At 44.6% G+C, this 140,696-nt stretch overlaps 8 protein-coding genes across 10 annotated transcripts; 4 read left to right on the top strand and 4 right to left on the bottom strand.

Moving 5' to 3' along the window:
* Nucleotides 1–34,935: 34,935 nt before the first annotated feature.
* COX6A1 (cytochrome c oxidase subunit 6A1) lies at nucleotides 34,936–38,721 on the top strand. The gene is made up of 3 exons (XM_026688128.2): nucleotides 34,936–35,082; nucleotides 36,454–36,593; nucleotides 38,479–38,721. Exons 1-3 carry the CDS (start codon nucleotides 34,983–34,985, stop codon nucleotides 38,557–38,559), a joined length of 321 nt encoding a protein of 106 aa, XP_026543913.1. The 5' UTR covers nucleotides 34,936–34,982; the 3' UTR covers nucleotides 38,560–38,721.
* Nucleotides 38,722–39,429: 708 nt separating this feature from the next.
* TRIAP1 (TP53 regulated inhibitor of apoptosis 1) lies at nucleotides 39,430–43,527 on the bottom strand. Of its 2 annotated transcripts, XR_015745292.1 has the most exons (3): nucleotides 43,306–43,527; nucleotides 40,709–42,366; nucleotides 39,430–40,470 (listed from the first exon to the last, which is right to left on the bottom strand). XR_015745292.1 is itself a non-coding variant. In XM_087943085.1 (2 exons), the coding sequence occupies exons 1-2, from the start codon at nucleotides 43,456–43,458 to the stop codon at nucleotides 42,283–42,285; spliced, it is 237 nt and encodes a 78-aa protein (XP_087799211.1). In that variant the 5' UTR covers nucleotides 43,459–43,500; the 3' UTR covers nucleotides 39,430–42,282. The 2 variants fall into 2 exon arrangements, 1 of the variants encoding a protein (XP_087799211.1); XM_087943085.1 differs by having other exon boundaries at nucleotides 39,430–42,366; nucleotides 43,306–43,500.
* GATC (glutamyl-tRNA amidotransferase subunit C) lies at nucleotides 43,528–46,637 on the top strand. Of its 2 annotated transcripts, none has more exons than XM_026688127.2 (4): nucleotides 43,528–43,643; nucleotides 44,078–44,244; nucleotides 45,041–45,144; nucleotides 45,646–46,637. In XM_026688127.2, the coding sequence occupies exons 1-4, from the start codon at nucleotides 43,542–43,544 to the stop codon at nucleotides 45,705–45,707; spliced, it is 435 nt and encodes a 144-aa protein (XP_026543912.1). In that variant the 5' UTR covers nucleotides 43,528–43,541; the 3' UTR covers nucleotides 45,708–46,637. The 2 variants fall into 2 exon arrangements, with proteins under 2 accessions (XP_026543912.1, XP_026543911.1); XM_026688126.2 differs by having other exon boundaries at nucleotides 44,075–44,244.
* Nucleotides 46,638–47,618: 981 nt separating this feature from the next.
* On the bottom strand, nucleotides 47,619–55,555 carry SRSF9 (serine and arginine rich splicing factor 9). The gene is made up of 4 exons (XM_026688125.2): nucleotides 55,087–55,555; nucleotides 51,240–51,409; nucleotides 49,617–49,789; nucleotides 47,619–48,581 (listed from the first exon to the last, which is right to left on the bottom strand). The coding sequence occupies exons 1-4, from the start codon at nucleotides 55,317–55,319 to the stop codon at nucleotides 48,438–48,440; spliced, it is 720 nt and encodes a 239-aa protein (XP_026543910.2). The 5' UTR covers nucleotides 55,320–55,555; the 3' UTR covers nucleotides 47,619–48,437.
* Nucleotides 55,556–64,569: 9,014 nt separating this feature from the next.
* Nucleotides 64,570–68,959, top strand: DYNLL1 (dynein light chain LC8-type 1). Its single transcript, XM_026688136.2, has 3 exons — nucleotides 64,570–64,815; nucleotides 67,022–67,159; nucleotides 68,557–68,959. Exons 2-3 carry the CDS (start codon nucleotides 67,028–67,030, stop codon nucleotides 68,692–68,694), a joined length of 270 nt encoding a protein of 89 aa, XP_026543921.1. The 5' UTR covers nucleotides 64,570–64,815; nucleotides 67,022–67,027; the 3' UTR covers nucleotides 68,695–68,959.
* Nucleotides 68,960–71,567: 2,608 nt separating this feature from the next.
* COQ5 (coenzyme Q5, methyltransferase) lies at nucleotides 71,568–83,227 on the bottom strand. Its single transcript, XM_026688135.2, has 7 exons — nucleotides 82,905–83,227; nucleotides 78,591–78,740; nucleotides 78,005–78,229; nucleotides 74,772–74,878; nucleotides 74,205–74,293; nucleotides 72,119–72,230; nucleotides 71,568–72,032 (listed from the first exon to the last, which is right to left on the bottom strand). Exons 1-7 carry the CDS (start codon nucleotides 83,053–83,055, stop codon nucleotides 71,931–71,933), a joined length of 936 nt encoding a protein of 311 aa, XP_026543920.1. The 5' UTR covers nucleotides 83,056–83,227; the 3' UTR covers nucleotides 71,568–71,930.
* Nucleotides 83,228–92,375: 9,148 nt separating this feature from the next.
* On the top strand, nucleotides 92,376–117,553 carry RNF10 (ring finger protein 10). Its single transcript, XM_087943084.1, is given in 18 exon segments — nucleotides 92,376–92,630; nucleotides 92,632–92,648; nucleotides 98,290–98,495; nucleotides 99,531–99,730; nucleotides 100,362–100,452; nucleotides 104,346–104,530; nucleotides 104,626–104,762; nucleotides 106,114–106,274; nucleotides 108,538–108,657; nucleotides 109,511–109,763; nucleotides 109,916–110,049; nucleotides 110,264–110,381; nucleotides 111,427–111,528; nucleotides 112,129–112,266; nucleotides 113,629–113,726; nucleotides 113,939–113,999; nucleotides 114,438–114,599; nucleotides 116,567–117,553. Coding segments are annotated over 18 exon segments (2,361 nt in total). The 5' UTR covers nucleotides 92,376–92,526; the 3' UTR covers nucleotides 116,641–117,553.
* A 4,007-nt stretch (nucleotides 117,554–121,560) lies between these two features.
* On the bottom strand, nucleotides 121,561–127,390 carry POP5 (POP5 ribonuclease P/MRP subunit). The gene is given in 7 exon segments (XM_087943083.1): nucleotides 121,561–122,279; nucleotides 122,281–122,317; nucleotides 124,378–124,424; nucleotides 124,426–124,453; nucleotides 125,608–125,757; nucleotides 126,656–126,798; nucleotides 127,337–127,390. Coding segments are annotated over 7 exon segments (1,083 nt in total). The 5' UTR covers nucleotides 127,357–127,390; the 3' UTR covers nucleotides 121,561–121,621.
* Nucleotides 127,391–140,696: the final 13,306 nt, after the last annotated feature.

Here is a 140,696-nt window from a genome sequence, read left to right as displayed (position 1 = left end):
GAAAATTGGTTCAATAAAAATTACTCAACCTTCCTCCTCCTCCTCCTCCTCTCCCTCATCTTACACCTGTCTTGATAAATCAGGCTCACCATGAACCAAGTGATGGCTAATAGTTAATTCTTGGGGAGTTACTCCCTCTACTCCACCGTGAATCTTACCAACTAAGATTCTCTTTCTAAAAGTATACAGCTTCTATTTAAACTTATATATATATGAAAAAGGGATTGTTTAGCACTCATCAGACTTGCAAAACATTTGGACATCTAGAATGGGAAAAATATCTTTCACAAATAAGTAGAGTGCATTTTTCTGGACAGAGTTCTACCTGGCCCTCCCTCCCTCCCAGCTGGCTGTGTTGGGCCGCAGAGCCAAACTCTACCTGCCACCAGGTGAGAGGGGTTGGTCTGCTGCCCCGACTGGTGTCTTCTCTGATCCCGCCTCCCCCCAAACTGCCCCTTCATTACTCTAATCCTGAGTGGGGGGCTGAAAGCAGGATACAGTTAGCTCTGACTTCAGTTAGGGCTGGAATCTTTCAGCAGTTTTCAGCAATATTCTGAATTGATTTTAATGGCATTTTCTTATCAATCTATTCATGCACTTTTAAAAGGTTAATTGTTTTTGGTTAGGGAAAATTGCAGGGCCAAAAGCCCCTTTAAAAGAAACATGTGCACACATTCGTACTTGCATGCAAATGGAGAAAATCCTTTCTAAGTCACCCACCATCATCCAATGCTCCCTGGGACTTTCACCCCAGCCCCAGGGTGTCAATCTAAAGAGGGGATCAGCTTGTTTTCCAAAGCACCTGAAGGCAGGACAAGAATCCATGAATGAAAACTAACCAAGGAGAGAAATTTCCTGAGAGGCAGAACAATTAGTGGAACTGCTTGCCTCCAGAAGTTGTGGATGCTCTGAAGAAGAGGCTGGACAACCATTTGTCTGAAATGGTTATAGAGCAGAGCGTTGGACTAGAAGACCTCCAGGGTCCCTTCCAACTGCATTATTCAAACCACTGGGTGATACCTTAAAAGTCAGGAAAGAATCCTTGAAATCTGGAGGAAAAAGTGAAAGAAGAGAAGCTCTTGGAAGCAATTGATGCCAGTGATTACGATTGCTTCAGCAAGACAATTCTTTCCATTAATTGTACATGCATGTGTGTGCTTTCCAAAAGTGTGTGTGTGTGTGTGTGTATGCACACGCACAGTGCAACCAATGCTCCCTGCCTCCCCCTTTGTATCCCAAGAGTCCCACCACAACCACCAATTCTTCTGGGAGCATTTCAAGCAGCCAAACGAAGGGCCCATAAAGCTTTCAGAAGCTGAATCAGAACCAGCAATGAAGCAAGAGGGGCCAAGGGTTCTCCCCCCCTCCCCCTTCTCTTGCCTACCTGGCTCGGACTGGGGCTGTGGGGGGTGGTCTCACCCATGGCTGGAATTGGGGGACAGCTGATCCAGCTGTGTCCCCATCTCAGGAGCAACCGCCCCCCTTTCTGCAGTTCGGACTAGTGCAGTCTAGCATCTGATACACTAAGGGCTGAATAACTTGAGTCCAGGACCCCAAATTCACACCTTTTGGGAAAATAGTAGAGGGGCACCTGCCTGGGAAGAGGAAGGAGAGAGAGAACAGAGGGCTGGGACTGGCTTGGGGATACCTGGGCATCGGGGGATCCACCAGGTCCCCTGCCCAGGTGCTTCAAAAGGTTCCCCCAATGAGCAGGCATGAAGATTTCTACTGCTCAGGCTAGGTGTTCTGACCAAGGCCTCCGAGACCGTATTTTATTTTATTTTATTATTTTATTTTATTTTATTATTTTATTATTTTATTTTATTTGTCAATTGCTTACAAGATAATAGGTATAAGTAAAAACATACTTATGAATACATGGCTACATATAAGAAAAATAAAAGAAACAATAGGACAGGGACGGTAGGCACGCTGGTGCACTTATGCACGTCCCCTACAAACCTCTTAGGAAAGGGGTGAGGTCAATAGTAGACAGTCTAAGGTTAAAGGTTTTGGCACACACTTAGTTAAAACAACTCTTGTTTTATTTCAACGCTGGGAATTATGTTCATTCCCAGCCAGTAATGAGTCCCAAATAGTCCCTCGGGATAAGCACCCACCTTTCTCTCCTTTGAATGGCTGCCAACAAGTAGAGTGCCAAATGAATTATAAAAACCAACCAAAATATAATGTCCAACAGAGCTTCAAGGATTAATCCAAACAGAGCGAACAACTTTGCTTCCTGCAAAGGTTTCACCACCTTTGCCTGTCCTTTATCCCTTATGGAAAGGGCAATCACCTCCCAGCCTTACTCCCAATTTGCCCCTTTGGTTTCGCCTTCTAGCAGCTCTGCGTACATGCGCACTGGGAACAGGCTCCCCTGGGTCCTCTGCCTTGTTGCTGCCAGACTCCGGAGGCTCTGAAGGCAGCACCCCACTCCCAGATGGTCCTGGCCCCATCTCTGCATCGGACGCAGCACCCTTGTCTGAGTCCTCCCCAGACTCCCGGACTGGTCCCTGTTCTTCCCCATTGTCCGATTCTGCTGCCGGCGAACCACAACACTAGGAGCCCCTCCAGGGACCCCAAGCAGAGCCTGGATCCTCAGCCACCCTGCACAAGCATCTCCAGTATTGGGAGGTGGTGACCCTTTGAGAGCTGTACGCAAGGAAAGTTCATTTTAACGTGTGCCAATCTGTCTACATTCCAAGTGACAAGAAAGTTATCCTAAGTCCAAGAACATGGTGTCGTGTGGTCACCATTTATCAACTTCCCAGCTAGCTTCCGACAAGCAGGGGGGAACCAGACTCACTTAGCAACGGCAGTGATTCTTGGGCCAAAAAAAAAAAAAAGATCCTGAAATTGGCCACAGCTGACTTAACGACCAACTTGCTTAAGGAGGGAAATTCCAGTTCCAGTTGTGGTGGTTGAGGACTGTGTGTGTGTGTGTGTGTGAGAGAGAGAGAGAGAGAGAGAGAAGGGCCTTGGGAGCCAGGAAGAAGAACTGCAGTCCAGCAAGGGCCAAACAAACAAGAGGTCTTGCAGCCCACAGAAGGAGCGGAAGGGAGCAAAGGTGGGGGGGACGGGACAGGAGGGGAACGGCCAGACTGGCAGGGTTCCATTACTGCAACCTCACACCCTGGATCTTGGCTAAAAGGCTGAGAAGCAATTCACACGTGTATCTTCTTGGTTAAGCCGTTTTATCTGGTGCCAGGTTAGAACGTTTTCGTCACTTGTTTTGGCCCTTTTGCCCACCAATAAAACTGACGGGGACTGCAACTTTACAATAAAGGTAGAATTAGTAGTCCCGACTGGGCTTCTGGACTGGGCTACCTGGCAAGCGAGGGCTGCCACCTGGGGGGCTGGTTCCTGGAGGCCAGAAACGGCGGGCTCCCCCTTGCTTCTCCCCAATGCCCAGGTGGAGCCCTGCACGCATATGCACTTACATTTTCGGCAAACTGGTTGTTAAAAGTATGTGCAACCCACAGGCAAGTAGAAGAGAGTGGCTAGTAGCCATGGCTGGGATGCACGTGGTCCATCCATACTTTCTGGAGGAGGGGGGGAAGGAGGGAGGGAGGGAGAGAGAAAGGGGAGGAAAAGGGAGGGAGGGAGGGAAGGGGAGGGAGGGAGAGAGAGAGAGTGTGGGTGTTTTTGAAAGAAGCACTGACTAAACCGAAGAATAAGCCAAATCCCTCGGTCGGTCGGGGCAACCTGCTCCGTGTTCACTTCTGCTACTCTGATCTTATTCTGATTTTCACCCAGGTGGGTCTAAGGAGGCGCCTCCTTCCAACAACCCTTCAAGGGAGACCCAGCCAGGTGACTTACCCAATTCTCAAGGGAGCATCACTAGAGGGGACACCCCCCCTCCCACAAATACACACAGCCTCCTTGGCCTCCCCCACGCCTCCCGCCCTCGTTCCCTGGGTCTCTTCCTCTCCCGCTTGGGCAGCTCCGGTTCGAGTCCCAGGCCCGCAGCCCAGGGCAGCGGCGGCGGATGAGTTTCCCTTAGCCAAGCGGGCGACCCCCCCAATCCTCTTCTGCTGAAACGAGGCGGCCCCTCCCTTCCCCTTCAGGTGAGTCTAAATCGCCCCCTTTCTCTGCCTCCGGCGGGCCGGGCGGCTTCGGGGCAGCTGCGCGGGGAAAGAGCCGCCGGGGCTGGACTGGAGCCCTTGGCCCCGTGAAAGGCTGCCGGGCGAAGAAAGGCGGGGGAGGGGCGCGCTCCTCGGACCCCGCAATTGGCGCTCTTGGCGGGTGGGGAGGGGGACCTGGAAGTCCCGGACTCCGCGGGCAGAGCCCCGCCGGCAGCAGCGGATCATGGGAGCCCCGTCCCCAAGCTGTTGCAGAGGGGGCAGCCGGGCCGTTGCCCGGTAGAAATACAGGCAGGAGAGGAACGCCGCCGCCCCCCGCCCGGGCAGTCGGCTTCTCCCGCGCCTTCAGCGGCCCCGCTTTGCAAACGGAGCGCGCAGCTGGGAGGAACCGCCCCGCCTCCCGCCGCCCAGCCCGGGGCTCTCTCCGGGTCTGCGTTGCTCCGGGTGGCCGGAGCAACGCTTGGGTGCAAGGGAGAGGATGGAGAGGCCCCTTTCTCTTCCTCCCTTTCTCTTTTGTTTTCCTTTGGGGAAGAGAATTGTTCAGTTAACGCTTTGATTGAGTTATAAAGTCTTATAAAATACAAAAATGCAAAGTAAATAGAAAAGGGGGAGGGGGAGGGGAAAGAGAAGTGAGGAAAGATAAGAAAACGGGGGGGGGGGGAGGGAGGAAGCGTTGACTTCTGACTCTCTCTGTTCCACTAAAACAAGGCATGAACATCAAATCGCACCTTTTTTGCTTTTCCATAATAATATCAACCAACCGTTTCTATAAAGATCTATCAGGCTAATTGGTAAAACCCAAAGTCAGAGTTTCCTTCTTTTCCACATCAAGCAGGAAGTTCCAGGTGGAAACAAAAGTACCTTGTGGGGCCACACCACTTTCCCCCTCCCCCCTTTTTGGGGAAGAGAGTTGTCAGCCTTTGGCATTGAAGAAAGAAACCTGTTTTTGGCTGACCCAACAGTTTCCAGGAGTTTTCTGCCTGAAAATGACAGGCAGTGTCACTAATGGTTTTCAGTAAGTCTGTCCAGGGAAATTGGTTCTGGGGAGCTTTGATCACAGGGTCTTCACTTTAACAGATTAACAGAGTTGGAAGGGACCATGTAGGTCATCTAGTCCAACCCATCCACCCTACACCATTTCTGACAGATGGCAGTCCGGTCTCTTCTCAAAAGCCTCCACTGATGAAGCTCCCACAACTCCTGAAGACAAGCTCTTCCACTGGTTGATTGTTTTCACTATCAGGAAATTGGAAGGGACCTTGTAGGTCATCTAGTCCAACCCCCTGCCAACCCACTACATCATTTCTGACCGATGGCAGTCCAGTCTCTTCTCGAAAGCCTCCAGGGATGAAGCTCCCACAACTTCTGAAGGCAACTTCTGTTCCATCGGTTGAGTGTCAGAAAATGCCCCCTTATTTCCAGGTTGAATCTCTCCCTGATCAGTTTCCATCCATTATTCCCTGATCATTTCTTTCCTGCGGATGCCTTTTTGGATGACTTTCTTCTCTACTCATTTTTCCGCTTGGTGCAGAAATAGACCTGACTTGGTCTATTTTCTGAGGGGCCTGCTCGATTGGGGGTTAGCATTTTGTTACCTTCTCAAGCCCTACAACATCCCTCCAGAGAGGAGGAGTAACCGCGAGAAGGATCTTGGAACTGCAGACATGGGTAGGGCCGCCACCTTGCCTTTGGGGCCCCTTTCCTGCAGGCAACTTGTCCCCAGAACTAAGCTCACAAAGGCAGTGGTGGGATTCAATTTTTTTTTACAACCAGTTCAATGGGCGTGGCTTGGCGGGTGTGGCAGGGGAAGGAGACTGCAAAATCCCCCTTCCCTCCCCACCCCACTGACCTGCTTTCCAGCTCCGTTCTCCTGGGCAGGGCAACCAAGGAACACCCAGCCAATCAGCTGGGACTCAATGGGAGGCAGAGAAGAGATGGGGTTGGCGGGGCCAGTCAGAGGTGGGATTTGCTGGTTCTCCGAACTAGTCAAAATTTCCGCTACCGGTTCTCCAGAACTGGTCAGAACCGGCTGAATCCCACCTCTGGTCTATACCATTTATGAAGATGTTGAAGAGGATTGAGCCTAATAGAGAGCCTTGAGGTATGCATGCTTCCCTCCATGTAGATGTAGTTCCATTAAGGACTACACCCCGAATGTGGTTCATCAACCAATTGCAAATCCACCTGATAGTGGTGCTGTCTATCCCATGTTATTCTACCTTACCAAGAAATTCTCCAGAACCGGCTGGATACCACCTCTGTCACAAAATAAGCTAAGCCCTAAAACCCAGCAAAGAAATACAATTGTTTCATCTAATCTCATGCCTAGAGAGACAGGCCCTGAGATGGTTTTAGCCCGTTGGATTCACAGGACTCCAGAAATTTAACTACTATGCAACCCATGTGGCTGTGCGTTGTGCAAGCCCAGCTAAAACATCAATGGAGTTGAGTTGAAATGGGGCAGGAACAGTCATGTGAGCGGAACCCCAAACAGCCAACCCTAGTTTATCCTGAGTGCTGTATGAAAAACTCAGGCTTAGTTTCTAGTTCAACATGTCTTGTAACTTGAACATTGGATTAATTCGGCCAACCACGGCTGACTTAACCAGCAGCAAACCTAACAGACAACAGCCTTGCAACACCTGGGTGATGAGAGTTCACCTTCCATTCCGATGTCAATGCTGTCACAGTGAATTTCCTCATTAGGTTACTTCATCGGAATTAATTGTCAGGATATTGTCAGGAGATATTTACTGCAAGCTTCATGCCGTCAGAGTGTTCCCCATTAATCAATTTTAAAATACACCGCCTGAGTAAATTAGGACCTAAACTAATAGAAAATATCCAACAATAGAAAAATGTGCAAAGGAGGAAGAGTGAAGTTGCTAGAAAGGAGGCTGAGAGAGTCACGCAGGCAAGGGGGCCTTTGGGGAGGTGGATGGACTGGGAGCAAACACACACACACACACACCACACGCACATTCTCCTGGTGATCTTGGAGTCCTAGTGGACCATCATTTAAATATGAGCCCTGCCATGTGCTGCAACTGTCAAAAAAGCCAATGCGGTTCTAGGCTGCATAAACAGAGGGATAGAATCAAGATCACTTGAAGTGCTAGTACCATTTTATGATGCCTTGATAAGGCCACACTTGGAACATTACATCCAGTTATGGTCACTGCAATATAAAAAAGATGTTAAGACACTAGAACTAAGTGTCAAATGCAAGGCCCGTGGACCGAGTCTGGCCTGTGGGGTGCGCAAATCCAGCCCGGGGGCCACTCTGGAAATATCAAAGGACCTGCCTGCGGTAACTCTGCCGACCAAAATGGGCCACGTGTGGCCCCTGCGCAGCCCGTTTTTGGCCAGCCCAAGTGGTGCTGGAAGCTGGGGAGGCCGAAAGTTGGCCAGGCAAAGGCCCCGTAGGGTCTCCACACGGCCCATTTTTGGCTGGCAGAGTGCTGCAGGAGGAGGCCATGGAGGGCAAAAACGAGGCCCAGGGGAGGGCATGGATGCTGTCCGCTGGCCCGTTTTGGCCAGTAAAGTGCTGTAGGAGGTGTTGGTCCCGTCTCCCCTGCTCCCCACTAGCCTGTGGAGGAGAACTACAATGCTGATCTGGCCAGAGGTGGGATTCAGCCGGTTCTGGCCAGTTCTGGAGATCCGGTAGCAGAAATTTTGAGTAGTTCGGAGAATCGGCCAATCCCACCTCTGACTGGCCCCGCTAAACCCATTTCTTCTCTGCCTCCCCTTGAGTCCCAGCTGATCGGTTGGGTCTCCTTTGGTTGCCCTGCCCAGGAGAACAGAGCTGGAAAGCAGGTCAGTGGGGTGGGGAGGGAAGGGGGATTTTGCAGTCTCCTTCCCCTGCCGCACCCACCAAGCCACGCCCACCAAGCCACACCCACAGAACCAGTAGTAAAAAAATGTGAATCCCACCACTGGATCCGGCCCTGCTCTAGAACGAATCCAGGGGAGAGCAACAGAGATGATGAGTAGGCTGGAGGCTAAACGAGAGGAAGAACCGCTGCAGGAACTGGGCCTGGCTAGTCTTGTGAACAGAAGGGCTGAGGGGGTGGGTGGGGGGGGTAGGATAGCAGGGTTCCAATAATTGAGGGGCTGCCCCAAAGAAGAGGGGGTCAACTCCAAAGGTCCTGAAGGCAGGACAAGAAGCAACGGATGGAAAGTAATCAAGGAGAGAAGCAACCGGGAACTAAGAAGCACCCACAACTTCTAAAGGCCGCAGGTCCCAACATTGATGGGTTGTGGCTGCTCCATCCCTGGAGGTGTTTAAGCAGAGATTGGACAGCCATTTGCCTGGTTGGGTCCAGAAGACCTCTAAGTCCCTTCCAGCCAGAGGTGGGATTCAGCAGGTCCTGACCAGGACATTTTGAGTAGTTCAGAGAACTGGCCAATCCCACCCAGAGGTGGGAGATTTTACAGTCTCCTTCCCCTGCCACGCCTACCAAGTCACACCCACAGAACCGGTAGCAAAAATATTTGAATCCCTTCCATCTCTGTTATTCTGTTATTCTCCTCAAATGCAGGGAAGCTCGTCTGTAACGATGCTTGGAGCCACTCACTGTGTGTGTGTTTGGGGGGTCCTCCTATAAAATAAAATATCTCCAGCATAGGCCATCCACCAAATGATCAATGCCTTCCACGGTGCTTTCCCAGGCAAGCCCCATCATAAAATGCTCCTCACGCAAAGCCCTCCTTGCAGGTTGCAGATTTTTAAGGTACCAGTTTCAGCCATTAAACCTCCAGAATCTCCCTCTTAAAAACCACACACAGAGAGACCATTGTGGAAGTGGCCCTTGGTGAGCTCCAAAAGCTCACTCTGGGCCTTGGGTTCCTGGGAATGGTCTACTAACTTAAAGAAGTAATGGGCACCTCAAAAGAGAGAGAGAAAGGCAGAGAGACAAACAGAAAGGAAAGAAAGAAAAGGAAGGAAGAAAAAGAAAGAGACAGAAAGGAAAAAAGAGGAAGAAAGGAGAAGAAAGAAGAAAGAAAGAAGAAAGAGAAAGAAAAAGAGAAACAAGAAAGAATGAAAGAAAGGAAGACAAAGAAAGGAAGAAAGGGATGATCTGCAGCTCTCCATCTGAACCTTGAACTGCAGTCCCACAGACTCTTTTCCCCAGTCTGGGTGTGGGAGAGAGCAGCAGGATGCACTGGGTGTGGGGGGGGGAAGGGAAGCAGGTCCTGTTTGGGGCCAGGTCACTTTGGGGGTTCATGGGGTCCCCCCCAGGATAGTGTCTCTTCCCTGTCCGGCTTGCCAAAACAGCGGAGTCCTCCTTTACTCTACTTGGTTTCTGTATTAGATGCCTAGCCCTCTTTTCTCCAGTGGTTGCAGATCACGCCTGAGACTCTCTGCTTTACCTTTCCCGCAGGGGACCACCTGAGAGAGGGAGGCTGGGCCACGCGAGGGCTTCCCTGCCTAGCCCTTTCTCCAGCTCCACCTGGCTGAGCTCTTCATTCCTAGCCCCGAGAGCTCTTTGCTGGCAGGTCTGTCGCAGCCTCTCTTCCCAGCTTGGGCTAATATTAGAGTTACAAGCTTCCTGCTGGCCATAATTTAATTTTTTATATCCCATTTTATTCCCTTCGACTAGAAAAGAGCTCTTATACGGCAGTTAATGCAGCAAGCCAGGGTTCTAGCCAATGAAGTCTGCTTCAAAGCCCATAGGAATGTATTATTTTTATAATCAAGCGCTTCCACTTCAACAGTGGCAGACATTTCTCGCTGCTGAGAAAACTGGCTTGAAGCTGTTCATAATCCCTTCGCTGGACAAATAATGGGTTTTAGCCCCTTGAACAATTTATTCCCATCTGTAAAGGAACAAGGGTAGAGGGCTAAGCTAAATAGCTAAACTAAAAAGCTAAATTAAAGGCAATCCAATCTTAGTAAGCTGAATGGGTTCCTGTTGTCTCTCTTGCGATTGACCTGTCTACAATTGCTTTCTTCCAGGCTGCTCCAATCTGTATTTCTGGTTTGCCATCCTGGCCTGTTTGCTTTCATTCTTCTTGCTTTAGGGCGATTTCCTCCAGGCCAGCTGAATGGCCAGTCTTTCTGCAGCCTCTTCTCTAGGGAACCAGAAGGCCTGCCTGGAGCACTGGTTCTTCACCTGGAAGTGCCCCCTTTTCTTCTAAAAATAGACCATTTCAGAAGCAAGTTGGAGGGAGGAGAGAAGACGAGTTACAATCCTGAGACACTCTGGGGCTGCTTTCCAGCTTCTCCAGCTGGGTCTGCTGTGATTTCATTGGGAGGCGCTTTCAAAAAGGCCCCGTTGTGGTCCAGACACGAGAACCCAGGAGGCAGCTACAGACTTGAACCCTGGGCCCCATCTAACAAAATGACATTCAATGTAGAGAAAAGTAAAATCTTACACTTAGGCAACAAAAACCAAAAGGACACATATAGACTGGGGGAAACCAGCTTAATAGCAGTAACTGTGAGAGGGATCTTGGAGTCTTAGTGGACAACCAGCTAAATAGGAGCCAGCAGTGTGCAGTGGCAGCCAAAAAAGCCAATGCAATCCTAAATTGCATTAACAGAGGGATACAATCAAGATCAAGGGAAGTACTAATATCACTCTATAAAGCCTTAGTAAGACCACATCTAGAGTACTGCATCCAGTTTTGGTCTCCACACTATAAAAAAGATGTTGAGACTCTAGAAAAAGTGCAGAGAAGAGCAACCAGGATAATGAGGGGATTGGAGGCTAAAACATTTGATGAACAGTTGCAGGAACTGGGCATGGCTTGTCTAGGGAAGAGACCAGGAGAGACAGGAGAGCATCTTCCAATGTTTGAGGGGCTGCCACAAAGAGGAAAGGGGTCAAGCTATTTTCCATGGTACCTGAATAATGCCAGACAAGGAACAATGGATGGAAACTGAACAAGGAGAGATTCAACTTGGAAATAAGGAGAAATTTCCTGACAGTGAGAACCATCAACCCATGGAACAGAAGTTGCCTTCAAACGTTGTGGGAGCTTCATCACTTGAGACTTTCAAAAAGAGACTGGACTGCCATCTATCAGAAATGGTGTAGGGTCTCCTGGTGGGGTGGGGTAGGGTTGATTGTACTAGAAGACCTACAAGGTCCCTTCCAACTCAGTTAATCTCTAAATCTGTTAGATATTCCCCAAACTGCAGCTTCAATTTCTACTTGAATCTTCTCAAAAGCAACCTAAGAAATCCAAAACCTTATTTGGGATTATGTGCATGAAATGCGTGTGTGTTTGTGCTATGTTATTTGTATGTGTGTTGCAAGTATAGTGTGGATATGAGGAATTCGATTTATCTGTAAATACGTATTATCATAGCTATAGTCATAAGTCTATTGCACACCACACATTTAGGTGCCTTTATGTCTCTCTGTTAACAGAGTTTGTTAAGGCATCTAGACTGGGAGGCCAGTTGCCAAGTTTGGGGACCCCTGATGTAGCCTAACAATAAAGTAGAATTAGCACTTCTGGTTGTCTCTCTGGTTTACTTGGTTTATCTATCTTGCTAGTCTAATAGTGGGAATTTCCCACGGCCACTTTTAACTGACAAAGTTTCTTCCTCTGATCCTTAAACCATGGGGGGCCCAGCCTTTCTTCTCTGATGGTTCCCTAGGCAGCACCTTCCCCCCTTGTCGGCCAAAGTCATCCACAGAGTCCATGACACCAACACAACTCCTCCTTTGAGGCTGCTGCTAGCACCAAGCCAGAGGAGGGAGGAGGGAGGCAGGAGGGCAGGGATGGATTCAAAACTCCCACAGTCCAAAACCTCTGACAGGCTAGGATTGTGCCAAGTGTTTACCCAGGGTAAATTCAACCATGGCTCAGTTAGTGGAGCCAACATACTGAACCGTAGACCAACCCAATGGGGCCCGAAATGTTATTGTGTGATTCAGTGGGTCATCTGAATGCAGCTGCTGAACGGCAGTTTGGCCAATTGCTGTTTCTCTCTCAACTCAAGAAGTTAAAGATGTGATTGAATGTCAACCCAACAATGTTGTTTGAGAATAAAAGAGAAAACTTGCAAAAGTACAAAATCAGCCACACATTTTCATCTTTTCCAGAAACGTGAAACTCACAATGTGGTGCATTGCTGAAGCCCAAAGCTTTAGTGGATCATTGCCATTTGATCAATCAGATGTACATTGCAACCTGAAGGCATTTTCCTTGCCCCAGGAGTGAGCAAGCAGACATAAGTGAACAAGCAATACTGCAAGGAGGAGGAAGAGGAAGAGGAAAGGAGACGGGAGAAGGAGAGGAAGGAGGAGAAGGAAGAGGAGAGGGGAAAGAAAAGAAGAGGAGGAGGAAGAGAAGAGAGAGGAGAAGGAGGGGAAGAAAGAGAGGAGGGGAAGGAAAAGAGGAGGAGGAGGAGGAGGAGGAAGAGAAGAGAGAGGAAGAAAGAGAAAAGGAGGAGGAAGAGGAAGAGGAGGATGCTTCTGGATAGGAGAACCGGTAGCATTGAAAATACTCGCTCACCTCACCTCCCAGAGCAACTTACAAATGGATAGCAACTAAATCTTCTTGATACTCGGATGTTCAGTTTTGGAAGACACCACTCAAAAGGAGCAGGGGAAAGGAGGGGAAAGGAGAACTTATATGACACCTGTTTTTGGGTTCTCCTAAGGGCAAGCGATGGCCGAAAGAATGAGCTGTTTGCTCTCACCGGGTTGCTGATTCAGAGGGCATGGAGGAGAGACAGCAAGCAAGATGGCAAACCTTTAGCCAGCTGGTGCCAAGTAATTCAAGACCTCTTGAATAATCTCGTCAATGAAAGGTGCCATTCAGGTGTGCAAAGTTGAACCACCTCTTTGGCTGCCCAGAACAATTTTTTCCTTGTTGCTCACTGTCAGGGGTAGCACTTTTCAGAGACAGACGAGGAAGATGAGATATAAAAGTCCCTCCACCTGCTTCCGCTGTCTGGGATTGCATCTCTTCATTGTTTCCAGAGATGTCTGAGGGACTTGGAGAAAAGAAAAAAGAAAATCAACCTGGCACAGCAATTCTCCCTCTTTAGCTTTGAATTACCATAAAGCTGATAGATCAGTTCATCCGGAGTTGCTATTCAGGTAGTCCTCCATTTTCAACCTTTCATTGTAAGGTTGACCGTTTGCAGTTACAACAGAGCTGAAAAAATGATATAGAATAGGAAAGAGAATGGAAAGGAATGGAATAGAATAGGAATAGAGTAGAGTAGAGTAGAGTAGAGTAGAGTAGAGTAGAGTAGAGTAGAGTAGAGTAGAGTAGAGTAGAATAGGAAAGAGAATGGAATGGAATGGAATGGAATGGAATGGAATAGAATAGAATAGAATAGAATAGAATAGAATAGAATAGAATAGAACAGAACAGAACAGAACAGAACAGAACAGAACAGAATAGAATAGAAGCAGAATGGAATAGAATAGAATAGAATGGAATGGAATGGAATGGAATGGAATGGAATGGAATAGAAGGAGAATAGAATGGAATGGAATAGAAGCAGAATGGAATAGAATAGAAGCAGAATAGAAAATAGAATAGAATAGAATAGAATAGAATGGAATGGAATGGAATGGAATGGAATAGAATAGAAGCAGAATGGAATAGAATAGAATGGAATGGAATGGAATGGAATAGAAGGAGAATGGAATGGAATGGAATGGAATGGAATGGAATGGAATGGAATGGAATAGAATAGAATAGAATAGAATAGAATAGAATAGAATAGAATAGAATAGAATAGAATAGAATACTTTATTGGCCAAGTGTGATTGGACACACAAGGAATTTGTCATGGTGCAAATGCTCTCAGTGTACATAAAAGAAAAGATACATTTGTCAAGAATAATCAGGTACAACACTTAATAAAAGTAACAGGATACAAATAAGCAATCAAATCATACTAGGAAACAGTCAATAAAAATCGTAAGGATACAAGCGACAAAGTTACAGTCCTACAGTCCTACAGTCATAGGTGGGAGTGGATGGGTGATAAGGGGTCATGAGAAGTTTAATAGTGATAGTAGTGTAGACTTTGTAAATAGTTGGACAGTGTTGAGGGAATTATTTGTTTAGCAGAGTGATGGCGTTTGGGAAAACACTGTCCTTGTGTCTAGTTGTTCTGGTGTGCAGGGCTCTATAGCCTCATTTTGAGGGAAGGAGTTGAAACAGTTTCTGTCCGGGATGTGAGGGGTCTGTAGATATTTTCACAGCCCTCTTTTTGACTCGTGCAGCATACAGGTCCTCCATGGAAGGCAGGTTGGTAGTAATCGTTTTTTCTGCAGTCCTAATTATCCTCTGAAGTCTGTGTCTGTCTGGATGGGTTTCAGGACCAAACCAGATGGTTATAGAGGTGCAGATGACTGACTGAATCCTTCCTCTGTAGAACTGGATCAGCAGCTCCTTGGGCAGTTTATGATCATTTATCACACAACCGTTGCAGCATCCCTATTATCATGCGATTAAAATTTGGACGGTTGGCAACTGACTCATATTTATGATGGTTGCAATGTCCCAGGATCATATGATCCCCTTTTGCAACTTTCTGACAAGCAAAATCAACAGGGAAGCCAGATTCACTTAACAACGGTGTTACCATATATCACATATTAGCAGGGTACCCGTGCTTCTCTACGAAACTATGAGATCGGGCAAGTTTTTAGGGAGTGAAATAAGGAAAAACAAATTCTGCCTCTGCCTACCAGCATCCATCGATATTCATCTGGCTAGCGTCCTGTCAGTGTGTGAGAGAGTTGAGGGCTGTTTGGAAAACCGAAACAGTATTTGCTGTGTGAGCAAGAAGGAGACAGCAAGGAGCCTGGGCATGGCTTAGCTCAACTGTTCTGGACTAAACCTGCGTGGTGCTTAGAAATTGAAACTCCTCTCCTCTGCTTGTGTTTTGCATTTGGAAGAGGTTTCTTTCCAGGTGGGGAGGGGGAGTAGAACTCCTTAGTATCAGAGCGTGTTGATAATAATAATATAGGAAATACTAATGCTCTGATGGTCATTTCGAAAAATCCTTTCTTAGTGAGCATCTAGAAGCCAAGAGGAACATGGGGGGGGAGAGGTGGAGGTGGAGGAGGAGGAGGAAGGAGGAGGAGGAGGAGAGGAAGAAGAGGGGGAAGGGAGGAGGAGGAGGAGGAGGAGAAGAAAAGAGGAGGAGGAAGAGGGAGGGGGAGGGGGAGGAGAAGAAGGACGAAGAAGGAGAAGAAGAAGTTAAATTTATAAGCTGTTGAACTCCAAGTGACTGGCTGGTTTACAAATGGTTAAAAATATTTCCGAAACAAAATTAAAACCAACCCTCCTCCTCCTCCTCCCCACAATACAAAACCAAACAAAATGGCAGAGATAAGAAACTCCAGATGAGAGTTGAGAAGAAAAAAAATGGCAGCTTCAATCACGCTCACCTAAGACCATGAAGAAGAGTTGCACCACATTCTGGGTTCAGACTAAAGGGCGGCTTCTAAACCATCTTCTGTCCTTCAACCTTGGCAGGTTTAAGACACGTGGACTTCAACTCCCAGAATTCTATGCTGGCTGGGGAATGCTGGGAGTTGGAGTCCAGGTGTCTTGAAGTGGCCAACGTTGAGAGACACTTTGCTAAATATTAGTGGTAAAATCCAGTATGAACAGGGGAATCTGAGGGACAAATGCTAAAAAATGAAGAGGAAGGTTCCTGAATCTTGGCAAGCTCTAAATTCTTCTCGCCCTTTACCGACCTTTGAGCCGGCAAAGTTGACCAATCAACAAATCCTTCCTCTTTTCCCTTCCTTCTTGTCCTTCCACCTTCACCTTTTGAACAGGACACGTTTCTAGGCCGCTGAACCGATTTCCTCGAAGGAATTTGGCAGGCTGGCAGAGGGAAACCGAGCAGGGCACCATGGCAGGCTTGCAGGGAGCAGTTTCATAGACACCCCACCCCCAGATTCATTGGGGGGGGGCTGTTTCCTGGAGGCGGCAGGAGATGCCTGGGGCCAAAAAGCAACAGTGCCACAACTGTTTTCCTACTTTACAGATCTGGGGGTTGTTTTTTTAGGAAAAAGCAAACAAACACAACAATTTCCTAGGTTGTTGTTGTTACTTCTTCTGGATAGTTTAGTCTAGACTCTAGACTCTAGAGGGTTTTTTTCCCCTGCCAAAAAAGGGCTTAAAAAAAAACACGTAAGGAGGTAGGTTAAAAAAAAAACAATTGGAAAATATTGTCGTTGTGCAGAAAAACTCTGCATATTTGTTCCCTACAAAAATGTGATGGGTTCTTTCATCTCTCTCTCTCTCTTTTCTCTCTCTCTCTCTCTCTCTCACACACACACACACACTCTCCCTCTCTCTCTCTCCCTCACCCCCTTCTCCCACCTTCCCTCCCTCTCCCTCCCTCTCTCTCTCACACACACAGACACACACTCACACACGGAGGGGAGAGAGCAACCTCTTATCCTGAGGGTATGAATTAAAGTTACCCTGATGCAGACTTCATGGGAAATCCAAACCAGCTTCAGAGGAAGAAAAAAAAAAAAGGAAATTTATCTTTCCTTCTACATGATGTGGTTCCATCCTGTGATCTTCATCATCTTCAGCAATCTTTACGGGCTACAAAATATCACATTTGGCTACAAACGTGGCCCTTTGGTGCTCCAGCAGACCACTTGTTCTCTTCCCTCTCCCACCACAGTCCTTCCCTTCCCTTCCCCACCTATTTACTTCCCTTCCCACAAACCACAGCATTTTGGGAAAAGGTTTCAAAGAATCCAACTTTCCCCCAAAACTAGTCCCGCATTTCTCCTACTGGGTCTCTTGAGAGGAGGGAAGTGGAGCTGTTCCATCACTGCCCTATCCACAATGTCAGTTTTCTTTTACTCTGGACAGGAAAAAGGGGGATTTCGAAGTAACCAGGATAGAGTTAACATCAACATTTTCTACTTTTGTCCTTCTTCACTTAGAGCAGGGGTTTCCAACCTTGGCAACTTTAAGACTTGTGGACTTTAACTCCCAGAATTCCTCAGCCAGCAAAGCTGCTGAGGAATTCTGGGAGTTGAAGTTCACAAGTCTTCAAGTTGTTAAGGTTGGAGACTCCTGGCTTAGAGGTCAGTGTGAAAGCTAACTTTTCACAATGGCCACAACAATGCTCAATGCAGGGCCACTCTTCCACATACAACGGAGGAGAAGGCCATTTGCTTTTTTCAGATCTCTGCCACCTACAAGAGAACCTCTCCTGAAGAGGCAGGTCTCTATTCCCGGAAGACGTTTACAAAATTTTCTATAATTTTTGGATAGTTTGAGGCCATCCTTGATGGCAGCAGCCATGTTCCACCATCGTTTGTGTTCTTCAAAGCATCGGCCAAAGACCTCCAGACCAGATCTGCCAAAGGACAGCCTGGCACAAGAGGGGCCTCTTGTGTGTCTGTGCCATGTGTCACAGGCTGCCTTCTCAACTCACAGCCCGACCAAGAGGTTGGGCCACACCCTGCACAACTTTTCCATGAGCTTGGAAGCTGGTGGTGGGATGTGTCTCTAGGCCTTTCCACCTCCTTCCATTTTCTCCTCCAGAAAATCCTCCTGAGGTCCAGGGGGTCTCGTTCATTGCCCTGCAATGTCCTTCCCCAGCATATCCCCCTACCCTTTATCCTAATATTCTTCTGCCATCTTTGTTCTCAACAGCTCAGCCAACCTTTGGCAAGGGCCTTCCCTGACATTAGAGCATCTCAGCCAATGGCCTTGAATCTTTGGTTATTCGGGTTTTCTCCCGCGTAAGATTGGAAGAAAACCCGAATAACCAAAGATCCACATACAAATACCCGCGAGAACCTCAGAAAACATATATATATATATATATGCCACCAAAAAAGGTACCAGGTCTTATTTTGGGGGGATGTCATCCACTAACTAACCTCACTTGCACCCGTCACCCCCTTTTTGCTGTCAGAGGCCTTCAAGTACTTCTTCTGTGGCTGGCAAGGCTTTCCTGAAGGCCTCTGGAGCCGATAACAGAGTTCTGGATCAATCTGGAGCTTTCTTATCAGCTCCAGAGGCCTTCAGGAAAGCCTTGCCAGCCTTGCCAGCTGCAGAAGAAATGGGCCAGCAAGGCAGGTGTCAGGGTGTGTCAGGCCTGGCTATAACTGTCCAAAGATAAGTAGTAGGGCAGCTCCACCCCCCCATCCGTACCCTAGCTTAATTTTACCAGTGCAGTCTGGAGTGGGTGGGATCTGAATTAAGGCTTATTTTGGGGGTAGGGCTTATATTGGGCACACATGTAAAAATCAAGCTAGGACTTACTTTCAGGGTAGGCCGTATTTTTGGGAAAACAGGGAATCAAATCACTGCAATGCAGTTAGAGCCAAAATGTGAAGCCATCCTTCACTTCCATCTCCGACTGATCCTTGCAAAGAAGGGTTGTCCTCAGCCTCAAGAGCATCGCTCACCTCTGTCTAGCTGCTTTAAGGACAGAAATAGGAAGAGATGAGAAGGACTGGCTTTCTTTCAGTGCACAAGGCTGGCTGGCATGATTTTCTTGCAAAATGTGGTCAGGAAAATTACAGCTTATCCTTCTCCTTTTTGCGGCTGGTTGTCAAAGAAGAAAAAGAGAGGGAGGTGAAAGAAATGGGGAAGGTGGGTGGCGCGTTGGCCTGCCCTGAAAGTTATTTGTGGCCTGTGGTTGAATGATCATTGCAGATGCCATGGAATTCCTTTAGATCAGTGTTTCTCAACCTTCATGACTTTAAAAAGGATGGATTTCAACTCCCAGCGTTCCCCAGCCAGCTATGCTGTTTTGGCCACTAGTTTTGATCAGCATATTATTTAAAAAATGTTGATACTCCAGAAAGAGTGCAAAGAAGAGTAACCAGGAGGATTAGGGGACTGGAGACTAAAACATACAAAGAACGGTTGCAGGAACTGGGCCTGGCTAGTCTAGGGAAGAGAAGGACCAGGGGAGACAGGAGAGCAGCCTTCCAACATTTGAGGGGCTGCCCCAGAGAGGAGGAAGGGGGTCAAGCTATTTTCCAGACAAGGAATAATGGAAGAAAACTGAACAAGGAGAGATTCAACCTGGAAATAAGGAGGAATTTTCTGACAGTGAGAACAATCAACCCATGGAACAGAAGTTGCCCTCGGAAGTTGTGGGAGCTTAATCACTGGAGGCTTCCAAGAAGAGACTGGACTGCCCTCGGTCAGAAATGGTCCCTTCCAACTCTGTTAATCTGGTTGTGGAATGTTGAGGGTTGAAATCCATACATCTTAAAGTTGCCAAGGTTGCAAAATGCTGCTCTAGAGCTTATCAGCCATTCATCAAGGAGAAAACCAGCACAATCATCTGGGAGTCAGTGCCTCCAAAACCTTTGCTTCCTCTCTCTCTCATCCAGATCTCCATCCTCTGCTTCTCTGGGAGTGAGAAGCAGGCACCATCTTCCATTCAGGTTTCTTGAGGTGGCTCTGTTGTGTTTCAAGGCCAATTGACAAACTTGTCTAATAAAGCGCAACAGGAATATTAATTTCTCCAGCTAAATGGGGCCACTGAAGGGAAGGAAGCAACTGAGAAGTGGGAAGACAAATATTCTTCAATTGTTAGGTCAAGGTTTGGTGTCTGCTCTCCTTCTGGGAACAAATTCCTGGACTTCACTAAGCATTCTAACCTTTAAGGCAAATATCCAAGCAGGCTGTGACTAAGATTGTCCTAAACAGGAGTCTCCAACCTTGGCCACTTTAAGCCTGGTGAACTTCAACCCCCAGGCTTAAATTGGCCAAGGTTGGAAACCCCTGTCCTAAACTGAATGAATGATAAAGGTGTATTATCTACAGAGGGAACTCTTATAAGAATCTGAAATTCAACTCTAACAGAATAACAGAATTGGAAGGGACCTTGGAGGTCTTCTAGTCCAGTGGTCACCAACCAGTGGGCCGGGGATCACTGGTGGTCCATAAGAAAATTTTGGTGGTCCACAGAGAAATGTCACCCCCAAAGCAATTAATCAGGCTGCACGGGAACACAAGACTTGCAACGCTTGCATTGCGAACAACACAAGGTAATGAGCGGAGGGGAGAAAGGGCGGAGGGGGGAAACTTGCCCCACGTGCCCCATGCACCTGGCCTGGCCACCGGGCTGCTTCTTTCCACTTCTTTCTTCTTCTGCTTTTGGCTGCATGCCAGGAAAGCAGCAAAAGTTTCTTTCTCTCCCCCAAACTCCATCAGAAATGAGTCTTTGGGACCCCGCAAGGCCTCCTGCTCCAAGAGGATGTGCCGGCACAACAAGTCTCACAAAGACTAATTTCTGGCAGAGTTTGAGGGAGAGAAAGAAAGACTTCTGCTGCTTCTGCTGCTTTCCTTGCATGAAGCCAAAAGTCTCTCCCCTCCCCTGCCCAGAACTGAGCTAGAGATGGTATCCTGTGGTCCCGAATAAAGGAGGATCAATCAGTAGGAAAACGGGGTAGATGATTTTCCTGCAGACTTTTGGGGGGATTTTCCCAGGGTCATTTCACCAGGAAAATCCCCAAAAAAGTCTGCAAAAAAATCCCCCACCCCGTTTTCCTACCGATCAATCATTCTTTATTTGGGATTGTAGAATACCCTCTCTCTCCCCCACTCCCTCTTTCTCTCTCTCTCTCTCTCTCCCATCAATGTCAGCAAGTCACTGTCAGTCAAAATCCATATTAGTGGTCCCCGGGATTTAAATTTATGAGTTTGGTGGTCCCTGAGATCCAAAAGGTTGGCAATCCCTGCTCAAGGTAGAAACCTTACCACCCCAGGCACATTGTCCAGTATATTTTAGTATTTTTAGTATTTATTTGATTTGTCAATCACTTACAAGATACAGGTATAAGAATAAATATACTGTAGTTATGAATACATGAAATAGATACTTATAAGAAAAAAAAACAATAGGACAGGGACGGTAGGCACGATTGGTGCGCTTATGCCCGCCCCCTACAGGCCTCTTAGGAAAGGGGTGAGGTCAATAGTAGACAGTTTAAGGTTAAAGTTTTTGGGGTTTGGGGAAGAAACCATAGTCAGGTAGAGGATTCCAGACATTGACCACTGTTGCTGAAGTCGTATTTCCTGCAATCAAGTTTGGTGCGGTTAACTTTGAGTTTGTATCTATTGTGTGCTCTTGTGTTGTTATGGTTGAAGCTGAAGTATTCACTGACAAGGTAAGACATTGCAATGTATAATTTTATATACTATATTTAGATCAGACCGGAGGCGGCGTAGTTCTAGGTTTTCTAGGTCTAGAATTTTGAGTCTGGTGGCATAAGGTATTCTGCAACGAGCAGAGGAGTGGTATTCAAGTATAGGTCTAGCAAATGTTTTGTATGCTCATTAGTAGTGTGATATTACCAGAGAAGAAGCTACGTAAAATTAGATTAACAACTCTTTTTTTGGCTATGTAGTTACAGTGGGCTCTAGCACTTAGATCACTCGAGATGAGTACTCCAAGGTCCTTGACAAAGCTTGGGTCCTCAACAAGGTCTTGACCATTTAGCTTGTATTTTATTTTCTGATTTTTCTGCCAATATGTAAGACGGAGCATTTATTTGTTGAGATTTGAAGTTGCCATTTGTTTGACCATTCTGATACATAGTCGAGGTCTTTTTGAAGGGTACCAGTATTGTCTGTGGTGTTGAATAGCTTTACATCATCAGCGAAGAGAACACAGTTGCTCTTAATATGATCACAGAGGTCATTTATGTAGCGTATGAAGAGGGTTGGTCCTAGAACACTGCCTTGGGGGACACCACTGTTGACAGGTACAGAATTTGATAGGACGCTCCCAATTTTGACCATTTGTTGTCTGTTTGACAGGAATGCCTCTATCCAGTTATGCAGGTGTCCAGAGATACCGTAAGATTTTAGTTTTAGGAGTAGTTTGTCGTGTACCACTGAATCAAAGGCTTTACAGAAGTCTATGTAGATTGCGTCTATTGCTTTGCCCCGATCGAGTTGTGTAGTCCATATGTTTTGCAGTGTAAGAGTTGCAGATTTCAGGATAGTTTTTTTCTGAAACCAAATTGTTTATTAGAGAGGAGGTTGTTTGTCTCTAAGTGGAGGATAATGGATTGGTTAATAATTGATTCCATGACTTTACAGGTGACGTAGCATAAGGAGATTGTAATTTTCAACTAGGCTGGGATCTCCCTTTTTGAAGATGGCGATGACCATGGCTTGTGACCATAGTTTTGGCAAAGAGCTGGTCCTGAAAGATTTTTCAAAGATTATGCTTAGAGGTTCTGCAATGGCAGTGGATAGCTTTTTTAAGAAGTGGGCACATATTCCATCCGGTCCAATAAATAGAGATGGTTTTAGATTGCGTAGTGCTTTTTCAACAGTAAAATCGATATGTATTAGATCATTGTAGTTGTCTGTGGTTTGACTAGGAAATACCGGGCATGATCCATTCCTGTTTATAAATACTGAGCCAAAGAATGTGTTAAAGAGGTTGGCTTTAATGGTGTCATCATTGCAGTCTTTACCATTAGCTCCTTTCAGGAGTGGGATGGACCTTGAGTCTTTTAGTTTGTTGTTTACAAAATTGTAGAAAGCGCTGGTGGAATTGGTGTGTAGAAGGTTTTCCTCTTGTTTAATGTGATATATAAACCAAAAAAAAAAAAAAAAAAAAAAAAAAAAAAAAAAAAAAAAAAAAAAAAAAAAAAAAAAAAAAAAAAAAAAAAAAAAAAAAAAAAAAAAAAAAACCCCCCCATTGGTGCATTCAGTCTTTATCTGGTGGCATAAATTTTTGTATCAGCTTTTGAAGTTGGCAACGTGGCCAGATTTGTTTTTTCGTGAACATCTCCAGTGATGGGAGCACCCACAACTTCTGAAAGCAAGACCTTCCACTGCTTAATTGTTCTCACTGCCAGGAAGTTCCAACATGATCTAACTTACTACACCCCGCAGCCTGCACCCATTCTGGGTAGCTGATTTCAATTGTTTGTCGTAAAAAGAAAAGCAGCAAACCGAATAGGTTACAGCCAGCGTCTCTTGATTATTCTAGAAATACCAGGAAGATTGGAGATCAAGAGAGTGTTGGGTCAATTCTAGGCTTAGTAAGGCCAGGCCGGTGGGCTTCCCAAGAGTAAAGGGGGGCTTTGGAATGTCACTTTGATCCTCTTTTGTTTCACTCCCTGCTGAAAAGCCCCCCCCCCTAACCAGAAAGAGCGTCCACGCCCACAAACCCACCATGGGTGGTGTGTGCTCTTTGAATAGGGAGCAGCTCAAAGCAAAAGAGCTCAGCCTGAATTGCTCCTGAAGTGGCCTGCCAGAGATCTCCCCCCTCCTGCTCCCCCCACCTTCAGGCCTCTCCCCCTCCTCTTCGGAGACCCAGTTCCCAGGGTCTTCCAATAAAGATTTGCATAAGACGCCTGTTCTTTCCAGAGGGACAATGGCATTCCACCCTCCCTCCCCCTCGCTGGCAAAGGCACGGGAGTAGCTTGTCAAAAGAAGGGGACGGGCGGGCAGGGGAGAGGACACAATGAGATGGAAGACATGTAAGAGTTTCCAAGCGGGGAGAGGGGGGGGGAGATGCGGCCCATCGGCCATGGCTGCTGTTCTCCTTTACTCTCTGCCTGGTTTGGCAGCAATGCAGATTAATGGCTGCAAACGGACTGTTGAGTTGTTTCTTCTTCTTCTTTCTTCTTTCTTCTTCTTTCTTCTTTCTTCTTTCTTCTTTCTTCTTTCTTCTTTCTTCTTTCTTCTTCTTCTTCTTCTTCTTCTTCTTCTTCTTCTTCTTCTTCTTCTTCTTCTTCTTCTTCTTCTTCTTCTTCTTCCTTCCTCCTCCTCCTCCTCCTCCTCCTCCTCCTCCTCCTCCTCCTCCTTCTTCTTCTTCTTCTTCTTCTTCTTCTTCTTCTTCTTCTTCTTCTCCTTCCTCCTTCCTCCTTCCTCCTTCCTCCTTCCTCCTCCTTCTCCTCCTCCTCCTCCTCCTTCTTCTTCTTCTTCCTCCTCCTCTTCCTCTTCTTCCTCTTCCTCTGTCAGCATTGAAAGCAGCGATGTGGGAGGTAGGCATCCCCCACGGGGAGGGGGGGGGGCTTCTCACACCGCCCTCACCTCTAGTCAAAAGATTTTGCCCGATTTGGTCCTGGCTTTGTAAATCTGCCCAAGTAGAGACAAAAGCAAAGGCAAAGAGGCAGGGTGATTTCATCGCAAATTAGAGCGTCCTGTTGTGCGCGTTGCAAAGGAGGGAGCCGGTGCACATCCCACATCTATTTCAGCACCAGATACACCCAAAGCAGAGCGTAGGATTATAGGGCTGGAAAAGACTCAAAGGAGAAACCTTATACCATCCCGGGCAAATGGTGTCCAGGATATTCTTGAAAATCTCCAGGGATGGAGCACCTGCCAGTCAGGGAAATGCCCTCTTCTATTGATGAGCTGTTCTCACTCCTCTCTCTCTCTCTCTCTCTCCGGTATCTCTTCCAAAGTCCACAAAGATTCAATCAATCAGAATCGAGCTGGATGGGGTCTTGGAGGTCCAGCCCGCTGCTTAAGCAGGAGACCCTAGACCAGGGGTCTCCAACCTTGGCAACTTTAAGACTTGGGGACTTCAACTCCCAGAATCCCTCAGTCAGCTGGCTGAGGGATTCTGGGAATTGAAGTCCCCAAGTCTTAAAGTTGCCAAGGTTGGAGACCTCTGCCCTAGACCAGTGATCCCCAACCTTTTTACGCCGCGGCCTGGTATCCCTAACATTTTTATGGCGCGGCCTGGTACCGACATCAGCTGGGCACCGCCATCTTGTTTTGATGAAAAAGTGCTTCCGGTGAGCTTTCTACCGGAAAAGCTCACCGGAAGCGTGGGCCCATCTTGTTTTGATGAAAAGTGCTTCCGGTGAGCTTTCACCGGAAAAGCTCACCGAAGCACTCATCAAACAAGATGGCGGCGCCAGCAAGCCAGCGGCCCGGTAGGACTTGTTCCACGGACCGGTACCAGTCCACGGACCGGTGGTTGGGGACCCCTGCCCTAGACTATTTCAGAGAGGTGGCTGTCCAGTCTCTTAAAGACCACCAAGGATGAAGCTCCTACAACCTCTGGAGGCCACTTCTGTCCCACTGGTTAATTGTCCTCACTCTAGGAAGTTTCTCCTTAGTGGTAGGTTGCATCTCTTCTTCATTATTTTCCACCCCTTCCTTCTTGTCTTGCCTTTGGGAGCTTTGAAAATAAGTTGATCCCCACTTCTTTGGGGCAGCCTCTCAAATACTGGAATACAGCTATCACGTCCCCCATAGCCCTTCTTTGTTGTTGTAGGAAGTTAACACCCACCCCTCTCCTAGGAAAATGAAATACTTTAGGATATATTTAGAAAGGCAGAATATTTCCCCTAAAAAGAGAAGTAGAAACTCAAAAGCAGAAGCTCACTCCCCACCTTTGTTAATGGGCAGTCCATTAAGGCCTGGGCCAGATTATTCTACATAACAAAGCCCTCTACCCATGTCACCACGTGGCCTGGGGAGATTGCATCAGCCAGCACTCAGGTGAAGCCATGTGGTCCAGACAAAGCCTACAAAGTTAGCTAAGACCCCCCGCCCCTGGGAGTCTGACAGCCAATGGGATACATTTCTTGCACAGGAACAGGAAACACTAAGGTGGCGCCCAACAGAGGTTATATAACCAAGGGATTCTCAGCATCTTTCCCCTTCTTTTTCTTCACCCAACATATTGTGATCATCCTTTTTCACTTTGGAGCTCCAAGCCATGTCCTGTCCACCATTAAACCATCTTTCCAAACAGGCCCGATGTTCCCCAGTTGGAACTGAACCCAGAAGGATAATTCTTCCAACCTTCCACTGTAGACTAGTAGCCATACTCAATTCCTGCATCTGTCCTCCATGTGTTTTAGTCTCCAGGCCTTTAATCATTTTAGCTGCTCTTCTCCGCACTCTTTCCAAAGTCTCAAATGGGGCCGTTCCTGGGATGCTTGAAGTGTATCTGATGCTGGTGTGTATCTGATATTTACCCTGTTAGTCTTTAAGAGGGGTGTCCAAGGCATGCAATGAAAAAGGTCCCAGCTGCAATGGGGCAATCAAATCCCTGCTCTTTTTTATGTGCAACCACTGTCTGGAGCTGCCAGAAAGCTCTCGGGCGGCTTTGTTCTTCCTCGAAAAACTCCTGCCTTTTTTCTCACATTTCAGGCCAATTCTTGCCTCCAGAAGGGGTTTGAGGAATGGCTGCCGAGGCTGCTGTCATATCAGGGCTGACCACGGGATCGGAGTTGACTCCAAGACAGCATTTCTCAATCCTGCCCACTCGAAGTTGTGCGGACTTCAACTCCCAGAATCCCCCAGTTCAGCAAAGCTGGGAGTCGGAGTCCACCCAGTTCGAGTTGCCAAGGTTGATCAACGCAGCTCTAGGGTTTTGTGCCCATGTCTGCAGAGAAGAACATCAAACACAGCCAGATCTTGGAAGCGTCTGGGCCTTGCAGGGGCCTTGCAGGGTTTCACCAATCCCCCACGTGGTGCAGCTTTGCTTATCCAAAAAGCAGCTGCACAGGAGAGCAGAGAGGAAGCCGAACTTCTTAGCTATTTGCCTTGATGATAAGCAACTGGGCTGTAGTTCAAGAGAAAGTCCGATCTGTACTACAAGAAACTTTTCTCTAATCAAGGAAAGAGGTTTTTGTCCAGAAAGAGAAAGATGTTCTCACGCCTAAAGCTACATGTTCCAACAATAAATGTGATAGCAAGTAAAGTAGGTTCCGGAAAGAGGGGGGAGAGGTGAACCACCGATGACTGTTCATTTTCTCTTTGATGTAACCTACAATGCAAAAGAAAGAAAGAAAGAAAGAAAGAAAGAAAGAAAGAAAGAAAGAAAGAAAGAAAGAAAGAAAGAAAGAAAGAAAGAAAGAAAGAAAGAAAGAAAGAAAGAAAAAAAACCCATGCAAAGCAAATTAAGATAGTGAACTTCTGGTAAGTCAAAATAAACCCAAATTCTTCCTTCATCCAATTGTTACCCTCACCTGACTGCACTTGTGGACTGCTTAGCTCAAAGGTCTGGTGAGGGGAAGCAAAAGATGGACTTCACTGGAGGGTTTTAGGCAGAACTGGATGATCCCTGCTGGGGAACGTATAGTGAATTCTACAATGTGTAGGGAGTTAGGCTTGATGATCTCTAAGGTCCCTTCCAACTCTACAGTTCTGTGACCCAAACTTCTCTCCTCCTTCTCTCTCTTCTCTCCTTCTCTCTTCTCCTTTTCTCCTCTCCTCCTTCGCTGTTCTCTTCTCCTCTCCTCTCCTCCTCACAACTTTTGCAACATTGCTTTATTGTCCTCCAGAATGGAGGAGCAGCGTCGTTGCTCTCTAAGTGCAGGATCTTCTGTTGATCGAGTCCCTCCTTGATGTAGGAGCTGGTTCTGCTCTGTTCTTGGATCGGGCGCCTTTCCTGGTTCCAGGAATCAACCCAGTTCTGGAAAACAGTCAACCCAGAACTGGGTGTTTGTGTCCGAAGGTCTTGCATGACGCTTCTCCCATTGTGGTGTCTGTGGTTTGGTCTCCTAGCACAGCAGCCTCTTGGCCCAAGTATGCACTGCCATTATGGGCCCTCCTTTCTAGAGTTCCCCAACACTCAGACAGGTTTTTCTGAAGATGCTGATAAATTCTTGCTGGGGTTTGCAAACATGAGACTAGGAACTTGGGGTTCAGTTGGTTGTGGGAAAGCAGTCTGAGCAGTTTGTCGTTTCTGGACCCCTGTTTTGAACTGAAACACTGTGCATTTTTAAAAACAGATTAACAGAATTGGAAAGGACCTTGTAGAGCATCCAGTCCAACTCCCCACCCAAGCAGGAGACCCTACACCATTTCTGACAGATGGTAGTCCAGACTCTTCTTGAAAGCCTCCAGTGATGAAGCTCCCACAACTTCTGAAGGTAACTTCTGTTCCATCGGTTGATTATTCCCAGTGTCAGAAAATTCCTCCTTATTTCCAGGTTGAATCTCTCCTTGTTCAGTTTCCATCCATTATTCCTTGCCTGGCCTTCAGGTGCCTTGGAAAATAGCTTGACCCCTTTCTCCTCTCTATGGCAGCCCTTCAAATACTGGAAGGCTGCTCGCCTGTCTCCCCTGGTCCTTCTCTTCACTAGACTAGCCATGCCAGTTCCTACAACCGTTAATTGTATGTTTTAGCCTCCAGTCCCCTAATCATCTTAGTTGCTCTTCTATGCACTCTGTGATGACCCAGGGTGGGATACAAACCAAACACAGCCACAGAAAACAGGTGAAGCCCCTTTTATTCCTTCACTTTGCTTCCAAGTTCTGAATATCTTTGACGGAAGATAAAAAAAACTCCCACACAGTTACACGAAGAAGGAAAAAAGCAACACAAACCAGCCAAGATAAGGGCTGGAAGATGTCCACAGATAACACACACTGGGAAGGATGCCAAACTCAGAGAGGAACTATAAACTAGAGATATTTACACGCTTTGTTTCCAGCATTCGCCAGTACGCAGGTCCACACTCTTATTCAGTTGTCACAGCTGCAGCCCATGAAGAGGATCAAGGCCCTCTCCTCCTCAGTAGACCACATCTCTCCCTTATCCTCTCCTCCCTGCGTGCCCTAGGATGGATAGGTAATGGGCCTGGGTCCTCCTCTGACTGCCCAGCCGGCCTCTGCCCTTCCCCAGCCTCCTCCACAACCTCCACTCCCTATTCACTGTTCCTCCTCTCCCTCAGAGTCAGTCTCCCCCAGGGGCATGGCACACTCTTTCTAGAGTCTCAACATCTCTTTATAGTGTTGTGACCAAAACTGGATGCAGTATTCTAGGTGTGGCCTTACTAAGGCTTTATAGAGTGGGATTAGTACTTCCCTTGATCTTGATTGTATCCCTCTGTTAATGCAACTTAGGATTGGATTGGCTTTTTTGGCTGCCGCCGCACACTGCTGGCTCCTATTTAATTGGTTGTCTACTAAGACTCCAAGATCCCTCTCCCACTTACTGCTATTAAGCCTGGCTTCACCCAGTCTATATGGTTTTTCTTGCCTAAGTGTAAGAAAAGTGCATCTTTCTCTACATTGCATTTCGTTAGATTTCTTTGGGTGTTGCAGATTATGTGGAGAAGAGTGTGATGTTTTCTTCACCGAGCTTTGATGGCCCTTTTCTTGGCTCAGTAGCAAGAAATTAAAAGGTCAATGCCTTATTCCACCTCTTAGATAATGAAATCTAATCCAGAAGTTTCCTTTAATAGCAACATCCTACTGTAAACATTATGTAGATAACAAAATTTATAAGATGTAACTTGATACCACAGTTCAGCTGTTCACTTCATCAGCTCCTCCTTCTACCCCTTAAATCTTACAGAGAGGGAGAAACTGGTTCCCAGCAATTTGCCATTCAAACCAACAGTGCAGTTTGCTGAAAACCACCCCAACAAATTCCAGCTGCAAATGAGAAAGGGGCTCAGGAAGCCATGGCAACCTCTCAAGGAAGCCAGCCAGCTGCCTGTCCCATCTTGAAGGGCGAGTTTGGGAAACATTTATTTAGATTCTTGAAAACAAACAAACAAAATTAAGCAGCCTTTGGTGCCAAGATTAGGGAGAAGAAGAAGACAACAGCTGGAATATCTCCTTCGGCAGTCTGGGGCTTTGGGATTTCAAAGCAAAAGGGGGCTTTTCAGCCTGAGGGCCCCCCTCCCCCATCTCAAGCAGGTCCTTTACCTGGATCATAGTCCAGCTGCGGAGGGAAACTGCAGGACACCAAGGATTACAGATCTACAGAGTTGGAAGGGACCTTGTAGGTCATCTAGTCTAACCCCCGGCCCAAGCAGGAGATCCTACACCATTTCTGACAAATGGGGAGTCCAGTCCCTTCTTGAAAGCCTCCAGTGATGGCGCTCCCACTTCTTCTGAAGGCAACTTCTGTTCCCTGGGTGGACTGTTCTCACTGTCAGAAAATTTCTCTTTATTTACAGGTTGCTTCTCTCCACTTTTTTCCTCTTTTTAAAAGATTGGAACGATATTGGTTCTTCTCCGTTTTTTTGCCTCTCCCCATTCCGGGAGTTCTCACAGATCACCGTCTGTATCCCCTGACATCTACCGGCTCTTTTGGTGACATCCTGGGATGCAGTCCAGTGACTTGAATTCATTCCAAGCTTCTGGGTGTTTTCTCACCACTTCCTTGCCTATTTTGACTTGCCTTTTTCTTCTGTCCCCATAGTCCAGCTTCTGATAGGTTCCAGGAGATTTGCGAAAAGACAGGTGCAAAGTTAGAATTAAACAGTTTGGTCTTCTCTCCCAATTCTTTTGCCATCTCTCCCTCTTCCCCTCCCAGAGACTGTCTTCTTGTTCAGCATTTCCTTAGAGAACCCTCTGAACATGTTTTGGCATTCGTTGTGAGCCTCAGCTCATTCTGGACTTTGATCTTTATCCTTGATTTTGTAGAGAAAAGTCAAGTCTTACATTTAGGCAACAAAAACCAAAAGGACACATATAGACTGGGGGAAACCAATAGCAGTAACTGTGAGAGGGATCTTGGAGTCTTAGTGGACAACCAGCTAAATAGGAGCCAACAGTGTGCAGCAGCAGCCAAAAAAGCCAACGCAATCCTAAATTGCATTAACAGAGGGATACAATCAAGATCAAGGGAGGTACTAATACCACTCTATAAAGCCTTAGTAAGGCCACACCTAGAGCACTGAATCCAGTTTTGGTCACCACATTATAAAAAAGGTGTTGAGACTCTAGAAAAAGTGCAGAGAAGAGCAACCAGGATGATTAAGGGGACTGGAGGCTAAAACACATGATGAACTGTTGCAGGAACCGGGCCTGGCTAGTCTAGGGAAGAGAAGGACCAGGGGAGGCAGGATAGCAGTGCTTCAATATTTGAGGGACTGCCACAGACAGGAAGGGGTCAAGCTATTTTCTAAAGCACTTGAAGGCCAGACAAGGAATAGGATGGAAACTGACCAAGGAGAGATTCAACCTGGAAATAAGGAGGAATTTGCTGACAGTGAGAGCAATCAACCCATGGAACAGAAGTTGCCTTCAGAAGTTGTGGGAGCTTCATCACTGGAAGCTTTCAAGAAGAGACTGGACTGCCATCTTTCAGAAACGGTGTAGGGCAGGGGTCTCCAACCTCGGCAACTTTAAGACTCGTGGACTTCAACTCCCAGAATTCCTCAGTCAGCTTTGTGGAGTTGAAGTCTACAAGTCTTAAAGTTGACGAGGTTGGAGAGCCCTGGTGTAGGGCCTCCTGTGGGCGGGGAGTTGGACTAGATGACCTACAAGGTCCCTTCCACCTCTGTTAATCTGTATCTTCCTGGCACCATGCCCCACCCAAATATCTGACCATTATCTGACCTTCTGCTTTCCATTTTTCTATATTTGTTCTTTGGGTTTCTCAGTTTATCAGAGGAATCAAACAGATTTGACATGTCTCTCTAAGCCAGTCACATTCAGCCTAACTTAACCTCGCAAGATGCTTATGGAGAGGATAAACAAGGCATCACCTGCTTGAGTTTCCAGAGAAAAAGCCGTTTAAAAAAATACCCTCAGGTCAAGTTTGGCTCCTACTTACCAACCTCTGTGTCTCCTGCCTGGATTTATTTCCCACTTCTAGCCCTCTAAACCTTTCCTAGAAGACTCCCATTGAAAAAGGTTCTAGATTGGCAGAGATGGCAAAATTAACTGCTCTAATTAAAGAAGAACTTATTCAGTTTTTTTTTTACTGCTTGGAATCCACTTTTCAATCATTGTTTTGCTTGAAACAGAAGAAACTTTGATCTTAGGTTTTGATGATTAATTTGCTATAGAAATGGTTACTACTTAATAAATATATGAAGCAAAAAGATGAGGTTGTAACTGAATTATAGATTATAAATTGGAAATCACTTTTTTTCCTTTCGCTTTTTCCTTGCATTCCTTCCCTTTCTTTTCCTTCCCCACCCCTTAATATCTTTATTTCTATCAGTATATTATATTATAATAAGGTTTAATAAAAAGGACCCAACCCTATTTAGGATCCAAGCCAAAACAAGGTTGACCAGTTATTAATAAATAAAGAATGTGCAAGGAATTATGGATATCCGTAAAAAGGGAGGGCAGAAAAACCAAAATGATTGCCATAACTGCGTGATGAAAACTTTTCCCCTTTTACTTGCCACACATAATGATGTATAAAACAAAAAAAATGTGTCTTCTATATGCAGTTTCAGTCATCATCTTGACCTTTTTTCACCTTCCCCCACCCACCTTGGAAATAAGAGACAAAACCAGAAGGTTTTTTTTTTTCAAACCAGAATTGCATAAAAAATAGAATACTAAGATTAACGAGCCATAAAAAGTCCAGGTGAATCTATCTGGCCCCAAAAGTGAAAAGACTGCAAAGAAGATTTACATGCAGACTTTTCCCCAACTTTAGCCTGAATGTTGATGCAACTAAAAGTCAAACTTCTTTTTTGACATTCTGAGGCTCCTTGGATTTATTGTTCTGCAACTCAACAAGACAGACACAGACTCCACAGAGTAATTAAGGACTGCAGAAAAAACGATTACTACCAACCTGCCTTCCATGGAGGACCTGTATGTTGCACAAGTCAAAAGAGGACTATGAAAATATCTACAGACCCCTCACATCCCGGACAGAAACTGTTTCAACTCCTACCCTCAAAACGAGGCTATAGAGCCCTGCACACCAGAACAATTAGACATAAGGACAGTTTTTTCCCAAATGCCATCACTCTGCTAAACCAATAATTCCCTCAACACTGTCCAACTATTGACAAAGTCTACACTACTATCACTATTAATTTTCTCATCACTCCTTATCACCCACCCCCTCCTACTTCTGACTGTATGACTGTAACTTTGTGGCTTGTATCCTTACGATTTATATTGACTGTTTCCTAGTATGATTTGATTGCTTATTGTACCCTATGACTGTTAGTAAGTGTTGTACCTTATGATTCTTGACTCTTGACGAATATTTCTTTTCTTTTATGTACACTGAGAGCATTTGCACCAAAACAAATTCCTTGTGTGTAAAAATCACACTTGGTCAATAAAGAATTCCATTCCATTCCATTCTTTCCTAACCTGCAGCCTGTAGCTTTTCTTTCTCAACTTTTAGCAACTTGAAGGGAGGTGGGATTTCAGCTCCCAGAATGCTCCAGCCAGCACATGTGGACGTCAACTCCCAGAAATCTTTGCCAGCTGGGGATTCCTGGGAGTTGAAGTCCTCACATCTTCAAGTCGCCAAAGTGGAGAAACGGCTGGTGCAGAATCTGGCGCTCCGCCGGCGTTCCTCGCAGTCCAGCCGCAGGAGGAAAAAGGCAGACACGCACCAGCGAAGGCCCAACCCGGCCCAGCCATTCAGGAATCTGCCCCGAGCCTTCCGGCTGCCGGCAGCGCTGCGCGTCCGAGGGTCGGAGAAGGGCTGGCCGAGCGGGCCATCGCGCGGAGCCCGCGGGGACTGCAGCTAGCCCGGCCGGTCAGGGCTCCGTGCTCAGCCACGGCCAGAGGGCGGGGAGGGGGGCCTCATGCCCAGGACATGCTGCTCCTGGCCCGACCGGGGCCTGGCCTTCCCCTCCCCCGCGACCCCCAACCCGGAGCAGCGGCAGGGGTCCGGGGCACCTCGCTGCGGGGATGCCCGAAGCTCCGCGCGCCCTCCAGGTGCGGGAAGGCTCTCGCAAGCAGAATAAGAGAAAGGTTGGGAGGCACCTGGAGGTCCTCTAGTCTAACCCCCTGGCTCAAGCAGGCGAGCCTTCCTTCGGCTCCTCTTCCCCCACCCGCCCCGGGGGTTGCACCAAGAGCCCTGGTGCCCCGGGACTTGCAGGGGCGGTGGGGGGAGGGCGTCTCTTGCCCCCATTCTTCGGAAAGTAACCTTTCCACCTGGAAACCGGCTGGGTTGGGGCTCCTGCGCTCGGCGATTAGAGCAGGGAAGCGCGTCGCCCGAGGAGCCTCTCGGCTGAGCCGAGCAGTTCCCGGCTGTTGTCTTGCAGACGTCTCGGGACCCAGTCTGGGAACTTCATCAGCGCCATCGCCTTCCTGGGTCGGTCGTGAGACGCCTGCGAGGCAACTGCCGCTCTGCGAGGGGGATGGACAGATAAGGAAGGAACGTGGCGGAGATAAGGGGTGGATGGACTATCACTATTAATCTTGGCATCATTCCTTATCGCCCATCCCCTCCCACTTGTGACTGTATGACTGTAACTTTGTCGCTTGTATCCTTACGATCCATATGGACTGTTCGATGGCTTCTTGTACCCTATGACTATATCATTAAGTGTTGGACCTTGTGATGCTTGACTCTTGATGAATGTCTCTTTTCTTTTATGTTTACAGAGAGCATTTGCACCAAGACCAATTCCTTGTGTGTCCAATCACACGTGCCCAATAACGAATTCTAATCTAATCTGGATAGGTGAATGGATGGATGGTCCAACTCAGGGAGCTCCAACGGCTGCACAGAGTAGACTCGGCTCCGGTCTCCAGCCCGGTTCTTCTTGCAAAGCTGCCCCACCTCCCCTGAAACGAGTCTCGCAAGTGAGATGGGTGGCTATATACGTTGAATAAAATACAATCAATCCGCACAAATCCCACGCTCCGGCCAATTTCCAGCGCCCCAAAGCCTCCCCGGTTGGCTTCGCCCAGCGGAGAAGGAACCGGCGACTTTGCGGGAACGCAGCTTTTTTTTTTTCTCCCTCAGCTTGCATTGCATTGAATTCAGTTTGCAGGAACTGACCCGCTCCGGCCATCCTAGCTTTGGTGCGCATGCGTGGTCTTATTCCGCGGGGCTCGCCTGAATTGGGCGGTTCTTGCAATTCAAGAGCGGCAGCCGAAGCCCCGCCCAGCCGGCCTCGAAGGGAAGCCGGAAGCGGTCCGCTTTGCGCACGGCTCTGCTTCCAAAGTTTACGCAGGCGCGGCACCTCGCCTTTCGGCGCTGCCGTGACGTCACCCTCCGCGCCGACGCCCACCCGCCATTCTATTTCCGGTTCCGAGCGAGCGACCCTCCTGAGGACGGTGGCGATGGCGTTGCTCGGCGGGGCCTCGCGGCGGCTGGGGGCCGGAGCGGGCTGGAAGCGGGCTCTGACGACGGAGGCGGCGCCGGAGAAGCACCACGGGAGCGGTGCGTGGAGACGGCCTTGTTGACCGGGTGACCTTGTGCTCGTTCCTCCTCCTCGTATCGGGGCCGCCGCGGCCTCTGCAAGGCGGTGGGCTTGGCGCCCCCCAGAGAAGCTTAAGATGACCGAGTGTCCCCCGCCTTGAAGGGCGGCTGACGCTGCCTGGCGCTGGAGGAACCGGCAAGGGGTGGGAGGCAGCTGCCCCGACCTCGCCTTTCGGGAGCCGTAGGGCGCTTCCTTACAGTGAAGTCAAGTTAAAATTAAAAATTGAATTGGAAAGCTGGACCATGTGTTGAATTTGCTTGGCTTTTCACAGCTTCTTGTGCGAACTGAGCCCATTGAGCTGCTAAGCCCGTGGTTGAGTGGATTGAATGTGGGAGATGGGTTAATGCAGTAAACCAGCCCAGTGGGGCGTATGAATGTAGCCGTTGCACCAAAAAATGAACCTCCCAAGTACTGCTCACTGTATTACATTTATTTACAGAGCAATTTTAAGGGCTCCCAAAAACTTCATTAAAATGGGAAGCGTTTTACAGTAGGCGCTGCAGACTATTTGAGAGTGGGCTGGCTCTAGGAAATCTAAATGATATAAGAATCTAATATAAAACAGGATGCTAAATTATGTAAGATGCTAAATTACAGTTAAAAGATGTAGTGATTCCAGTTTTGGAAGTATCTTTGATTCCAGAAATTATCTTGAGACAGATCTTTAGTATACTTACTTTATAAAATACTGACACTAACCCTAACTCTTTACCTGGATTTCTTCTCGTGGTGTTGGCCTTGCCCTTTTACTTTTGCTGATAATATTCTGGAACTGGTAATGGAAAGGAGGGGCTGGGGTTGAGGGGGAAAAATACCATGACATTAAGCAGGAAATTATTGCAGCAGAGAGGCTTCAGCTTAGGAAAGGGGTGTCATGGCATTGTCACATGATGTATTGGGACTTTATCCCCCTTCGCTAAATTGGGTGTGGCCAATGCATGATGCAGTTTGAGTTTGACAGCCCTTGTTTAGGACATTCGGGTCCAGATATGTTTTTGTTGAATTGCTGTGTAGGAACTAAAAATAGGTCCTGGCCAAGTCACAAAAAACGCTGAAGGACAAAGCAGCTCAATTTTAGCTTAGATCTTTTGTGAATTGAGCCGCTGTATAATCAAAAAGTAATTCCAAAACTAATTAGCATCTCCCACTTTTTCCTCCTGCTGGTCCATTTTCAGTTCAATTATAAGCTGTGCTGCAACAATTTTTCATTGCACTGTCTGCACATTGAATTAAAAGGCTCAGATAGTAATTCTGTTGGTCCTGTATTTTAATGTATTGCACAGAAATAACACTCCTTGACTTTCTGCTTGTGTTTGAATCCAATCAATTAGATCGTTTATGGAAAATCTTGTCTTTTGTGGTTGCTCTTCCTTCCGTTGCTATCTGCCAGCTAAATTGCTACCTGAAGAAAGATGATCATCATGAAAGGCCAGAATTTATTCCTTACAAGCATCTTTACATCCGGACCAAGGTACTGAATTTCCATTGACTTGTTCCATGCAGACTTGTTGGGAGACATTTGCAGAGAGTTGCAAAAATTGAACTTTAGATGGGTTGGGTCAGATCCCAAAAACATGGCCTAGACACCAGTTGTTTCTGATCAAATACAGGTAGTTCTCGACTTATGATCACAATTGAGCCCAAAACTACCGTTGATAAGTGAGACATTTCAGTGGGTTTTGTTCCATTTTAAGATCTTTTGTGATGACCCTGGGTGTGGCACAAAAGCAACACAGTCATATAAGTAAGAAAAGTCCCTTTAATACCTCCAACTTTGCCCCCAATGTCCAGTTACCATCTGCTGGAGAAAAAACTCTCCCAAGAACAGTCTTTAAGTGAAGAAAATTCAGTCCAAAAAAAAAAGTACATATTAAACTAAATAAAAATCCACACAAACCACCCTGCAGTAAGTAACTTGACAGGACAGGAGAAGGAATTGCAGACTTCAAAGGCCAACAAAACACACACAGTTGGGAAGATGCCAGGAACCCAGATAAGCCTCAACAATAAAATATAATTCACAATTTGCATCCAACAAGTTGCTGTGCCTAGCTTCCCTTTTTAAACAGTGTTCCCAGCTGCAGCTAATGAAGGGAATCAGGGCCCTTTCCTCCCAGTAAGCCACCAACCCACGTTGCTCCCTTCTCAGTTTTTCCCTGCGTGCCCTAGGATGAAGAGGGGGTGGGCCTGGGTCTTCCTCCAAATTCCTTCTCTCTTGCTCTACCTCTCCCCTGCTCTGCCCAGCCGGACTGTGCCCTTCCCCAGTTTCCTCCACAGCCAACAGAGCCACACTCCCACTCCCTGTTAGCTGCTGAGCCTCCCCCTCAACAGGGGCATAACACCTTTCTTGCTGCAGTTGTAAAGTGAATCACTGCAGTAGTTAAATTAGTAACACATTTGTCAAGTGAATCAAGAATGTCAGGAAGTTATAAACAGTGATCACATGACCCCCAGGACACCTCAACCATCATAAATATGAGTCAGATGCCAAGCATCCGAATTTTGATCCTCACATGTCTATGGGGATCCTGAAAATCAGTGTGGAAAATAGTCATGTCACTGGTTTTTTGTGTGCTGTTGTAACTTTGAATGGTCACTAAATAAACTCTTTTACACTTGAGAACTACTTGTATTTCCCTTCTTATAACAGTCTCTTCTACACTTGGATTTTGAAGTAGGGTGAGAATTACATTGCCTACCTATTGGGAAACTGGTTGCATATTAGACCCTGCTTTGAATATCACCTGGATAACTTCCTTTTCAATAAAGAATTCCTTTTGGAATACCCAGTTTTCAAAAGTTCATTCTTATCGTCTGAAGGGGAGAGTCTGGGCCTTACACTGTGCGTGATCTTCATTGGACCAATTGCTGTCTCTGAGCCACGTTGACAAAAATATAAAAAGTCCTACTTATTTCTGATACCCCAGTGGATGCCAACATAAAAAAAAATCATTGCATTATTGCCTAACAAAGCCACTGTTCTGCACATTCAGCTGCAAGGATTGATTTTTGAAAATTATTTTTAAAAATTGCCTATTATACTTCAGGCTCCTTTGAATCAAATTTGACCCCTGGAAACCTCTTGAAAATAGCCATGCAGTTTTCTTGGCTGCATCCTGGAAGTAGTTGGCCTTTCCTTCTGAGACACCCCCCCTCCGAATCCCTCTCCTTTTTGACGTCTCAATTGTCTACAGCCTGGGGATTTTGTAGTGGTCCCCCGTACTAATTACATCTGACCAGGTTTAGCTTTTTGAGAGAACATTGGCTGGCAACTGCCACCTTGCTGGTCAAAAAGCCGTAATAAAGAATTTATATACTTTAGGAAACTAAAACTACCATCTCTCTTCTCTTTGCAGCCCTTCCCTTGGGGTGATGGGAATCATTCTCTTTTCCATAATCCACATGTCAATGCACTTCCAACTGGCTATGAAGAGTGACCATTAGGCAAGTGAATCACAGCCACAACATGGACCATTAAAGGTAGCTGGACCAGAATCGAGGCTGGGACCAGAATCTGCATTTCCTGTGTTGATTCTGACTTCTCACAGTTGATGTTCTTCCTGTAGAAGTCTCCTAAAATAAAATGTATTCTAGCCAAATCTTTGATTTTTTAAAAAAAACTTTGTATCAATACCTTTTATCCTGCTATCTTGAAGGGGTGTGTGTGTTATTGTCGAGCTTTGTAGATGAAAAATTAACTAGCACTCTGTTTGCAGGAAAGCAGCTGTGCTCAAATTGTTAATATATGTGATATAAAAAAAATGGCTACTGGTCAAGATTGCTTGGAATTAGAACAAATTCTGAAGAAGTAAGTTTCCTGTATAGAAACTGACAAGAAAATGAATAACGTATCATTTTAGTGAGAGCAGAATTATTCATCTTGTGTAGTGGAGCTAACTAAGGGGCAAGTGCTGTTCTGGGATGTATTAACAGGAACATAGAATCCACATCGCAGAAGTCAACTCTCTGCTTTTCTATTTGCCTTGGCGAGGCCACTTAGAATATTCTTCCCAGCTTGGGCACTGTGATCCAAAACAGACATTGAAAACTGGAGAGAGTTCAGAGGAGAGCTGCCAAGCCTTTGGAACAGTAGAAAGATCTAGGTATCTTTACCCTAAAAAGACAAAACTGAAGGAAAATACAATAGCTTTCAGATTTGTAAACCATTGTCATATAAAGGAGCAGGCATGAAGGTCGATATCCCTGAGATCAGAACCAGAATCAGTAGGTTGAAACTAGATTCTAAGTAAGTACATTTGTTTTAGATACCAGGAGGAATTTCTCAATGGTCAGCCAGTCTTAATAAGTTGCTTTTTAAAGTTTTCCCTTTATTGTTTTGCAAATCTTACACCAAGCAGGAAATGAACGTCAGGACACCTGAAGTCCCTTTCAAATCTGTGATGTAATACTGCTTTAAAAAGCTGATAAATAGCAGTGACATGTGATTGCAATTCACAATCTGATAAATAGCAGTGACGTGATTACATTCTATAAATCTTGTTGGTGGGATATATTATCTGTAAGCAAAGTGCAGCAGGGCAGAGTTCTTTATACAGTAGAGCAGCATTCATTGCTGGTTTGTGAGTAGGGCAGGCAGGCAGGCAGGCAGGCAGCCCCTTGCATGTACACACACACACACACACACACAGGGTCCAGGCTGGTGGAGAGGGATTGATTCTCTGAAGTTGAGGTCTTGAATGGGTCTTGTCAGACATAACTTCTGTAATTCTGTAAAGCATAACTTCATATGCTTCTGTCAAAGCATAACCCCCAGGTTAAAGCTAAGTTACAAGCCATTTCTAATTTTGTATTTGTTTCCTAATTTAATTTCCATTATTGCATATACCAGAACACTCTTAACTGCTCAGTCACATTTGTTAAGGCACTTTCTCCTGCAAAGAATGTTTCCATATCTTCTATGTGTCTCCAAAGAGCCTTCCCCTGTATTTCATAGTCATGTGAAAAAGTAAAAAGACCCCACGTAGTTTAAATTATGCAGACGTACCAATATTTTATCTTCAAACAGTATATGGGTGATTTGATTGAACAAAATAGCCTAGGATAAATGGACTTTGCAATCATTTATTCAACATAGATATGCCGTTTCCTTGTGGGAAAAAGGAAATCTCCCCGCTCCAAGGCCTATCACTGACCCCTTTCTGCCAACTCCCTCCAGCAGGCTTTCCTCATGACTGTCTACCCGTCTCTGATTGGAGGGGGGATTTCTTTCCACTCCTCCATGCAGATATTTTTCAGCTGGTGGTGCTGGGAGGGTTTCCTGCACACAGAGCCAAGCTCAAATCCTCCTCAGCATCTCAGTGGGATTCAGATCCAGGCTTTGACTTGGCCTTTTCTTTTTCCCCGGGGGATTTAGGATCACGGTCCTGTTGCACCTCAACTTTCAGTTGAGCTTCAATCTTCTGAGAGCTGCTGTTGTGTGACCCTTAAGTGCCCAGAGTTCATGACGGGGAGCTGCTCAGGCTCCGATGCAGCCCCAAACCAGAACATTTCCCCCACCGTGTTTACAGACTGTATCAGGTTCTTGTGAAATTTTAACTTTATGAATTACTCAGAATCAGCTGAGACAGGCAGTAATAAAAATGAGTAAATAGATGCTATCCTTTGTTATTAATATTTTTTTCCATCCCAGTTTTATTATTTTTGTAAACAACTCATGGTGGTGAACATGCCGTCTGCCTTTTTTCCTCACACATCCCTGAGCTGGGTTGGGCTGAAAGCGTGCAACAGGAATTGTCCCTCAGGGAGACTAGAATTTGCCTCCTGCTTTCTAGGTCAGCACTTTCCCCACCACACCAAACTGTTTTTGCTATGTCTTCTGGTACTAAAGCTAAATATGTAACACTATCTTTGCCTTGTCTGTCCAGAGCACATTGTTCCAAAAATTCTATTCTTTGCCTAGCGTCCCATTTCAGGTTACAAACACACACACACACACACACAGAGTTGCTTGGTGATAAGCAATTTACCTAAGGGTCAGCAGACAGTAACATAAATCAGGGTCTTTGAAAATAAAACTTGCCAGGGGTTTGATGGAGGGGCACACCTCATGATTTGACTGCTCCAGTTAGTCTGATGCTTTTGATCAGCCTCAGGGGATTCCTGGGTTGGTGTCTCCTGAGGCTGACATTCCGCTGGTTTAGTTGGGAGCAGCTTCTTTAGACTCAAGAGTTGTCCAAGTCATGGGCCATGACATCTAGGTGTTCATGAGGTAACCAGTCTTGTCTTGATGGTCCTTCTGGAGGGCAAAGGTTTCCTGGCTCACTTCCCATGAAGATTTGTACAGCTTCATTCTAGTTCAATATCAATAGTAAAGAGAGTTTACCTGTTGGTCATGTGACAAAATTCTGAGGTTCTTAGGGATTTCTTTCAGGCTCTTGCATCTGCACTTGAGATGAACCTAATGGGCTGGACAATGAGTCATTTTATTTTGTTCACCGACTACCAAATGCCTGGCCAAATTGGCTGTTGTTTGAAATCTCCATTTGTAGATAATCATTGGAATGATTGCTGCCCAGTTGTTTGGTGATCCTTTTCATGGCTTCTATAATCTTTTGGAAAGCCCCAGAGCATTCTTTCAAGCTAAGCATGGTGATAACACATATTTCAGCAACACAGGGCATAAACCAAACTAAAAGCCTGAGGATTTAAAAAGACAGGTTCCTCCAAGATTCTGACAATGGGTCTATTCATCGAAAACTCTACTTTTCACCATTTGAGGTAGTGATAAATTAGGGATGTACTTACTTTTTCTCCATGCAAAAATTTCAATTATTTTTATTTAAATTTACAATGGTCCACAAAATTTAAATAGCGCATGATATGTGTTATACTGTGTCCTCTTTGTCAATATTGTGAAAGTTCAAATATCTGTATGTTGAACAAGTCAAAAACTTCAATAGGGGCATTTACTTTTTCACATGACTGTACATAGGCAATCATGATAAAGCCTTTCCCAGCAACAATGGAAACGAAGCAGCAGTCACTAGATTGATGTGACCAACATTGCAAGGAAGCAGCACCCTGTATCTCCCCACCCACATTAGTGGTATTTGGGTGAGTTCCGTGTTTGGCAGCCAGTTCATTTTAGTTTGCCTGTTTTGTGGTCTTGGGCAGGGGGAGGGTTGCAGATGTCATCAGTTTTATGAAGAGTTCTCAGACTTTTCTTTGCTGGAACCCATGAACTCCAGGCCTTCGATGGGTATGTCCTTCTCTTTAATAGCTTTCTAAAAGGGAAACAAATGACGGATATTCTAAGATGCCGAGAAGGTTCAAGGAACATATTGCAAGCACTAAAAGTCCAGGACAGCCTCAAGATAAATGTCCAAACTGTAGAAAAGGGCCATCATTTGTTTTCAGATTTGCAAGCAGAACTCCCTAGTTCTCCCTTTTTCACAAGGCATTTGGCATTCCCAATGCTGGATTGGGTGGTGCAGTGGCTAGAGGGCAGCAGGGCTACTTCTGCTGACTGACTGCAATTTGGCAGTTCGAATCTTATCAGGCTCAAGGTTGACTCAGCCTTCCAACCTTCCGAGGTCCATAAAACGAGGACCCAGATTGCTGGGGGCAAGAGACTGACTCCTACAGAGGGCTGTAAAGCACTGTGCAGCAGTATATAAGTCCAAGGGCTCAGTTGTGAGTTAGGCAGGGGTCTCCAACCTTGGCCGCTTTAAGACTTGTGGACTTCAACTCCCAGAATTCCTCAGTCAGCTTTGCTGGGAATTGAAGTACACAAGTCTAAAGTGGCCAAGGTTGAAGACCCCTGAGTTAGAGGGAAGGCCGTCATGCAGCATCCCCAAACCAGGCAGCCTCTGGATGTCGGGTTGCCCCCTGCCCGCCCCGCTGCTGGGACGCAAGCTCGGGGCCCAAACTCGCTTCCGGCACGATGCCCGCAAACACCCCAAGGGAGGCGTTCGCTGGAGACGCCCCTCCCGCCCAGCTGAAAGAGGCCGCGGGGCCTTCGGGGGCCTTTCTCAAGCTTGGTCGCTCGCTGGCTGGGGAATTCTGGGAGTTGAAGTCCTCCCACTTTCACGCGACCAGGGCTGAGAAGCGCCGGGCTCAGTATTAACACGGCGCTCTGCCTTCTCCTTCCCCGGGGAGGGGGGAAAGAGCAGACCACACACACACACACGCCGCCCCCGCCTGTTCCGAGGCCCGCCCGTCACCTGCACGCAGAGCTGGTAGCGCTTGAAGAGCTGGACGCAGGGGTCTCCCCCGTCGCCGGCCTCCCCCTTCAGGAACTTCTCGGCGAACCAGCGGTTGAAGCACTGGTCGTAGTCGCGCTTCAGCTCCGTGCAGGCCTCGCCGACGCTATTCATGGCGGACTGACGCAGCGCCCCGGGAGGCAGGTCGTGGCGTCACTTCCGCCTCGACGCCCGGAAGTAGAAGAGGCGCGTTTGACATGCTCGGCTGCAGGTGGGCCCGGCGGGGCTGCTGGAGCCCCTTCCGCTCTGCGCTCGGCTACAGGGGCGCCTCTTCGGCGGAGGACGCCGGATCCGGCCGGGTGAGTAGGTAAGACTTGTGTGCCAGTGCCCCTGCCCCGCTGCCAAGGTGGCCGGGCAGGGGGGCACAATTAGGCCAGGCTCTGCTGTGTTGGGGACTCTGCTTTCCGCAGCGGGATTTAGCCTGGCAGAGCTGGGGGGATTCTCCGTTTTCCTCGATGGTTTTCCAGGCGAAATGAAGCCCCATTGACCAGGGGGTCTCCAATCTTGGTCGCTTTAAGACTTGTGGACTTCAACTCCCAGAATTCCTCAGCCAGCGTTGGTGGCTGAGGAATTCTGGGAATTGAAGTCCACAAGTCTTAAAGCGGCCAAGGTTGGAGACCCCTGCGGGCACCTCCTTTGTCCAGCTGAATTCCCGTCCCATTTCTAGGAGTATATTCTAAGTTTCCACACAGTATGGTTTGCCGGTATATAGAAAGCAAAATTGTTTTAGCAGGCCAAAATTACTTTGGAGTTGTTGGATCATCTGGAGCGACTGGCGCTCGTTGATTTCCGTAACTGGGAGGGCGTCCGCCGTTTGGAGAGCGCAGTTGAATTCGCCGAACAACTTCAAGCAGTGAACACTGATGGAATTGAGCCCATGGAATCGGTGCTGGAAGACAGGTAGCTATCAGGAGCCCCCTCGATAGTTTCCAAAGTTTGCTTTCTGACTTTTCAGGTCCAGGACAGAATGTCAGCCTTGAATATTTTTCTCCCTTTGCTTTGCTTCTTTCGGCTGTCATAAGTAACGAGGGGAGGAGGGGGGAATGATTATGGGAAGTGAGCTGGAGGTGTTACAAACCAGAACTGTATAAGCTGGGGAGGGGGATACATTCTTGCTTAGGTTTCTATCCTATGCTATGTGCAGCTGCAACCCTTTATCAAACTGTCAAGGTCAACGGACAGAAGCCTCATCACCATTTGGAGATGCCCACATGATCTACACTTTTAATTGGATGAGCCAATTGAACTATTGGGGGTGGGAACGTTGCCATTACTTTGTATATGTGATTTACATGCCCATTTTCTCAGGTTCAGAATTCTTTTGTTGCTACCACTTGATTTCCAGTAAAAGATATCTTTTCTCTGATTAATGGAGTCTTAAGTATTCCTTTCTTGGATTTTGAATTGGAGCACCAGCTGACACAGTCATTGGTATTCTCAGGAAGCCATTTAATTCTGAGGAAGGGTATTCATCACCCCCTTGAGCGGACTGTTTCTGCAGACAGAAGGCTGGCAAGTGTTGGTAGTGTACTGCTGAATCATTCCCAATTCAGATGAAAAGTGGGACCACTTGCACCTACTTGCTCTTTCCAGCCTTGGCAAGCCGTGTAATATCACCTGGCCTTTAACATTGTAGAAAGCTGCTGTATTTCTAAGCTTCCTAGCAGGCTGTTGATGAATGATTTGTGTTCCTTAGGCATCTCTACCTCAGGGAAGATAGCATCTCGGAGGGGAACTGTGCAGAGGAACTACTGAAGAAGGCTGCAAAGACTGTTGAAGGATATTTCATAGCTCCACCAGGTAACATTTTGCAGGGGGCACGTAGGGAAATTCATGTTGTGGAATTTTAAACACTTTTTTCATAATGTGAATGCAAGAGAAGTTATTGAGAATTTATTATCTAATTTCATTAGATAGGATGCAGTAATGGTGGGTCTATTGTTAACTCTACTAAGAAATATGATTCTGGATTTTGGAACCTGCCTAAATTATTGAATATTACATGTGCTTAATTTCAGTTATTCTACAGAGTATAACTGCCATGAACATCCTTGACAGCTGACGTTTTCCATTTAAAATTTGTAAGGTGTTGCACTGACATTCATTTTTACAACTAGGAGCACAATTGAAGCTTGTTTCTTTGAAAGCAAGTCCTCTTCATCAATAATATACATCTGATTTAGCTTTATAGCACTGGTAGTTGAATGATATATTGAATAATAACAGTCAAATTGTATTTCTAATAGAAATTGCCAAAACGAACAAAAGTATTTTATTCCTGCCCATTTTTGTTTCCACTAGGTAATATTCCTCTGCCAAAGGTAGAAGAGAGGAATACTTTTCTTCACAAGGAAGATTCTTAATAGAAGATTAGATGCCATCACCAATTGCTTTGAGACACATTGTCCATTGTCATTAGAATTTTTATATCAAGTACCTCATATAATTGGGAATGGGGAGGAACAGGAACTGAAATGACTGGTGTTGCTTAGCTGAGAAAAAGACAGAGCTGTATGGATTAGGAAAGAGTATCATTGACACTAAGTTTAACACAAACATGGTGTGCAAAACATGTCTACAACTTCTTTTAAAACCCATACAAGAATTCTGGTCATATTAAAATGTTGTACTAGTTTACTGGTACATTTTATAGTATTAAATATTTTAATCACCCAACCTCAATCACCAAATCTCCCCAAAGAAACACATAATTGTGAAGAGACTATGATCAAAAGTCGTGAAATGGGGAAGTTCATAGGCCCAACCCTGTAAAAGTTTGGGAACCTGAGTAGAGAGGCAACATTAGCCACAAGTACAATTCCTCCATAAACTGAATTGCTGTGAGCAAATAACATATAACCATGGTTAGCACTGCTCAGTCAGTCTAGCAGGAACATGGAAAATATCCAGAACTGTTGTGGTTTAAAGCTTAAATATAAAACTGTTGAAATACAGCCTTAAGTGAGCTACTGATTGTTAGTCCATAAGTTGGCAGACATTAGCCCATGCTGAGATCTACTGATTAAATCTTATTCAGATCCTTAAAATGGAGTATTCAGGACTTTAGAAATATCAGAAACGGGGACATTAATAAATGACACACATGCTTCTGTTTTTGAAAAAAAATCCCAGCACAAAAGAGGGACCATGTATTACTGCTGAGGGCAGAACATTCTGCAAAATGGAATTCAAACATTCACTTTATGAGTTCAAATTACTGTTTCCTTGTTATTCGGTCATGAAACAAAATATTTTCCAGGAAAACTGAATAAAATGTAGCGCAATTGCTTTTATACTTTGAAATTTCTTTTTAATTATTGCAAAAGATGATGTGTAGTATTGTGTATTAAGATATGCTGTGGCATTTAGATTTAATTAACCAAGGAACGATGTTCATCATCTTTAGAGACAGTCTTCCAGATGGGAATGAGTTGCCTCAGAAATGCAGCCCTTTTTTGGATGAAGGATAATGTTTAGGCTAACTTCTCTGCGTGCCTAAGAAATACAAATTTTTTTGTGCCCAGTAACAGCAGTTTATGGTTAGTAAGGTATCTAAAAATCCAAAAATGGCCAGCTAATTTTTTTGTGCTTTATGGAGAGCAAGGGGAGGCATTTAAGCCTTGCAAAGAAGAATCCAATTGAGGAGAGAGTTTTATTTTAAAAGAAGGAAATTAGTGTCTTAAACCACTTTAAGTCTTAAATCTCACCCTCCTCAATAAGATGCATCTAATGCTATTCTGCAGGATGAACCACATTCAGGGTATCTAATCACTAAGCCACAAACAAGCCTTTTTTTTTTTTTTTTTTACTCAGCGCATTTTGAACTCCAGCCACTATTTAGCAAGCAAAGCACAGAGACTTTCTGACAAATATGCTACACTGGATTTTGCAATGGACATACACTGCTTCGTGTTTTTCTAGCCAAATGTTGCTACATAATTATTTTATCATTGTACATAAATTGTATTTCATCTACAACACAGGCAGCTTGACCCATTTTATACCAAAATGGCGTTAGTTTTTTCTTCCACTAACGCTTCATATTTGACTGCAGCTATTAACATGATGCAGTAAGGCATTAATTCAGTAGAAGACCTGGGACTTTGCAGCAACTCACTTGAGCAAAGTCTCAAAATATGATTCTCAAAGCCTAGATTGGCAGCACTTCCTCTAAACTTGCAAGCTGGCTGAAATGAAACTTTCTTTATAAGCTCTTAATATGTGGACATTACAGACACGGAACTTAAATAAAACACCTCATTTTACAAGTTAACTAAGCACAAAACCACTGAAATACATTTTATTTTATGGATCAAATTAATTATGGGACTTCCATAAAACTTCCAAGAAATGCTTCAATTGGACACATTTTGCAGTTAGTGAGATGCACAGAAAACTCCCTCCCCAGTAAGTTCCCCAAATTTTTAGCCCCTCCCTTAAGTAATGAAATTGTATTAAACCTGCTCTCTCAACCTTTCCAAGCTTAATAAAATCTGTCCTGCATACTATTTGTGAAATTATATATCAAAACAGCCAGTAAAATTGCACTGGTGTTATAGTAGAACAGCTTAAACATCCCTCCAATGTTTCTAGTATGACAGCTGCAGAGCAAAATCTTTTTAAATGCTGCTTTAACCCAGTAATAAAAAGCAACTTAAAAACCAGGGTCATCTGTTTTATCTTCACTTTCTACCCTGACTGCACAAAAAGACAGCCACTCACTTATGAGTTACAGAAACATTGGAATATATTTTGAAACGCCACCAACAGTCGCTGCTTTAAAGCCCATCCAGCAAACTATTAACATGTATGACTTTCAAGCTCATTTTCCCTCACTGAGAAGGAAAGCAAAAACAACTTTACATTTTCCAAATAAAATGCATTTTTAAGTGGCAATGATTCATAGTACTTCATTACCAACACTTCCCTAGTAAAAACAGTTGTCATAAAAAAAAGGTTTTCTTGAATAGAAAGGAAAAAAAAACAACCAAAAAGGTTCCTACGAAAGACTATATCCATCCATTTTGGAATGTAAACTCCGAGCAGAAATGACAAGCTCAGTTCACATCGTTACAAGTCCCTATTGGGTGCATTCAGAATGGCCTAAAGGGTGAAGAGTAGCGCGGGGATCCCCTGCTTTGGTAGGGAGAATCGCGACTCCTTGAACCAGAACGGGAGCGTGAGTAGCTGTAGCTGATGCTTCTTTCAGGACAAACTCTGATATAGGCTGTTTCACCCTGGAATTCAGAACAGAGAAAACCCAAACATTGGCATGACATCCTGTGGTCAGTGTTATGAATAAATGAATGCCAAAAATGAAGGCGAGAAACCAATGCACAGAGTGGCTCAGGACCGAAGAGTTTTCACACACGGGCAGCCAAATCCTATTGCTGCTGTAGGCTAATCCAGAGGTGGCCCATCAGGTCTGCTGAAAAAGGGCTTGTTACGGAACAGCTAGGCTGGGTAGGCCAACCCAGACACGTTTTGTCCCCCTGCAACTAAGAAGGGCGATGATGTCGGATTCCAAAGTTAAGCTACCAGAGGGAGAGATGCAGGCTAGTGAAGTCCTTCAGCACAGTTAGGAAAGGTCTTGGTGAATTCTCACCCAGTCCATCTTAACTTAATTCTGTTTCTGCAGTTCAGATTCTTGAAGAAAATTCCATAACAAGCAGCCTCCATCTGTGATTGACTGGGTGGTTGAAGATCTAGCCAGCCACTAGAAGAAGGTGGTTGCAAGTGAAGTAGCAATGCCCCAAGAATAATAACCTGGTTTATAGTAGAGGTATCAAACCATCTTAAGTAGGAAGATCCAAGCACAGGTGGGGAAGATTACTATTAAGTAAGCCATAAAGCTACACAGCTGCTCCTCTGGGAAATATCATTTCAGCTTGCCAATAGAAGGCAAGCTACGCTTATTGAAACAATCAGCTGGTAGCCATCTTTGTTCACCCACTGGCTGTCAATGGGAAAAGGACAAATGAAATCAACTTGACTTGCTCAGATGTTAAAAGCAAGTAATCCAAATGCTCATTTTCCAGGAATAAAGCACAAACCTAGTTTCTGCTTCAGTGTTTTTAACCATACCATCATGGGGTAGGTTTCACATAGCCTTGGCAACCCTTAATCTTACCAAGTTTAAACTACTGTTTTGAAGACTACTACTAGACTGTGCCCAGGAGCTTCTTGAGAAAGCACCACAAAAGGACAGGTTAATGTATGTTCCTCCACGACTTGCACACACACATGCTCTTCACCCACAGGCAGGAACCCACCTCATGAGATCGGAATTTGGTGTCATCCAGTTTACGCAGTGCATATTCCATATCTTCTTTGCGAAGAAACTCAACCACCCCCATTCCATCTTTCTGAACATCTGCATAACATACATCACCAGCTTCACGCATATGATCCTTCAGGTCCTGCCAGCTGCCTGATGGAGGAAGCCCTGAGCAGTGAGAACACAAAACAAGAGATTGTGTAAAGAGATGTCACCAGTTGCTGAGGCTACGCCAGGCATGGCTGTGGTCCACCATTTCCATAGAGTTCCTGTTCATTCCAGAGAGTCAGTGCTACAATTAGGGTCCACAGAACAGCAATAAGTTCCATTCCAAAGGGTGAGCCCTCCGTGTCAGCAAGACAGTCCCCTAGGTAAGGCTAGGATTCAAAAGTACTGGGTAGTCAGAGGAATCCTCCTATTTGTCCAATGTAAATTTAATATCACCCCTAACTCTGGACAGATCGTACTCCATGTACTCAACATTAGATTCCCATCCAAGAATGAGGGTCCCATTCTAAGAGTGTTTGACTCCTTAGATTCCAACAGCTTATCCTTGGCAGCGAAGCAAGGATACCTGTGTTAGCTATCCACAAATATGCTATACAGAAAAATAAAGGGAAGTGAGTCCCCTGTTCCACAGCATATTCCGAAGAAATTAGTATGCTGCTGCTTCCTGGCAGTTTTCAAGAATGCTTCACAACACACTCTAGGAAGATAAGTTCTCCCTTCAAGCCAACAGCCAGTCCAGGTATCCTCCCTGCCCTCCCAGGCTTCTGTGTGGGAGATGTACACCTGGGGTTGTGACTTTTCATCTCCAGGTCCTGCTGCAAAATTGAAGTGATTGCCATTCAGCGATTTCCTCACCGAGAAGTCTCCTATTTCTAGCCACGATGCCACAGTAACATGCAGACTTCTTGGCATTTTATTTTAGCTTTTAGGAATATTTTTATGGGTTAAGTGGGCCATTCCATATGTTTGGCCACAGCGTGCTCAATTTTCTTCAGAGACTTGATCACCATGGCAAAACCTCCAAAATACTTCCATTGCTTTCCAATGAGATTAGGACTTTTTCATTTGTCTCCCAACTCACTAGACACAGGCACCTATTCCAGGTCTATCAAGGTTGTTTTGAGGAATCCACAAAGCTCTGAACAGAGGGGATCTAATTTCGGGTTAATTTTCTTTCATAAAGGACACAAATATTGTGCAGCTGTTTCTCGGGTTTTAATAGACATGTTTTGGTTGCCATAGCACCATCTAAAGCCTGTTCCTTCTGCCAGGAACACCGTAAAGCTCGATCCCTAATTTTTCTTCCTTCCCTTTGCCCGCCCATACAGTGACCCCATTTTGCATCCAAGAGTTCACTCTTGCCTTCAGCTGGAGATGTTTTTGCTCACCACTCATTCACCATGATGAATCCATAAGCAAGACTTTCTCCATGGATTGAATCCAAGTAGAGTGTCCTTTTGCTGTTCTAAAAAGCTCCTCCATAGGGACAAGTTCCGTATTAAGAAAGAAACCATATAACATGGTAATAATAAGATAATCTTCTCTCCAATACAACTGGAGATTGCATCAGAGGGATTCCAGTCAATATGAGGTTTAGAAAGGGACATACCTGAAACAAGGACTCGAAATTCAGATCGTCGTGAAGGAGGGCCATTCCTCCCTCGAGGCCCCCCACCAAAGCCTCCACCCCGACCTCTGGAAGGTTTGGGAAACTCAACACGCAGACGACACTGGCCATAATCGTAACCATTCCTTCTGTAAACTGCATCTTCTGCATCTCTGTGAACAAACAACATACAGCCATGTTTACACTATCCAAACAATCTGAGAAGAACAGATTTTGAAAACGTTGCAGCTTAAGACTCAAAGTGCAAAATACTGAAAAGCCTAAAAAAGCTAGAAGCTGCTGGTTTCTAAACTGGCAGACATTAGCGCATGCCCAAATTCATCTGATTGAATCTGAAATGGTCTTAAGATCAAAGTTTGGAGTTTAGAAATATCACAAAAGTATGAAGTTCCGAGTTATCAGGATTTTAGAAATAACCCAAACATGTGAAGTTGATAAACGACAGAACTGGGTGTGCATGTGGTTGTTTTTGTGTTGAGTAACAAACAATATTTAAACTATAAAATACGTACTGGTGAATCCATGCCGAAGTTTCTGTACACCTACACAGCAAAAACTACCAATACAGGTAGCCCTCATTTTACAACCATTCGAAGTTACAATGGCAGTGAAAAAAGTGACTTATGAATGGTTCTCACACAACCGTTGCAGCATCCCTTCAGTCACATGATCAAAATTTGAATGCTTGGCAACTGGCATGTATTTATGCCAATTGCACTGTCTGGGGTCACGTGATCCCTTTTTGCAATCCTTTGACAAGCAAAGTCAATGAGGAAGCCACATTCACTTAACAATGATGTCACTAACTTAACAATTGTGGGGATTCAGTTAACAAGTATGGCAAGAAACATTGTAAAATGGGGTAAAATTCATGTAACTGTCTCACTTAGCAACAGAAATGTTGGGCTCAATTGTGATCGTAAATTGAGGACTACCTGTAAGCCAGTTAAACTGAATCTCTATCTACCCTAGCCACTCCAGCCATCTACCCTAGCCACTGTATCACAGATTTAAAAGAAAAAAATTAATTAAAACTTGGCCACAGTATTTCAATTACTTTTTCATTGGGTGGAATCCAACTCATATTATCCTATTTTGCTATCAAGCACTTTGTAAGTGATTAGAATGTTCCAGATCTACAGACACTCAAACAATAATGAAAATTATATCCAGACCTCTATCTGTACACCATTAGCCACAAATGGGCCATAAGATATTTATTTTTCTGATTGACCATGACCAAGAAAATGACATATTTGTATTTAACTTATTATAGCCTAAAAAGGAAACACCATTTTAACATTCCTATCATTGCAAGGTAAAAGGGAATAGAAAGAAGTGACTTTCATAAGGTAACTGTTTTGTTATAAGATTTTTATCTCACCTGCGAAGGCAACAAACATATCTAGTACTCATGCCTATTTTTATATTTCTTGAGAGGAAAATCATAGTGGTGAAAGAGTGGCAGCTCTTTCATTTCAAAACTACAGGATGCCAAGAGTTAAGCTCTTTTCTGCACCTACACAGCACCAACAAATTATATTGCTAAGTACTACTTTTTGTACAGCTAGTTTTTAAGTAGAATATAGCTATTAACAAGAATGAAGTGTGCTGTACAAAGAAAATTATCCTTTTCAGAGAAGATGTAGAAGACAGGCACACAGGAAATGCAACATACTTTTCCCATTTTGAATGTGTTGGAAGGGGTCAATGGTGTTCCTATTAGTCTATTCAAACTTAATTGTTTGAGCAAATCTCGCAAAAAAGAGAGGGGCCATTTAAGGTTTGAGGAAAGCATGATGAAGGTTAAATTCATTCAGTAATGGAAACTTCAGCGTCTCTGAGGAGGGCATGTCAAGACAAAGTGGATGTAAGGAAAAACATCTGCTCTTATAATGAACAGACTGTAGGGACTGAATGCTTCTCTTGCCTGAGTCAAAATGTGAAGATAGGTGGAAAAAGAACGGCACAGCTGTAAATATACACAAGACTTTTAAGATTTCCAAGGTTGCATTTCACATGAGCAGTATATTTCAACAGAATTAACTCTTTTTTAAAAAAAAAAAATCACTATGCTTGCATTATAAATCTGGGCCAAAGAAGTCTCTTTGTTAAGGGGCACAGAAGACAGAAGACTTCATGCTTATGGCACAAAACTTACTAGACTGAACCCATAAGCTGCTTACTGATGCCAAGATGCTCCTGTAAAGCAAAGAAGCACCAGTACATCCGGTCAGCATTATTATTATTACTGTAGAAGAGTCACAGCTGAACACCCAGAGAAAGTAAACAGAATCAGTGGAGGCAAATCTGTTCAGAACTTGAAAAAGAGACCACCACAAAACTCCAAAAAGTCAATGGCAAATCAGTGTTAGCCTGGAAGATTATCTACCACCACGACTTTTCAAGAGAGTTCCCAAATTGCTTTGAATATTCTTGCTGCATTGTACAGTACAAATGCCCATTCACATCTCACTCTATTTCTATTGACTGCTGAAGATAGATTGAATATAGTTATTATTTTCCATAGCCACCCTGCCAAACTGATAGTCAGCCTCCACAAAGTTTTCTTGACATCTTTTGCTGCTTGCTTCTTGTCAGCTGCCATAGAAATGGGGTGTGGTAATTTGGTATTTGGGAGGGGAAGGCTGCTGGGAGTGAAGATGTTTTCTGCGTGAACTAAAAAGGAGGGGATGTTTTCCTGCTTACTGTGCAACTGCATAGACTTATCTCTACTAAGCCAAGGTTAACTGTCTTGGCATACCAGATGAGTGAGAAACCCCACATGACATGATACACACTCAGATTGGATGACCAGTCTGGACTCCTGGGGAGGGAACTTCGGATAACTTTCAATATGTAATTTACACGCCTATTTGCCTCAGATCTTGCTTTTCTTTTGTTGCTATCACTTCAAACTCAGCAAAAGTACTTTTCTCTATTTTAATGGAGTTGAAGGATTTCTTTCTTGGGTTTTGAATGAGGCACAACTAATACTGATATTGAATCACAGGTAAGATATAAAGCACCATACACAAAACCCACCCTACCCAATTAAAAACATAGATATTGAGAAAACATCCAAAAGCAAATCCCTGCGATAGCCATTTGCAACACTGTCATATGGACGAAAGAAAAGATGCACACACTATTTTTGGAACCAGGTCACATTTTCTCACACAGGCCGCATGAACAGGAGGAACTCTGACTTCCGCTACTTGTGGAATTCCTGCCAGTCACCTGAAGGATCCTGGGCTGGGAAAAGGCATACATACATACATGTATTTGTATGTGTGCATGTATGCATGCATATATATGTATATGTGCGTGTATGTATGTACGTACACACACACACACACACACACCAGTCTTTATTTGAAAAGGGACCAGTTTGCCTTGCTGCCGTTGGGGAAAGAGCTTAAATGTATTTTCAGAGCTGCTTCCGGGCCCGCTGGCCGATGGAGAGCAGCGGATTTAAAAGGCGCCTCTCGGCGCGCGCGATCCTTCTCTGCCAAGTTCTTTGAACGCGACCCGGGCAAACCCCCCGCCAAAAAAAACCAAAAAAACCACCCTCGCCCTCAGTTTCGGGGCTGGAAGCCACGGATTAGGCGAGGCTTCTTCGCCTGGGGCCGAGAGAAGCCGGGTGGGCTCCGAGCCTCTCCTGGCCGCTGCAGCCCCGCTCGACCTCCCCCAATTGAGGAGGGTGGGCGGCGCAGGCATCCCAGGCCCAACGGGGTCTCCCCTCCCTCAAGAGACCCCCTTCAGGGCAGCCCGGGCCGCGGCGCAGGCGGGAAAGGCGAGCCCCCTCCCCTCCCGTCTCCTCACGCACCGCGGGTCCTCGAAGCGCACGAAGGCGAAGGGCACCAGGCCGCGCTTGCTCTTCAGCTCGATGTCGCGGATGCGGCCGTACTTGTAGAAGAGCTCCTCCAGGTCCTTCTCGCGCACGTCGGGAGGCAGGTTGCCCACGTAGATGCGGCCGTCGCCCCCGGCGCTGCTTCCCCCGCGGCCGCCGCCGCCGCCGCCGCCGCCGGACATCCCGGGCCCGTCCCCGTAATCCATCATGTCCCGGCCCCAGCCCCGGACATCTCGCCCGCCCGCCCGCCCGCTTTGCCTTCCTCCCGCGCTCGGCGACCGCTGCAGCTTCGCCGCACGGCCTTCCCTCAGGATCCGCCTGACGGAGGGCAGAATAGAGGAACGCGGCGAGCGCCTTAAAGGGGAGGAGGGAGGGGCCGGAAGCTGGCCCGGCCTAGCACACAGGGGCTCGGAGGGCGCATGCTCGGAGGAGCTCGCGCCCACCTCGCCCGAAAACGCCGGGGGAGGGGGGGAAATCGGCGCGCGGGACGGGACTTCCGGCCCGCTTTAGAAAGGAAAGGGGGGCCCGGCTTTGGGCTGCCCGCGACCCCACGGGCTGGAAGCGGTGCGAGTCTCGATCTGGGGCGTTTCGGCCTTGAACGGGGAGACCTTCGATCCGCTCCGCCAGCTCCGCGTTTAAGTTCTGCTTCTTCCCGGCTGTGCGGGGGATTTGAGACTAAGAGAATAGAGCAGGGGTCTCCCACCTTGGGAACTTTTAAGACTTGTGGACTTCAACTCCCAGAATTCCTCAGCCAGCTTTGCTCTAACTCCACCGGCTTTGCTGGCTGAGGAATACTGGGAGTTGAAGTCCACAAGTCTTAAAAAGTTCCCAAGGTTGGAGACCCCTGGATAGAACAGAACAGATTAGAACTGGAAGGGACCTTGGAGGTCTTCTAGTCCAGCCCCCCGCTCAAACAGGAGAACAGAACCTCTAAGAGTTGTTAACCTAATCCTACGTAGCTTTTTCTCTGGTAATATCACACTACTAACCAGAGCATACAAAACATTTGCTAGACCAATACTCGAATACAGTTCATCAGTCTGGAACCCACACTACGTATCTGATATTAGCACAATTGAGAAAGTCCAGAAATATTTCACAAGAAGAGTTCTCCACTCCTCTACTCGTTGTAGAATACCTTATGCCACCAGACTTGAAATTCTAGAACTAGAAAACCTTGAATTACGCCGTCTTCGGTCTGACTTAAGCATGGTATATAAAATCATACATTGCAATGTCCTACCTGTCAATGAATACTTCAGCTTCAACCATAACAACACAAGAGCACACAATAGATACAAACTCAAAGTAAACCGCACCAAACTTGATTGCAGGAAATACGACTTCAGCAATAGAGTGGTCAATGTCTGGAATACTCTACCCGACTCTGTAGTTTCTTCCCCAAACCCCAAAAACTTTAACCTTAGACTGTCTACTATTGACCTCACCCCTTTCCTAAGAGGCCTGTAGGGGGCGTGCATAAGCGCACCAACGTCCCTACTGTCCCTGTCCTATTGTTTCTCTTATTCTTTTATTTTTCTTATATGTACCCATTTCATGTATTCACAACTATGTATACATTTATACTTATTATCTTGTAAACAATTGGCAAATCAAATAAATAAATAAATAAAATAAAGTGGCTGTCCAGTCTGTTTTCCTCTTTCCTTTGGGAGACTTGGCCTGAGATGACGGGAAGCTGGGTTTGGGGAGCGATCTTATAAAGTAGTTTAGATTGACTTATTCCCCTCTGCATTTTATCTATTAGCAGAAGGAGTGTTGCAATCTATAAGTTTAATGGCAATAATTGTGGCACAATTTTTAACTCCTGTGGCCAAATATGTGTTGTAAGTGGGTTGGCTGGTTCACCAACCCACCAAACTTAAGGTTTACTTCACACGATGCAGAGTATTAAAAGTAAACTGGCAGTTCTTGAATCACAAATTGGCAGTACGTATTTCATCCTCCTGCACACTCTGTAAATGAAGGATAGGTGATTAATGTTTAACATAACCAGAGGTGTGTTAATTAATGGCTGTGTTTTTATGGCTGTAAATTAAAGATGTACAACTTTCCTTAGCAGCTCAAGGGCTTGACTAAAATATTTTGACAGCTGTGCTCCAAAAATGAATGAAGCCAGTTGGAAGAGACCTGTGGATGGGTAAAACATACTTTGAATCCTTTAAAATTAAACCATTCTGACTCATAATCACCCCCCTGCATTCTAAACCAAAACCTAGAAACCACATTATGACTTATGGGATTACACAAGAATATGTTTTTTGGTCTGGAGCTATGGTATATTATACCATTTGTTATCTACAAATTATAGCTAATCAAGCAGAAATGCTATCTTCATACTGCATTATAAATCAAAATCTAGAAACCACTGATGGGATCACACAACTCGTGTAGTTTGTTCATAAATAGCCCATGTAGGATGTGTTGCAGTAGTTCAGCTATGAGGTGAGTTACATTCTGAACGGGCTCTGATCTAAGAAAGGGCACAATTTGCAACCAGATGGGGTTGTGCAAAAGGCCTTCCAGACCACAGCTCACACCTGCTATTGAAGCCAGAGCTGTGATTATAGGAGAATTCCCAGCTTGTGTGCCAATGTTGAAGGGGAATATGCTACCCTTCCCAGTTCAGAGAGAGAATTCTTAATTTCTTTGCATTGCTTATTTCTTGGCTCAAAAAGTTAGTGAAAAGTTAATCTTCAACTTACAACCACAAATGAGTCTGGAATTTTGGTCATAGGTTATTGCTGTCATTAAGAGAGGTGCCCATGTGACCACTCAGTGATGGCAGTCCCAGCTCTCCCAGTTGTGGTTGTTAAACAGTTGTGTGGGTTGTTAAGCAGAAGGAGGGCAGGCAGCTCCTTTTCATGCATGGGAAGAAACTCCTGCACTGGCCTGGAGAAAAAAGCTTGGATCTTTAAGATTTGAGCTTCCTTTCGCCAACCTATTGCAAAAGTTCCTTTTCCCTCCATGTGCAGAGGAGAACTGCTGCACTGGGCTGGAGAAAGGAAGCTTGGATCTTTGGAATCTGAGCTTCCTTTCTCCAGCCCACCTCTCTCCCCTTCTGGGTTCACCTTTCTACCCCTCAGAAACATCACGTTCGTTTGCTTTCTGGCTAGAGCCAGAGAACGCAAAGTTTCGGAAGGTTAGAAGAGGAGAGGGGAACTTGTGCTCTTGCAATGTTTCTGAAGGCTAGGAAGGACCTCTTCAGAGACAACATGCTTGCTGTCAGGCTGCACCTTGGATTGGTTGGGCACACCTGACAGCAGCTGCAAAAAAAGGCAGGTGGACCCAGGCAAGGTGAGGTAAGGAGACGGCCCTGGTCTTCCAGGTTGGGGTAAGGAGACGACCCCCCAGGGGCAGGGAGAAGTAGTCAAGGAGCATGCCAAGAGTTCCACAGCTGCAGCTGCTTTCCATATTCTGGTGGACTGAGTGGGTAATAGAGATGGGGAGGAAAATAGGAATGGGTGCCAGAATTTTGTAATCTGATCATAGGAGTGCTTAATTCTCTTTGTTCAACGCCTGTCAGGCCCAGCCCAGGAACAACATAGTACAATTCAGCCAAAGTTCAGTTCTTTATTTGCTTACACCTAATAAACAGAACCTTACCAGACTAAATCTTTATTATCCTCACCCAATGCACCCTGGGAGATTCCTAGAGTGGCCATCCCAACACTCTTCCTCCATCTCCTATCTATCGCCAAGCTGTGCTCCTTCTTTTCTCACCTCCCACCTTGGAATGTGCTCCCTCGTTATTGTACAGGTAGTCCTTGACTTATAATCATACATTTTGGTGACCATTCTAAGTTACAAGAGCACTGAAAAAGTGACAGGACCATTTTTCACCCCACTATTGTAGCATCTGCATGGTCACGTGATTAAAAATTTGGACAACTGGCATGTATTTATGATGGTTTTGATGTCCTGGGGTCACCGGATCATCTTTTGCAAGGTTCTGACAAGCAAAGTCAATGGGAAAACCCAATTCTAAATCTAAAATCAAATCTAAATTAGACCCATAATCACCTTTTTGCTCTTCTTTGCATTCTAGAAAATTTCTAGTTTGAATATGTTTTCTTATTGTGGTAACCTGAACTGGATGCAGTAGAGTGGAATAGAGTAGAGTAGAGTAGAATATAGAATAGAATTAGAATAGAATTAGAATAGAATAGAATAGAATAGAATAGAATAGAATTCTTTATTGGCCAAGTGTTATTGGACACACAAGGAATTTGTCTTGGTGCAAATGCTCTCAGTGTACATAAAAGAAAGGATACATTTGAAAGGATACAGAATCATCAGGTGCAACACTTAATAGTCATTGGGTACAATAAGCAATCAAATCATACTAGGAAACAGTCAATATAAATCGTAAGGATACAAGCGATAAAGTTACAGTCATACAGTCACAAGTGGGAGGGGATGGGTGATAAGGAGTGATGAGAAGGTTAATAGTAATAGTAGTGCAGACTTTGTAAATAGTTGGACAGTGTAGAGGGAATTATTTGTTTAGTAGAGTGATGGCGTTTGGGGAAAAACTCCTTGTGTCTAGTTGTTCTGGTATGCAGTACACATCAGGAATAGTCCTCGACTTACAACAGTTCATTTAGTGACTGTTCAAAGCTACAACGGCACTGAAAAAAATGGACTTATAACTCTTTTTCACACTTATGATTGTTGCAGCATCTCCATGGTTATGTGATCAAAATTCGGATACTTGGCAACAGACTCACGTTGGTTGCAGTGTCCTCAGGTCACATGATCCCCTTTGGTGACCTTTTGACGAGCCAACTCAATGGGGAAGCTGGCGTAGGAAGCCTCCCCCCATCCCCAGAAGAAAGTATTCTTTAGTAATATTAAAAAAGAGGCAGAATAAAATATTTCCTCTGAAGGAGAAGAGGGGAGACATCTTTTTAAAGGCAGAAAGTAGCCTCAGTCTTCCTTCTATAGGAAAACAGCCTCAAGCAGAAACCAGTAATCTTTAGGAATGGATAGTTTGCATCCATTCAGAAAACTGGGCCACTCTATTCATAAGCAAAGAGCAGCCAGAAAGTCCAAATAAGCAACACAATAGGCAAGGAACTGAAACTGACAAGATTAACTCAGACAAACAAAACACCTAGGATTTGCCCCCTACATAACGCCTTAGGAATCTGGCAACAGCCACTAAAATCTTAAAGGACTTCTTCTTGCACAGGGACAGGCATCTCAATGGCTAAGCCCCAAAGAATGTACTGTATAAAAGTCCACCTACTCTCAACCCCATTTGTCAGCCGCCTCAGAAACATGCTGCCATCACTAGTTTCTGGCTACAAATTAAAAAATGACTGATGACCTCCTTTTATCACAATAAAAAGCATCCTCTCATATTGCATTACAGTGTGGTATGCTGGCTTGACAGCCACGGATAGAAAGGCATTACAGAGGGTGATGAGCCCAGCACAAAACATTGTGGGCTGTTCTCTGATACCACTAGATGACCTCACTAGGGCTCGCTGCCTTAGAAGAGTGAGAGAAATTCTCAAGGACGACTCACATCCCAGTCATCCCTTCTTCACTTTCCTGCCATCGGGGAGGAGATATAGAAGCAGAACCAGCCACACCAACAGGCTGAAGAACAGTTTCTACCCATGGGCTGTCAGACTTTTTAGTTTAGTTTAGTTTACTTTATTGTTATTGTACCTCATACAATGAAATAAAACACCTTCTTTAGTGCACATCATGACTATGACCATGAAAATAAACACAGACATCCTTCACACTCCACACGTTGAACCAAAAATCCCCGACACCACACCAACACTGCACTGTACAGCAGAATTCAAAAGAGCTACTGTCCTGGGATAGAAACTGTTTTTCAGCCTATTTGTCCTTGTTTTTATTATTCTGTACCGTCTGCCAGATGGTAATAGCTTAAAAAAAAAAAAGGGTTCCCAGGATGAGATGGATCTTTGAGAATGTTTTGAACTTTCTTAAGGCAGTGGGAGCTATAAAGCTCTTCCAAAGTGGGGAGAGGGCAACCCATGATCCTCTGGGCAATGAGGTTCACCCTCTGGAGTGCTTTCCTATCTGCCACTGTGCAATACCTGTCAATAGTGGTGTTACCTGTCAATAGTGGTGTCCCCCAGGGCAGTGTTCTAGGACCAACTCTCTTCATACTCTACATAAACGACCTCTGTGATCATATTAAGAGCAATTGCGTTCTCTTCGCTGATGATGTAAAGCTGTTTAATACCACAGACAATACTGCTACCCTACAAAAGATCTTGACTATGTATCTGAATGGTCAAACAAATGGCAACTTCAAATCTCAACAAATAAATGCTCTGTCCTACATATTGGCAAAAAAAATCAGAAAATAAAATACAAGCTGAATAGCCAAGATCTTGTTGATGACCCAAGCTCTGTAAAGAATACTCACCTCTAATGATCTAAGTGCTAGAGCCCACTGCAACTACATAGCCAAAAAGGCATTAAGAGTTGTTAACCTAATCCTCACGTAGCTTTTTCTCTGGTAATATCACACTACTAACCAGAGCATACAAAACATTTGCTAGACCAATACTTGAATACAGTTCATCAGTCTGGAACCCTCATTACGTATCTGATATTAACACAATTGAGAAAGTCCAGATATATTTCACAAGAAGAGTTCTCCACTCTTCTACTCGTTGTAGAATACCTTATGCCACCAGACTTGAAATTCTAGAACTAGAAAACCTTGAATTACGCTGTCTTCGGTCTGACTTAAGCATGGTATATAAAATCATACATTGCAATGTCCTACCTGTCAATGAATACTTCAGCTTCAACCATAACAACACAAGAGCACACAATAGATACAAACTCAAAGTAAACCGCACCAAACTTGATTGCAGGAAATACGACTTCAGCAATAGAGTGGTCAATGTCTGGAATACTCTACCCGACTCTGTAGTCTCTTCCCCAACCCCAAAACTTTAACCTTAGACTGTCTACTATTGACCTCACCCCTTTCCTAAGAGGCCTGTAGGGGGCGTGCATAAGCGCACCAACGTGCCTACCGTCCCTGTCCTATTGTTTCTCTTATTCTTTTATTTTTCTTATATGTACCCATTTCATGTATTCACAACTATGTATACACTTATACTTATTATCTTGTAAACAATTGGCAAATCAAATAAATAAAATAAATAAATAAATTGGCAAACCATACAGAGGTGCAGTAAGTTAAAATGCTCTCTATGGTGCAGCAGGAGAAAGTCACCAGCAGTTTTTCATTCAGCTGTATATTCCTGAGAAGCCTCAGGTAGTATAATATCTGCTGGGCCCTTTTGACCAGGGCTACAATGTGAGCACCCCAGGTCAGGTCCTCTTTTAGGGTAACACCCAGAAACTTAAAACTGGCCACTTGCTCCACTCGGTCTCCATTGATAAGCAAGGGCTGAAAGTCTGATCTGTTCCTTCTATAGTCCACTATAAGCTCCTTGGTCTTATTGGTGTTGAGGACCAAGTTATTGTCTCCATACCATGAAAGCAACCATTGGTCCACCTCATCTCGATAGGCAGACTCATCCCTTCTGAATGGAAAATAACTTCATGTCAACATAGTATGATAGACTTGCAGGGCCGGCGCGTTGTGCAACAAGGTCACATCATGTAATAAGATTGGGACTGGATTAGGGACTTTTGTCTTCACTGTGAGTTGTGTTGGGGTGTGTGTGTGTGTGTGTGCACGAAGGGAGGCACAGCCAATCTCATGGTACACATGTTGTACTCTGACAATAAAGGTAATAATAAATAGAGATCTCCTTTCCTGCAGCCTACCTCCATTTTATTTCTCCTGTCTTAGAACTGGACCAGATTTTTCTTCCAACACTAGATTCACTCAACAACCCTGTTACTGACTTAATTGCAGTGACTCATTTAACAACTGTGGCAAGAAAGATTATAAAATGGGGCAAAAAGTCACTTAAATGTTTTAACAACAGAAATATTGGGCTCCATTGTGATCGTAAGTCGAGGACTACCTGTATTCCAAGTGTGGTCTTACCAAAGCAATGTAAAGTAGCACATGAAGATAACTTCCTGGGATCTTGAGATTATCCTTGGTTGATGCAGTCTAGGATTGCATTGGCTTTTTTGGCAGCTGCTGGCTGGTTTAGTTATGAATGGGATAGTTTTGCATATGTAGGAAGCCCCCCCCCAATAAAATATTTTGGGGGATATTAAAAGAGACAGAATATTATATTTCTCCAAAGGAGAAATGGAGAAACATGCTCTTAAAGGCAGAAAGCAGCCCCAGTTTAATAAACAGCATCCAGCAGTTGCCTGGAGTCTTTAGAGATGGATATTCTGTGCCCATTAAGGGAGGCTGGGCCAATCTATTCCCAAACAAAACACCTTCAGTTCCAGTGGATGGGGTTAAGAATTGACATCCCCCCACCTAAATTCTAAGGACAGGTTGTGACCTTTTAGGACATAGCAGGATTAATCCACCATTGAAATAGCAAAAGGCACAAAAGCCCCTTCATTGCACAATGCCAAGAACAGTTCAAACTGTATAGGTTCCTGTATAAAGATCCATCCACTCATCAGACCAAGTTGTCAGCTATCCCAGAACTGCATGTGATGGTTGGTTCTGCTCATCAATAAACAGTTCTTTTCAATCAACCTCCATTTTATTTCCAGCATCTTTCTCCTGGCTTGGAACTGAACTAGATTTTTCTTCCAACACATGTAAAAAAAAAAAAAAGGTTCTTGTTGGTTTCCTTAAGTTTAAAAAAAAGAAGAAGCAGGGATGGCATGCTAAAATGCTAATATCACTTTAATTTAAAATATGTAATAAGGCCTAAAATCCCAGGGGATTCTGGGAGTTGAGGTCCATGCATCTTTAACTTGCTGAGGTTGAGAAATACTGACCTAGAGAAAGGCAGGGTGAAATTTATTGGAAGGACCCCCCCACCCACCCCAAAAAACACCTTTCTCTGAGGAGAAGGATCTCTGCATATGCTATGAGGCAGGGGTCTCCAACCTTGGCTACTTTAAGACTTGTGGACTTCAACTCCCAGAATTCCTCAGCCAGCAAAGCTATTTGATGAATTCTGGGAGTTGAAGTCTACAAGTCTTAAAGTTGCCAAGGTTGGAGACCCTGCTCTGCGGAACTCTAATTCTGGTACTCAATTTTTTAAAAAAATATGGGTTTCGTTAGGATCCCATCACGTTTCGTTCGACCGGTTCCCTTTCCTTGACGCCCTCCACGTGCCCGGACAGGCTTCTGAAACCGCCCGGCCCGTCGCCCCGGCAACGGACGCCCCGGCGCGGGGCATGCCGGGCTGCAATAAAATGCAACAATAAAACCCGGGGGAGGCGGGGGCGCCCCAGCCAATGGGCCGCGAGGCGTATTGTTGCCGCCAATGACCGTTGCCTGCGGGACGGAGCGCTGGCGCGTTGGGCGTGGCGGCGGCGGGCCGGAGGGGAGGGGGCGAAGCCACCGGCCGGGGCAGCATTCGAGGCTTGTCGGGGGCGGAGGCGGCTGGGCGAGAGCGCGCGCGCGCGAGGGCGGGCTTTTTTTTACCTCAGTGCGTTCAACGCGACGGGGGACCCGGAGGAGCGTCGCCGAGGTGCCAACTTGCTCACCGGCTCCACCAACGTCCCTCCCCGCTCTCCTCGGAAGCAGCCCGGCAGCAGCGGCCGCACCACCGCACGGTGAGGAGGAGAGGGGGGCCCGCGCCTCGGACTACAACGCCCATCGGGCTGTCCCTGGAGGCGGTCGGGAAAAGCTCCCCGGGCCGCCGTGGGAGTGCCCCGGCTGGTGGGGGACGACTACAATTCCTAAAAACCCCAGCCGTGCGGCGCGTGTGTGTGGTGGGGGGGCTGGTGGATGATGGGGTTTGCAGTAGTCCCAGCACGCCGGGGTCGCTTCGCTCCTGGCCGTTTTGGACACACACGGGTGAGGCTTTCTCGCCGGCTGGAAGGAGCTGGAAGGGGGAGGCCGCGCTCGCCGAAATCCGGGACACTGTGAGGCACCTCCAAATCGGCGTCCGGGCCTGCCTTGCGGTTGGAACCGCCCCCCCCAAAAAAAAAATCTGTGCAACGAGACGCGCCACGTTATTTATTATTTATTTGCCAGGCATCCTCGCCCTTCTGCGGCTTCCCCGAAGGAGCCTAGGAGGTGGCCAGCCATCTGCGCTCGCCCCCCCCCCCCGTGTTGGCCCTGTGGAGGAAGCGCGAGGGGGCTTTTGGGGAGGTGGGGGGTGGCGAAAGGCGATCGTGCCTGCGCTACACGATCCTTGGAGAGAAACGGGGGAAAGGAGGATAAATGGCGCAGGGGGGGACCTGGAAGGGATTTTTAAGGGGATCCGCAGGTCTGCCTAAGGGTAGCAACTTTGAAGTCTTCCTTGGCTCTAACCTGAGGTTTTCGCATTTTTTTCTTAATAAAATATAGGTATGTTGCTTTATATAAATTAGGCTCGTGAACCGAAGGGTTAATAGCGTCTAAATAGAAATATTTATACCCTCTGGTGCCTAAAGAACTTACAGGCTAAGGCTTTTCGAAAATAACATTCCTGTTTAAAATCTAGTATAAGCAGTGAACAAATGGACCAAATGGACACAGTTAAGGTTTGAGAGGCAGTTAGGTGCTTGAGGAGGGAATCCTAGGGAGGCAATCCATAGCTAGTGCTAAAAATAACAAGGTCTCTCCGGCTTCCTTCTTTCAGGGAAGATGGAAACGGTGGAGGTTGATTTATCTATAGAAGGAAAGGATATTTGGATTTGAGGGGACCTGCTCAAGGAATGGTGATGGGTGGTGGTCTGTGGCATTGAAAATTAAGATACTTCTTTGCCGTGGTTGAAGGGTGAGGGCCATTGGGTTAGGAGACAGATATGCCTAGACGGATTTGGTATGAGTTAACATTTGAGATATACCACTGCAGGGGCTATGGAAATAATAATGGAGAATTTGGCAGAATTGATATCTCTCTTGAGCCTAAACAACCAGCCTTTTTGTGCAAAAGGCATAATTGCACACCTGCAAGTGGGTGGAGTAAAAAGAGATGCCCAGGAGCAGTTAGCTGCTTTATTACAAGGCAATGCACCCAACATAAAGATCCTCCTGCTGCTTATTTTAGTAGTGCATAGGTTGTAGCTATGCTAGCAAGGAAAAGTAGTTGCAACATCTCTGACTTCCATTCCTCCAGAATGTTTGCATGTTTCAAACTTCCCAATCTAGTCTACAGATGGCTTATCCTGGTAGTCTCCCATCACACGGAAATAACATCCAACCATGTTTAGCTTTTGAAATGAATGTGTTGCATATTGATCCTTTCCATGAGAAGGATTCTGAGTAGTTGTCAGGCTGAGTGTGGTGAAGCAGAGGGATGTAATTTATTGCATTGCATTTTTGAAGCTCTTACAGCAACTGTTCAAAGTTTTGACAGAACTGAACAAGGAGTTTTATGACTGTTCCTAGTAATTGTGACCATTGCAGTGTTGTGGTCACTTGATCACTATTTTCCGGTGCTTGGCAATAAGCTAGCAGTTATTGTTGCATTGTCCAATGCTCGCATGATCACCATTTGCAATCTCCACTACTGGCTTCTGGTGAGCAAATAAAATGGGAAGTCAGCAGGAGGTTGCAACTGATAACCATATGACCATGGGACACTGCAACTATGCTGGATTCCCCTATTGACACTGTTGTAGCTGCTGTCAGAAATTGGCAGTCATGTGATATCATACTTAGTGCATCATTAAATGACTACTGCCTGTATAGCTAAATATGAATAAGTTTGTTTTTCTGTCTGGGCTAAACCTTTGTGTTTTAAAAAGACCCTGTTGCTTCTAAAAATTACTTTTGAATACCTTGTTTGTGGAATAGATGAATTAAATAATAATTTCTCATTCTTTGTAGGTAATCATGAGTGATCGAAAGGCTGTGATCAAAAATGCAGATATGTCTGAGGAGATGCAGCAGGACTCTGTGGAGTGTGCTACACAGGCCTTGGAAAAATATAACATTGAGAAAGATATTGCTGCCCATATAAAGAAGGTAGTGCTGAACCATCATCTCATACCTACTACCTTAGAATTTTAATTTAGAAAAGAAACTGACAAGAATATAATCTAAACTGAATTTATCAATTAATATTAAAATAATACTAAGTCCTTAGTGACAAAAAATATTGTGTGAATAGAAAGATAATTTGTTCACCCATGGGAAATGGGACCTTGTCAAATTTGTAACAGAATTTGCAGAATGAGTTTGAAGGTTTCTGGAAGTAAAATTATCTGCACTAGAAATTACTTGCTGCATTCTTATCCTTAGCCTGTTTCAAGGCCGGACTGCTCCCAGCATACTTCAAATTTGGGGAATTTTACTTCCAGAAAGTATCACATTGTCTGTTGAATTACAAGGTTCTGAGGATATTTGGCACAAACCAGAGGGAGGATGGAAGATTCTGGAGTTCTTCAGAATATTTGGTTCTCAAATTGTTGGGCTTTGTATAACCTTAATTGAACCACAGCTACAATCTTCTACATTTATTTGCCTGACTAGTGAGAGTCGAGATTCAGCATAGAAAAATGCTAAGTGATAAAATCTTTAAACTTAATGCCTTAACAAGTGCAGCAATGTAAATAATGTTATATTATTGAATGTAATATCCTAGGTGCATAGATTAATATGAGATAGTAGGTTTCTGTAAAAGATCAACTGAATGAAAAGGTATGTGGGGTACTCATAAAAACCATTTTGAAGATGCTAGTCCTTTGTAAGCAAGATTCTCTATTTCAATGCATCAGTCATAGCTTTCAGTGATGAATGTTGAGCCCTACTCATACTGTTACTACTCTATGTACTTTACTTTTTTGGTATATACAAATCCTGCCATTGTGGGACTACCAACATTTTCGACTCAAGAAATTCAGTTGCTCCTCTGAACAGCACATGTTCCAGAACTGATCCCTGGTTTTCCAGACGTGAAAAGAGAACCAAATGGGCCACTTCCAATTCAGAGAGTTGCTCCTGGATCACTGTAGCCCAGAGGCATGCATGATACCAGGATGTCCCAGAACTATAAGAGTTCGCATCCCTTAATACTTTTACATCTAGCTGAAAGAATTGTTATCAGTAGCACATACTGATTTAATCATTGGAAAAAATAATGCCTCTATGCCTCGATAAAGTTTCCCCAGAAATTGCAGAATTGACTTAACATGATCGTATGAGTTCTTGCATTTTATTATCACTTCAATTTTTTAAGCCACCTAATTTTTTTGTCACCTTTTGTCTACACACCAAAAAGAAGAACTTAGGATATGCTAGAACTAAAATTTGCTCAAGAGTTAAAATTCAGTAACTTGGAATAAGACATGTTTTCCAGTATAATAGATTGAATGAAAATATCAATATCTATGATGCTAAGATTTTAAGGGATTCTCTTCCAGGAATTTGACAAGAAATACAATCCTACTTGGCACTGCATTGTGGGAAGAAATTTTGGCAGCTACGTGACTCACGAGACCAAACACTTCATCTACTTTTACCTGGGTCAAGTTGCTATTCTCCTTTTCAAATCTGGTTAGAAGTATGGGACCTTTTCACCCAAATATGCATTCGGTTACAGGACTGCACGCTAATTCCAAATAGACTGAAGTCTTCAGCCTTCCCCAGGGAACATACCTTGATCTTCAAGCCTTTTGTTTTAATGACAGGTACTCCTATGTACCAATTTGTGTTTTTGTTGTGGCCATAAAAAATAGCAAAAAAGTAAGCTTGTATGTATTTTCTTTCTAAAACAATCAATCCACCCAAATTTTGTAATAAAACTGTTGGGTATTCATCCTTTAACTTACTCTAAAATTTCTATATTGGGGTAGCTCTTCCATAGGACTACTGGGGTTCTATATTACACTGAAGCTGAAAATTCTTTAGCATTTTCCAAGCTTAACGCCAAGGTTTCATAGGATCAGCCTAGGTTATCATATTTGAGTTAAAACTTGAAAATGCCTTTTTGTATCAGCTAACGTATCTAGGTTTCTCGTGTTTAACTTCATTGGCTTCCAATGTTTTTTAAGCACAACTGTTAAGAGAGCACAACCTTAGACACACAATTAGAATTCCTTCTAATTTAGACTTCCTTTTGAAGCACATCTGTGCAAGATAACATCCTGTAATGGGATGATTTAAACAAAATACTTGAAATCCTCTATATCAGGGGTCCCCAACCACCGGGCCGCGGACCGGTACCGGTCCATGGAACATTTCCTACCGGGCCGCCAGTTTGCTGGGCGCTGCCATCTTGTTTGACGAGAAAGTGTCTCCGGGTGAGCTTTTCTGGTTGGAAAGCAGCGTTTGGGTCCTGAAGGAATCCTCGCGCCTTAGTTTCATTGAAGGGGGGGGGCTTCGAACGGAACTAAGGCGCGAGGATTCTTTCAGCACCCAAGGCAAGGCGAGCCGAGCGGCCGTCCCGAAGCGAAGCCCATCGACAAAGGTACAAAGGAGGAGTTGAAGGTGGCAGAGAGAAGCGGGGGATGGATGGCTGGCCGGTCGCTCGGCTCGCCTTGCCTTGTCATGCATGCTGATACCGGTACCGGGCTGCGGATCATTTTGTGATGCCGGTACAGGGCCGCGGCACAAAAAAGGTTGGGGGCCACTGCTCTATATGGAACTTATGGATGCTTAATCAATTAGAGGGTTAAGATTACCATTTGATATCTGTATATGTCAGATAAACAAAACTACAGAGTTTGTTGCCTCTATTCTACAAGCTTCAACTTTAAGGATTATTAATCTTATGTGCTAGATAGCTCAGTACAATCATACTATATATTAACACAGTACATAATAAAGACCCGAGATTGGAAGACATTCTAGCAAATTATCTCATGAAAAACAAGTGCTGAATGATTCAATTCATTTTAAGGACTAGAGCATCCCACATTTGGAAAAATGTGTAACCATTTTTTACGAGAGCGAGCTCTAATTGTCTTGCTTATATATGTACTTAATGGATTGGTTGACATGTTGCAGGATCAGCTCTGCTTTATAAAATTGGGACAGACAAATAGCATGTTTAATTGAGTACCAAGTTTTTCCTTCAACCTTGAAAGTTTATGGTCTAAAAGCAATGTGTATGAGGGAAACACCCCATGGAAATAAGAATGTGTGTTTGTTAAGATATAGTTCAAATTAACTATCACAGAGGGGATAACACTGATACTGGTAGTGAAATTAAGCATGGAAATATTTTGTGCCTTTTAAATGTAAAAACATTTGTTACGAATGGCAACTTGAGACATTTATTACCCAAATTATTTTTAAAAGTTTCAGGTTTCTTATCCTAAATATTTGCTGGTTTATTCCTTTCTCCGTAGGTATATTGTGCTTGGAAGCAGGTTACTCCTCCTGTAAACTGTTTTAACACTCTTAAACTAATGTGGCCGAGTTTGTAATAGAAGAATTTGGTGCATGTTAGTACCCAACACAATAGTGCAATTCTAAGAATACAATGTATATCTACTTTAAAATATTCAAATGTTGGCCAGCCAGTTCCAATACAGTACAGCAAGGGGCTCAATCTTCATAGAGGACAGCCAGCCAGAGAATTTCAGTTAACTTTTTCTAGGGCTGACTTCTATTCATGGCTATCAATAAAAATAGCTGGAGCTAAGGAATGCATAACTTTTGGGCATTTTGAGTACCAAGCATAGCATTCTACCTGAGCAAGCTTGTGTTGCATTTATGTATACTGTGATGTATTTAATGCTCTGTAGAGATGCGGGCCTAATTTGTATAACATATTAAACTATTGTGGTATGTTCTGGGCTTCATACAAACTCAGTAATTTGCTTTTGTAAACTGTTATCACCAATTGTGTATGTGTGACCTCAGAAAGTGGCAGCTCTCAGCTTGCTAAACAGAAGCTAAGCAAGATCAGACTTGGTCTGTGCCTGGATGATAGAATTCCAGGGGTTGTAGACTAGAAGAAATATCTGAGAAAGCAGCAGTGGCAAATCTGCATGGTTACAAAGGAAGCTTGATGTGCTCATGGAATCTACTGCCGCAAGTTGAAGGAGAGACTCTGCGTTTTAAAGTTAATCTTGGTTTGATACCATGCAATTAGGTAATAAATCTTTAGAACATGGGTGTCAAACTCGCCGCAGTCATGTTTTGCAATGTTCCCATTCACAGAGCTGGGGTGGGTGTGGCCTGTGCAGGATATACCTGTCCTCAGGCTGCTGGTTTGCCCTGCTTTAGAGTTTAACAGTGCATACCCCATTGAGCTAAGCTAGTCTTTCAGCTTGAGCGAAAGCAGCTACATTCACTCACGACACTTAACACTTGGATAAATCACTAGCTTAGAACATGCTGTAAATTGTGTTAGATGATGAGAGACGATGGAGAGATGATGAATTTCCCAGAAATTGGCTGACAGCTGCAACCACCAGAATGTGAATTAGATTTAATTTTTTACTTGAATATGCCTCATAATGTAAAACACCCTCCACTTCAGGAAAACAAAGAAACAATTGAAAATTTAAATACTTTTAATATATAAAGTAATCCTACATTTCTTGATAAAAGCCTGGACCTTTAGAACAGTAAACATGGCTTCCATTCATTTCTTCTATTTCTTCAGCCACACCTCAGTTGGGTGACATGATTAAAATATTTCTGAAGGGTTCACTGTCCAGGTTTCAAATGAACTAAATCTTGTCCAGTAAAATGAACAGTTTTAAATAAGCACAGCTGAAAACAGTTGTTCTTTTGTCCTGACTTAAACTTAATGTTGAGTGCTTTTCCCTCAGTACAAAGATAATCACAGCTTGAAGCCAGAATGAATGGCCACCATGCCCGATGTCAGGTTTTGATAGTCCACCTTCAGAAAGCCTGCTTCTTCAATAATTTCCTTGAACTCCTCCTAAAACAGAGCAAATGGTAAATGTAGCATTTAGTGTATAGAACTGAAATTTTAATTTTTAGATTAACTTGGAGGACTTGTTTTACCTGAGTTGGAAAGCGCCTTATGCTTTCTACAAGGTACTGGTAGGATTTCCAATCACCAGCTATAATTTCTCCCAGCACAGGGATAACTTGGAAGCTATAGAGATCATACAGACTGAAAACAAAATTTTAAGAAAATTAACATACTGGATGCAGGCGATCTTATCTAGTAGACCAAACTTTCCACAAACAATTTGACTTCAGGGACAAATTTTCACATATTGAAAGTAAACTCGTAACAGGGCCCCAACAGCCATTTGTTTCCCTTTGAATGTTCTTGGGGAGAGAGATCTGTTCTAGAAACTTCACAAAATATTTCATAGGCAATGCAGGTCATCCTCGATTTAATAGCAATAGCACTTAGACTTGTATACTGCTTCACAGTGCTTTTACAGCCCTCTCTCAGCAGTTTATAGAGTCAACCTATTGCCCCAACAATCTGGGTCCTCCTTTTACCAACTTCTGAAGGCAGGCTAAGACAACCTTGAGCCTGGTGAGAATTGAATTGCCAAACTGCTGGCAACCGGCAGAAGTAGCCTGCAGTATTGCACTCTAGCCACTGCAGCACCACTGTGGCTCTTTATAATTGTTTGAAGTGATGACAGACTCCCAAAAGCTATTTACAACCTGGTTCTGAAGTTGCAATGGCTACCCCGCCCCCCAAACTCACCCATGGTCACATGATTTCATTTTGGGTGCCCAACAACTGGCCCACATTTGTAGCCATTTGCCGCATCCTGCAGCCATGTTACCATGATTTATGGCAATTTGGCTGAAACCCACTTTCGGTTAGTCAATGGATTTGCTTAATGAGTGCAATGTTTGCTTAACTATGGATTCACTTAATGGCTGCTGTAAAAATAGCTATATAATTGGTTGGTCATTTGCTTTACAACTGTCACAATTTAGAAGCAAAATGGCAGGCTCCATTATAGTCAACAATTGAGGACTACCTGTACAGCCACAACATTAGGGACTGGGCATAAGTAGCATTCATTCAGTGCCATTGTAACTTCAAACAGCCACTGAACAAATAGTCATTAACCAAGGACTACCTGCATATCATCTGCAAAGATGATAGCCAATCCATCTGTCCATCTCTTTGCGTCATCAAAAATGAGTCAATATAAGGTGTCATTCTTCCCTCTTCATTACATAGAATATGACATCTAGTTTGGGGCATTGCATTTGATTGAAGATACTCAAACTGTTAAGTTACTCACCCTGGGCTAAGAAAGTACTGTTATTCTATTTCTGCTTTTTTACTGTTTTCCTAAACCAAACCTGAGGGGAGGAAGGAAGGTCACCAACTGAAAAAGACTTATCTTGGATGAAATATGCACAGGTAGTCCTCACTTAAGGGCAATTGGGAGAGAAATTTCACTAAGGGACGTAATCATAAAATGCAGTATCACGTGACCACAATGGTTAGCAACGGAAAATCCAGCACTTCCAGTTGCCATAAAACAAGGATGTCATGCAGTTGCCATTTGTGATCTGCTGGTTTCTCCACTGACTTAGCCAGCAAAGAAGGTGGCAAAAGACACATCATGGCCACAGGATGCTGTGATGTCATAATTGTGTGCTAAGCCCCACTCAGCCAGACTGAGCAGTTGTCCGATGACAACCCACACTGCACTAAAATTCAATAAACAGGAAACCTCTCACACTGTCACAGTACTTATTTGCTTAAAGGTAAAGGTTCCCCTTGCGCATAGGTGCTTGTCGTTTCCAGCTCTAGGGGGCGGTGCTCATCTCCGTTACAAAGCCGAAGAGCCAGCGCTGTCCAAAGACGTCTCCATGGTCATGTGGCCGGCACAACTAAACGCTGAAGGTGCATGGAGCGCTGTGACCTTCCTACCAAAATGGTGCTTATTTTTCTACTTGCATTTTTTAATGTGCTTTCGAACTGCTAGATTGGCAGAAGCTGGGACAAGGAACGGGAGCTCACTCTGTTACATGGCGCTAGGGATTCGAACCGCCAACCTTTCTGATTGACAAGCTCAGCGTCTTGGCCACTGAGCCACTGAGCCCCTGTTTATTTGCTTAAGGGGGAATAAAAAACTGAAAAGAAGATCCTTTTTTCAACCTGGAAAGAAGAGAATTGTTGACGTGGCTGAATTCAAGGCAGAGAAAACGCCCTCCTGGTTTCAGGACTCGATAAGCCTCCTGAAGTGCCTAGAAAGGAAACAAACAAACAAACAAAAAACTTCCCACAGTAAGAAGGCATATTCTGATCCTTCACGTGGCATTCTGAGCTCACCCAGTAGAGTTTTGGGGAGGACAAGGTTACCATCTAGTTTAAACTAGCCTGTTAATTGCTTGAAATGTTGGGAACCCCCAAAAAAAAAAAAAAAAAAAAAAAGAAAGATTCGTCACTGGAAGACAGTATAAGAAAGAACGCCAGGTTGGAGCAATGAAGATGATACCAAAGATTTAAGTGGTGTAACTGTTAGGGAGATGATGACTCAGGTGCAAATGGCCACTCGCTGGCTGACTTCGGACCAATCTTTCTTTCCAGCTACCTGACCAGGTTATGACACGAGGTGAGTGGGTGAGGTGGGACTAGGAGGTGCAGGAGTTGAGTGACAGGAGAAAAGGCAAATATAAACCTAGCAGCCCTCCCCCCAATAGACCAATAGGAGCACACACTCACCTGATCCATATGAGTGACATTACGGATACCAAAAGCAATTGTGTAAAAATCAAACTTGTTGTCATCGAAGGGCAGATCTTGAGCATCCCCCACCACCCAAGACAATCCTTCAAAGAATGAGGAAAGGAATTGATTAGTGCCCATTCAAAGGACCTTCCAAAGGCATCTTTCATTAAAAGATCAACATATTTTATGAAATTAAGAACCTGTGATGAGTGAACAGTACAATGTGAACGTGTGCAATTTTTGTCATAACAGCAATCACTAATTAATGGCATCATATATGTATATGGGGGTGTCTCCATTTTAAAAACAACCAATTTATGAGAGGTTAGCTCAGTGTTAAGACAAGCTACAATTTTTCTCCACTTCTACATCATGACTTACATTTATTTCTGAATTAGTAAGCTAAAATCGGGGAGAAGGAGCATATTTCCCATTCTAATTACTGAAGAAATGGGGTGGATCCTACGCATGCTTGATGTATATTGTCCACTATCTTATAGGGTATTTTACCCAGAAACCATGGCATAACATTACATTCTGTCTGGGTTATACATCAGACCTTCTTGTCAATGATTATGATAGAAAGATTTGTTGTTATACATGCTATTTATGCTCGAGTAGACTTTTAGACTTTATTGTCTAAATCTAAAAATCAATAAATATCTTTATTGTCATTTTGAATGTACACTACTAATAGGTATACATTAAAATGAATTTTCATTGCATGCAGTTCTCAAAAGGTCTCCACCTCCAATATACACTACATAACCATGACAAAATAAATGAATAAATACAAAATTATGCTTATATCCATACACAGAGTAACAGCATGTGTTGAAAAATCTGCCGGCAAAATGCGCAAACTCTCTGCCACATATGTGTAACTGGAAGCTTGGGGTCAGATCATAGTTCCCAACGATGTGCCTAGTCAGACAATCCAAGTACCCCTCTTGTGGCCATATATTTTCTTTTAAGCTTCACCCCAAAGCTGCTTCCATTCTTTTGCCCAGCCGGATCATGACAAAAGGCTTCCCAAAGTCTCCCTCCTCAAAGGCAGAGCCTTGAGCTCCTTCACCCTGTTCCTGTTTGAATGATCTGAAGAGTTTCAGAGTCAAAAGGGGAAAGACTCAACAAAAGACTCACTTATGCTTGCAAAGCTCAGTCTACACATCGTCTTCGACTTAAGGCCAACATTTCTCTTGCTCACTAAAACATCTGTTAAGTAGTTTTGGCCTCACTTAACAGCCTTTTTGCCAGAGTTATTAAGTGAATCACAGCAGCTGTTAAATTAGTAACACAGATGTTGTCAACTAAAAAGAGACTCCTTTGGTCTTTTTAGCTGCCAGAAAAAGGGAGTAGGGGGAAAACAAGGCATTCTTGAAATGCCCTAGATCAGGGTGTCAACAACACGTCAGCAAGCCCCAAAGTCTGATGGTCAGGAGCCGCCAGGTGCGCCCCCCTTTTTGCAAGAACTGATGACTGTGGAGAATCATAAATGTGCTCCAAAAAAGAATTTCACATCCAGGCCTGGAGGCAAGACCCACGCTCCCTGGGTGTGGACGTGATCGTGATTTCGCTTGACCGCACTCCAGGATCAAAGCGGAGCCCGAGAGGACCAAGAAAGACCTAAAAAAAATCAACTAAACGGTAAGTAAAGTAAATGGAGGGGGCAGATGGCTGGGCACGGATTGCTACAGCACAAGACCTAACGCCAAACATCGATGGACTGACCTTAGGAAAACGATGTCAGCCATCTAGTCAGTAAAGTTAAAAAAAGGTAATGCCTTGTGTTTTCCATATGTTTAATAAACAGTGTTTGGCAATATTTGTATGTTTAAAAAAAAATAATGTTTGTTACCAAAAACATTTTTCAATACATTGTACAATAATTGTACATTTGAATATCTACTTGTCATTATTCTATGTTTCTGCTTTCAGAGCTAGTTATTACTTACATTATTACAAAAACAGTAATAATTGAATGCAGTGACATTAATTTATGATAATAAAGAGTGGACACATAGACCTACAGATACAACCGGCCCTTTGATGGGGACCAAACTGCTGATGCGGCCCCCGATGAATTTGAGTTTGACACCCTGGCCTAGATAATCACCTCAGCAGCCCAAAGTTGTCGGAGCATAAGGTGGTTATTGCAGAGCATGATGACTCTTGGACATGGATGTGTCCCATTGGAGAAGTCACATCCAGGGGGTGGAGGCAAGACCAGGTCAAGGGGGAAATGTATGATGTGATTTAGTATTGACTGCACCCAGCTAGCGCCAACATGACCACTCTTAATAAATCAACTTACTTTTCTCTGAGATGGGGCTAAGACTTTCAATGTTTGAATGAGGGTGGATTTGTTGGAGCCCTGACAGATGTTTGGTGAATGTGGCTTCCCCATTGACTTTGCTTGTCAGAAGTTTGCAAAAGATGATCACATGACCCTGGGACATTTCAACCCTCATAAATATGAACCAGTTGCCAAGTGTCTGATTAACAGAGTTGGAAGGGACCTTGTAGGTCATTAGTCCAACCCCTGCCCAAGCAGGAGACCCTACAACATTTCTGACAGGCGGCAGTCCAGTCTCTTCTAAATTTTAACCATACGACCATGGAGATGCCACAACAGTCTTAAGTGTGAAAAACGGCTGTAAGCGCCATTTGTAACTTCAAAAAAGTCACCAAATGAATGGTTGCAAGCCGAGGACTACCTGTACAATGAATTCCCAGGAGGGAGGGGTGCATTCCAGAAGAATAAGAGGCAACTCAGCCTGGATATTAAGTGTGAGAGAGAGGACAAAGGCATGCTCTCCTTAATAGTTCCCAGAGCATATGGTACATGCAGATAGTAGAATCCCGTCAGCCAAAATTTTGCCTATAGGTGTAAAGCAGAGGTCTCCAAACTTGGCAACTTTAAGACTTGTGGACTTCAACTGCCAGAATTCTCCAGCCGGCTATGCCGGCTGGAGAATTCTGGGAGTTGAAGTCCACAAGTCTTAAAGTTGCTAAGTTGGGGGACCCCTGGTGTAAAGCAATAAAGAAGCCAGATGGGGAGGATTTTGAGAATTTTGAGGCCTAACATTCCCATCATACTTCAGAGGGAAGAGGGCCAGGATTCCTTGCTTCACAGCAAATAGCAGCCTGCCAGAAAGAAACACATATACCTTCACAAACTCACCAGCCTTGATTTAGATCTCCCTGTTGAAATAACAACTTATTACCTTCCGAGTAGCCAAGCTGCTGCGATTTCTGCTTCCCAACCTTCACCATCTCTTTGTTAATGTCGCAAATAACTACGTGGGATCCCCCTAGCGATCCATTCTCCTCTTCCTGGTAAAGCTGAGTAATCTCCTGCCAGGATAAATTCTGATGGCTTCTCAGCTTCTGCTGGATCTGATACTCCCGCTGGGAACGAACATAATTGATAAATCGAAAGGCGATGTCACCTGAATTTGTTTTGAAAAGAAGGATTCAAAACGTGAGATTTCCTTTTCCTGAAATTAAGTGATGGGAAGGTAGGGATCATGACGGTATTGTGCACAAATCATTCAAACCGCTCCTTCTAATAGCTTGGGGTTGCTGACTGAGAAGTTCCATCCATGCACACACACACACATAGGACATTTTTTGTTGTCATAATTAACTATTGAGGTTCATTTAAGTGCTACACACACTCAAATCTGGAACTTTTGTGAAAGACTGGACAGCTTTTTGTCCGGGACGGAATAAGGATTCTTGCCTTGGGCAGGGGGTGGGACGAAAAGACCACTGAGGTCTCTTCCATTCCTAGTATTTTATGGTACTTACCTGTCCCGCCAGCAACATCAATTAATTGGGCTCCTGGATAAGGGTTCATGTGACGTAGCAGGGCGTCCTTCCAAACACGATGGATTCCCAGACTCATCGAATCATTCATGAGATCATACTTCTTTGCCACGTTTTCAAACACCTGGTAAACTAAAATTTTCATTTGTTTCAAAATAAGATCAGTTCTGTTATCTATATCAGGGGTACCCAACCCCCGGGCCACGGCCCAGTATTGGGCCGTGGCTGTTCAGAACCGGACCATGCAAGCAGCGGGTGTGTGCCCCCACTGCGTACGGGGAACCAACTCTCTTCCTCCATCCTCCCCCCCCACTGGTTCATAAAGCCGAAAAGGTTGGGAATTGCTGTATCACATCATCCTGACAGCAATCAAATTTCCAGAAATATCTATATATTTAAATCAGAGGTGTGGTATTCAGCCGGTTCTGACCGGTTCTCCTGGTAGCAGAAATGTTGAGTTCAGAGAACCGGCCAATCCCACCTCTTCTCTGCCTCCCATCAAGTCCCAGCTGATCGGCTGGGTCTTCTTTGGTTGCCCTGCACAGGAGAATGGAGCTGGAAAGCAGGTTAGTGGGATGGGGAGGGAATGGGGATTTTGCGGTAACCTTCCCCTGCCACGCCCACCAAGCCATGCCCATTGAACTGGTAGTAAAAAAATTTGAATCCCACCACTGATTTAAATAATGTACTATAAGATTAACCAAGCACATATCTGTCATGTATATTTTATTTGTCAAGTTTCTAAATCATTCAACTCCAAATGATTCTGGATGGCTTCACAATATTAAAACACAATAATAAACATAATACAGTACGAAAACAGTATAAAATAATTGGTACACTGGGGAAAACAAAAAAAGCAGCACAGTCAATGTCCACAAACTACAATGTCCTCCCTGGACTTGCAGAAAGATTTTTAAAGACCACCTGAAGGCAGGCAAACAAAGAAGGCCCACCTGCAGGGTCACCCTAGATGGCCTTACTTAATTGATGGAATCTAGACTCTGTGGGAGCAAATAGGACAGAGGCAGCTTCCATGGGAGACAGCTCTGGCCAATGCCAGGCAAAGATAAATCATGTCTCCAAATCTTTCTACTGGTCTTCATGTCTCAAATACCCCATCTGAGATCCTGATCCATGTTCTCCAGTACTGAAATTTGACCCACCTCTTTCCTCTAGACGATTTCCCTCTTTACAGAAGAAACTTTGGTATGGACATAACTTCAGGAAATAGAAACCTTTGCTGGGATGTTTTGAAATGAACTCCCCCTCCCCCCAATCTCCTAATTGCACTTTTAAGGCAGTATTATTGTTCATTGCTCTTTTTTTGTGCAAAACTATGATTTGGTAAGAGAACTATTGTTTACGGTAAAAGGGAGAAAAGGCAGATCAGAGAGAATTGCCAGGTGACAGGTGCTAATAATCTGCTTAAGTGCAGATTATAAATTTATAAGTGCAGATTAAGTGCATTGCATATAAGTGCAATGTCAGGAATCCGGCACTTAACCCCATTTAAATCATTTAAACCATGAGTCTCAAGCCAAAACTTCCAAAACTTCAAAAGGATTTATTGGAAGTTAAAAGGTCCAGCAATTGCTTGGGTGTAGCTGACTCTGAGACACAATTCATTGTCACCCTTGACCTTGATTTTCCCCCACCCCCTGGGTGTATTGTAATTCATATCCATAGCCAAGAGTCATCAATCATGCTCTCCAGTTGCACGGCAGAAACTGGCAGAAACTTCTGTCACCTAGTAACTATCTTTGAAAACATTTATGGAATGCAGCTGCCACACTGCTCCTCCCTCCCTTTCTGTTGGCAACTCCAAAAGACCATAGAAATATTTTTTGAGTTGACATGCAATATGACATAAACTATATTTAGACAACTCTTCAATCTGTTTCACAGAATCAAGGAACTGGAAATATTCTGGGTGAGCTCTTCTTTGCTGCTCAAAGCAGGGATTGAAGCTTTGCAGGCAGATGGCTGCCTAGCCTCCATTTCAGCACCTCAAAAAATGGGGAATCCACTACTACTCTGGATCCCTTGATACACAGCCAGGTCTTCAAGAGTCTCTGGAAGGCAGGCAAGATAGGGGCTACAGGGCTCCCAAGAGCAGACCCAGCTGTTCTGAAGGAAGCACTTTCTATCACAAAGACTTACACACTTATAATTTCATTAAGAAGATGACCTTTATTGTCATTTTTTTACTGTGAGCACACTGGCCCACATTAAAAATGAAATTCTGTTGCCTGCTGTCAAAAAGAAGTATATACCCATACTATACATAAGACACATACACACCTGCTATTCTCATTCTCTCTCTCTCTCTCTCTCTCTCTCTCTCTCTCTCTCTCTCTCTCATCACTGTCAATTTTGAATACATAGCGGAAAGAGAAAACTTGAGTTTGCAAGGTTAATGCTATATGGAACAAAACTCTGACTGAATCTAGATGTTCTGCTTCGGATACCATTAACCCCGCTCCCAGAAGGGAACAAGGAAAAAAGGTCTTGAAAAGGATGTGTAACATCCCTGACAATCCTGCAGACCCTGGTTAAGCAGTGCTTATATGGAAGTGAACTACCAATAATCTTTTCTGCCATCCTCACTACACTCTGCACTGCCTTCCTGAAGCAGTAATGCTTCCAAACCAGACAGTAATGCAGATGATAATAACGCAAATTCTGTGCAACAATGAGCAGATGCATTACACGAGATGGAAGAGGGATTCAACAAAGATCTATGCCACAATATTATAAATCTAGTTTTTATCCCGTAGGTGCACATAAATTTATAACAGCTCTGAAAAAGGGTCCTTGCCATCTCATCTGACAGCTATGTGACCAAAATTTGGATGCTTGGCATTATGATAGTTCAGCATCATAATGTTCAGGGGTCAAGTGATCACCATTTGCAACCTGCCCAGCCAATGACCATATGCTTCACTTAATAACAGTAAATGGCCCAAAAAGTCATTATTCAGGTGCAATTCACTTAACTGTCTTGTTTAGCAACAAAACTCTGCTCCCAATTATGGTGATAAGTTGAGAGCTACATGTAATTCCTAAGGATTGTGCTAAGAATGTAAGCCTGTAGGGGGCTATCTTTTTAAAGGCCTGCATATGACCTCTCAGAAGAAAACCTTAAACAAATGGAGGAGGTTTGGATTTAACAACATCGGGAAAACAGATATTTGGCACCTCTCTCTTTCTCTCTGTATTTACAGTACAATTTGAGTCAGTTGTCAGCAGGCCAAGATGTTGTCCATGAAAGTACAATCAAAGCTCTGCCCAATCTGTATATATCAGCCCTGCAGACACTCCAATTTGAATTATTTAAATTTCCAAGGGTGTGAATGGATATATAGATATGTGGTTTCATACAGCTGGATGGAAACTTGGAGGTCTTCCAGTCCAACCGCCTGCCCAAGGAAGGAGATCCAATACTATTCCAGACAAATGGCTGTCTAGGCTCTTCTTAAAAAATCTCACATGATGGAACACCCACAACTTCTGGTGGCACGCTTAATTGTTCTCACTGTCAGGGAATTTCTCCTTAATTCCAGGTTGCTTCTCTCCTGGATCAGTTTCTATCCATTGCTTCTTCTCCTGCCCTCTAGTGCTTTGGAAAAAAGACTGACCCGCTCTTTTTTGTGGCAGCCCCTCAAATATAGAAACACTGCTATCATGATCAACCCAAGTCTTTCTTTTCACTAGACTAGAGACATACCCAATCCCTGCAACCGTTCTTCTTAAGGTTAACCTTCAGCTGCCTAATCCTCTTTGTCTCTTTTCTCTGCACTCTTTCCAGAGTTTTCTTTGCATCGTGGTGAACTGAACTGGATGCAACAGTCCAAGGGTGGTCTTTATTTTTATAGTTATAACGTATACTGAAGATGGCATTTAATTTCATTGTACGAGGTGCAATGACAATAAAGTAAACTAGCTAACTTAGCAGTGTAGTTTAAAGCGGTATTATCACTTGCCGGTACTAATCCAATCTCCCGTTGTTGTCTGCCTCTGCCCAGCCTTCCTGGTAAACTCCCCATGCCCTGAGCTGAAGAGGCAACCCGGGACACAAAGCCTGCACCGCTACCTTCCTACTTGCAGGGAGAGAGAGAGAGAGAGACATTCTATCAGGGGTCTCCAACCTTGGCCGCTTTAAGACTTGTAGACTTCAACTCCCAGAATTCCTCAACCAGCAAAGCTGCCTGAGGAATTCTGGAAGTTGAAGTCCACAAATGAGCCGTCCAGGAGGTCAGGCGGTTCAACGGCTCCCGGGCGCAGCCTCCTCACCTTTCTCTCCTTTCTCCTCCTCCGACACCTCCTGGAACCCGAAGTGCGTGGTTCCGCCGCTGCACAGGCCCCGCGAAAGACCGTACAAAAATCTCCGCGGCCCGCAACCCACCCAGCCGCGGCCCGAAAGAGTCAGCACGGAGGCCGCCATCTTGCCTAGTGACGTGACGTCACGCGCAGTCTCTCTCTCTCTCTCTCTCTCTCTCTCACTCCCCCCCGTCCGTTCCTTTTAGGCCCAAAGGCGGCGGTGGAGCACGGAGCATGCGCACACGTGCGGGACTCCGTTGTTGATCCCCGCCTGCGGCTGAATGCGATTTTAACCTGACGCTCGAGAAGGGCAGAGCGTTCGAGGTCACGTGTCCGCATTTGGAAAGGCCACGCCTTCCTCCAACGCCACACGGGTACGCCCTCAGGTCCTGTGGATGGCAGTTGGAAAGCTCCGGGTTGACTCATCCTTCCGAGGTCGGTAAAAATGAGGACCCAGATTGTTGGGGGCAACAGGCTGACTCTGTAAAACTGCTTAGAGAGGGCTGCAAAGCACTGTGAAGCGGTATGTAAGCGCTATTCCTATTGCTTTGCTCTTCTTTCCCTCCTTCCCTCCCTCTCCTCTCCTCTCCTCTCCTTCCCTCCCTCTGCCCACAGCCAGCAGTTTGGTGCTGAACGGCTGAAGGTTGACTCAGCCTTCCATCCTTCAGAGGTGGGTAAAATGAGCAGCCAAATTGTTGGGAGCAAGAGGCTTACTCTGTAAATCACTTAAGGACGGCTGTAAAGCACCATGAAGCTGTAATAAGTCTACGGTCTATAATGCCAAGTTGGGTTGCAAAACCTCCGGACGACTGCTAGGTGACATTCCTGATTTTTCCCTTTGCGGGCACTCAATAGTCGTCTGAGTTTTACAGTTTGGTATTATTTAAACCAGGGGTCGCCAACCTTTTGGACCTCAGGGACCACCAAACTCATAATTTTAAATCCCACGGCCCACTAATATGGATTTTGACTGAGGGTGGCTTGCTGACATTGGTGGGAAAGTTGGTCCCATATTTCAGAGCTGCAGTAGTCACAGGACTGGCCCTTTCATCCTCCTCCAGTCCACTGGCCTGCCGTGGACAGACGAGCTGCTCCAGGATGACCAAAGGGCCAGTCTAGTGACTACTGCAGCTCTGAAATATGGGACCGACTTTCCCATCACGTCAGCAAGCTGCACCGGGGCGGATTTCCCTCCCCACCGTTGGTCTTACCTTCCAGTTCCTGCTCGCGTGGCTCTACTCAAGGTAAGGTTTGCGCTCAGCCGAAGGGTGGGGTCCAGCGAGTGGGCACGCCATGTGGGCGGCGCAGTCTTGTGTTCCCGTGCAGCCTGGATTAATTGCTTTGGGGGGGACATTTCTCTGTGGACCACCAAAATTTTCTCGTGGACCACCAGTTGGCAACTACTTAGTTAAACCACCATCTAGTGCAGTGTTTCTCAAACATGGCAATTTTGCAATGTGGGGACTTCCGCTCCCAAATTCCCTAAGTGGCTGGCTGGAGAATTTTGGGAGTTGAAGTCTTCATATCTTAAAAGTTGCCGTCTTTGAGAAGCACTGGTCTAGGATGACACACAAACACTCTCACTGGTTTAACATCAGGTGGCAGTGTGCCCTTTCCCAACATGGCTACTAATGATGGGGCTGGTAGCCAAGTGTTGAATAACCAGTTAGGCAAGCCCAGTTGAACCCATGGCAATTTGTGTGAACGCAACTCCTGTGGCTACTTTATGCTTCATGTATTGCAACAGTCTGGAAAATTGGACTAAGGAAATGAGCCTACCCAAGGGAACCAGCTGAAACAGGGCTGTTGGAAAGCAGGAAGCTGGACCAGATGGACTTCAGCTTTGTTCTGTGAAGAATGTAGGTGCCCAAGAACTTCACCACTGCCTGGTCTTCAGACCACAACCTGTTTATGGATCAGGATATTCTTAACAGCAACTGTCTTGCTAGACAGGCTTATACCTGTCTTTTTTCCCCTCCAGATTCAATGAGGTATTTTTGCAGAGTTATAGTGCATAATATTAATTTTTGAAATCACTAGTCTTTCAGAAAATAGTACTCCTTCCTGACTGAGAAGTTCCAAAGAATAGTCACAAGGAAGGAATGATTGAGCCATGGTTGCAACATCCATATGAAACCTCTGGGTGAAGGCATCTATTAGTTTGGGATGAGGTATTGTATCATTTTAGCTGCATTCTGATCTGGACCCGTAATAAAGTATTCTTCCAGGTATACTAAAGCTGCTGTGTATTCAACCCATGTCTGAAAGCCCAAACAAGACAGAGGTGCTTTTTGTCCATAAACATTGGCGACCCCAAGATCAAGCTCTACTGATTGCTCTAGACAGGGTCCCTCCCCCTAAATAAGCTGATATATGATTTGGGAGTTCTGAATTTCAGTTCCTGCTTAAGCAACAGGTGAAAAAGAAGGCTGGCCTTTGCCCAACATCAACTGGTGCACCAGTCATGGACCGCCCAGGGCCAGTGGCAATAATTCATGTCTATCATCACTCAGTCTTGACTTCTGCAATATGGTCTATGCAGGCCTGGATTGGAAGATACAGGAGGTGAAGTCTGCTTCAGCACATATTTTGCAGTAGCTGCTCTGATTGTCAGTAGGTTGCTGGGCCCAATTTAAAGTCAGCATGGTCTAATGATTAAGGAACTTGGCTGGTTGTCGGGCTACAGAACTTTTTCCCACTCAATTAGCAAGAATGAACTTCTGAGACCCAAACGTATCAAAAGGAATCCTTTATTGAGATGAGACAGTTCATGTAGGAGTTCAAAGCAGCGTTTCAAAAAAATAAAAGCTTCTAAGAAACTCCAAACAAGGTAACTGATTTCTCAGTACCTATGTTTCTCAAGAAAAGTGGTACATAATTATCAAATAATTTGCTTTTGAGGCAAATTAGCTTGTTTTGCTCTAAAGGACAAAAATATGGCAACATTAATCCTGGCAGATGGTTTATGTCTAAATTTCTGTATACAAAAGGAGTATACAGGGATACGTAAGGGAGTTTAGAACCCCTCCCCTCATCTCGATGTGCATTTAGAGAAACAGAAGCCAGTATGTTAATTTCCCTTCCACCTCTTCTGTAAGAATGATCTTTCTCACAGTTTCCCAGGACATACCTAATTTCCCCCCACCCCCTTTTTAGAACAAACTTTTTCCAGAGATTCCCCAGATCTCACTGTGGAATTTTTATGATCTTCTCATCTCCTGGCTGTGCCTCTCCCTCCATTGTATCATGTGTGGGTTATACAAATTCGATATAAGATTAAATATATTCAGGTTACATCAAGAAAGGATTTCTTTATCACCCCCCCCCCCCCCCCCAAATTTTCTTCTTCCACTGAAGAAATGACAGATACACGGATCTGACATCCTGCCCTCCTTAAAAAACAGGTCTACCTGGAAAAAACAAAAATCATGCATTACATTAGCAATTCAGGATGGTTTATCGGTATTTTAGGTGGAACTTTTGTAGTAATGTGGGTGCTTTTACGTGTCATTTGGCTACCCACTCATTTTCTGAGGAAGGAAGGTGTTTCCAAGCTACTAAATATTGTGTGGATCCATGGTGAGTGTGTGAATCAAGGATATCTTTAATTTCAAAATGTTGTTCCCCATGTACCATGATGGGGGTTGGAGGTGTGGGAAGTGGGGGTCTGAGGTTTGAAGTGATCTCTGGTTTGATCAAGCTACAGTGAAATACTGGATGAATCTGCCTAAGTGTTTTTGGAAGTTGAAGCTCTACCGTCACGGGGTTAATAATTCTGGATATGGGGAATGGGCCAATGAATTTTGGTGCTAATTTCTTAGAGGGTTGTAATGATTTTAAGAATTTTGTGGACAAATATACACGGTCCCCAATCTTGAAAGGTTTAGGTTCGCAACGTTTTTTGTCTGCCTGAGTTTTGTAAACTGCTCTAGCTTCCTGTAAAGATAATCTTACCACTGGCCATATGGCTTGTAAGTTATCCATCCACTCCTTAAGGGAGGGGATTTCAGGTTCTTTGGTGGGTAGTTCCGGCATGGGGTTGAATTCTTGGCCCGTGGCTACCTGGAATGGGGTGAACCCCGTGCTGCTATGGGCTGAGTTATTGTATGCTACCTCTGCAAAAGGAAGAAGGTCAGTCCAATTGTCCTGTTGGTGATTAATAAAACATCTTAAATATTGTTCTAATACGCTGTTCACTCTGTCGATCCATCCGTCTGGGGGTGACTTGATGACAACCCCTGGGTGGAGCCTAATAGGTTTAAAAACGCCTGCCAAAATTTGGATGTGAACTGAACACCCCTATCTGAGATAATCCATTGGGGAGCTCCATGAAGGCGATAATTGTGTATTAGGAACATCTTTGCCAATGCCTTGGCAGTTGGGATCTTTTGGCATGGAGTAAAGTGAACCTGTTTGGAAAAAAGATCAGTTACCACCCAAATGACAGTATTTCCAGCACTTTTGGGAAGCTCCACTATATAGTCCATAGAGATCTCTTTCCAGGGAGCAGAAGGGTCTGCTACTGTTTGTAAAAGTCCAGGATATTTTCCTTGTCTTCTCTTTGCAGCAGCAAAGGTGGGGCAGCTCGCAACATAGCTTTCAATGTCCTTTTTGAGGGATGGCCACCAAAATTGTCTTTTGATGAGGTGCAGGGTTTTTACAAACCCAAAGTGTCCTGCTATTTTGGAGTCCTGGCAGCGTTTCATGAGGTCCATTCTCTTTGTTCTCTACCCAAGCCAGTCCATCTTTGAGTAAACAAGTGTTTTTGTTAGCCTGGAGCCAGTCGTCCTTAAGTAGTGCCTCCTTAAATATTGATGTCGTTGTGTCTTCAGTCAGTGATGATTTTTTTTCCTCTTGTGCCTGGGTGATTACTTTGGCTGCTAGTTGGGTCGGTTGGACCATTGGTTTTATAACCTCAATCTTTTTGCTGTTGTATTGGAGTTTTCTGGACAGTGCATCTGCTAAGAAGTTCTTTCTCCCAGGAAAATATTTGAGAGTGAAATTAAATTGTTCAAAATATTGAGCCCACCTTGCTTGTTTTTTGGAGAGTTTCCGTGGATTTCTCAGGGCTTCCAGATTTTTGTGATCAATCCATACTTCAAAGGGGATTTGGGTTTCCTTCCAGGAAATGCCTCCATGTAAGCATTGCCCACCGAACAGCATATGCCTCTTTCTCCCATATGGCCCATCTTTGCTCGGTTTCCATCAGTTTCTTGGATGTATAAGCGCATGGTTGTAATTATCCACTTCCATTCTTTTGGAGGAGGACTGCTCCAACTGCAACATCACTGGCGTCTGCTTGGATGACAAAAGGTTGTTCGGGATCTGGGTGCTTAAGGACCGGTTCTGCTGAGAATAGATGTTTGAGTTTCTCAAATGCTGCTTGGCATTCCATTGTCCAGATAAGGGGTTGCCCTGGTTTGGGTTTCTCCCCCCCTTTCATTTTTAGCAAGTTTGTGATAGGGAGGGCGATGTTTGCAAAAGCTGGAATGAATTGGCGATAAAAGTTCGCAAACCCCAGGAAGCTTTGCAGTTGTTTGCAGGTGTGCGGTGGGTCCCAGTCCATGACCACTTTTACTTTCTGTGGGTCCATCTCTATTCCCTCGTGGGATACTCTATACCCCAAGTAGTCAATTTTTTCTTGGTGGAATTCTCATTTAGAGAGTTTTGCATATAGTTTAGCGTCTAAGAGTTTTGTGAGGACTGCACGGAGTAGCTTGATGTGTTCTTCCATTGTTTCCATGTAGATTAAAATATCATCAAGATACACTAGAACCCCTTTATATAAAAATTCATGAAGGGTTTCATTGATCAATTGCATAAACACGGCAGGTGTTCCTTGCAGTCCAAAGGGGAGCACTTTAAATTGGTAGCATCCCAATGGTGTGTTAAAAGCTGTCTTCCACTCATCCCCTTCCTTTATTCTGATGCGGTAATATGCCTCTCGTAGGTCTAACTTTGAAAAAAAACTTCCTTTCAAGAGGTGGGCTAACATGTCCTTCATGAGGGGGAGTGGATACATATTCTCTATGCAAGTTGCGTTCAATTTTTTGTAATTAACACACAAACATACGGAGCCATCTTTCTTTTCGCGGAATAACACTGGGGCAGCTATTTTTGGTTGGGCGGGTTTAGTGAAACCCCTTTTTAAATTTTTGTCGATAAATGCTCTTAGTTCTTTCAGTTCTCTGGGAGACATGCAGTACATTTTTGGTTTTGGGAGTTTAGCCCCTGGTAGGATTTCAGTAGCACAGTCTGTGGCTCGATGGGGTGGGAGTTCATCACAAGCTTCCTCGCTAAATACTTGGGCCAGATCCTGGTACTCATTGGGGATGTTAATGGATTCAGCCGACTGTCCGGTCATGTCTAATTCTCTGTTCTCTGTCCCTTTCTTTATCCTTTCCTCTGAGGTTTTTGTAAATATTACGTCTCTCTGGAATTGTAAGGTTCCTTTCCTCACTGCATTGCACAACCCCCTGCAGCATCTCAGAACCCTATAAAAACCCATCCATTCCTAAGCCAAGGGGTCAGCCACTCCAGAAACATTGTCACTGAAGTTTCTGGAAACCAAATAAACCACCTTTCCTTGCAGCCAGTCAGCCTCCATTTTATTTCCATCACCTTTCTCTTGGCTTGGAACCGGGCCGGATTTTTTTCCCAACAATCTGCAGCCATTGACACCTTCTGGGTATTTGGGAGCTTGTCTTCTCTGTTCCATTTGTAGAGACGGTTATTGTAGAGGAAAATTGAAGGAATGAATGCTGAGAGTGTGATGATCTGCATGAATGACCTGGCAGACAGGAGAAAGACCTGCAGCCTAGGCAATGAATGGCTTGACAAGATGGCCGTTCAGTTTGCAGTGAGAGACAAGCATAAGAAATGCTTTAGAAGGGACCCTGCCTAGTTTTCTGGAGATGAAAAAGGAAGGAGAGGAGGAATTCTTCCAATCTTATAAGATTCTGTTTGGGGAAACCTTACAATACAAATAGTGTTCATGTTCTGATTTTTATCTGGACTACCTTGAAGGGATAACATCACCCATGAAAGACTTGAATTATACTATTTAGTAGGACTGTATTGATATTCTTCTCATCTTTCCCATTACCTATCTCCTCTACTAATAACTATAACTTTTCTTGCTTGTATCTACAATTTATATTATGTTTCCTAGTATAATTTATGTTATTTAGTATCCTATGACTATCACTGTGTTGTATCTTATGATTTATGATGTATTTTTATGATGACTATGATCATGATTTATCACTTACAGATTTTATGTACGAGAGCTTACGCACCAAAGACAAATTCCTTGTATGTCCAATAAAGAATTCAGTTCAATTCAATTCTATTCTATTCTCCTATTCTATTCTATTCTATTCTATTCTATTCTATTCTATTCTATTCTATTCTAAATTTGTCCTAAGTATTCTTAATTCCACAATATACTACCGTGAGCTCTGAATAAAAGGCAGCATATGCATCCAATAACAGGATTTTCTGTTTTTCTAGTTTATTTTCACTACTTCAAAGTACATCATTGTTTATCCAGGAATAAAGATGTGTAACTGGGTATGTCATGTTGATACTTAGGGGAGATACAATATTGTAGTGGTCTTCAGGGATTGACACATATGGCAGGGAACGGTATGTTCTCTGGTACCCCAGACTAGTGTTTCTCAGCATTTCAGGCTAAATCTGCCTACTGCCAAGAGCTCAATCCTTACCAGCTCAAGGTTGATTCAGTGTTCCATCCTTCCCAGGTTGGTAAAATAAGGACCCAGATTGCTGGGGGCAATATGCTGATTCTGTAAAACTGCTTAGAGAGGGCTGTAAAACACTATGTGGCATATGTAGATGTAAGTGCTATTGCTGTTGCTTTTTAAGATGAGTAGACTTCAACTCCCAGAATTCCCCAGCCAACCATGGGATTCTGGTATTTGCCTTGGGAGTTGAAGACACTCATCTTAAAATGGCTAAGGTTGAAAAACACTGTCCCAAAGGGTGGGACCAAAAGCAATAGGATGAAGTGCAGGGAAGCAGGAAGCTAAGTTATTAAGAGGAACTTCTTCAAAGAGCTGTCAACCAGTCGCAGGAGCCTCCAACCTTAGCATCTTTAAGACTTGGGGACTTCCACTCCCAGAATTCCTCAGCCAGCCTTGCTGAGAAATTCTGGGAATGGAAGTCCCCAAGTCTTAAAGTTGCTAAGGTTGGAGACCCCAGAACCAGTGGAATAGCTTGCGCCTTAAAGTGGAACCTGACCTTCATTGCAGTCTCCAAAGAGTCTGGCTGAAATGCTTTATTTAGCAAACTCTGCTCCAAACAGGACAAAATAACAACCCAGCCTTTCCAAATCTTTCATTTTTTGGAATTAACAATTTTGCCCTGAGACCTGGAGCGATACTGCTCACAAAGTTATGTGCCCTGGCCGGTTCAGCCACCACCAATCACTCCAATGGAATCAGGAATTTAGGTCACGAATAAGGCAGGAATGTGGAATACGGTCCTCCCTGTTAATCCAGCCACATTGAGAGTTTCGGGGTGAAAAATGCAGCGTTTCTGTAAGGTCCTGCCTCTCCTCCTTCGTCAAGAAAGTAAAAACTCTTGAAACTTGGTATTTCAAAAGGAACCTTTTACTGAGCAGGAGTGAGGGGTCCCCAAATTTGGCCAGTTTAAGACTAGTGGACTTCAACTCCCTGCTGTCTGGAGAATTCTGGGAGTTGGAAGTCGACCAGTCTTAAAGTGGCCAAGTTTGGAGACCTCTGTGATAGCAGAACAAAAGCAAAGCAGACTCTGAATTCCCTCAGAAGTAATGCATTCGCCAGAAGGCAGTAGAAAAGTTAGATTGCCCAGGAGTGCGGGCACCCAGTTTTCAGCCTCCCCGGGCACAGGAACCGAGGGAGCCCCCACGTATTTCTGTCAGCCAACAAATGACCCCAAAACTCGGCCTGCCAAACAAATCCCCAAACCGCCTCTATCCTACGAAGGCCGCTGGGTGAGTCCCAACCGGTGCCTGTCGTGAGGTGTAGTTTTCTCTGGAAAGGAGGCCGGCGCGTGACCTGTCCAGCCGCTGAGGGAGGAACCACCGCGACCAGCATGCTTTGCGGCGCGCCCTGCCCCGCCCCCTGGAGAAAGACTCCATCCGGGCCTTCCCGTCACGGCGGAGGGCGACTCGTCGCCATTACAAGCTGAGGCGGCGGCGCTGCGGCGGACCGGGCGGCTCCCCTTGGCCGCGAACTCCCCTCCTCGCCACTCTCGAGGCGCAGGCCGGGCCTGGCTTGCGGAGGCCTCGCGGGATCCCCGCGCTCACCCCGAGGTCGCTCCTCCGTCCGCGGGACGCAGGCCCGGCCGCGCCAGGCGGCCAGCCCTCCCTCCGACTCGGACCCGGAGCGTTTGCGGTGGCCGCGCACCCGGCCCGTATTCCTTCCCTCGCCCGGCCGAAGCCGTGAGAAACATGTCGCCATGAGGGTGGCCGAGACGACTGCGCTGCGCCGACCCCGCCGCCGGGCCATGAGCCTGGGCCTCGGCCCCAGCCGCCAGCCGCCCTCTCGCTCGCTCCGTAGCGGCGCCGCCGCCGCGCCCGCCTGCCAGCGCCATGGACAAGAACAGCCCCTGCGGCGGCTCAGGCCCCGGATCCTCCTCCGCGATGGGAGGCAAAGGGCAGCAGCCCCGCTCTAACTCCGCCGGCCCGGCCGGGGGAGTCCAAGCCCAAAGGGGGTAAGGCCGCGCATCTGGACTAGAGGGGACCCCGCGACCCATGCGCCTGGGCAGCTTTAAGAGGGGCGGGCTTCAGCCTCCAGAGTTCCTCGGCCGGGTGGGAAATTTGGACGCAGGAGTCTCCAATCTTGGCCGCTTGAAGACTTGTGGACTTCAGCTCCCAGAATTCCTCAGCCAGCTGGAGTCCACGGCCAAGGTTGGAGCCCCCTGTGCTAGAGCGAAGTCCGAGCAGCCGCTTCCGGGGTTGTTCCGACCTGCGGAGCAGGCCCCGGCCACTGCACGAACGCGGTTGCATGAATCTTGTTGACCAACACAACTTCCTGCCGAATGGGTCGACCCTTGTTCTTTAAAGACAGGGCGAAGCACTCTCAAGCCAGGTTGCTGCCAGTCCTGGGTTGCAACTTAGCTTTGTTTCTTGTTAAGAATGGAGCAAGAGGCAACGCAAGTTTTTATGAATCTAAATTTCTGCAGGTTTTTTTTTTTAAAATAAGATGCAATTTAGGAGTGTAAGAGCTGCTTTCCATAAGTGACCTTGGGGAAAGCCTGCTTAGGGACGACTTTTGTAATCAGCAAATATATAAAGTGGAGATAACATACAGCATGTTGAAAAAGCCTAAGCTAATATGTTTGTGGAATTTGCCATTTGTTTATCTGATAAAGAAGGGACTCTGGCTGGGTTTCCAAACTTTATTGTATTTGTTTTTCTTTATTCAGAATGCTTGGGTATTGCAATTAAAAATCCCAACATTTAAACATTCACAGCCTTTAAACGAGATGAAACTAATTGGACAGATAGCATCCGTAAGTCTCCAATAACTTTTGTTGGCAGGGTTGATGATGATCAGTGAAGCATCCTTGTCTCCATTATTCTTGATGCAGTTGTTGTTCTGTGACAAACTGCCAATTGCCTTAGAAGAAGCACTCCTTTGCCCTGGAGACATCATCGTTTTGCAGAGCTAGAAAAACAGACACCCATCAGTTAAGCCTGACTCTCAGTGATTGCCTCCACACACCTTTTTCTTGGGAGTGGTATAGAAGTAGTTTGTCAGTATCAGCTGTCAAGGTGTAGTTAAGCTTCAAACTAGAGCAGGGGATTCCAGTCTTGGCAACTTTAAGACACATGGACTTCAACTCCCAGAATTCCTCAGCCAGCAAAGCTGGGAGTTGAAGTCCACAAGCAAAGCTGGCTGAGGAATTCTGGGAGTTGAAGTCCACAATTCTTAAAAGTTGCCAAGGTTGGAGATCCCTGAACTAATGCCATGTCTATTTACTTCCAGAAATGACATGGTCAAAGGGGAGGTTTGGCATATTCTGGAGGGAACTAAGACATTCTGGAATATTTGATTCCCATATCAAAAGATTTTGATCATCCCTGCTATAAATAGCAAGGATGCTATATTTGAAACAATCTAGACAGCACCATCCTCATTTTTGTTACCTTAAAAAGCTAAGCAAGGTTGGCCCTGGTTAATTTTTTGGAGACCATAGGAAATGTCAGTGTAGCCTAGAGGAGATTGAAAAAAAAAACCTTAGAAGGAAGCAGTGGAAACGAACCTGTTCATGAAGTCATCAATTGAACTACATTCAGGGTACCCCTTTATTAAATATTATAGTTCATGTAGAGCTCATTATTTAATTCCTGCTTTCTTCTTGGGCAGGAATATTTTGCTCTGGGTTCAGTGGTAGAAGAAAGTTTGTAAGCCCTTGAGAAATGTCCAGTATTGTGACCTATAGTGTGATCTGAGTGTCATTTTAACAGATAGAGGTTCTGGCTAAAAAAAACAACACAGAGAATGTGGCTGTGTCATGGCTTTAGTAATGCAATGAGCCAACTTTTCAGTGACCTCACTGGAAAAAGTATGTGAAGTTTTAGATGTGGTAACAGTGGTGCCTCTTTCAGCACCAATGACTTGAAACAAATGTTTTTCTGTATGTACCTGTTGGTCATTAGTCTGTCCCATATTCACCTGGCGTTCATCTGTGCAGCAGAGAATCCATTGTTCCATCCGTGATTGAGCTATCTAGAGATCCAAATATTTCTTCTGGCAAGCTTCACATCTGAAATGTGGTGGAACAATGTTTTGTGTTCTCCAAGCCTAAGGTTTCTCATTATTATCCAAAAGGACCACTTTAATCTCATTTGTCCTTTGAACGTTGTTCCAGTTGCCTTTTCTATATCATCCAGGTAGTCTTTGGCAAACTTGAGATGGGCAGTCCAAAGGTGCTTTTTCCAAAAAGCAACTGAACTTTTTTGGTTTTTTCCCCTTTAAAAAAAGTTTTCTCATCCAAGAAACTTATTCAGTTCTGATGGGCAGCAGAGTGTATTTTGCAGTGTGTGAGACTTCCTTGGTATTCTCCCTTAGATCTTGCTCTTATTCAGTATTTTCCTAATTGTAGACACATAGACTGACACCAGGCAGCACAAAAATACCTGCAGTTTCTTTGCCATTATTCTTTGAAACCTCCTGGAGTGCTAAATGTGCTTCATATTTAGTGATTTATTATTGAACAAGTAATAATGTTGCATTTTCTTTATTTGTATCCTGTCTGCTTGATGATGGAGGTCAATGACCATGATTCTATGAGTTCTTCTAGCCTCTTGGAAGTCTTTTTTTCTGAGTTAGTCAGACAGTTCTTTTGCCTGGAGTGGTATTCCTTTCCCCAGAGCAGATTCATGAAGGCAGACTCAAGTGCTAGCAGCCATTCTTCGTTTTTAAATGAAGAATGCCACTCAAACTCACACCTGAGTATCATCTCATTGATTTAAACACCTGACTCAGCTGCCTGATGTAATAAAGCCTCCAGTGTTGGAGCATCACCCACAGGCTTCTGAAGGCAAGTCATTCCACCGGTTAATTGTTCTCATCATTAGGAAATTTCTCCTGGGTTCTAGGTTGCTTCTCTCCTTGATTAGTTTCTATCCATTGATTCTTGTCTTCCTTCTGGTGCTTTGGAAAATAGTTTGACACCGCACCCTATCCCTTCTTTGTGGCAGCCTCTCAAATAATTGGAACACTGCTATCATGTCATCCCTACTCCTTCTTTTCACTAGACAAACCCAATTCCTGCAACCATTCTTCAAATGTTTTAGCTTTCAGATCCTTGATCATATTTGTTGCCCTTTTCTGCACTCTTTCCAGAGTCTACATTTTTTATATAATATGGTGACCAACATTGGATGCTATATTCTAATGTGGTCTTACTAAGGCTTTATAAAGTGGTACTAATAGTTCAGGTAATTTTGATTCTATTAATGCAGTCTAGGACTGTGTTGGCTTTTTTGGCTGCTACCACACACTGCTGGCTCATTTTTAAGTGATTGCCCACTTGGACTCCAAGATCCCTTTCACAGTTATTGCTATTGAGCCAGGTTTCATCTAATCTGTACCTGTACATTTGATTTTTCTTGCTTAAGTGCAAAATCTTACTTTTCTTTCCATTAAATTTCATTTTGTTAGATAGGGCCCAAGGTTCAACTCTTTATTCTTCAGCCTATCTTCTGCAGTGTTGGGTACTCCTGCCAATTAACTACTAACTGGGCAGCTATCAAGACTAAATGGACTGTAATTTATCCAAATGGGACTATTCATCCTGACCCAAATACTTGGGAAAACTTCTAAAAGCCTGCAGGATTGGGGTCAATTATATCATGGCCTCCCAGTTTCTTGCTTGGTGCTTTACCCACTGTACCAAACTGGCTTATAGAATATCTCTACTAACATCTCTTAGATCAGGAGTCCCCAAACTTGGCAACTTTAAGACTTATGGACTTCAACTCCCAATTCTGGGAGTTGAAGTCCATAAGTCTTGAAGTTGCCAAGTTTGGAGACCTCTGTCTTAGATGAAACTTTTTTGACACTCCAGGTCACAACAATGCAGAATGGTTCTGTAGAATCCATCACTACAGGTGACGTTCATTTTGACCAACTATTTTCAGCTAGTTGTTCGTTGTACTAACTGGAGGCCCTCTGTAGATAAAAGGTTCAAGTTTAGAAAGTGCTGCTTTTAGCTTATGACAGCCATGTGTGGACATTGATTATGTCTTAATCTGAACGGGCAGCAGTGCACAAATAGCTCGGTGCTGATATTACCGTCACATTCTACAAAGCCTGGGTAGCAATCCTGCAGCGACAGAATTGCCTAGCAGTTATCAAATGATTTATATTCAAGGACAGTTATTAAAATTATATATGACAAATGTTTTACAAAAGAGGCCTTTCTATACAAGAATAAAGTTGCAAAAATTCAGTATAATACAGTACTTACTAAGTTCTGATAATTTCCAGATAATAATTAGCTGTTTTAAAGGGAGAAGCTCCTTGGATCTACAAGCGCTTGCTCTCCTTTTGTGGTAGTGTCTGTCATTTGTATATATAACTTTTTCACACATGTAGGAAATCTGTTTCCAACTGAGGGAATTTATATTACAAAATTTTAAATTTTATATCTTAGGGAATTTAAGGTTGCTAATACAGGTAGTCCTCTACTTACAATGGTTCATTTAGTGACTGCTGAAAGTTACAGCATAACTGGAAAAAGAGCCATGGTCATTTTTCACACTTATGACCACTGCAGCATCCCCATGATTATGTGATCAAAATTTGAATACTTGGCAACTGACTCATGCTTACAACGGTTGCAGTGTTCCAGGGTCCTGGGATCCCCATTTGCAACCTTCTGACCAGCAAAGTCAATGGGCAAGCCGGATTCACTTAATGGCCGTGCTACTAACTTAACAACTGCAGTGATTCACTTAGCAACTGTGGCAAGAAAGTTCATATAATGGGGCAAAATTCACTTAACTGTTTCACTTAGTAACAGAAATTTTGGGCTCAGCTGTGGTCATAAATTGAGAACTACCTGTACCCCCAAGCTCCTAGTAGCAGCTGCTTTCTTGAATTACTGTTCTAATTATAACAGAACTTACAATGATGGAAATGTATTGCCTACATTGGATAGTAATCATTGTTACTTTGGATTGCATACAGAATAATTTATTTTATTGAAAAAAGTTTCGGTGTGTGTACTAAACTGAATATTGCTGAAGGGAAGTACTTAAAGTATACAAACTCAAATTTTAAAAGACCAATGTTTTCCTTATCAGAAGTATTTGAAAAAAAATTATAGGTAAAGCATTTATGTTTACTTGTCCAATTCCCTTGGGGTGATTCAAAGCATTAGAATCATGAAATTAGGCAACTGAGCAAGTAATCCAATGTTAATAAAGTGTTGTTAGTCTGGAAAGGGGCTATCGGTCGTTCTGATTTTGGACCACCATTGACTAAGCCGGCTTTCTTCCTAAGTGACTCTGAGGATGAGTACTATTAAGAGTAATCCTTTCCTGTTGTAAGTAAATAGAGTATAATTTATATTAGTGAAATATTTGTTTATGCCAGCACAAGGGTCAGAAAAATATTATAGTTTTTAAGGTCAAAATATCTTCAGTTAGCAAGATCTTTAAGTAAAGATGTTTGGTTTCTCCCTGAAGTCATGAAAGTTCTGTGTGGTAGGTTTCTCTAGATAAGCTTTTGCTTGGGTTACCAATCTGGCTGTCACTGTGGCCCGATATAAGTTACCTGCTCTGCTAGGAATTGCTTTTGACTTAATGCTGAACATTATTTTCCTTTATTGTTTATTTTAGAAGGGAAAAATGCAAGTGGATCCAGACAGCGTTATAATCGTAAGAGAGAAACTTCATATGCCAGAAATGAGACTTTCCCCAGCCAGTCCCGTCGCTCCTTTTCACAGAAAAGCAAAGCTTTTAACAAGATGCCCCCTCAGAGGGGGGAGCAGAACAGCGGCAGCAAATCTTTTAGCCTTTCTTCTAATGGTGGAAGACGAGATGAGGTGAGATCTGCCCTTACATGCCTTAATTAAGCAAATATCCTGCCTTATCTCTCTTTTCTGACACAATAGAAACTCCTGTTTTTCTTCTCTCATTAAAAATGTGAAATACAGATTAAAAATAAGAATCTAATTGAACCGAATGGTCTTACCTTCACACTTGTGGGGGGAAAAAAATCAAACAATAATGCCCTGTCATGAAAAAATAATGTCCAAATTAGTTCTGCAAATATGCAAGAGGTTACTATGAATTCTTTGCTTCTAAATGTTGGCATTAACATGTACAATTTTTTACTTAGTTCTATAAAATGTGGCAATTAAACATGGCAGGCGTGGGCATTTGTAGGTCACATCTGGCCCTTCGGCTGTCCCTATCCAGCCTGTGGCAGGGGGCGCATTAAAGTCCAGCATTTTCCAGATATATAAACTAGATGTTTAAGACTTTACCTTATGCCTAGGTGAGCTCATATTCAAGGATAATAGAAGCTCATTATCAAAAAATGCATCTCATTGAAATGTTACCTCAAATGTTTAATTCTTGAAAGAACCGATTAAAACTGGAGGGTTGACTGTTGATGTTGCTTCTATTTGTATATTTTTAAAAATAATAGTAAATAAAAAATCCTTCTTAACCTATACTTTTAAGGGCTGTATAAGCAGTTTTCCAGATCATGATCTTTGAAAGCAAAATATATTTAAAAAATTGTTGATGATAGTATAGAAAATATTGTCAGAGGAAAGTCCAATGGCATGTGAATCATATGCTATCTGATGTAAAGAGCTACAGGCAAAAATAAGCTCTCAGCTTATAAGGAGAATAAAGCTTTCTTTAGTTTGAGCTCTGTTCCTACACGAGAAAGCTATGATATTTTTTGGCAAAAGTAAAGCTGTAGTTTGCTTTTCCCCTCCTCCAAGAGATTGTTCCTATGTTCTGGCTTAATGTTCATCTTCCTGGTAAAAATAATGGTCTTTGTATGGCATAGGTTGTTTTTTTTTAAAAATTGCAACTCCTGCAAACTAAATTGTTTGTTTTCTCAGGTAGCAGAAACTCAGCGGGCAGAGTTCAGCCCTGCCCAATACTCTGGCCCTAAGAAGATTAATCTGAACCATTTGTTAAATTTTACATTTGAACCTCGTGGCCACACTAGCCATTTTGATGGGAGCAGCCATGGCACTTGGGGAAAAAGAAACAGATGGGAAAACAAACCTTTCAACAAAGAGCTTTTCCTTCAGGCCAAGTGAGTGTGACCTTGGTCTGGATCATAAATATCTGAGGGAGAATTTAATCATGTTGCTGTGCTGTTCCTACCTGTTGCTTTCAGCTGTTGTTTTGTAGTTTTTATTCTCCATATAAACATTTCCTTTGGGTTTATATTTTACATTTGAAGCTGTTTTGGTAATTTGACTCTCATTGAGAGTCTTGAAATGCATTTAAATTGCTGCTTGTGTTTGAATTCATTAAAAACAAAGAAAAAGGAAAGTATTGGTGATGTGAATTCGAGACCAGTTTTGTCCATTACAACATAGCTTTATGAAATTGTTAATGCCAAGATCTAAGGTATGTTATTTTATTTGTAGAAATGAATAGTTAACGCAGTTCTGGTTAATTGAGAGCACTCCTTGGCAGGTTAAAAAGCAGATACTTTCCAATTTTCTCTCCTTGATATATTTGATTTCTGAGAGTGCTGAATGTCCTTGGATTATAGTTAGAGTAATGGAAAAGATAAATTGTGTTGTTTTAAAATTGTTGTAGATAATTTTCAGCAGTTACTTAATCTGAATATCTGTCTTCCTGGATCATTTCTATATAATCAGTTTCAGGCGGTTATTATGAGTTTTTAGTTTTAAATCCCTCGTATTTTTTTGCAGCTGCCAGTTTGTGGTACGTGATGATCAGGACTACACGGTTCACTTCACTGACCCAGATATCTTGGTCAACTGGGATTTTGTGCAACAAGTGGTTAGTATCCTTCTTCCTCTCTCAAACAACAAGTACTATGGTCAGCCTAGGAATCGGGGTGGTGAGAGAGATTCAGGATAGAAAAGGAAGTCCTCCACACAGATCATTAGGTAACTTGTGAATTCAAAACTACAGTTCCCTAAAAAAAGCTAGAGAGGAAATTAGCCACCTCATTTTTTTAGCTGATAATGATGCTATATGAAAATATCCTATATATGTGTATGAGTATGTATACGTACACACATACACATATATCTCAAAGGCTTGCCCAATGTCAAATTGACAAATTTCCAGCTTTAAAGGAGTCAAATTGCATTCAGCCCCCTTTGTTAGTTAAACGTTTATGTTATTGATACTTTTGGCTCCTGCCAAACATGAACTCACGAACCAACTCAGGGCTCACGAACCAACTTCCATCTTTCTGCGTGTTGATACTGCAGTCACCCAGAGAACACTGACAAAGTATTAGGGTCATGCTGTCAAGACAAAAAGCTGGAAATCAGCCATTCCAGACTCTGGGTTACTATTCACAAAGCATCACAATATACAGCTTCTATAAGTGGACAATCAGTGGTAACCAAATTAAGCAGGTCAGGCCTTTTAAATACCTAGGCCACGGGTATGAAACTCAAAGCCCACAGGGTACTTAGATCTGGTCTGTAGGGCTGCCCTGGAAATAGCAAAGGACTGGCCTGCAGTGCCTCTGCCAGCAAAAATGGAGCTCCCTCCCAGGCTCCATTTTTGCTGGCCGAGGGCTGCAGGAGGATCCCCCCAGTGGATCACCCCTGGGGCATCTGTGGTGGTCCCACCCAGACCACCACAGATGCCCTGACACAAGTGATGTCAAGTTGGCCACTCCCATCCCGGCCATGCCCATCCGCCCCCCTGAAGTAAAACACAACTGTGATGACCCAAAGGGGCGTGGCACAAAGGCAACACAGTCACATAAGTAAGAAAAGTCCCTTCAGTACCTCCAACTTTGCCCCCAATATCCAAGGTTCCGTCAGCTGGAGAAAAATCTCTCCCAAGAACAGTCTTTAAGTGTAGGAAATTCAATCCAAAAACAAAGTACATACAAACTGTAACAAAAAATCCAAACAAACCAAGCTGCAGTAATTAACTTGACAGGGCAGAAGGAATTGCAGACTTGAAAGGCAAGCAAAACACACAGTTGGGAAGACACTAGGAACCCAGATAAGCCTCAACAATACCAGATAATTCACGATTTGCTCTCAACAGTTTGCTATGTGCATCTTCCCTTTTCAAACATTGTGTTCCCAGCTGCAGCTAATGAAGGGAATCAGGGCCCTTTTCTCCCCCGTAAACCACGCAACTCGTGTTGCTCCCTTCTCTGTTCCTCCCTTCATGCCCTAGGATGAAGAGGGTGGGCCTGGGTCTTCCTCTGAATTCCCTCTCCCTTGCTCTAGCTCTCTCCTGCTCAGCCCAGCTGGACTTTGCCCTTCCCCAGTTTCTTCCACAGCCAACAGAGCCACACCCCCACTCTCTGTCAGCTGCTTGGCCTCTCCCTCCTAATCAGATTCCGACAGAGGCATGACAACAACCCTGATGTGGTCCTCAATGAAATTGAGTCTGACACCCTGACCTAGGCATTTAATTCTAGTTTTCCACATTTGCAAACAGAAAAATTAGGACATCTCAGTTGGAGTACAAAAGTCCAGTACAGCTATAATCAAACTTTCCAGCTGTAACGGTAGTAATTCTGTCCTGACAGCAATTAAGCAGTTTAAAGCCAACGGAAAGCCTTCTGTGCCAGTGGTGGTATTCAAATAAAGTTGCCACCGGTTCGGTGGGTGTGGCTTGATGGGCGCGCTTTGCACGCTGCACACACTTTGCATGCACGCGCACGCCAAACACACACTTTTTGCAGGCGCAGAGGTGTTCTAACTCGCCTCCTGCAAGCCTGCATGATCCCAGTCGCTGCAGCAGCTGCTGTGCGGTGCTATTATGCGCCACGCAGAGCAGCTGCGCTTTGAATTTTGGCCATAAAAGTGAGTATGGGAGCCCGGGCGGCTGGGTGGGCCAAACACAGAGCAGCGGAGAGAACTGGTTGTCTCTCTGCTGCTCATCACTGCTACTGGCTCTCCAGAACCGGGCAGAACCGGTCGAATACCACCACTGTTCTGTGCCTATAAGGACACCTCTGCAATAGAATCATCCAGTCACCATTTCTGAGGTCTGTAGTGTTTCCTAACCCACCTGTGGCTTAAGCTTTCTTGTGCCTACCAAACAGTAAGTCTCTGCCAACTAAATTTTGATGGAGATGGCATCTGAGGACAAAGCCCAGCTGAACCTGGCTGATCTGTTCAGTTTCTCTTGGAAGAACAAATTGTTGTCAGTTTGGCTACGTGCAGACTCTCAATCCACACTTATTTATCCTGAGTTTAGAAAAAAAAGGTGATTGAAGTTAAACGGAGTAATTGAATTATTTATGACATGATAGGGCTAAAATATAATTTCACTGCTGGGGGGGCCCTATGCAAATTTGCAGACCATATCAAGTTGAGAGGAATTGCCAACACTTTTAAAGTAGACTCAAGATTCAAAAGGATTTGAGCACAGGGCCCTATCCAATGAAGTATAGTTCAGTAGCGAGAAAAGTTTTAAGTCCTGCACTTGGGCAAGAAAAACTAAATGCACAGGCATAAGAATAGGCAGCCCCTGGCTGTACAGTAGGAACTGTGAGAGAGGTCTGGGTGTCCTAGTGGACGACCCCTTAAGTCTGAGCCAGCAATATGCTGCAGCTGCCAAAAAAGCCAATGCAGTCCTAGGCTGCGTCAACAGAGGGTGGAGAGCGTCAAGCTCACGAGAAGTGAGAATATACCCCTCTCTACTGCACTACTGAGGCCACACTTGGAATACTACGTCCAGTTCTGGTCATCACAATACAAAAAAGATGCCGAGACTCTAGAAAGAGTGCAGAAAAGAGCAACAAAGGTGATTAGCGGACTGGAAGCTGACTCATTTGATGACTAGTTAAGGGAACTAGGTATGTGTAGCCTAAGGAAAAGAAGGATTAGGAATAACATGGTAGCAGTCTTCTAATACTTGAAGGACTGTCACAGAGACGAGGGGGTCCATTCATAGCACCTGAAGGCAGGACAAGAAGCAATTGGTGGAAACGCATTAGAGAGGTCTAAGGAGAAGCTCCCTAGTGGTGAGAGCAATTAAACAGTGGGACAGTTTGCCTCCTGAAGTTGTGGGTATTCCATCACTGGAGATTTTGAAGAAAAGGTTGAATATCCTCGTTAGGACTCCAGCCAGGGGGTTGAGCTAGAAAACATCTAAGGTCCCCAGCTTTATGGTTCTATGTTTCTACCCCATGTAAATTGGTCGTTTCTTATTTCTGAACTAGCCAATCCCTTGCTTAACTTATTGGCCTAAAATCATTGGGCAGAAGACTTTGTGACGAGAGTCAAGAAGTGGTATTTTAACATGACGTTAACGTGTTCTACAGTGGAATTGGGTTTAGCCTGCTTTAAGCCGTGTAGAACTAGAAAGGAAACGGCAGGGGAGCAAATTTAAATTTTTCTGCATGGTCCAAGCGATTGGATAGTGGAAGTGAAAGTCTCAGATTGTGGGGCTGCTTTTCTCTAGAACTTCATATAAAGTTTGGACAGTTACTTCTCAGGGATGTTGTTGTTATGTTCTCCATTGAAATTCCTAAATTGGGCAGGTGCTGGGATGGCAATCCTCAGTGCTACTGAGAGCAGCATGTTTTTTAAAATAACTATAAATCAGACGCCACGTGCTTTATTGTGTTCATGGCTGGGCTTTTGAATAGTAATATCATGTTTAAATATATTCTGCTCTTTAAAGAAGAATACCTTTTGAGAGTTCAGTTTTATCAGTGGAATTCTGTTGCACATTTCCAGCGGATTTACAGCCATGAAGTGCCCTCCTGCCCAATATGCTTATACCCACCCACTGCTGCCAAGATCACTCACTGCGGGCACATCTTCTGCTGGGCCTGCATCCTGCATTACCTCTCCCTGAGTGAGAAGACCTGGAGTAAGTGCCCCATCTGCTACGGCTCGATTCACAAGAAGGACCTCAAAAGGTACAGAGATTCCCTGAGTGGCGCGTCCTTTTCCTCCTGTACCAAGTCAGTTGTCATTGATCGCTTGTCTTTACCCCCCCCTCCCCCTTTTGCAGTGTTGTGGCTCTAGAAACCCGTCAGTATGCAATTGGCGATACAATTACAATGCAGCTCATGCAGCGGAAGAAAGGAGCCTTGATGGCCCTGCCAAAGTCAGCACTCGCCCTGGTGGAGCAGCCTATTCACCTGGGGGGTAAGTGTGACTTGCCTTCGGAAGCTGTGGGTGCTCCATCCCTGGAGGTTTTTAAGGAAGGACTGGACAGCCACCTGTCTGAAAGGGTGGAGGGTCTCCTGCTTGAGCAAGGGATTGGACTAGAGGACCTCCAAGCTCCCTTCCAGCTCCATTCGGATTAGGAGGCTAAAATATACGAACAACAGTCACAGGAATTGGGTACATCTAGTCTAATGAAAAGAAGGATTAGGGATGACATGATAGCAGTGTTCCAATATTTGAGGGGCTCCTACAAAGATGTGAGGGGCGGGGGTCAAACTATTCTCCAAAGCACCTGAAGGCAGGACAAGAAACAAGGGATGGAAACTAATCAAGGAGAGAAACAACCCGGAACTAAGGAGAAATTTCTTAATGGTCAACTCTTTCCAAAAGAGACTGGACAACCACTTGTCTGAAATGGTCTAGGGTTCCCTGCTCCAGCAGGGGGTTGGACTGGAAGACCTCTGAGGTGCCTTCCAACTGTTATGATTGTATTCTATGTTGAGGATACAAGTATCCTGTGAATTGGGATTGCTTTGAGTTTTGCAAACCTGAGCTGTGTGCAGAATGAAGCCCAATTGCTTCCAGAGTTACTGTGTCTCATGTGAATCTTATTGAAAGGGATAGCTCTAATTCCATTAAAAACTACAGTGGGTCAATCTCTACACTACTGAAAATCAATCCCTGCTCTCTAAAGGCATCACACAAACTCTCATTGGACAAGCCGGAAGCAACTAGAAGTTATTTCTAATGGTGCAGATTTTCTTCTTCATTATAAACCTTAATTATTTTGTCATTGAAGGCAAAGTTTCAATGAAAGAAGCTGCTTTAAGAATCTGCAGTGCATTGTGGGTGGTTGATGGTACAATACAGTGGTGGCTAAACTTTTGGGGCTCCTGTGCCAAAAATTGTGCGTGCGCTCACACGCTTGCGTGCCAGCACCCAGAAGGCAATGCGCGTCCCCCCATGCCCCCTGCGCATGCGCATGCAATCCCTCCCGCCCCCCTGCCGTGCCCCCCCTTACCTGCCTGCACCTCACAGCTGATTTTCGGCTGGTTTGAGGCCTTTTCGGCCTCCCAGGGGCTTGAAAAAAGCCTCTGCAGGTGACAAAATGTGCCTATTTTAAGCCTGCAGAGGCTTTTTTCAAGCCTCTGGGAGGCCGAAAAAGGCCTCCAACCAGCCGAAAATCAGCTGTGAGGTAAGTTTGCCTGCGGCTCGCGGCCCGGCATAAATGGCTCTGTGTGCCACCTGTGGTGTGCGTGCCATAGGTTCGCCATCACGGATCTAATACATCCCAATGAGGTGAGGTAATGTTTCTTGTTTCTTCGTTCAGATAAGCCGCACAGCCAGTATTCAAAGCTGCTTCTGGCCTCTGAGGCTCAGGTCCTCCAGCAAGTAATCTTGGAGGAAAAGATGGCCCTTCTGCATCAGTATGAGGAGGAGAAACATACACCTGAAGCATGTTTCATTGAAGCAGCCCTGCAGGAACTGAAGGTGGAGAACCCTTTAAACTTGGGAGGTTATGTGTGGATCATGTGTGGAGAGGGATGGAAATCGGTATGGATGTAGAATGGCAGTTGTTGGCTTGGAACACTTTTTGTACATGTTTTGATGTTGTCTGGTTTTTTTTAAAAACTAGCCTGTATATTTCTATTTTGAAGAGTGTGGTTTATTTTACAAGGATTGGGATGACCTGAGATAAACCACCTTTGGTTCTTTTGCCTGGTCATGATATTTTACTGGGTTACTCCAATCTGCCTCACAATGTGATGGTTCTAAAAATAAAAATTAGGAATGACCCTGTATGATTTTAAGTATTAGAAAGAAGGAGCATATAGACAATGAAGATGAATAAAAGCATCATCACTGACAGTGTGTACAAGTAGTCATCAATTTACAACAATTCATTTAGTGACTGTTCAAAGTTACAACGGCGTTAAAAAAAAATGACTGATGAGCATTTTTTCACAGTTACAATCTTTCCGGCAGCCCCATGGTCATGTGATCAAAATTTGGTTGCTTGGTAACTGACTCCTATTTATGACCCTTGCTGTGTCCCAGGGCCACATAATCCCCTTTTGTCACCCTCTGACGAGCAAAGTCAATGGGGAGGCCAGATTCACTTAACAACTGTGTCACTAATTGATCAAGTGCAGTGATTCACTTAACAACCAAGGTAAGAAAAGTTGTAAAATGGGGCTGTCTCACTTAGCAACATAAATTTTGGGCTCAATTGTGGTCGTAAATTGAGGACTATCTGTATTATCATCTACCCACCTAAGCTGCTGTTGATGAAGCTTTCCAGAAACCATTTGCAGATCTGGCCAAGAGGCCCACGGGGGACTTTGATTAATTCATTCGGAAACAATTGCCAGGAGGGAATTTCTGATTTTCCTCACGGGCAACTTTTGCCTCCAGCGAATAGAGGATCAGCAAAGTGAAATAGGAAAGTGAATCCAGAAAGTGGAAGGAGCAGCAATGTTAAGAGAAAGTCACGTGGGATGCTAGATTTATTTGATAGGGCATAAATCCGAAACCTTAGGAATTCGGATTTGAGTTAACATATAAAGCAAAGCTAAGTTGGATTCCTTCATAAAAGAATCTAATGAGTAAAATTACTGAAAACCAAAAGGGAGTTTGTGAAAAAGAATATATGGAAAGAACAGTTATGAGTCATTTCCGGGAAAGAAAAAAAGGAAGATAGCAGGAGCAACTGTTGTAGGTTATTTATTTAGCATAAAGTATGTCATATTATTCTAGGTGCGCAAAAATTACTGAAATTCAAAAAGTTGGAAGATCACTAAGGAAGAGCATATCAGGAAAGCTGATATCAGGAAAGCTGAACCTAAGAATGAACCAAAAAGAGGCTATGCAGTTCATAGAATAACTGTTGATGCAAGTTGGAAATCCTTGTAACTAGTTCATGTTTGTTTATTCAAAATACATGACAGGATAGGGGGTCCAAAGAATAGAAAGCATTCTGTAAAATATAAAGATTTCAGCATGTTGGCAAGAAAAAGTTATTGATATTTTTCTGATAGTCCCAAAGGTGCTTTTTCAGGAGGCGACTGGACTTCCTTGTTTTTTTCTTTGAAGATGTTTTGCTTCTCATCCAAGAAGCTTCTTCAGCTCTAACTGGGTGATGGGGAATGGAAGGATTTATACCGGGATGACTGAGAATCTCCATAAACTTTGGGATGAGCATCCTTTGAATTGTGAAGTAGGAATGGACTTCCAGAAAACATAGCAGACTACAGGAATCATTTGCACTTCAGTTTGAGATGTGGACAACACAGCCTCTTCCCCAACAGCCTGTGCACCTGTCTTCAACAGGGAAGGGACCCAAGGCAGAAAACATCCTGCAGCCAAGAAGGCTCCACACCCATTTGCCCCATTCAGGAGACCCTGAGGACACTGATAAATCTCCAGGTGGCCCTAACAACTTGCTAAAAGGATGCAAATGTCCAGCTGTCTGCAAGGAGTATAAACCCTTCCATTCCCCCACCATCCAGTCAGAGCTGAAGAAGCTTCTTGGATGAGAAGCGAAACGTATTCAAAGAAAAATCAGAAAGTCCAGTTTCCTCTTGAAAAAGCAACATTGGGACAACCATGACCTGGATGAGTGAGAATCTCCATAGACTTTTACTTTTCTGATAATTTGCACATTGCAAGACCACATTCCTAACTCAGTAATACAAAAATTAGACTAGGTTTACATTATATGGTTCTAAAGTCACATAACTGGTTTTCCTTCCAGGATCGTGAAGGCCACTTGATGTCTGACGGTGATGTTCCTGGTGTCACTGCAGCTGTGGAAAATATACTCCTGACAGAAACTTCTGAGAAAGAAACCGTGGCAGTACCCCAGGGGGAAAAGGTGAGTTCTCTTAAATCGCCTTTCATCCATCTTCAGAAGGAGGCCAGAGGAATGGGAAGAGGGCTTCCTAGAGTGAATTGGGACCAGACCAGCTTTCTCTGGCCTTGCATGTCAGGGTAACAATTCTTGAAGTTGATTCCACCCACTTCTGGATGCTGCATTTTGAAAGATTATTGAGAATCGGCATGGAAGTATTCATGGTGAAGAAATTCACATCTAGAGCATGTCAAGAAAAGAGCAACCGAGACATAATGAGCCTGGCCGATGGAGGGAAATTCTGGCAGCTGCAGTTGCGTCTTGAGATGGGGGCCAAGTTTGTGATCACCAAATTAGATGCTTTCCTGTAAATATCTGCTGCTTCCATTTCGTGGCCAGACATTGGAGAGTTCCCTGCTCACAAGGGAGTGTTTTGGGTGGATGACCCTTCCTGCCTAAAGGCCTCCTGCTATTTCGATTAGCGCTGAGCAGCCCATGAGGAGGAGGAGGAAGATGCCTTCGGAGGCATCTCCAATATCGTCTTCTCGGCTTCTCGGTGGGTGGCCTGAGTGCAGTGGGTGTGGAGAGCAGTGGGAGAAGGCCAGGAAGTGAGGGACCGAGGCTCTCTTTGTCCACCCAGAGATTCCCTGAGGACACTTTGTCTTCCGAGGCTGCCCATTTTGCAAGGAGTTTCTACCTAGTTTTAAAGACAAATTTGGTCGTCGTTCTGGAGTATGATTCTCCAGTTTTCTCTTCCCGGCCACAGTTTCCCTTCCTTGTCTTTGTGCTGGCCTCATCTTGAGCCTACAGAGGGAAGGAAAGAAGAAATTAAGTGGGAAAAGACCAGTGGGTGCTAACCGGTTTTTTATTGCTGCAGTGCATTCCAGAGTATATTTCTGCTTTCAATGATGAACTGCTGGCATCTCCTCCTGTGGATCCTGCGAGTGGAGATCCCCCTGCTTTGGAACGTGCAGAGGCGGCGGCAGATAACAGCGTGGAGAGGAACATGGATCTCGCAAGCGCAAGTGAAGGAGGGGAAGCCAATTGGAGTGCATCTGCCTCTGGGAAACCCAAGGCTGCGTTTGCCAGCAGACCCGCACCGAGTTCTCCTTCCTATTACTTCTACCAAGGTCAGCAAAGGAAATTCTGGTCCCAGTCATGGTTATAAGTCAAGAACTACCTTGACTTCTCCCTCTGCTTAAATACTGTCTCGCCCTGAGGGGCTGTTTTAACTTCCGAACTTTAAAATAACTGCCCTGCCACTTCTTTTCTGATGCTGCAGCTGAAGACGGGCAGTGTCTGTATCTGCACCCAGTGAACGTCCGTTGCCTCGTGCATGAATACGGGAGCCTTGAGAAGAGTCCGGAGAGGATCACAGCTACTGTGGTGGAGATATCCGGCCACTCCATGACGGAGGTAACAAGCGGGGTGGCCCACTCATGGCCTCCTGGATGATGAGCATTAAAGCTCTCGTCTGCTAGGAGAGGTTTCCAGTTCAGTCCTTGCTCAAACGCTTTCTGGGAGCCTCTTAGGGTTGCCTGTTTTGCCTGCTGGCGGTCGGAAGGGTGGAGTTGCGGGGAGAAGAATTGGGGTCCATTTCTCTTCCCTAAACCCCAACTCCCGCCTGCAGGACGTGCGTCAGCGTCATCGTTACCTCTGCCATTTGCCCCTCACCTGCGAGTTCAGTACCTGCGAATTAGCTTTGAAGCCTCCCGTCATTTCGAAGGAAACCCTGCAGATGTTTTCAGGTGAGATCAGAAAAGTGGGTCTCTGGGAGTTGTGCCTTCTGTTATAAAAAAAGGATTTCAAGAAAAAGTTAATCGTCTTCTTTAGCAGGTGGTGGTGCCTGAAAAACCTTGCTGGAGCTCAGAATTGAGCCACGCTTAGTTTTTAGTCGGAAGACCACTAAGAAATGCTGTAGCTGGAGGCTGTTCTGGGTCAGGAGAGAAGAGGCCCAGGTGCTTTCCTCTTGTCCCCTAAGGAAACTTGATGGACGTGGCCACGAAATCCTCAGGGACAGGTTCAGCAACTATAGTCAACAGCTTTACTTTCAAGTTCCAACTTGCATTCCCCACAAGAAAGACTACCTAAAAAACAGCTTAGACAAAAAGTATCCTCATTTTTAAATTAAACCAGTGAGGAAAAACGAATGTTCTGTTTAGAAAAATCTAGTATTTGAGATTTTGATTGAAACAAGAAAGGCAGTTAATGGAAGTGTTGAATTTGGAAATGAGAGATTGGTCTCAGGATTCTGGCAGTTCCCCCCATTTAAATCATGAGTCTCAAGCCAAACTTCCAAAACTTCAAAGGGATTTATTGGGAGTTAACATGTCCGGCACTGCCCGGGTGTAGCCGCCTCTGAGGCACATTGTTCACTGTCATCCTTGACCCTGGTTTTCCCCCACCCCCTGGGTGTATTGTAATTCGTATCCATAGCCAAGAGTCATTAATCATGCTCTCCAGTTAGAATTTTGCCCGGCAGAAACTTCAGTCACCTAGTTACTATCTTTGAAAACATGGATTGCACTTTCGGGTTGCAAGCTGTTGCACTGCTCCGCCCTCCCTTTCTGTTGGCAACTCTAAAAAGACCACAGAATTATATTATGAGTTGACAATTGGATCCATGATGATGAATGGCTTTGGTAGTCAATGAAAGCTGAAGCCTGAGTACTGGATTGGGCATACGAGGGATGCGGGAGAGGAGCTGCCATCCAGTTCCCCGTGAAAGGTTGGCACAGCAGAGATTTGGTTGCCTGCAGTCGCCCATCTCACCAAGGCTCTCTTTCAACCTAGATGACATTGAGAAACGAAAGCGGCTCAGACAAAAGAAAGCACGCGATGAACGGCGGCGGGAACGCAGAATTGAGATGGAGGAAAACAAGAAGCAGGGCAAATGTGAGTGGCACTCCTGGGCACAGCTCATCTGTGTGTCTTTTATCCCCTAGTATGCAGGCATAGCAAGTCATTCAGTGTCGTGCTGAAGGCACCCAGCTACCTCCTGTTCTAATCCTGCCTTGGGCCCAAAGCCAACTGTCTTAGGCCAGGGGTTCCCAAACTTGGCAACTTTAAGACTTGTGGACTTCAACCCCAGAATTCTCCAGCCAGTAAGTCTTAAAGTTGCCAAGTTTGGGGACCCCTGGTCTAAGCACATTCTCTCCGCCCTGGGAAGAAGACAACAGGAAGCCACTTCTGAAAAACCTTGCCAAGGAAACTGCAGGGACTTGTACAGGCTGCCTCTGAGAACCAGACAGAATTGAATGGAAGGCGGAAAGGTGCAGGTCTCGGCCTATTTTGGCAGGGATGGGAAGCAAAGCCCGTATTAAGGATCATTGGCACCATACTTGGGCAAAGTTTGCTGCAGGGAAGCTGCAGTGCTGTTGAAGTCATTTCTCTTGGGAAGAAAAGGAAGCTGCCTGGCTTCAGTTGACCAGGGTACCTGGAGAGAAAACTCTCTAGAGTTTGTTATGGTAGGAGAACTTCTGCTTTTACCTCTAGATCCAGAGGTCCGGATTGCATTGGAGAACCTGCAGCAGTTTCCGGCCTTCAGCGCTTGCTCAGGAGAACTTGCTGGCCCTGAGAACCAGAGCCACCTGCTACCGCCTTGTGTTGGAGGAAGTCCCACTTCTCAGTCAGGTAAGCAACCAAAACAATTTCAGCCATCAGCAGCATCTTCTAAAGCAGCATTTCTTGACTGTGGCAACTTTAAGGATGGGCAGACTTCAACTTCCAGAATTCCCCAGCCAGCATGCTGGGAGTTGAAGTCCACACATCTTAAACTTTGCCATGGTTGAGAAATACTTCTGTAAAGGCTTACCGTATTTATCGGCGTATAACACGCACAGGCGTATAACACGCATCTTCATTTTAAGAGGGAAATTTCAGGAAAAAAATTAAATTTCTAAATAAAAACTTTGAAGCAAAATAAGGGTAGCTCAGAACTTTTTTTTTATTAATATTATTACCACTTATAAGGTAAATCAGTGGTCCCCAACCTTTTTGTACCAGGGACCGGTTTCAAGCAGAAAATTTTTGCAAGGGGGGGGGGGAGAAAGAGAAGAGAAGGAGGCTTCGCTCTCGCTGCTCCACCATCCAAGGAAGAAACTGCTTCAAAGAAGCGGGGGCTTTTCCTGTCGCCGCAGCTATTCAGCGCCCGTTTCACCCCCACTCCCACCCCGCGCGCGCTTCAATCCACAGTGTCCCATTCTGCCTGCCTGCCTGCCTGCCTTAGTTTCTGGTTGTTTGGGAGCAGCTTCGGCTGAGAATAATAACTATTCGCCTCTTTTACTCAGCTGAAGCTGTTCCGATTCAACCATTAACGAAGGCAGGCAGGCAGGCAGAACGGAGCAGGGCGGGCGGGCGGACGGGTGGGGGGTGGGGAGAAACAGGCGCTTCAGGAAGCTGCGGCGACAGGAAAAGCCCCCCGCCGCTTCTTTGAAGCAGTTTCTTCCTGTGCTGGTGGAGGAGCGAGAGAGCGACTGAGAGAGCTGACCCAGAGAGAAGGACAGGCTTCGGTTGCTTCCTCCCTCCCCTTCTTTCATTTGTGTCCTTGATCCCCGATCCCAGCAGCATTCACCGAAGGCTTCTTAACATTATATCGGCGTATAACACGCATACATCATTTGCCCCCTATTTTCAGGGGGAAAAAGTGCGTGTTATACGCCGATAAATACGGTATTTAATTCCGTTTCCTCCACCAGTCAGTGGCAACACTTAACATTTGCATAATAACTAAGTCAGTCCAAGGGGACAGTAATGCAGCTGCAGGCCTGCCAGATGCTTTCAAAGGCAAAGCAGCAGCAGACATTTACAAGCTGAAGCCTCTAAGAGGACTGGAAATCAATTGCAGGGTGCCCATGTATGAAAAACCAGGAGGGTTAAAATAGTAATGAAAGTGGAATTTGGGGAGTACAGTATCAAAAGTCTGTAGCTTATATTCCCTGCCTCTTTAGTAACGAGTCTTCATTCTTCAACATTTGGCTTTTTGGTGTCTTCCAGAGTCCTTGTTGACTCCACTGTCATCTTCCAGCCTTGGCAGTCCCCCATTCCTTGTTGGGAGTCTGGAGGAGGATTCTGCCTTCCCCTCATTTGCCCAGGTGCGTGTGGCTGCTTGCAAGACCGTCTCATTTTAAGGAGAGCAAAAGTTGAGGCTGAGTAAATCTTGAATTGTAGAAATTGCAGTTCCCTTTCTCATTTATCTCAAGCAGCTTTATTGGTAGTCAGATGATCCAGCTTGATTCTCAAATCAATAAAAATCAGCCTGTGAGGTGAATACTGGGGTTTCTGAGTCCATCTTGCATCTTTTCAGATGCTGAGGGCTGGAAAAGCCAAACCGGAAGTATGGAATAGTTCTCAGCCAAAGAAGAAAGGTAAGCAGGTTTATTCTGTTGGCCTGAGCCTTTGTGTGAGTCCTTGGGGCTCTCGGAGGTTGATTGGTTTGCCCGCAGACGTTTCATCACCTAACTAGGTGAGGGAGCTGCTGTTTATATCCAGCAGTTTTCTAAAGTAGTCCTTTCTGAATAATTGTGCAGTGATGATCACATGTGAAATAGCCAACAACAAGGATGAAATGCAAAAAACAAAGTGAGTCCTTGTCAATAAGATTAAAAGTAAAATGAATCAAGACAAGTCATGAACCACCACGAAAATATTCAAGAGTTGTAAATTTTATTAACACCTGAGGAACCTGGAAGGCCAAAGGCCTCATCCCTGACAAAGGGGGAGCCACTAAAGAAGAGTTTTATAGTCAATATTCCATCCTGAGGCCTGTTTAGCCTTTCCAGGAATCTCAAAGCAGCATTTTTCAGAAGAGGCCCCCACTGTGGCGCCTCTGGTTCCAGGAGACAGCGATGCGGAGAGCGATAACTCGGACCGTGTGCCTGTGCCCAGTTTCCAGAACTCCTTCAGCAAAGCTATTGAGGCAGCCTTCCTCAAACTGGACAAACCATCCACTTCTGACCACCTATTAGGTAAGTCCAAGGAAAGGACATTCGCCCTGAATGCTGGGCAGAAGTGCAGGGTCAGCTGGGCTACTTGTTCCTCTAGCCACCCCAGGACACTTGTCCCACTGGGGTCATACCCAGCTGAACACAGGTAGTCCTTAATTTACGTCCCCAATTGAGCCCAGAATCTCTGTTGCAGAGTGAGACTTTCGTTGAGTGAATTTTGCTCCGTTTTCTTGCCCCATTGATTAAAGCGAATCCCTGCAGCTGTTAAGTTAGTAACAGGGTTTTTTAAGGGAATCTGGCTTCCCCATTGACTCTGCTGGGCAGAAGGTCGCATGGGGGAATCACCTGACTCCAAGACGTAAGTATGGATCAATTGCCAAATGGCTGGATTTTGACCACATGACCCAGGGCAGTGGTGGCTAACCTTTTGGGGCTCCTGTGCCAAAAATTGTGCGTGCGCTTGCATGCTCCCACTCGCATGCTAGCACCCAGAAGGCAATGCGTACCCGCCACGCCCCCTACGCATGCGCGCATATTCCCCATTCATCCACCCACCCACCCCTGCCCCCCCCTTACCTGCACTGCGCCTCACGGCTGATTTTCGGCCTCCCAAAGGCTTGAGGAAGGCTTCTGTGCAGGCCCCTGCAGGCCAAAAACTAGCCCCATTTCGGAAAAACAGGAAGGGATGAAACAGGGCTAGTTTTCGGCCTGCAGAAGCCTGCAGAAGCCTTCCTCAAGCCTTTGGTAGGCCGAAAAAGGCCTCAAACTGGCTGAAAACCAGCTGTGAGGCACGGGCATGTGCAGTGAGGTAAGTTTGCCTGCAGCTCGCATGCCGGCACAAATGGCTCTGCGTGCCACCTGTGGCAGGCGTGCCATAGGTTCGCCCACCATGGACCCAGGGGATGCTGAAATGGTCGCGAGTGTGAAAAATAGTCATAAGTCACTTTTTTTGAACGGTCACTAAATGAACTATTGTAAGTCGAGGACTAGCTGTAAAGTGTACAAGACCCAGATTCTAGGATGGCGTGACAATGCCAGCTTGCACTAGTCTCGTTGAGATCGTAAGTTGTAAGCTGCCTTGGGCTGCATAATAAATAATAAATAAATAAGGGTGCCAGGAAAGAATATTTAGCCAAATCTAAATGTCTGCTGGCCAAGAGCAGATCCTAGACCAGGGGTGTCAAAACTCGATTTCATTGAGGGACACACCAGGGTTTTCTTTGACCTCGGAGAGCCAGGGGGTGGGCATGGTCATGGTGGGTGTGGCCGGGGGGGGCGTGATATGGGACTTGTGTCTGGGGGCGGGGGCAGCTGTGGTAGCCAAGTGCTAAGGCAGGACTTCCCTGAGACCCTCATTCATTATAACCTTCCTTCCTTCCTTCCTTCCTTTCCTTTCCTTTCCTTTCCTTTCCTTTCCTTTCTTCCTTCCTTCCTTCCTTCCTTCCTTCCTTCCTTCCTTCCTTCCTTCCTTCCTTCCTTCCTTCCTTCCTTCCCTTTTTCTTTTTCTTTCCCTTTCTCCTTTCCTGCCCCTTCTTGCATGCTCAAATGCAAAAGGGGAAACATTTCTCCTTTTGTTTTTAGTTTTGAAAACAGGGCATGGGGGGGCTGCATGTGCGCCCCCCCCCCGCCCTGTTTTGGCTGGTAGAGGCACCCTGGGCCAGTCCTTTGCTGATTTCAGGCCGGTCCCGCAGGCCAGATCCAAGAACCCTGCAGGGTAGATCTGGCCCAGGGCCTTGAGTTTGACACCTCTGTCCTAGAGGTACCATCCTTAACAACAGGCAGGCTCTACTTTTTAGCAAAGTAGAATTGGGACCATTACGCCACACGCAGTAGGCAGATATCACAGGAGTTGCAGCTTGTTTGCCTGGGAATGTTTGCTGGGGGATAGGAGGGGAGGGGAGGGGAGATCCCTCCTCAGTCAGGTCTCTCGCCTGCTGCTCAAAGGAAGGTTGCCTCGAAAGGCCCTGATGGCTGTTTTTCTTTTGCAGAGGAGAAACGAGGCAAGAAGAAGAAGCAGAAGCAGAAGCTGCTCTTCAGCACCTCAGTGGTTCACACCAAGTGATTTTTATCCGTGGGCAGATTGCTCCCCCCCCCTCCTTTCAATTTATTTGGTTTGCTTTTGTGTTTTTGCTGCTATAGATAAATTATTTTAGTCCAAACATGATCTGTTTCCGGGAAGCAGGGAGGGCGAGGGTTGATTAAAAATGGGCATATGTGGTTTGTTTGCTTGTTGATACCAAACCGAAGTATTGCAACACACACACACACACACACACACACAGGATTTGTGTTTTGACAGGCTGACTCTTGTTTACTTGGCTTGCCGTTGGGCTGTAGAAGTACAACATCTGGGTGGAGGGTGCACAGCTGCTTTGCCATTCAGGGGACAGATTGAATGCAATTGGCCTGAGGCTGCAGTGAGCTCAGCGCAACCAGGGGGCTGTTGCTCACACTTTGGACATAGGGAAGACATCAGCCAGTAGAGACACATACCTAGAGACACATACCCATGGCTGTGCCCACTTAATTAGCACATGAATGAGCAGTAGGTTGTGGTGCACGTAACTCAGTTCCTCCCTCCTGACGGCTATTGTCTTTCTGCAAAGACCAGGGTTTGCAGAAGTTCTGTTGGAAGAAACCTACCAGGGTCAAATCCATGTGCAGGGACTGCTTTTGGGGGGAAGGGGCTAATTCCTGGGGGAAGGGAGGAATGGGGAGCAGAATTCCCCTTTGCACAGAAGGGGCAGCCCAGAGGAGCCCGGCATTTGTTGGGTTACCCTAGATATCAGTTGGGTAGGAGGACGTGGGTGTGTTCTTTTCCCACTCTTGTTTCTTCTGTTTGAGAAATCTCTCATTCTGCACTGCTTTTGGCTTGATCTGAAATTAATTAGTACTGAAGTGTTATTTCCATTGACTACAATGAAGTTTGGTGTAATATACCAACAAATAGTTGCAATAAACCATATGCACAACAATTGGTATTTCTGCAGGTTTTTTCCCCCCCAATTCTATTTTTGATTGAGTTACTCTCATTTGGAATCAACTTGCTTCGTTAGGAACAGTCATTACCCATGTCCAAAGCATCTAGCTGAGCTTCGTTGTTACTCCACTGCAGACCAAACCAGTAACACATCATGCGGTAACTTAAAATTAACAAACCAATGATCTGTATAATCACTTCATTTTAATACATGCACGAAATAGCCTTTCTTATGTCATCCCTGAAATTCCTCCCTAAGGAGAATATTCCTTCAGTATACATTGGCTTGTAGAAACTTCTTGACCACAATTGGGGCCAGAAGTTCAGTCACTAAGCACTATGGTTGTTAAGTGAGTCATCAGGTGACTAGATCCAATTGTATAACCAGTTTTACCATGGTTATTAAGCGAAAACCCCGCCTCCTCTCAATGTGTATCTTTCTTCCTATCTGTCAATTTTTAAATCAGTTTTAGTGTTAATATTGTTTGAATGTTTTGTCTTGTTTTTATGGCTTTGTAAGCTGTCTAGAGTCACCTGGATAAGATGGGCAGCATAGAGGTTTAATAAATAATGACCGCAATTGTTAAGCGAGTCACAGCACTGAGTCATGCCTTTAATTAAACCTTGCTTCCTCAATTAACTTTGCTCGTCAGAAGGCAACTGGGAAGGTCTCAGGTCAGGATCTTGTGACTGAGACTGTAACCATCATGAGTGAGTTGGCTGCCAAGCACCCAGGTTGTGATCACATGACTATGGAGGTCATATGGTTGTAACTTTAAGGATGGATCATAAGTCGCTTTTTCTAGGACGGATGTAAGTTTAAACCAGGGGTGTCCAACCTTGGCAACTTTAAGACTTGTGGACTTCAACTCCCAGAATTCCTCAGCCAGCAAAGCTGGCTGAGGAATTCTGGGAGTTGAAGTCCACAAGTCTTAAAGTTGCCAAGGTTGGACACCCCTGGTTTAAACCATTATCAAATGAATGGTTATAAGTAGAGGGCTACCTGTAGATGCTGCTTTGTCTTCAAATATACACACTACACTACAATGGACAGACAAACTAGCAGGATGCCTAATGGCCGCCTGCATGCTAAATTCAAGATTCACACACAATCAGAACAGAGCTGGAAGATACTTGGAGGTCTTCTAGTCCAGCCCTCTGCTCAAGCAGGAGACCCTACCCTAGACCATTTCAGACAAGTGACTGTCCAGTCTCTTTGTTAAAAACCTCCAGCGATGGAAGCACCCACAACTTCTGAAGTCATGCCACACTGGTTTATAGTCCACAATATTTTTCTATAACAGGCCGTGCCCAAACAAGCTGCACTCATTTACAAAAACTTAAGACAGTTGCTTTTTAGTACTAAGTAAATCTGCAGCAACTCAAAAGACATTGCACTGCAGTTGATAACTATCAAAAATACTACAGGTCTTCAGCCTTTGTAGTATGGCATGGCCAGGCCTGCATGGAATTGTATTACAACTGCACACAAAATGATGTGGTAGCAGTATGTCTCACTTCTGTATTGTAAAACCCTAGAAATGGAGGGCTGAGGTCACTCCGTTGAACATACCTAATGATGTTTTTCTGGTGATCATCATCTACTTGTGATCCCAACATACTGTTACATGTCCAGCTTTCAGGAACATGAGGATAGGCCTTGATATGCTTTCCAAGTGCTACTGCATCTGTCTCTTAAAGAGTCAGAATTTTACTTCCCTTGAAAAGCACAGCTTATTTGCAGTGGCATATTTCATATTTTAAGTTTCCTGTAGTTACGCCCTTTTAACAACAGCAGAGTATTTTTGTACTGCACTCAGGATGGCTAAGTTATTCTGGAAAGTTTCCTTTGAAACCCAGAACAGTACAATTAAAGGTAGAATTGAAACACTGGTTCATGTATCAGTCATGTATTACTCAAATAGAGTAAACAAACTGAAGAAAGGAATTGTTTATCTGATGGATGGATGGATGATACACATTTGAATTCCATCTAATCCTCAGAGTCTGGATAGTTCACCAAAAAATCCCCATGAAAATAATACTCATTTTAAATACTCCTAAAGTTTTGATTTTTTTTAATTTCATTGTTTAGCCCCTTAGAAGTGTATTATACAAAGAATTATGGTCTTCATTCATAGTATGCCCTCAAAATAATAAACACAACTACAGTATAAAATTGTCAGAATGGTAACAAAAAAAGAAAAATGTACAGAACGTGCATCTTCTGAATTCAGACCTTGTTAACTGTTGCTTGTTCCATCCCAAACAAGCATTATTTGGGCTTGCTACTGCTTGTCAATCCCTTGGGTAGCGTTTTGGTGCTCCTATCCGAGAAGGAGGGGCACCATTTTGCCTGCTCCGTGGGCTGTTGGGTGCTGCCAACCATGGCCGTTTGCTGCCCAGACTGCTACCTTTGCACTACTTGCTAACTGCGCTCTGCAAACCCCCACAGTTGGGCTGTCTGTGCGCATTCATGGTCTCAAGTTTTCCAGCCAATCCACTAAATCCATGCTTAGAAAACAGCCTGCAGTTCGCTCCTCTGGAAGTAACCCTTCGGCACTGAGGAGGCAGAAGGATGACGCCATCATGCCGCACCATATATTCCACCCAGGGTCCAGCCCTTGTGATTTTCCTATAGATGAAAAGCTTCCCTCCCCTCCGCCCTCCAGCAAACGGAAGCAGAGACCTTGGGGTGGGGGCAGATTGGTACAATACACGTAGCTTCAGCTAGTTTTATAAACACAGATGTGTAAAACTGGAGAAAATATATATTTATATATATATGTGTGTGTGTGTGTATATATATATATATATATATATATATATATATATATATATATATACATACACACACACACACACACACATACTGAGGTTTTCGCAGTTATTTGTATGTGGATCTTTGGTTATTCGGGTTTTCTCCCGCGTAAAATTGGAAGTATCTTGGCAACATTTTGACAAAATCTCATTCGTCATCTTCAGGCTTGTGTCTTTGGCTTTGTGCTTCTCGGAGTAATGTGAGCTTGCAGCTGCTTCTTCCTTTTAACTGCTAGTGGGGGTGTGACTTGATTGGGTGGGGGCTTGGCTGTGTTCTGATTGGCTGGGGGTGTGTTCTGTTCAGGTGGGGGCTTGGTTGTGCTCAGGTTAGTCTTAGTTGCTGGGGGATTTGAGCTGGTGAGCTGTGATCCTGTTTGGCTTCGCGTTCGTGGTCGTGCCACATCTTCGTGGTGGGCATCCGTTCGCTTCATGTATGGGTCGGAGGGGTTTGAAGTGGGTAGTGATGCAGCTGCGGTACGGCTTCTGGTCCATGGTCATGTCTCATCTTCTGTGTGGGTGTGAGTCTGCTTTTTACGTGGAAGTGTGGTGGTAGCATCTTGTGTGGCCCTCGTGGGTGTGGGTCTGGTGTCATTCTTCATGTTAGGTATTCGTTTGTTAATGAGGACGGGTTTCCAAATGGCTGGTAGGCGGGAGGTATCATCTCGTTTATTCATGCCGTGTGGGCGTTTTTCTATCTTTATGGCTTCTCTGATTATTCTGTTGTTGCAGTGTTCGGTTTTGGCAATAGTTCTGGTATTTTTAAAGTCAATCTCATGTCCTGTGGCTTTGAGGTGCTGGACCAGGGAAGAGGTCGGTTCTTCTTTTTTGATTGAGTTCTTGTGTTCTTCAATGCATGCACTTATTCTTCTGTTGGTTTGTCTGATGTATGTGGTGGGGCAGGCGGTGCATGGGATTTCGTATACTCCTTGGTTTTCTAACTCGATTTTGTCTTTAGGGTTTCTTAGGATGGTGGATATTTTTCTGTTTGTGCAGAATGCTGTTTTAATGTGTTTTTGGAGGATCTTGCTGATTTTGTCTGTAGTGCCTTTTATATATGGGAGGAGGGCTTTGCCGTTCTCTTGTTCTCTGTCTTGGATTTTGGTTGTGGTTTCTTTTTGGATTAGGTGGGTAATCTTCTTTCTTTGGAATCCATTGGCTGTTAGTACATTAGTGAGAGTGTGTAGTTCGGTTTTTAGGTGTTGTTCGTCGGCTAAGCATTTTGTTCTAGAGATGAGTGTCTCGGCTACGGAATTGATCTGTGCTGGATGGTGGTGTGAGAGTGCATGTAGATAGTGGTTTGTATGTTTTCTTCTGGTAGATGGTGTGTCCTAGGGAACCATTGGATTTTTTGTATACTAAGACATCTAGGAAGGGAAGTTGAATTGTTAGCTTCTGTTTCCATGGTGAATTGTATTTTGGGGTGTAGGCTGTTGAGGTGTGTGAGGAAGTTGTTCAGTTTTTCTTTCCCGTGTGGCCAGATTATGAAGGTGTCATCTACGTATCTGAGCCAGAGTTTGGGTTTGTGATCATATTTTTCTAGAGCTTGTGTTTCAAAGTGTTCCATGTAGAGGTTTGCGATGACAGGTGAGAGGGGTGCTCCTTCTATTTGTTTGTATTTTTGTCCGTTGTAGGTGAAGTATGTATTGGATAGGCAGTGGTTGGTCAGATCTAGGATGTGCTTGGGGGGGTTGTATTTGTTTTGGATGGCTGTCAAGGCTTCTTTTATAGGCACTTGGGTGAAGAGGGATATGACATCGAAGCTCACTAGTAGGTCGCTGGGCTGTAAGTTTTCAATGAACTGGAATGAGTTTCTTACGTGTGAGTTGATGGAAGATGACGAATGAGACTTCGTTGAAACGTTCTCTTCATGTTCACCCTGGAACCGTTCCACTCCCACAAACACAGCTCTGGACCGACTTCTGGATGGCTTCTCTATCGGCTGGTAAAACAGGAGAAAGGAATTTGCAAGACACACTCATTTGAGATGTCAGTAAAGGCCTCGCCGTCTTCCAGGGACCCATAATGGCAATGGAATGTCTCTATAGTTGTGTTTCTCAATCCTGAGCAACTTCAAATCTTGTGAATTACAATTCCCGGAATTCCCTAGCCACTCAAGCATTCTGCTGGCTGAGGAACTCTGGAAGTTTAAAACTTTAAAAGTTGAGGAATACTCCTATAGCATTCCTTCCCCCCACCCTGGACTGCAGCGCCCAGAATTCCCCGTCCAATGGATGTCTTTCTTGATTGTCTAACCCTGTTGGTCAAGCACCTGGAGCAACAAACCAAACAGCTGCCACTCACCTATTGCTTTAGCATGGCTTTGGCTATTCATACAAAATCCACATTTAACTTTTGGAGCATTAGGAATTAGAAATTAAAAGAAACAAGTTCAGGTTTCCAGGAAGCTGGCATTCCACATAGGTTTTCAATACTCCCACTGCGAGATAGTGACACACGGGATTTGATTTTTTTAAAAAATTAATAAACTGCCTGTTTGGACAAAGTAGCCAAAAAACCCAGGGTGGGGGAGAGGAAAAAGGCCAATGGAGCCCCAGTGCTTAGATAATAGAGCAAGGGTCTTCAACCTTGGCAAGTTTAAGATTTGTGGACTTTGACTCCAGAATTCCTGAGCTAACAGGACTGGAGGAGGAATTCTGGGAGTTGAAGTCCATAAGACTTAAAGCTGTCAAGTTTGAAGACCCCTGCATAAGACTTTTCCCAACATGGAATCCCCAGTTGTCTTAGACCAGGGCTCTCCAAACCTGGCAATTTTAAGGCTTGTGGACTTCATCTATGGTGGGCTGAGGAATTCTGGGAATTGAAGTCCACAAGTCTTAAAGTTGCGAAGTTTGAGGACCCATGAATTAGATAGTTAGTAACCAGTGCTTGGTAATGTTAGATTCAATCTCTTTTTTACAAGGCATTCTGATCTGACTAGGACAGTGTTTCTCAAACTTGGCAATTTGAGGATGTGCAGACTTCACCTCCCAGAATCCCACTGCCAACCTAACTGGCAGGGGAATTCTGGGAATTGAAGTCTGCATATCTTTAGGTTGCAAGGTTGAAAAACACTAGACCTACAAGCATGTCTTCCTATTACAGGAATGTCTAATTCCTGGGTTGGAGGCTGCAATTCAGTTAAAAAAAAAGCAACCACCACAGATAATGCAGCTATAAAGAACTGATTTATCAAGCTATGGCCTGCCACTGCCTCCTTCCTCATTTTTATTTTATTTGAAAGCTTGGAGTTCCTGGGATTCAGAGAGATTTTTAGAAATGGAGGTTTAAGTTGTGGGCAGTCCATCCCGGGAGGTTTTGGAGAAGAGATTGGACAGCCATTTATCCAAATGGTAAAGGGTCTCCTGTTCAAATGGTTGGATTAGAAGACCTCTAAGGTTCCTTCCAACTCTGTTATCTTGTTCTAAGTTAGTGGTGTTCTAACCCAACCAGGTTCCCAAAGAACAAACACAGAAAAAGGCAGCAGGCCCTACCTTTTAAGGTTTAATAAGGAATTCTGTTCTGAAGGCTGCTTTCCACTAATTAGCTCAGACAAGAAAGAGCCTTGCCAAGTTGTTTGTCAAGGCTGCCAAAAACCCAGACATAAGAAGTAATTTACAAAATTCTCCAAACACAAACTAAGATGTCCACCAGTTGAGTTTCAGAGCTTCTTTGCTGTCTGCAAACAACACTTTTCCAAACCTGGCTTTTATCCTCTTGAGGGAGGGGCCATTACCTTTCAGCCTTACTCCCGAGTCGCCTGTGCTGCTGTAATTCTTTTCTCCGAGTAATCCTTCGTGCACATGCACTTGGCACAGGCTCCTTGGGAACCTCCTCGTCACTGTTGCAATCTTTGAAGGCAGCAGTCCACTCCCTGATGGTCCTGGCCCCTCATCAGAGTCATCGCTCTCCTCGGCCATCTGCACCTGCTGCCGGCTAACCACAAGAAGTGGCTGCGCTTTGCTCAGGGACATGCCAACATTCCAGATTATGATTAATTACCTTCACTGGTACAGTTCCGCAGCAGTAGCTGGTCCCTGCTGTACTGAAAGGAATGTCTGACACGACCGTATTGTTGCTAGAAGCAGAGAAGGAAGACGTTAGGATTCTGCAGGCAAAGAAATACTTGCAGCCTAAATATTCAGAGTAATGGATTTTTAAACCACAATAAGACATTCTCCTTGCCCTTTTTTAACAGATAAGCAAGAACCGAAGGCTATATTAAAGCTCTTGATGTAGCCTTTACAATTTGTGCACACTTCAAGATTAGGTTACAATCCAGACAACCACTAGAGGGCAGTAAAACAACACTCTCTATCTGCTGTCGTTTGGTGACTGAAATACTGTATTTACTATTTATGAAATCCAGAAATCAGTTTATAATATTCAAAGTGCATATTTGAGCACAGAAATGACGTGCACATAACATTTTTTTTTAAAACTAGTGCTTTCTCTCGAAAGTGGGATCCTTTATTTTCAGATCGATCAAGTGTTAATCCACCGGTTATGAAAGAAATTGACTGGGTTGTTGCCTAAGCTATGTTTAACTGTTATGCAATACTGCTGCAAGAGAAAATAAATCTTCTGAACTGCTTCTAGCAGGATTTCTGGATGGACCCCAACTACACAATTGGTGCCAATGAAAAATCTCTTGATATTGATTTAATATCCCAGATCATAGAATCCTTTTGAATTGCCTCACAAAAGTGGAATTAGACTGATGGCTACATCTAAGGAAGTAATGCTGGGAAACTGTTATTCCCCCCCCCCCAATTACTTGTGTCCTTTTGCATTTTTTTCCCTCCTGTTCAATTATGTCTGATTCTCAGAGGCTGATTTGCTTTGTCCTCTTCCTAGTCTCTCTCTCTCTCTCATTCTCTCTCTCTTGTATGGCAGGCCCAAAGTCACCCAAGTGGCTTTGTGCCGAAAGCAGAAATAAAACTCACTTCCTCCCAATTTCTACTGCATGTGTCCTTAACAACTATACCAACCTGACTTTATTTTTCATTTCAACCTTTTTTGAAATTGTTACACATTTATTTGTGTTATTCCTGTAAATTGTATAGATTTTTTTATTAAAAAATATCCAGACTTTGAATGATTCCATTTCTGGCAAAGATGAACATGGCACCAATAAATCAGATTATTTCCCTTAAGAGATTGTAAAAGGGAACTTTTTTTAAAAAAAAACATGCCCTATTAAAATACAGACTCTTGCAAGAGAAAGCTTACCTCCAACATGAAGTGTGTTAAAAGAGCAGGGGCAATGTTGGCTCCTATTTTCTAACTGAGTAATAAAAGGAAGGGACGACCACAGAAGCCGATAAAAATCTTTCCGGCAACAGAAAAGAACCACTCTCGTGTAGGCATTCAGGTATTTTACTGAAGAGAGAAACCAGAGAATCTCATGAAGGGAAATGGTAGGATGAGCAGCATGCAGAAATTCCTCCCCTTTCAGGAAAACAAAAAGTGTGGCTTCCTTTAGTTTAGTCTCCAACCTTGGCAACTTTAAGCCTGGCGGACTTCAACTCCCAAAATTCCCCAGCCAGCATTGCCAAAAATGACCCATAGCAAGCAATGGATTTGCTCAATGACCATGGATTCACTTAGCAACCATGGTGATTTGCTTAATAACTGTTGCAACATAATAAAATTAGGTCAGTGACACGACTTATTTTATGATCATCACAATGTTCTGACCTGGCTCCCAAACACGGCAAACCCTCTGTAGTTAAATAAATGTTCCCTTTATTAGGAACACCAGCAGCCCTGGCAAATATATATATCTTTCTCTCACAGCAGGCTAAGTCTGTCTGGCAGGGAGATGAATAATTGTCTGCCACATCTATTCATCTCCGCCCCCTGCCTTTTATCCCCAGAGCTAGGGCGGGGCTTTGCTAGCAGCAATGGCTCTTCCATCCCAAGGACCGGCCCATAGATTTCCACTGCTCTCCTCTCCTCTGCCTTCTGCACATCAAGCACTGGACCCTGCTGTTCCTCCTCTTCCTCATCAGCCACCTCCAGACCTGGGGGCTGTTGACTTTCCACCTGAGGGCTGACGGACAGCCCAGTTTCTGCCTCTGTCTCTCTCTCTGCCAGCTCCATTCCCTCTTCCCCCTTGGAGGTCTCAGATTGCCTTGATGCTGCCCCTGACTCCCACCCCTCCTCATCTGGTGGAGAGGCCGGCGTTCAACAGGCCACAACAAACATGCAGGCTCCATCACGGCCATTAGTCAAGGACTACCTGCTTTGTGCACTAGCAAAACCCAGGAAACTATACCTGAAAAAGCATTAGAGCAACAAGCGGCTCCAAAGTCTCCATGTATTCTTGCAACCGCATTCTTCACCGCATTGTGCACGATGCGCTCCTCAATGAACTGCGGACAGCGAGGGTCTTCAGAGATAATCTCGCAGAGGAAGTACCTGGAAAAGCAGAGCAGAAGATCAAAGAAAGGACTCTTAGAGCTACCCATAGTGCACTACCAGCGTTACACAGCTGGGCAGAATGCTTTCATAACTTCCAGCTATGGGCGCTCCATCACTGGAGGTTTTTAAGAGTCTAGACAGTCACTTATCTGAAATATTACAGGTTCTCCTGCTTGAGCAGGGGGCTGGACTAGAAGACCTCTAAGGTCCCTTCCAGGCCTACGATTCTGTTATAATCAGTTCTGGGCTTGCCTCCAGAAACCTCACGGAGGTTTTTAAGAAGAGATTGGCCAACCATTTGCCTGAAATGATATAGGTATATAAGGCCTCCTGCTTGAGCAGAGGGCTGGACTACAGGATCTTCAAGGTCCCTTCCAGCTCTATTCTATTCATTCGCACCACGCGCTTGGCCCGCGTTTCCATGCGTCATTGGGAAGGCAGCGGGCTGCCTCGGCCGAACGAGGGCTCCCAGCGCCGCCGCCGCGCTCTCCGAGCTCCCGCGCTCACCCTTCCCTGCCGCCCGCCGAAGCCTCACCGGTTCCTAAACCGAACCATAGCGCGATTCGGTCTGAAAGAAGAGTCGGTACGCTCTAGCCCGCCGCGTCTCTATCGCGGAAGCGCCCTCGCCCACAGAGATAAGAAGAGAGAGAGAGAGAGAGAGAGAGAGAGAGACGTCAGAGAAGATTCTCCTTCCCATTGGCCCGCATCTGACGTCACGTGCAGATGTTTTTGCACCCTCTCCTTCTCTATCGCCTTTGGAAAGTTCTTTTCGTTCTTTTTTTTTCCTCCAGCGAACCAATCAGCGGCTGTCATGCGTCCTCCCTTCCTTTTTCCCCTCCCACAAATGGTTTATTTTCCCTCTCTGAAACGTACCACCTCTCTCATTGGCTGTCTGAGAGGGAGAGGGCAAAAGCGGAGCTTATAAAAGCCGTTGCCTTTTCCCCCCCGCCCTTTGTAGAATTTTTTTTTGTGGGGGGGGTGGGGCTTCGCTGAGGTTTGAGTTTCTTGAGGTAACGCCTCGCTTTTGTAAATAAACGCAAATAAAAGAATGGGATGTCTGCAAACGACACGCCAATTGTCACAACACACAACCTGCCAGTGAATAATTCCGGGGGCACGAAAAGCCTTCTGAGGATGGCTGGGATAACAATACCCATCATCCCCACCAAGAAGGCGGTGCAGCCAAACCACATCCTGCCTTGTAGCTGTGGAGATTCAATGTGGGATTGGATTGGCTTAACCCCCCTCAGTGGAGTGGCAGCACTAAGCATTTAAGAGTGGATCAGTCTTGGATGAGAGACCACCAGGAAAGCTCAGGGCTGAATGAAGTTGAAAAGGCAAAAGAATTTGGGAATAATTTGAGGATTCTCGAAGGGATTTGTGTCACTAGAGAGAGAAGAGAGTTGACATTACAGTTGGAGGAGGAGGAGGATGCTATAAAAAGACAAGTTATCAATGATGAACATAGAATCGGGCTGGAAGGGGCCTTGAAGGTCTTCTAGTCCAACCCCCTGCCCTAGCAAGAGACTATGCCATTCCGAATAAATGACTTGTCTAGTCACTTCTTAAAAACTTCCAGTGATGGAGCACCTACAACCTCTGAAGCTTTTCCACTAATTAACTGTTCTTAACTGCCAAGAAATTCCTCCTCCTGCATTGGAATTTCGTTTTAATGTGTGCCATTGTGTATGCAGGAAAGTGATAATAAAGTTATCTTATTTCCAGGTTGAATCTGTCTTTAATGAGCTTCCAGCCATTATTTCTTGTACTGTCCTCTTCAAAGTTCTGGAGAAAAATCAGTGCAATGCAAGCCCTGTTGTATGTGAAAGAAACACTGAATTTTATGAAAATAAAGGATCAAAGCTAACATGCTGAGTTGACGGCAGTGGAAGGTCAAGCAGCCCAAAAGAAAGACACTGACCAAGGCAAAGCAGGGGGATCTACAAGTGAACACAGGCTTCACCATGTCTGATTTGCTAGTTGATGCATTGCTATTGAGGGACTTTGAGGAGGAAGTTGATACTATGAAAAAGCAGTTGGAAACACGGAAGCATCATGCTACTGTCCCTTTTTTCTTAGTGGAATCAAAAAGAAAATTGAAATCTTTACTGCCCTTCTGAATTGCCTTTAATATTCATTCCACCAGTGTGCATATTATTAGGAGGCCTCAAAATTAAATAGCCATCTAGAGTGCCGATGTAAACAGAAAGATGGCGTATATAATTTGAAAGAAGTAAGTCAAGCTCAAATCTGAAAGAGACATTACCTTTATGTTATTGTAAACCACTGTACTGGACAAGCAGAATAAGGTTGACAGATAATAAGGTTCTCTGATCTTTCTGTAGAATTGCACCTCAATCAATTCAGTTAATGTTTTTTCTAATCAACTCAAAATTTGTGGTTTTCAATTCATAATGCCAAAAGAATTTTTTAAAAAAAGCACAAGGATTCTTTGGCCACAGAATGTATATACCTATAATTTATTCATCTGTTCTTTTTTTCCTGAGACAAGAGAAAATAAAATTTCTAATGAGACTCTGGTTAGGTGCCCTGGCAGTCCCCATTCTGTAAGATGTGGCCACCCTCCACCCAGTGGAAATTGGAGCAATTAAAGGAATAGAATGAATGTGACATCCAAAATGGCTTTCCATTTTCTACTGTCTGGAAAAACTCATTTACACTTCAAATCTTGGCCTGCCAGCACTAGTAGGAAAACATCTTGAGTGCAAAGAATGTTACACTGCCACTTGCACACAAGCCTCACCTAGGTGGGCTTGTTCAAATATTGGAAATGTCAAAGGGGTAGAACATTTCTAGGATGTCGGACCATCCTGCCCTTTCAGAGACTGTCCAACTTGTTGGAGAGAAACAGAGACCAGCCCTTTTCATACTGATGCCTTGCTAGGAAATCCACAAACAGAAGAGACCAGATTTGACAAGGTCAGGGAGAAAATACAACAGATGTAATGCAGACCTCAGGTGGGAAGAAGGAGGGATTAAGTTTTATCTCTTGCACATTTCCTTAAATGTGAACAAAGCTATCTACTGTCATGCTTGAAGACTTTGGTGAGTCATGGGCAGTATAATAAGTATTGATTGTGCATCAAAAATACAGATTGGGCTATTCATAAAAACGTGTGAATACTTATGGAAAAATATGACTGCCCTTTTACTTTAAAATCTCCTTGAAATGCTACTTCCTTTTCTAACAAACTTGGCTCAAATTGTGGCTTCTGCATTGTGTTGCAGGAAATTTACATAACTGCTTCCTTGCAGTCCCCAAAACCCTTTTTATGGTTATGAGTGTCCTCCAACTGCATTGCCAAATTTGCTCGTCTGATTGCCAAGAATTGATAGCAGTTTCCTGTAATTCTATAGAAGGAAACAGGTAAATGTACTTGACAAAACTTCAGAAACAAAGGAGAATCCTACTTCTCCACATGGCCCCTTGTATGTCAGATGCAGCCTTGCCCACTTGACCTCACTGCCCAGCTAGGCTCTGAGGGACCTTCCCATGCCAGAACATGGTGCAGCCCAAGTCACTACAATATACGGTATATATTGTATGTTCTCTTTTACTTATTTAATATGTATGTTGTTAATGTATCTAACATTGAATTCATAAACTAATCACATCCTACCTTTGGGCCTGAAAGGGTCTTGTGTGCCACAGTGCCAGCCAGGTAATCCTTCAGGTGTCTCAACAGTATATGGTCAAAAAAGTCGACGGCATATAAAAAATGGGCAAAGGTTTAATTTTGCCATTGTGGCCCCCACCTTGACTTTTTTATGATTATAATAATCTGGAGCTTAACATGTTTAAAATTGTAGAGATGAGAATGGGTTTTAGGAGGAGCCCTTCTGTTTTACCCCCTCTTACTATAGAAAGCACAGTATCAGCAGTAGAGTCCTTCAAGCGTTTGCATTCTATAATCTCCCAGGACTTGAAATGGATGCTTCAGATTAGAACCATCATTAAAAAGCAACGCAAAGAATGTTTTTCTTGCATCAACTTAGGCAGCTCAGACTGCCCCAGGAGCTGTTGATACAGTTTTACGAAGGAATTAGTAAGTCTGTCATTTCTGCTTCTATAACTGTCTGGTTTGGTACAGCAAACAGGGCAGGCACATATTTTGCAGTTAAGACTGCAGAAAGAACAATTTCAACCAGCCTGCCTTTCAAAGAAGACCTGTCTCTTATGTGGGTCAGAAGGAGGGCTGAGAAGATTATCCGCAGACCCCTCACATCCTGAACATAAACTGTTCGAAGTCATTCCCTCCGTATGGCACTATAGGGCATTGTATGCCAAAACAATTAGGTACAGGGGCAGTTTTCCCCCTCGTGCCATCACTCTGTTGAATACTTAATTCTCTCAGTGCTGCTAGTGTCTATTAATCCAGTGTTATTGTAGTATTATTTATCCTTTTATTATCTTCTTTACTCCCTCCTTTTATTGGTATTATTATTTTTCTGTTGCTTTGCTGAGAGCTTCTGTCTCGGAGACAAATTTCTTGTATGTCCGATCACATTTGGCCGAATAAAGTATTCAATTCAAGCTGTGAACAGGTTTGTAAGTCTTTGAGTCTATCGGAGTCTCAGCACTCCTGCTTCAACCTTCTTTTCCCTTCCTGGGTCTAAGCTTTGTGCTTAATTTGTGTTTCATCTGGCTGCATTCTGGACATTCCCCTCCCAGAGAATGGTTAGCTTTCCAGCTCAGGATCCCGATGGGTTTTCTGCTCTGTGGACACTTCTACGGACATGCAATGCTTTCCTTGTGCCTTACGAAACCCTGCACGCAGGTTGTGTTTTTCCATTTGACAGTGATGCAGCTGAGGCTTTGGTACCCTGCCTGCCTCAGTGCGCTTGGTCGGGTAATCGGATAGGAAGGGTGCACTGAGCCAGGTCCAGGGAGTAGCAAGGATCTTCTATTTTTGCCTCAGGAGTCTGATTAGGGGTGACATGGAAGGCGGAAGAAAGAATGTATGGGACAAACCATTTTCCTTTGTTTTTAAGCGGGAAAGCACCACTGTAACCGCATCCACCTGGGTTAGCTGCCACCTATATGGAAACTCCACAATCAATATCACCTTCCTTAATTTCCTCCATCTGAAGAAAGGGACCTGATACAGGTCGTTCTCAATTTAAGTCCCTGAGTCCAAAATGTATGTTGCTAAGTGAGACAGTTAAGTGAACTTTGCTCCATTTTATGACCTTTTCATAGTTGTTAAGTGAATCACTGAAGTTGTTAAGTTAGTAACGTGGTCTTTAAGCCTCCCCATTGACTTTGCTTGTCAGAAGGGGATCGGCCCAGACACTGCAACCCTCGTGGATATCAGTTGTGCAATTGCCAAGAGCCTGAATTTTGCTCATGTGACCAGGGAGATGCTTGCAACGGTCAGAAGTGTGAAAAATGGTCATGAGTCACTTTTTTTTCAGTGCCACTGTAACTTTGAATGATCATTAAATGAACTACCTGTAGTTTTTAATTGTCCATACTCTCAGCATAAGAGTATATTGAGCACCTCTCACCTAACAGTTGGATCACGGACAAATACAAAATATAGTAAGCTCACCAGAGGCACTTGGCAGTGAGATGGACAGGATGTAAATTTAATAACTTGTTGGTATCACTTTTGTTTGTATGTACAGTGTATCCTTATGATTTATATTGACTGTTTCCTAGTATGATTTCATTGCTTATTGTACCCTATGACTATCATTAAGTGTTGCACCTGATGATTCTTGATTCTTGACTCTTGACAAATGTATCTTTTATGTGTACCGAGAGCATTTGCACCAAGACAAATTCCTTGTGTGTCCAACCACATTTGGCCAATAAAGAATTCTATCCTATAAATAAGTCAATACAGGCGAGAGAGGAGATGCGTCCCTGATGCTCAGTGGGGAAAACGGCTTCAAATCTCTGGGGATGCTGGAAGGAGAACCATCCTGATGGCTCTAAGTCAGAGGTCTCCAAACTTGGCAGCTGTGCTGGCTGGAGAATTCTGAGAGTTGAAGTCCACAAGTCTTAAAGTTGCCAAGCTGGGGACCCCTGCTTTAAGTTTTTTTTCTCTCTAGCATTCTAAAAAAAGTTTTTTTCTCTCCAGCATTCTAGACCAGCAAACTTTGTCCAAACTAAAGGAGGAGTTAATGATACTATCAATATAGTAGAGATAGCTTTTTATAATAATTAATAATTATAATTATAATAATAAGTGGAGGGAAAGCTTAGACCAAAGAAGGGCTTTTGGTCTTGGGAGGAACCTATTACTGGGGTATTGAAAGCTGTTTTGCCCAAGAGCTAACAGCAAAGGAAATTCTGTGGTCTTTTATAACACACGCATGAGAGGATTGATGATGTAGAACAGGGGCCTCCAAACTTGGCAACTTTAACAGATTAACAGAGGTGTAAGGGACCTTGTAGGTCATCTAGTCCAACCCACTGCCCAAGCAGGAGACCCTGCACCATTTCTGACAGATGGCAGTCCAATCTCCCCTTGAAAGCCTCCAGTGATGAAGCTCCCACAACTTCCAAAGGCAACTTCTGTTCCATTGGTTGATTGTTCTCACTTTAAGATTGGTGGATCTCAATTCCCCAGCCAACAAAGCTTCAAGAGATGGATTCATGGTCTCTTCCAATACCTTGATGCTTAGTTCCTCCTTGTTTCAAGTCAGAAAGTGGGTGCTGTGGTTCTATGGTTCATTTGGATCAGATTTGTCCCTCCTTGACTGACGGGATGATTCTCTCAGTTCAATTTGAATTTTACCCATCTCGTAGTGACAGAAAGCAGCTGCCATGAGTTAGGGAGTTCAGGCAAAAGTGAGGAAAACTCCCCCAACCCATCGAGGGTCAAATTAGTGACCAATTGGGATTACAGATGTGGCCACGTGACAGGAACTACATTTCCCAGGATACTTTTAACTACATTTACCATGATGCATTCCCTTAAGGGGACAGCTCATAATTCCTAAGTAACTATCCAATTCCCATAGACTAGCTGGGACAGCACAACCCAGATTGTTGGGGGCAATATGCTGACTTTGTGAACCGCTTAGAAAAGGCTGGAAAGCAGGAGTCTCCAACCTTGGCCACTTTAAGCCTGGTGGACTTCAACTCCCAGCTGGCTGGGGAATTCTGGGAGTTGAAGTCCACCAGGCTTAAAGTGGCCAAGGTTGGAGAGCCCTGTTATAAAGCACTGAAACTATTGCTATTGCTATTGCTGTTCAGCCCACTCAGCACGGGGCCCACCTATACTCTAGAGGGCGCTGTTGTGCCATAACTGAAATTCTCATGGGGATAGATAGCTGGTTTGCAAAGGGTACTCAAAGTGGAGTTTAAGTGCAGTTTTAGCTCTACTTTGAGCATATTTATTCATGACTTGGGTGCAAAGAATACTTAATCTGATTTGCATATCATGAAAAAAATGCATGGAATAGGTAGTAAGAAGACAGAAATAAAAATTCAAATCAGCATTGATAGAATTGTGGAAGCGTTGAAAATAACTGTTTGAATTAAGAGAAAACCAATCAGATTGTCAGGTACAAGATTCCTGGCTTGACGATGGTTTTTGGGAAAAAGATTTTGGAATAGTAGATAGTAGTAGCAACTATGTACATGAACTAATATTGAGTTGTGGGTGTGAAACAAAACAACAGAAAATTTCAGCCACATCCATAGATAGTTTCCAAATCATAAGCTAATGATTCTACTTGCAGTCCATTGGTCTGCGCCCACTTTCCATGTGCTGTTCAATTCTTAGTACAGTGCTGCATTTAAAGGAGGATCCAGGCTACAATATAAAGCCTCAGTAAGGCCACACCTAGAGTTCTGCATCCAGTTTTGGTCACCACACTATAAAAAAGATGTTGAGACTCTAGAAAGAGTGCAGAGAAGAGCAACCAGGATGATTAGGGGACTGGAGACTAAAACATTACGAAGAACGGTTGCAGGAACTGGGCTTGGCTAGTCTAGTGAAGAGAAGACCAGGGGAGACAGGAGAGCAATTTTCCAATATTTGGGGGGCTGCTCCAGAGAGGAGGAAGGGCTCAAGCTATTTTCCAAGGCACCTGAAGGCCAGATAAGGAATAATGGATGGAAGCTGAACAAGGAGAGATTCAACCTGGAAATAAGGAGACATTTTCTGACAGTGAGAACCATCAACCCATGGGACAGAAGTTGCCTTCGGAAGTTGTGGGAGCTTCATCGCTGGAGGCTTTTAAGAAGAGACTGGACTGCCATCTGTCAGAAATGGTGTAGGGTCTCTGCTTGGATGGGGGTTTGGACTAGAATCTAATGAGAAGGACTAGGGGAGATAGGATAGCAGTATTCCAATATTTGAGGGGCTCTTACAAAAATGAGGGGGATCAACTTAGTATTTTCCAAAGCCCCTGAAGGCAGGACAAGAAGCAACAGATGGAAACTAACCAAGGAGAGAAACAACCTGGAATTAAGGAGAAATTTCCTAATAGTGAGAACAATTAACCAGTGGAACAGCTTTCCTCCAGAAGTTGTGGGGACTCCATCACTGGAGATATTAAAGAAGAGTTTGGACAATCATTTGTGTGAAATGGTATAGGGATTCCTTCCTGAGCAGGGGGTTGGACTAGAAGACCTCCAAGTTCCCTTCTAACTCTATTAGTCTTATGTTCTATGTCCTGTGACTTTCTGTCAGCCACTGTGTGTCCCATTAGTGCCCTTCAAGCAGCCGAATTCTCCGATTCCCTCCCTCCCATTGAGTTGGTGTCTGAGTTTTGCACATCCTCATCAGTCACCACCCACTGAGAGCCCAAGAAAGGAGCCCTGGCTTTTTGGCTTCCTCTGCGTACTTAACATCACTTAACCTTTCAGATAATAGAGAGAAAGAAGGCCTGGCATGGAGCTGATGCCTCACTGAAGGTGGGGCTGGAAACCCCATGAGCCAGCAGTGGCATTAATTAGCAACCCCAAAAAGGGACCAAAAAGTGGCTCTTGTTTGCGATCTCAAAATGGACAATAGGTGGCCAGCCTGTGGTAGGTACGGGTCTTCCCAATAGCCTCAGCTCCACCATTCATTTCTCTCACTTTATTTGGAAAGATGCCCCAAGGGCAAAAGTGAAAAGGCTTCTCTTGGTTCTGCCGCACACTGTGGGTCTGTCCAACCTCACTTTCCCCACGCTGCTGTTGGAAGAAAAAACCACCTGGTTCCAAGCTGGGAGAAAGGCGCTGGAAATAAAATGGAGGCTGATTGGAAAGAAGGTCTGCAACGTGCAGTTCTGGGACAGCTGACAAATTAGCTTGATGAGTGCAAGGATTTTTATAGTTTCTGAAATGCTGCAGGGATTGTGCAATGCAGTGAGCCTCGTGTCTTTTGCTATTCTAATGGTGGTGGGTTAATCCTATTGTGTCCTGAAAGGTCCTGTCCTGTCAGGTCCTGTCCTGAGAATCTGGGTGGGGGAAGGATGTAGCAATAGCACTAGCACTAGCCCTTAGACTTATATACCGCTTCACAGTGCTTTACAGCCCTCTCTAAGTGTTTATAGAGTCATCCTGTCACACCCAACAATCTGGATCCTCATTTTACCCACCTTGGAAGGCTGAGTCAACCTTGAGCCTGGTGAGATTCGAACTGCCAAATTGCAGTCAGCTGGCAGTCAGCAGAAGTAGCCTGCAGTACTGCACTCTAACCACTGTGCCACCATGGCTCTTAAATGTAAATGTTATTCCCATCCCTGGAGGTGAAAGCATTTTCTTTGTGAATAGGCTGGTCCAAGATTTCTTAATGGGCATCTGCTGGTGGCTATTAAGAAAGGCCAGGGGCTGCTTCCTGCCTCTAAGAACATCTTTCTCCATTTTTCCTTTGGGGAAATATAATATTCTCCCTCTTTTAATATTTCCCAAAGTATTTCATTCTCTGTGGGCTAGGGGCTTGACACACTGCCTAATCTTGCTTAATCCAAGATTCCCTTTAACCTGGAAATAAGGAGAAACTTTCTGACAGTGAGAACAATCAACCAATGGAACAGAAGTTGCCCTCGGAAGTTGTGGGAGCTTCATCCCTTGAGACTTTCAAGAAGAGATTGGACTCCCATTTGTCAGAAATGGTGTAGGGTCTCCCGCTTGGGCAGGGGGTTGGACTAGATGACCTACAAGGTCCCTTCAACTCTGTAGATCTGTTAAATGTCTGTTAAAAGGAAGGGCGCTTCAGGCAATCTGGAAGGTTTCTATTCCTGCACCACTGAACCCCAATAAACAGCATTTGCCTTTCATCCTAGTGACTTCCTTGAAGAGCTGTTTGTCTGTGCTACTCATTTAACCTTTTAATTTTCTTACGAGTTCCGATCCTGTAACTGTCAGGATACACATGTTCTTTGTTTAAAGAAAAAAAAGCCTAAACAAGAGGGTGAAAAGCTCCAGTTGGAGATATAAGCAAACATTGGAAAAATAATGAAAAATAATGAAAGCCCAATGATAAACAAACCAAAATTAGCACCTGGAAATGGCCTTATGCCAAGTCAGCCCAGACTTATTTGCTAAGAAGGGTTTGGCAAGATTTTTCTCTTGCCCAGCGTGGAAAATGCCAGGGATGACAGTCCACAGGCACAGCACCTGCCCTGCATTGGATCCCTGCCATTATTCCTCTCCCATCCCATCCCATAAGCTCTCACACAGTTATTTTGGCCTTCTCTTGAACTATTTTTCAGACTTCTCTTTGCAGGGGGTGCTTTGGAACAAGCCAGAATGAGCGGTCCTTGGTGCTCTCTGAGCTTGGTTGTTTTCTTGCAGATGTTTCCTTACCCAAACTAGGCAACATCATCAGTGCTAGTCTAGCACTGATAATGGTACCTACTGTTGAAAGGTGTCAAAATGCCTTTCTTTCGAGGATTCGATTTTCCCGCTGGGAGAGCTCCGGCGCAAGGATACGGACAACTGCTTGAAAGCTGGATCTTTTTATTTTTCAGGAAGGTGGAGAACAGCAAGAAGTCTGCGTTCCTGGGCTAGCTAGCTTCTTATGGTAAGTCCCTGGTTTTTTATACCCTTTTCTCCCTTTGTAAGTTGATTTTGTGTGAGTGTTTGTATTTGTGCCTAATGTTTCAAATCCTGATTGAGTTTGTCTTTATTTCCGCCGGAGGGCAAACTCCGCGGGGTGGCCAGATTGTATTATTGGTTTTCTGTAATCTCTTTTAGCTTTAAGATAGTTTTTCATATTTGTTCTGTGGCAATCTCCTGTCTGTCCCCTTTGTAATTTATATTTTGTGTCTTTTGTCTGTTTGCTTTGCTTATTTGGTATGTCCTGTGTTTGTAAGGGCTTTCTAAATTATATTTTGTTTCCTTTTCCTATTTGTCTAGTTTTCTTAATTACTTAGGCGTTTGTCTATAGGGATTCTTTAATACTTTTTATTTGATTCCTTTTCCTATGTAAGTTTGTTTTCTGGCTGACCTGATGTTCCCCTTGGGCTTTTCCTGTTTTTTGGTGTGACACTACTACCTTCCTGAAATTCCTTCCACACTACTTTGGCAAAGGAAACGCCTATAAGAAAACAGCCAACAAACCCTCAATTCAACCCTGAGCTACACATTTCTCCTTTATCACAAGCCAGAATATAAGCACAGCATTCATAGCTTGTTTCAGGCTTCACAGGAGTACCCCCCCACACACACACCAGCTGTATTTGGATGTGCGCTGAAGCATCTTTTCAAAGCATGCACAGCTTCACCCAAGCAGAACTCTTTGCTGTCTGATTATACATGCAGTGATCTACACAGAATTCCTTTGAAGCTACCCATCCCTTCCGACTTTGCTCACTGTCGCGCAGCCCCAATTATAAGCAGTGGGCCGGAGGGGCCTGGGATGCATCCGCTTCATTCTCAGAAGACCTGCTGCCTCTCACAACCCCCCAGTGTAGAAGGTCAGCACCCACCCACCCTCCTAAAGAATGAAGAATGTTCTGGGCAATATTAAAAAGGCAGGATATTATACTGTATTTCCCCAAAGGAGAAATAGAACTTCCTACATAGTAAAACAGCCTCCAGCAGACGCAAGAAGTCTTTAGAAATGGATATTTGTGCTCATTAAGAAATGTATTCATAAACCAAACATCTTCAGCTCCAGGGTGATGGGATTAAGAAGGACATGACATTTTAGGATATAATAGTATTAACCCACCACCATTAAGCAAAAGACACAAGCCCCTTCACTGCATAATCCCCAGAACAGTTCAAACTTCAAAAATCACAGAAACCAGATCCATCCACTCATTCAACAAGCAGAACCAGGTTCTGCTCTTCAATAAACTTTCTTTCCAATCAGCCTCCATTTTATTTCCAGCACCTTTTTCCCAGTTTGGAACTGAACCAGATGGAATTTTCTTCCTATACCAGCTTTCAATTGTTGTTTTTTTTAAATGGCATTTTTTAAAGTCATTCTATAATCCACATTGCAAAGTGTGCCCCTTATTTTGGGAAGAAGGAGCCTGCTCTCAGGTGTGTCAGTGTTCACAAGTAATAATGACAATCTGAGACACATCTGAGACCCATATTAACTATAAAATGAGTATGAAGGGGGCCCTGAGGTGGAAATTAGACAATTTCCTTTTAATTCAGTGTTTGGTGTCCCTTCCTAGGTCAGGGGTTCCCTAACTTGGCAACTTTCAGACATGTGTGGACTTCAACTCCCAGAATTCCCCAGCCAGCCATGCTCTAGAATGCTGGTTAGTAGCAATAGAAAACATTACTTTTACTTTCAAGAAATCCTGGAATATATTTTCCATTCACACATTTCATTAGAGGAATTGCTGGATTTCATCCAGCGTGAAAAGCACATAAGAAATGGCCACCACCTTCTTTTCTGACCACAATCCAGAGGTCACCCCTGCCCCTAAGGCCTGGAGGACATGGCACTGGAGATGGTGGTGTCCAGCTGGCAGAAGAGGCAGCTAACTCACTTTCTCCCCACCTGAAGACACAAGTGGGGCCTGTGGGAAGGGCTGCATTCAGGCTTACATAAACCTGGTGATGTGACAAGGCAGCCAGCATCCTTCTGTTGCACTTGCCTATGAAAAGCATATTTTCATCCTAAAATAACATCCTCCGCTGAATGTACAAAACAATCTGGCTAAAATTAAAACAGCCATTTGAATCTTTGGCTGCTCCTGCCTGGGGCTTTCTGTTCTCGGCTCACCCTCCCCCCACACACCCCGACCTCCCTTCCCTTCATTTTACAAAGTCACTGAAACAGAAATGAACATTTTTGGCACAATGGCCTGGAGCTCAGAGCACCGAGGAGGCCACTTGTACAAGCTGAACCCCCTCCAAAGCTCCCTCTGGAACACACAGCTGAGTAGCAGCATTTTGCCAAGAGTTACACAAGCAGCCAATGTCTTTCCAAAACCACTTGCTCATTAAACCAAAGTAATTCACAACCCTCTGATGGGAGGCACTCCTCTGTTTATGCCCAACCACCACTCTTGAGGATTTTCTTTCAAAAAGAGTCTCTGCCATCGCTGCTTATAAGGGTCAATTCTGCAAGCTATCCCAGCTGCTGCAAAAGAATTTTAGTGAATAAAGTGAATCTCCTGCAAAAGCCATTTGGGAATTTCAGCTTCTGTTGGTGCAGGCAGGGCTCAAACCATACCCTGGGAGGCATTTTTCTGACATCTGCCCTGATTCTGGGCTAGCCAATGTCATCTTAGAGAAAATGTTTAAAAGCAGCCCATGCCTTCCAATTATTTGTAGTATTAATAGTTAAGATATAATATCCAATCAATATGTCCTAGTCTAGTGAAGAGAAGGACCAGGGGAGACATGATAGCAGTGTTCCAATATTTGAGGGACTGCCACAGAGAGGAGGAGGGGGGCAAGCTGTTTTCCAAGGCACCTGAATAATGCCAGACAAGGAATAATGGATGGAAACTGAACA

This window comes from Notechis scutatus, chromosome 13, assembly GCF_049901735.1.
Source record: "Notechis scutatus isolate UNSWTSFEM ecotype Mainland chromosome 13, rNotScu1.2, whole genome shotgun sequence".
NCBI lineage: Eukaryota > Metazoa > Chordata > Lepidosauria > Squamata > Elapidae > Notechis > Notechis scutatus.
This window is presented reverse-complemented; position numbering and strand designations above follow the sequence as displayed.

Bases quoted from the DNA above. Each gene is read 5' to 3' on its own strand.
- COX6A1 (XM_026688128.2), top strand. From the start codon at position 34,983: ATGGCGTTGCTCGGCGGGGCCTCGCGGCGGCTGGGGGCCGGAGCGGGC. The intron at 35,083-36,453 runs GTGCGTGGAGAC...CCAATCAATTAG, and splicing joins GGAGAAGCACCACGGGAGCG to ATCGTTTATGGAAAATCTTG. The intron at 36,594-38,478 runs GTACTGAATTTC...TTCTCTTTGCAG, and splicing joins ATCTTTACATCCGGACCAAG to CCCTTCCCTTGGGGTGATGG.
- TRIAP1 (XM_087943085.1), bottom strand. From the start codon at position 43,458: ATGAATAGCGTCGGCGAGGCCTGCACGGAGCTGAAGCGCGACTACGAC. The intron at 42,367-43,305 runs GTGACGGGCGGG...TTTCCCTTTTAG, and splicing joins GCTACCAGCTCTGCGTGCAG to AAAGCTATTAAAGAGAAGGA.
- GATC (XM_026688126.2), top strand. From the start codon at position 43,542: ATGCTCGGCTGCAGGTGGGCCCGGCGGGGCTGCTGGAGCCCCTTCCGC. The intron at 43,644-44,074 runs GTGAGTAGGTAA...AAATTGTTTTAG, and splicing joins AGGACGCCGGATCCGGCCGG to CAGGCCAAAATTACTTTGGA. The intron at 45,145-45,645 runs GTAACATTTTGC...TGTTTCCACTAG, and splicing joins ATATTTCATAGCTCCACCAG to GTAATATTCCTCTGCCAAAG.
- SRSF9 (XM_026688125.2), bottom strand. From the start codon at position 55,319: ATGATGGATTACGGGGACGGGCCCGGGATGTCCGGCGGCGGCGGCGGC. The intron at 49,790-51,239 runs GTATGTCCCTTT...CTCACTGCTCAG, and splicing joins ATTTCGAGTCCTTGTTTCAG to GGCTTCCTCCATCAGGCAGC. The intron at 48,582-49,616 runs GTGGGTTCCTGC...TCTGAATTCCAG, and splicing joins CCAAATTCCGATCTCATGAG to GGTGAAACAGCCTATATCAG.
- DYNLL1 (XM_026688136.2), top strand. From the start codon at position 67,028: ATGAGTGATCGAAAGGCTGTGATCAAAAATGCAGATATGTCTGAGGAG. The intron at 67,160-68,556 runs GTAGTGCTGAAC...ATTCTCTTCCAG, and splicing joins TTGCTGCCCATATAAAGAAG to GAATTTGACAAGAAATACAA.
- COQ5 (XM_026688135.2), bottom strand. From the start codon at position 83,055: ATGGCGGCCTCCGTGCTGACTCTTTCGGGCCGCGGCTGGGTGGGTTGC. The intron at 74,879-78,004 runs GTAATAAGTTGT...CATTCTTTGAAG, and splicing joins GCAGCTTGGCTACTCGGAAG to GATTGTCTTGGGTGGTGGGG. The intron at 72,231-74,204 runs GTTGAAAAAAGG...TTTTGTTTTCAG, and splicing joins AACAATTCTCTTCTTTCCAG to TCTGTATGATCTCTATAGCT.